Source organism: Malurus melanocephalus, unplaced genomic scaffold (assembly GCF_030028575.1).
Source record: "Malurus melanocephalus ecotype Western Australia unplaced genomic scaffold, MMel_1.1 scaffold_383, whole genome shotgun sequence".
NCBI lineage: Eukaryota > Metazoa > Chordata > Aves > Passeriformes > Maluridae > Malurus > Malurus melanocephalus.
The window spans coordinates 368,840-513,018 of record NW_026623615.1 but is presented as its reverse complement, the minus strand read 5'-3'; the positions used below and the strand labels follow the sequence as shown (position 1 = coordinate 513,018).

At 38.8% G+C, this 144,179-nt stretch overlaps 1 protein-coding gene across 1 annotated transcript; it reads right to left on the bottom strand.

Annotated features, from left to right (window-relative positions):
* Positions 1–46,339: 46,339 nt before the first annotated feature.
* Positions 46,340–124,600, bottom strand: TPPP (tubulin polymerization promoting protein). Its single transcript, XM_057379056.1, has 5 exons — positions 124,527–124,600; positions 111,703–111,954; positions 75,864–76,017; positions 64,041–64,231; positions 46,340–46,573 (listed from the first exon to the last, which is right to left on the bottom strand). Exons 2-5 carry the CDS (start codon positions 111,948–111,950, stop codon positions 46,558–46,560), a joined length of 609 nt encoding a protein of 202 aa, XP_057235039.1. The 5' UTR covers positions 111,951–111,954; positions 124,527–124,600; the 3' UTR covers positions 46,340–46,557.
* Positions 124,601–144,179: the final 19,579 nt, after the last annotated feature.

Here is a 144,179-nt window from a genome sequence, read left to right as displayed (position 1 = left end):
TGATTATTTCAATCACTTGGGAGAAAAGTTAAGTACTTCTCATTGTCATCTGTCCTGCCCAGACACTCTATAAATCAATTAGCTGGTTAATTAAATCTATACATTTCCATGGAATGTTATTGTTATTATTACCTCAAAGCAAGTGCAGGCCCTGAATTGGACCAACTGTCTTCAAACACTGAATCATCATGGGGGTTGCATTTCTACTTCTTTTCCATTACTTAAGGGAAAGGAAATTTATGGGAATTTTTTAAGTAGGAGAGAATCCGAAGACAGAATTGGCAACTCTTTTTAGGAAGTATGACAGACAGCAAAATATCTCCTTTACATTCAGTAAATGTGCAGTCAAAGGCCTGAAGAATACTTCGGTGGCTAATAACAAATTCTATATACATTATTTTAATCTTTTTTAGCACATGACTTGGGTGCCCAAATGTCATTTAGAATTTACTCCTAAATTCTGCAAATGTTCTATCAGTGGCTGTAGCCAATGCCTGAGTAACATTTTTGTGATTTGCCAGTAGAGAGAGAAAATTTCAGCTGGAAGTAAGTAGCTGCTGGTCCTCTGTGTAAGCTGTTGCTGAGCTCTATGGAGATTCCTGCTATTAACAGGGATTCTATTTGCTAGCATTAGGAGAACCATGAACTTCAGTAGAGACAAGCTGTCAGCACTGTTTTTACCGTCACAACTTATTCCAGCTATGATCATGTCACGATTAAATATTTCAGCTGCAGCTGATAAAAGGGCATCACAATTGCCAGTGTTCCATCTTATGTTCATGATTCCTCCCAAATCCAGTTCCACAATTATTATTAAATGTGTCACAGATCAAGAATACCTGCAGCAGAGCTAAAAAAATGAGAAAGCATTCTCTCATGTATCTTTTCTAGAGATAAGCGAAGGCTTGAAGGAGCAGCAGTCAAGATCGTGCCTCTGATTGTCCCTAGGCAATGTTCTACCCATGACAACAGTAACCAAAGTTATGTGCCAATTCTGAGTTTGCTGGAAGAGGTAAATGAGTACTAGGAAAATAAGAAAAAAAAAAAGATTGTGAGTACCATCTTCTAAAAACAAGGTTTACAGCACTGTTAAAATGCCAACACTGTATTTTTGTTGAACAACAATTTGATAGTTCAAAGTGTATCTGTGACTGCTTACAGAGTTTTTTGAAGTTGGCAGGGCATCAAATATGATAGTTGGTAGATATCAGGGAATTCTTGTGTAATTCATTAATATCTCAGTAGGACACAGAGAGGACAAAAGAAGGGACTGGCAATCTTGATTCTGCCATAGACACATCAATACATGCTGAGCCAAGCGTCCACTGAGCATACATGAACTCAGGTACAAAATACATACTTGTACTAGAATACATTTGCATACATTTATTTATTTATTATTAGAGTGCATTTTCTTGCATGTTCTTTATGGAAGCCCTTACGTAATCTCCTGCGACCTGACTTTSTATCAAAGTAACAAAAAGCATTGGTTGAGTATTATGTTTGCAATAAAGATATCATATCACACAACAGCTGATATTTTCTGACTTCCAGAAAGATTGCACAAGGAAAATTTCCACTTACTGTAAAAATAAAAATAATGATGTTGTGTCCTGATTTTTTTTTTTTTTTTTTTTTTTTTTTTTTTGGCAACTGACTGAACTCCAACATTGTCACTTCTGGAAATATTCCATAAGTAATGGCTTAGAGAAAAGAATTATGAGTATCATAGTGTAAGTGTTATACAAGTATCTTACATACCCTTCACATGAGCTGTGTCTTGTAAAGATTACTTCTTCGGGATTTTTTCAAAACTGACCATCAGATGACTTCAGTTCATAAAATTCATTTGAATTATATCAGTGTTCTCCAGAAAGAACACAYGGTATTTCAGTTGTGCTAATTTAGATGTAGCTGTTACAAATAAATTTTAATATTATCATTTGTCACAAATCTGTTTAAAGTGATGTGAAATTATGAAGCGCATCCCTGTCAAACTGAGAACTCTCATAAAGGAAAAATAAATAAACAAATCTAAATAGCAAAGATCTGGAAAGTGTGAAAAATCTCMTGATGCAACATAAAATATCATAAATCTCATGTTATCACTCCTATCTTTCCTTGGGGAAATGCATTCTTCTTACATTAATGTCTACTAAATGCATAAGCAGGTTAAGATTTGAATGGAATACAGTTTCGATACATATTTTTATGCCATAATGCCAACTGTATACATAATTAAATAGAACAGTAATTATTGTGAATGGCATTGCACCAATATAATTGTAGAAAAACTTGTTGAATATTAATGTGCTTTATATGCAGAACCTTAGGAATTTGCACTGAATTTGCCTGATTCAACAGCTGAACATTTTTCCAACCACTCTCCAAGTGAAATGAGTGCAGCTGCACAAATTGGTTCCTGCTACAAGGAATTGGACAAATAGTACTGGACTAAGTGATGTTGAAGATCACTATGTTACAACATTATGAACACAAATCCCTGAAATTACATTAGGAAGTGTAATAATTTGACCCACACACATTGCTACCAGTTTAAGTGAATAAAATGAAGACTAGGGTGAGGATGAATTAATCAGAGAGGTAGTTGGAAATAAATTTGGCTGGGCACTAGGGTGGAAGAGGAAATTAGCTGACTTCTTCATGACTTATTTAAAGACAAAACTCACTTTAAGGATGGTAAGTGAAGGGGATTCTTACCAGAACCTTCATTTTTAGTCTCAAATCTCTGAAATTGGCAGMCATTTTAGGCAGATTATGAGATTTTTCTGGTGTGTTTTTGTTGCTACTATTGCTCTTAAGGAACCCCCACACATATATAGGATTAGAAGCTAATCCAGTAGGAGTGGGACAGCACAAATGACAAACATGGACACAGCCTATGACCTTCATTAAGGAGARTTATCTCCATAAGAGATCATATCCATGTGAGCTTTCAGTGCAATGAGCACTGAAAAGGGAATGGGAAAGGAAAAGAAGTTATTATATATCACCAGGTACCTGATAATTTTTATCATTTATGTTCAGGAAAAAATCTCATGCATTTTTATAAAATGSCATGTGTATTAAAAGAACTCTTTCTTGCAGTTCCAGTTTCAAGGGAAATTCTTCTATTGTTTATGGGGCTCTTCTGGGCTTGCTACAAGTCAAAGATGACCACAGAGGTTTCCACCTGTGACAATCTGTGTCTTCCACACTTTCTTTCTGGTACTCATCTAATTCCCATGTTATTGACATCTCACTCCTATTTTCTCCGTTCTTTGTTCTCCATGTCTCTGCTCTCTTTCCTTTCCATGCCAGTCTTCTGGCATGAAAACTGTAACCAAAATACTGTTTACTAACAGAAAAGCCTAAGGAACACTCAAAATGCAATTTGTGTGTGATGTTTCACCCCAATACTTAGGATACAATTTTCYCTCCATCCCTTTAAGTTCAGTTTTGTCATTTGTCACCACACATCAGGTACTCACCACACATGAGGTACTCACATCAACCTGACCTCACATCAACACAAATGCTTATACTAGACTCAAGTAAMTACTGGCTTCTCTAGTCATAGAAGGGAGATTGTATTTGCTGATCTTTAAAAATCAATTGTCATTTTGCTCTGTGSTAAAAAAGATAGGGCAAGACTGGGACAGAAACCATAACCACAGATTTCAGAGGTCCAGTGGGGAAAAAAGGAAAATGAAGGTGCATCTTGGAATTGTTTCTGTGTACAGGTATTCAGCTTTCTGTAGCTTAACCTGAGAGGAAAAGCAAAACAGATTGATTTCTTAGGAAAAACAGAAAGATTCTTAAATAACAAAGGCACCTAAGTAGAATAATATCGATTGCTAGCATGATTATTTTACACTTATTTTTTATGCTTATATGTAGGGTCAGATGTTTCTTGATCTTAATTTTGGCTGACCTGTGGAGAGGGAATCTCTCCTTTTCCTGATTCTCCATATACCATCCACCATTCACGCCTCCCCGGTCTAGCTAAATGTGTGCATGTTCACACAAAAAAGTCCAGTTGATTTCACCTAMAGCAGCTCCAGATTCAATACACCATCCCCAGTGCTCCTGTTTTGGCAGGCACATTGATTGCTCAAAATCACCCGTGAGACACCCTGCCAGCCTCTCCAAATTGTATTCCCTCATCCCTGCCCTCCATGAATTACGTGCTCAGGTTTGCTCAGCTGGCAGCAGCCACAGCCCTGCAGTGATTCATTCTTGTTTCCATTGGTAGGCCATGGGTAGGTGTGGACAGTTTAACCAGTAWGTGAAAACTCAGCAACACGAATACATTTACCTCCCTGTTGCAATCCAAAGCTAATTCCAGCAGAAGTCACCCTGTGGTCCRCCTGGGCTTGAGGGCCCTCAGACACCTGTGGGGACTGGGCTTCCTTAAGCATCATGAATCTCATGATAAAGTTGTTCCTACCTTCAGGATGCCTCCCAGTGCCAAAATGCCCAACCTTCTGTGATTGCACATGAAGGAATTTTCCTCTGAAGTATTTCTACAAGGCAGTTTGCATCTTGTGAGTGCAAAATTTTGTGGTTTTTTCCTTTATCTAAATTGTGATAAAGGAAAAAGTGAACTTTGGCTGAGGTGCAGYAATAATCTTGTAATAATTAGTAATTACTTTGAACTTACATCACATGAACCGAAGAGTAAATTAATTAAATTAATTACAATGAAAAAGAAATCCGCCAAACAATTTATTAAGGTATTGATTGTAGAAATTTTATCAACAAGAAAAGACAAATGGCAGGTGGTAATACCTTGTTGTTGATGCATACTTTAAAACCTGTTGCTATTTAAGAATGTTGCATTTGATGTAGTGGGGATTTTTGTTAGTTAATTCCAGTTCACTAAAATCCAAGCATTAAAGCAAAACATGCTTTACTTTTGTGAATATATTTTTAATTAATCTTTTTTGGGAAGTTTTCATATGATTAGAATGGTATTCCTGGCTAAAGCCACACAGGAGGGAAAAACTTCAGAACTGATGTCAATAATCTGSCTAGTTTAATGCAAAGATATAACTTTGGATATCACATATTTCAGGTGAATGCCGTGATCACGACTCAGAAGATTTTAACATGGTTCTGATTTCTTTTTTCTGTACTGAAGTAAAATCAATTGCTGAAACTTCAATTTTTGAGAAAGAAAAAAAAAAACCAACTAGTTTTCCCACTGGTTTGGGTTATTAAAAACAGTTTTTATGTTAGTACACAAATCTACACTAGAATTTATAAACAATTTTAAGCACTTTGCGTGCAATTTTAAATGTCAATTTAAAAGAAATGCAGTATTCATTTTGCAGTCCATTGGACAGACAGTAGCAGAGCAGAATGGGAAGGGGTGGCCTGTTGCTACTGGTGTAAAAAGTGACAGATTCTTTGAAGTCAAAAGGCACTCCACTTTGATTTGAGGGAATCTGAAGTGGTTTGCTGCTTATCTCATTCAAGTTCCAAAGGCCACAAGGTGCAGAGTATACATGGCATGCACTTCCACATTACTAAAATAGCAGCCATAAACTCACTAAGGTCAGTAAATGAGTGAGTAAACAATCCGGAAGAGTGATGGTGTCCAAACATGCAAAATAATTTAACACTATTATATTTATTAATTAACTACATCAATCTGCTATGACAAACTTTTGCCATCCAGAAGCTTTGATCAGAAATATTATTACTGAATTTTCAAGAACATTATTTAGAATCACAACATGATAACTTTAAAGTGAAAACAAGRAAGGAAATTATGAGAACATTACTCTCATGAAGCTGTATAAATCAAGCAGTGGATCCAGGTTTTGTCAGAATAATGTATTTTAAACTGGTGTTTCTTAGAAAGTAACACTACTGGAAATACAGAAAAATAAGCCGAATAGTTGCAGAGAAGAAGTATTACTTTCATTTCCTACATGAAAATAAGAATCCACATAGCAAGCAYATAATTTGGGAAACCTTTTTAAATTTTAACTGCTGTACCACCTTGTTGACACTGATATGATGACACAGGCATGCATCAAGACTTGGGAGCTTCTGGAAATTTTGTTCCTGGGGCTAAGGATTCAATCCCATCACTCAGCCCTGGGTACACATTCTTTCTGTTTTCCTYCTGTTTCCTTGATGGACCTTTTGATAAGCCATTTCTGCTTTCAGTCCCTTGCAGTGCTGAAGGAGGGTGACACTAAAATCAGAGGCACTTGTTCTGAAAGGCTCTCACTGGTTTAGTCTTGGCTCAGGACATCATGAAGCTTTATGGACTGTACTCTCATCCTAAAATGTGAAGAAAAAATCATGGGAATTAAGGTAATACTGAAGAGAGATACAGAAAGGCGAGACTGTGAGGACTGCCCTGGTCACTAAATCTTGTCTCCTGGGATTATAGGCACCTCGCTATTTATTTCCTGCATGTATTTACTACACATTTTCTTGAAAAACCTTATCTCAAATGCTTTCTGCTGGTTAAGCATATTCATATAATTTCTAGCCTAAATTGATTCAGAAAGTTCACAACCTATTTATTTTTGTGTGAGCATCGTCCTTTAACATTGTTTATTCTTCTGTTGTTTTTCACCCTTTAAAAGAAATCATATATTTGAGAAGAAGTTTTAATTAATCCTTCTCAAACAGAGCCACCCAGGATACACACAAGTGAAGTTCTACTAAGCTTTGTAGGCTGGCTCAATACTTCCTCATCACAAAAACACAGTCTGAAACACAAGAGAATGGTATTTGTTTTCAATGGCTACATCCCAGAACTGATCACAACACTCACCCTGAAATACAGTAACATACCCAGGTCCTACTCTTTTTCATTGATTCCAATGAATTAACTTCTAGCTAACTGATCATTGTATTGCTGTTGCATGATCTTTCTTTTCATAGTGTGAAATTTCATAACATTAAAAATATGTGAGTCCTCAGTGTCACCACGTCCTTTCAATACAATCTTCCTCCATATGGATGGTGACTCCAAACTTTGTATCATCAACAATCAGTTGTGAAAGCCAAAAGCACTGATGAAAGCATTAAACAAGATGGATTTCAAAGTGTAAGGTTGAGGGATTCCTCTTTTGGCCTTCTTCCAGACTGATTCTCTCACTGCTTTTTCAATACTTTTTGTCCCCACTGACCCTTGCAGCCTACAAAAAATAGCTTAGCACCTTGACAAGATGAACACCAAGAATATGATGTTTCTGCATGAAGTTGATGTAAATATTCACATGTCCTAAGCATATTCCCTCCAAGAGTGGGAAACCCGGATCAGATTTAGGCATCAACAAAATTCTACTTTTCCCTGTTCCTCATAAATGTCTTGATTTAACTTCTTCTCTGACTCCTAAAATTATTAGGTGTCTATCAAAGCAAGCATCAAACATTATTTTAGAGATCCAGATAAATGTATAGACTTACTGTCCTTGATATTTATATCAATATTAAGACAGAGTAGGAAACAATGCATAATTAAACTTTTCATTTTTACTTTTGCTTATTTATATTTCATTTAACTTTTACTGTGAAAATAGGAGTTTCTGGGAAGTACAGCTGATATGTTCCTTATTGAGATTCAGTAAAATAATTTTAAAATATTAGACTATGGTTTCAATGTTCCATGTGCTTTACTTCTTTCTCCTCTTAAATTTAAAATTTCCTTAATCCATTTTTGTGGCTTTACTTTTTTAACTACTTGTTTGAGAGAGGCAGAGAGACAGAGAGAATGCCACTGCAACAGCACATTGTTCTGTATCTGAAAGAAACCACTCAAGGTACAAGTTTTTACTTCCCTGTTCCACTGAACGATGACAGTCTATTAGGTCAGGTAACAAATCTTGGTTTATTCTAAATCAGTTTGCATCCCCTTGCACCATCGTGTTCTGTGACAGTGATCTTACAACAACTATCTTCAAACCACTSCTCCACATCAGTGCAGGGATGACAATAACCATGGCCATGTTGAGGTAACAGGAGCCTTCTAAAGCAATACAGTAAGCAAGCTCAGGATRTTTAATGCACAATAAACTCCTGCCCCATAAAGATGTGAATAACAGCTGCATATTAAAGTTCTGACTCTTCAGCTGTATCTTCCTGAACCTCAAGGATGACGTATTTGTTAATCAAAGGTCACTATTTGATTTTCTGGCCCTACAGGCACAGATATCTCAAACTGCTAAGAGAAATGATGATGTYCCAATGTGTATGTTGTGTTACCTGGGGAGAGTCATTATGTACAAGCTTAGTGGCACTAAAAAACAGGCATCAAAATGTTAGTGTGAGATAAAAGCTTATGTCTGTTCTACACCAAAGAATCTAATTTTKCTATTTAATTAATTTGGATTAATTATTAGTTATAAAACATAGTGCATGAGGGCACTGCATCCCATAGTCTGATCACTGATACTAAGGATGAATCAAATTACGTGTCATGCCATCTCTTTATTTATTCTGGTATTTATAGTCTATAGATAAGATCAAATACTCTTGATAATCAGTGGTGGCAGACCTACGAGAAATATTAGTAAACATCTCTGTTTCATATTTTTCTCTTGAGTAAATGTGTTTTCTTTTTCTCACRTAATAAATTACAGCAGATTAAATTTTCCTCTCTTTATATATGAACAGGTTTATCATGATTTAACTGATGGTATTAATGTGGAGCACTATTCCTAAAATTATTTTCACTTTTCAGTTACATCAATGGAAGTATGCTTTTAATGATTTGTAGGCTCTGGGAGAGAGGAAAGAGGAAGAGGCCCAAATGTATTTCAGCGGAAATAAGTAATTAAAATTCTTTTGATGTTCTGTAGACTAAAAGCTACGGAAAAAGAAGTCAATCCCAGTTAACTGCTACTGAAGCACCTTCAAAACCTGCAGGCTGCTTGAAATCGTAATAAGAATTGGAAAACAACATTCAAGSAAAACTCCAGGAACAAACACACAGTTTCCTTCCAAGAAACACCAGGGGTATACATATCCTGTTCTTGAACTCCTTACTAAGCAACAGGTACTCATCACTCGAAGAAAACTAGGTGACTGGTTGGAATCAGGGTGACCTTTCTTATATTCTTATGTTCGTATCTCATTTAGCACTACCAGTGGTGCTTATCAGTAACACTTAATGTGTAGCTTCATGACCTAGAAAATAATCTAACAAAGGAAAAAGAAGCTGAATAGTGTCAGTTTCTCATTACATGGGAGGTTTCTGAAAGGTCAGAAAGTTTCTGAAATAGAAAGCAGTAGTCTATGAGCAGTACCGTTTAAAAAGAAATTAAAATAATCAGCAGGGTTTGAGTCTAGACAATATTTTAAATGATTAGGCTTTATATAAGCAAGAGACATTTCTAATAAAATTAGGACACATTTAAGCATGGAGAGTTATTTTAAAAAGCCAAAAAACAAAACACAGGATTTATATTTACAGACCAGAGCATTCAGTGATTTTATTATTTACTAGAAATAATGTGACTCATGCTCACAAGAACTGACTAACCTCTTTGCTGTTCCTACCTCTAATTATTAGGATTGCAGTTATGGAMTGAGTGATTTTATTCCTGTTCATGAGTTTTGAGTTTATTATCCTACAATTTTACAGAATATTTCCTTGTTCCTGTTTTTGATAGGAAGAACAAAAGGCGTCATCTTGTTTCCTGTGTTATTTTATTATGTGCATTTACTATATACACTCTAACACCCTTTTTTCTTAAACCTCATAATGCTTTGAACCTTTTCTTTAAATGCAAGATTTTTTCCCGCGCTGCCCATCTTCCTCAGTGTGGCTCCATTCTGAACTACCAATTCAATATTTTGTAGTTGGATACAATTTATTTTAACCTTACATATGTATACATCTCACTAAAGTTAGTACCATACTTACCTCAGCATTCTCTAATCAATGGAAAGACACAGACAATCCATAGGGAAATTCAGGATATTCCAAAAYAAAAGCTAACTCCTTTCTGGAGATRYCTCTTTAWGTTAAAAGTAGGATTAAGGARTCTATTTTTGTAATCCAGCTCCCTCAATGATAATCCTACAATTAAGCAAGAAGAATGTGGACTGAAGTTGAAGACAGTGAACAAAATATTCTAAATAAGGTTATAATTTCTCTTTTTATTTTCCTTTTCCTTTCCCTATTTTTTTTTTTCCTTTTCCTTTCCCTATTTTTTTTTTAGTAATTCTAATTACTGTTACATGCTTGCCAGGGTTGTTTCATTGTTGTTTTTTTTTTTTTTTTTTTTTTTTTTTGAGTTGCCAAAAAATTACTATGTACAGCCTGTCTGGAAGATGATAAGATTTGCATCAGAATTTTCTGAACGGTTCCCCACAGTTATGCCTTTCCATGACTACCTTCTTAAACATAATATCACTGGCATATTTTAAAGTGCATTGAACTGGAAGTTACTATAATTTGAATATAGTAATATTATTGAATATAATTTGAAATATTTAATACATTTGAACTTAAAGCATATTTAACCAAGGAGTGTTAGATTTCAACAGGCTAGATTTCTACTGTTTCAGTTCTTAATCTGTTGCTACCAAGAATACCAAATCCGCTGATTTTTTTTTTCAGATGCACTATTTGAAAAGCTAAAATCTCTTTGCATCTTCATAGTTACATAAAAATGACTTGTACTTTCTTTTGAACTGATGACAGTACAATCCTATTTTAGATCAAATACGACATCGYTTTAGTTTGCAAACTGAACTGCAGTCCTCAGTAAACTCAAATTTTGGCAAACTAACAAATTCAACAACAACAAAGCCACTTCTACATGTTTTTCTTCCTTGCATCTTTGAGAAACTTCCCATATATCAAACACAAAGCTTAATATAWTCTCAGTCAGTCTTCTTCCTCTTGGGGGTCTTTGTAAATTTAATTGCTTTAGGAAATTGAATACAGTGACTACCCCACCAAAAATACCACAGAAGAGCGGGGAATACACATTTAGCAAAAAGATCTGTTTATGTTTGGGAATTTTTTTTTCTTCCTATGTTTATCCTTTCGAAGTCATACTGTTATCAARCCTATTTGAAATGCTTTAGCAGAAACTGAAGGATTCCATTCAAAAGAAAAAACAGACTTTATTGATAAGTCTTTTCCTCAGAAAACTTGTTTTATTGCATTTAATTTTGTACTATGTATATATATATACAAACATATGTATACACACACACATATACATTCCATCATGAGCCTGAAAATACTTTTTATAGAAAATGCATTTGAAAGCAGATGGGATAGCTTATGGCAGGAAAGCAAATGTTTATTCTGCACCTGGGACTTTGTGAAGGCAGACAGCAATATTTTTGCTGGTAGAATCTGGCAATCTTTTGCCTGGTATCATAAATGTATCTAGAAATTTGGGCTTTTCTCTTATGGTTATATTTGAATTTCYCTTGAGAAATAATCCATGACATATTTAAATATAAATTAAAAATATGGAAATGGTCATCATATAAAAAGTAAACATCCTTGTGATTTGCCCCCCCCCCCCCAAAAAAAAAAAAAAAAATTAATTAATTTTTGTTCTTTTCCTGCCATGAATGTTATGGTTTTGGTATTGATCTATTAATAAAGTAGATTCTGATTACAAACTTTCTGATTACTCAGGTATTGAGTAAGACCCAGATTCCATTACAGTTTTCACCAGCTATTTTTAAACATTGTGGGATAACTTGTTCTGAAGGTGATTGCTCTGTACTAAGTTAATTTTTCACAATTATAACTGATTAAGAATCAAAGTGTTCCAGTGTTATTCTACTGGATATAGTAGAAAATCTARGTTTCTTGTTACTGATTGTAATACACAGGAAAATAAATGAAATTATACTGATTGATAGGAACCAAAATTTTTGTTTCRCTGAAAGGTTTATTACTAATTGTAATATGAGGAGGATTTGCCAGGGAGTGAGAACTGTCTATGAAACTTGCCCAAAAGATCCCAGGAAAGGGGAATGCTGCATGTTCCTCTCCTTACACTGAGGTGTAAGTTTATTCTTCTTTTGCATCTCCTCACACATTGAATAATCACAGGGCATCACCTGGGAATAGTGAGATTTCTCCCTGAGATRTGATGCAGAAATGATCAATTCTTCATGAATTCAAATTCACGAAATGAGCAATTAAATTCTGCACTGTGTAGCAAGAGCTGGCAAGGCTTTGCTGGCATTTCAGGTTTTGTCAGCCTGGATATATGGGACTAAGTGTGACTATAATTATTCTCACTTTCATACATTCCAGGCTTTAGGGATAGTTCCTGGCGTGCATGATCTTGGCTTTTGCTGTCAAGATGTAACCACCTGAKGCTCATTTACAAAGTATCTAAAAATGAGAGGAGATACAAATGAGAGAAAGTCAGAGACCTGGTTTTCAGGCATTAAGGGAAGACTTTGTATAAAGCAACGTGAGTAGTGAAGAAAATCGAAAAAACTTGAGATGAACAACAGGGACATGATGAACACARGGCAAAAGAAAAACACAGTGAAAGTTTACTTAGGACAGCAACAAAATGCCCTGAAATAGAAAGAAATGTGTATGGTGGCCTAGGGACCATGGTTCTGGCACACTTCATGTCTTGATGACTCCCCATGATTTGATGTCCCTGAGAAGCAGCTCTACTGATTCCTGCATCTGGAAAGGGTCTCTTGCCTCTCAGTTGGTCACTGATGGTAGATTTTGCAATGCTAGAGGCTGAAGCTGAGAACAGAGGCCAGCACAACAGGAAGAAATTGTTGTATCCATTCCTCTCTTTCACTATAAAATTTGTGATACTGTTGTCCAGTCATTACAGTTCTGCAGCTGAAGGAGCCTATAACATTATCAGACTTTGATGGGGGAGAGAAGTAACAAAAAAATCTTTTTTTGGTTGATTTTTACTTTCTCATGCACGTAAATGAGGAGGTGAATATCTTGGCAGATTTGATGAATCAGCTATCCATGCAAAATCTGTTCAGACTCAAGAAATCACTTTCTTTTAAAGCTGCAAGCAGAATTTAGTAAGACAAAACTAGTGCTCTGTCAGGAAAAGTTGTATAATGCTATTAATATTCTACAGGAAGGAAAGTCTTCCTCAGAAGTCAATAGATATATCTTTGATTCTCATTAATTTGAGCTTACTGTACCTTCATTATTTTCAAGAGGGCGGATCAACATGCTGTTGTATATTAYAGGAAAATGGCTTCCCATTGAATTTTCTAGTCCTTGATTTCTTATCAGCAACAGCTGACAGCATTGTTATCCCATCTTTCTCCCCTATTTAACATCCTCCTAGAACTGAATTGCTTCTGATTGCATTAGACAAGGAGGCTTTGCTGACTGTTTCTTGTGCAGCTGTGGTCCATARCTAAGGTAGTTCAGGAGCCCATTAAAAGCAGCTATTAATGAAAACAAGATAATTCAGCCATCCCATTCACACATTTCATTGAATTTTGTGATTGGTTTACCTGCATTTGCGATTTCTCAAATGATTTACTCATTGCCAGGAGGACTCATCTCTAACAAGCATTCTAACTCCTTTTAGTTGCCACTCCCAGAATAGTTCAAATTGAGTATCATAGCTCAGATGGATATTTTTTAACAGAAAAAAATTACATGAGTAAAGAATTTGTAGACAAGAACATTCCTGATTGCTTCAAAAACAGGACAGCATCAATAATASAGGGATCAAGGCAACAAAAGGATGACATTTATATGATTATTAAAAATTGTAAGACTTAAAATTACAATGAGAACAATAACATTAGAAAATTTAAATTATCTTTCCTTCCACTACGCCCTGATCAAATTAAAAGGGGTCTTACAGCATAAACAGATCTAAATACAGAAATTTGTTAGTCACTGTTCACCCATTCATTTCAGTTGACTGGCTTTTCATTTTAAAACTAGCTTAAATTTTCTTAGGCAAAGCCTGCAGTATGTTTTTGCTTTTCCAGAAGCAAACTTTGTTGCTCCTGAGACACTGCTGCCCTCCTATTCATCTGGCATCTTCTATTCATCATAGTCAAGTCAGAATTTTGAAAAATAGTAGTAGATAAAGAAAGTACTATCACTTAAGAGAGGTGTGTTCATGGTCTGCTACAAGAGAAATTAAATAGTACTAACAACCATTCACTTAAACCTCTTCCGGTGTTTCCCACCATCTCAAAAAAAATACAGTCTAAGCATATATATATTTTTAAACAACTTTAGATGGATATTGTGGAAATATTCTAATTGGACTGAGATTTTGACTGAATTACTTCAAAYGAAGTCATTTGACTCGAATAAGCCTAGGCGAGTTAAAGCACGTTGATTTTGGTATTCATGTACACTCAAACCTTTATCTTAAAATAATGTGCAGAAGTGTCTTGACATATGAAGGTGTGCTGGGGGAATCTGCAGCTGAGGAGAGGTATTTTCTCAAACTGCAGAACAGAGACACAAAAATACTGATAAGTGCTTTTCCATTTGCAAAAAGAAAAAGGAAAACAATAGTTTCTGTCAGGGAGACAAGACACAGGGCTACTTGCTTTAGAACACCATGTAACACCAGTGCAGTTTCAGGCTGTGGTTTCTCAATCTGCCTGTGGTGCATGAAAGCCACTGCCAGCATCCTGCAGTTCCCAGATCTCACTGGGAACAGTTTCCTGCAGTGAGCCTTCACCTTGCACARCTCCAGAGATGCTGCTGTCACTTTCTGGCTTCCAAGGCCAAACAAATAGGATGAGCTAATACTGTTCAGAGCTCTCMCTGTGTCCCTGCACTGTGCTGCTCAACACATCTGCTTCCAGCAATGCTGGGTGCAGGCAGAACCGCACTCTGGCACGAGTAAGAGAGTCTATTTATTTGGCTCCTGTGTTATATTTCATCTTTAGTGCCCATGTCTCTTATTCCTGTGGACCATTCATTAAGAAACAAGTGGGAATCACTTGTACAGAACATTTATGGTTGYCTTTATTACTGTGCCCAGGAGGAAAACACTTCAGTGCATTACTTCTACAGGAACAAAAGTACACATAAACCAGACAAAACACATCACTGCATTCTTAAAGTTAGTACCCAGACCCTTGAATAAAGATTGGCAGATGCAATGTGTTCTTTCAGTACCCATTAGTRGCTGGTCAGTAATTTACTAAAGGAGGACAGTAAACCATAGTGTATTTCTTGTTAAACCATATTTAGTTGTTATAAAGGCTCTTGCAGAGTGGGTCACTTCTAAAATGGGTCACTTCACAGATACATAGACCTTCTTCCTTGTGACAAGATTGTTAACAGACAATTTGCGATTTCTTTTTGTGTGGGCATCTGCTGGAATTTTAACAAATCTGCACCAACTGGTACAAGGTATACATATCTGTTATTCACTCTCACCTTTTTACATTGGTGGCAGACTTCCTATAAAGACAATTTGCCAAACGGGGGTTCTTAGTTGTTTGATAATTATTTTGACATCAAAGTGAGAGAAAAGAATTGGAAATTGCTCTCCAGCTGCTGTAAGGGTCCAGTGCATGGATATTCCCATTAGGAACATGTCTCTCTTCATGCATTATCACCTATCACTGTGCAGAGTTGTTTAACACTTCATTACCTTCTGTATTTCAGGACAGTGGAATATTGATATTGTCAATGAATCAGGGAGTTCTATTGGCCATAGCCTATCATTAACCAGCAAGAGCAAAGGGCCATTTTATGACCTTTGGCTCCTACCTGGGAATCTCTCTGAATAAAGTAACCGAAGTAGTACATGTAGAATTAATGGAAAGTTCCGAGATGCTCATTTTCATATTGATTATATCTACTCGTATCCTGAAAGTTGCTTAATCATTAGTGTCAGAAGACATGACATTATGTGAAATCCTCTCCAGCCTACTTCTCAACAAAAATAATTCCAATGTGCCCCAAAGTTTAACAACTAAGCCGGATAGAGATGTGTAAACTGAAAAATACAGGATATTCATACTACTGCATTTTGTGAACATCAGCTTAGGACATCCATCTTATAAACTGAACGTTTTCTGCAGCCCAGGTTACCACCATTATTTTGCATTGGTTATCTGCCTCTTTGACATTCAAAGCTCAGCTCACCTCTGGGAAAGCCAAAGCAGCCAAAAAGACATGCTGTGAAACCAAATGTCATCTGCATCTTTATGAAACTAGAGCTCCAGAAGCCACAACATTTCTCCTACAACCAAGTACAATAATGCAAAACTGATTCAGGAATATCTGAATACCGGTCAGGCTTTGCCKTATGCCCTTGCAGCATAAGACAGGGCCACCACTCCATTTCTTGGCTGACTGCATACAGCTAAGAACACAAATAGAAGCCTGAATTTGCTTCCAAAAGATACCTTCAGGCACTGCCCTAAGCAAAGGTTGTTATTTAACCTTCCAGTGGGGGTACAGGAGGTAATGTGTCCCAGAGCCACACCTCAGGGGCCAAACTTAAATACATTGTTTCCTCATTGCTTCCAGGGGGTAATAATTTACTACCCAATCAGTAGCATTGCCCATCATCTTGTCGCGTGTCTGATGTGAGGCTTAGGCGGCTCCTCTTGCATGTTTTCTGTCTGCCCCCATGCTCTGCCWGGGCTGTGAATGCTGCCTGAAGGGTTGCCTAAGCACAGAAAGGAATTAAAGTGTGTATGGGACAGTCTTTCTTCCACAATTACTTTTGTAAATGCCTGGTCCAGCTAAGTCACCAGAGAACTGAATCTCCAGCTGAATCTATGGAGATACTCCACAGGACCTGGCACTTTCCTTATGGTGCTTATTCATCTTTTCTATATCATTTAGATTTACTGCTTCTCTGTAATTCCTTATTTTACCTAGCTGTAAATAAAGGGTTAGAAGGCAGTATTTTCTGCAGGAAAAGGGTGATCAAGGCCTAGAGAGAAGAAAAGCGTACTTGCTCTGCTCCTTTTTTTTCATACATACTTACTTCATACTTTTTTTCATACATACTTACTTCAAAAGTAAGAATTTATATGCTGGACTTAATTTTGTTATATGTAAAAATACTCAAAAAATAGTTTGCAAAATCTTAGGAAGAGATCATTATTGAAAAATAAAAGAGAAAGCCTATAAAATGTTGCAGACTGCACTGGAACTCATGAAATAGTTGGAAGCCTAAAAGTCGTGATTAAACTATGATTTTTTCCAACCTTAGACAGATACCTTAGGGTTCTAAGATACCTTAGGTTTCATCTAGAAATTTGCCTTAGTTTTTGTTTGGTTGGTTCCTTCCTTGGTTTTCACTTTGAAACTCATCAACCCATAAAAATTCTCCTGCTATGAAGAAAAACTTGCTTCTGTTTTACTAAAAAGACAGTGTAGATTCTTCACATTATTTTTCTATTAATCTGAATTACTTTGTATTTTTTTAAAATATTTGCAGTAGTCCACATGCATTATTATCTTTAAGGTAAATGATTAAACTAATTTGAAGAAGGGAAAGCAAAACTACTCAATAAAATTTTAGGGCAAAAAGTCTTACAAGTTTACAACTATTTCCCATTTCCTTTAAGAAAAAGCAGACTTTAGAGTCCCTTTCTATCATGTTTTACTGATTAACAGGGTCAAACTAAGCTAAAKAATTGGCTTCCCTGACTTGTTCCTATTACAACAAGTTTTACTAGAACTCAACATCTAACACTAGTTTTAGTTTCTCATTCTCCTGAACTGCAACTCCTTTACAGACTTGCACAATGTGTTCCTGGGCAAAATTTGGCCCAAAAACAATGGCATTCAAAATGATCATTACTTCTAGGCTCTTGTTGTAGCCCACTTGGAGCAAGCACTGGAGTTTCTTCAGCTCTGGGGCCCTCAGAAGAGAAAAGACCTATACTGGATTTATTGGAGCCAGAGGAGGGCCATGAAGATGATCACAGGGACAGAAAACCTCTCCAAGGAGGAAAGGCTGAGAGGATTTGAGCTGYTCAGCCTGGAGAAAGCTTTGGGGAGACCTTGTGGCAGMCTTCCAGTGCCTAAAGAGGGCCTACAAGAAATCTGGAAAGGGACTTTTTACAAGGGSATAATGACTGGGCACGGGRTGATGGCTTTGAACTGAAGGAAGGKATATTTGGATGGGATATTAGGAAAAAATTCCTTGTATGAGAGGTGGTAAAACATAGGTTGTTATAGGAATAGGTTGTCCAGAGAAATTGTGGATGCCTCATCCCTGTAAGTGTTCAAGGCAACCTGGTTTAGTGAAAGGTGTCCATGGCAGGGAGTTTGGAACTTGATGATTCTCAAGGTCACTTTCAACTCAAACCATTCTATGATTCTGTAATTCTTTTTWAAACTCAAGTACTTGCTGAAATTTTGGAATACTTATCTTGTTCCATCTAGGTGTGGCTCTCTTCAAGATGAACTATATTCACACACTCTTACGTAAGGATTATACATATAATATACATAATTATACATGAGGATTTAAGCTTTCCTTGTTATTTCTATTGATCCTTTTCAATCTCTTCTTAATCTTGTTCTTACCCTTTGAGACTTGAAAACAGCTGATGAGCTAAATAATGAAGAGGGGGCATGAAATCTCAAGTACAATATGGCAGGATGTGTTTAAGATTTGACCTGACAATACATGAAAAAATATGTGGTCTGATACTACAATTTAATTTCCTTCTAAACCTGTAAAATGAATAGAATTAATTGATATTAATAAATCTGGCACAGTTTTGCCATATATATGTAGTTATTTGTACCAATACAAAATATACTTTAGACTGATTGAAATTGCTGTCTTATCTGYCATACAGACTTCATGGCAACTTGATAACCAGGACAATTATGGAACTGCAATAGTTGTGGAAGTGATTTGTAAACAGTGGGTGAGGACAGCCTTTATAATGAGGTAATTTAAAACCTTTTGATTTCATTTTTCCTGTAGACTGCTGATCTCTTTAACAACCGAGGAAGGACACCTTTTGTTATTTATTTTCAAGTTTACCAGCTTAGCTAAAGTGGGAGAACTTACAAGCCTGAACATTGCTGGAGTAGGACCATTGTCAATAAATGCATCTCCAATTGATCCAGTTCTGAAACTTTCTGAAATAAAACATGGGGACATGATTACCTTCTGAATGAATATATATATATATATATATATATATATATATAGAATAATTACTATTGTAACTCATGTGGAGTATAAAATCATAGAACAGTTAGGGTTGGAAGGGACCTTAAAGATCACCTTGTTCCACCCCCCTGCCATGGGCAGGGACACCTTTCACTAGACCAGGTCGCTCAGGGCCCCATCCAGCCTGGCCTGGAACACTTCCAGAGATGGGGCATCCGCAGCTTCTACAGGCAACCTATTCCTGTGCTTCACCATCCTCACAGGAAATGCTTTCTTCCTAATATGGGGAAAAAGTCTTCTGATCGACTTCATGGCCTTCATCTGGACTCACTCACACTATTTTGATTATGCTCATATCAGTGACCAGAAAAAAAGTACAAAACAGTCTTTATTTTGGTGTCTAATTCACGCATCTAGATACCAAAAGTATGGTTGGTRAATGGAACATTCTTCCATTTACTTCTCTTTCTACAAGCACCTAAATTCTTTCCCCATTCCAGACCTGGTGCATGACAGGAAGTAATCATTATTAAACTTTGCCTGATCTGATAGCACACAATGGACTGGTAACCTTGAAACTAAGATTCTTCCATCAGGTAAATCATCATATCCTTGGTCAAATTCCAGTGAGACAGAATTCTCTTTATTCATTTGCCATCTTGAGATGAGCAGGTGTCATACTCCAACCATTATTGTTCTGCTTTAAAGCTTTTCTCTTATATGGGTGTAAGAGGGAAAACATATTGTCAGGCTATAATCACTCTTACTGGTTTTTGTATTGGTTGTTTTAAGTTTAAATATCTGAAGTACATACTTTTGGATAATAATAATAATAATAATAACAACAACAACAACAACAACAACAACAACAACAACAACAATAATAATAATAATAATAATAATAATAATAATAATTCTTCAACACTGTGTGTTCTGATTTGACAGAATACAGTGCTTTGGGAAAGCACCTACAGCTACACTTACATTACAGAAAATGGTTTGGAGTAACCAAACAGGTTAGACCACAGAGAGAAAAAGACTGACTAAAATTATAAATAGTTTGTATTTTATGCTGAATGTATGTATTAGGTTGTCTGCAACAATTAATGTGTTGTATTGCTSACAACTGTCAGGGAAACTTCATGCCTCCATGGAGGATGATGCTTGAGAAGCAATGGGATGGCAAATTAAAGTGGTGATAAAAGAAGTAAAGTCTTACTGGCAATAGATGTTTGTCTGATCTAAGATGCAAGAATCTGGGCTCACACAGAAAATGAAATCAGACTAGGGTTAGGTACATCTTAGTGTTTCAAAGATAAGATGACTTAAAAAAAAATTCTTTGTTAAATTTGTATTTCTGAATTTCCAGACATGCTGTCCCTAAAGGGATTTACCTAGAAGTATTGGAATTTGACCTGTAATTCCACTGATGGAAACAGTAGGGCTCCATATAATCTTACCTGGCTATCTGCCCTACAGTGCACAATATCAACCAGCACCCAGTGGGACTTGGTCAGGCTCAAACAGGTCTGACCAGCACAGCTCAACATAAATTTACATCACTCTGTAACACCTCCCTCCTCTTCCTCACTTGCTAGTGATTTTTCCAAAGGCTGAATGTCACAGAGTTCTTCTTGGATCATCTGTCACTGCCTGTCTGGATCTCTCATATGTACAGGAAAATATGTACTACATAAAGTAATCCTTATCTTACGAGCTCATCAGGAGAGAAAAGTTATAAACATGACAAACAAAGGCTCAATCCCATTTGTATAGAATAGTCTAACACAGRAATTCACTCTTTCATTACTTAATTCATGAGGTTTCTAAGTCAGAAGTCTCTAAATTATAACTTGTAACTCATGCACCTTCAAACCAAGTTAGTTACCCAGTGGATGGTGAGAATCCTCATCCTTCCTCCTCCCCCTTCATGCAGACACCCCCTGTATTCCACCGAGAAGCATGAAATTTTGGGAGTCCAGTTGCAGCTGGATCCACCTCACATTTTTKGGGGGTAAGCTGATGTATTTCTGCTGGAGATCACAAGCTGTGGGTGACAGTGGCTGCACAATGACGTTTAGCCATTTCTGCCCAATCATACCCTGCCTACATGTTGCCCTTGCTTTGAGCTAATGGCACTGCTCCTAGCGCATGCCTTAGCATGAACTGTGTGACARCCAAAATTTGAGCTAGATTTGAGTGAACAGTCACACTTAATATAGACAGAATTTTCTGATCATTATTCTGCTGTCAATGGTGGGCTACTCAAAGAAAGGTCTACATATTTCTAGGCTTGAGACATAAACATGATTTGTGAAACAAAATTAAAAACAAAAGTTCTAGAGATAATTTTTACAAATGGGACTTCAGCAGGCATTCTTCCTTTTTTCTGGCAAACTGTATTTACTCTTTAGAAACAGAGTTTAGCAATATGCAGCCTAATGGCATTTAATTTGTGCCTTTTTTCATTACCAATTCATGTTGGTGAGCGCAATATTTGCATTGCTGTATTTATTAGATGTAGATGAAAATACAGTATTTTAACCACAATAACTGAAGAGTTATGTGTAACTTTTCTCCAGAAGAGCTGYAGTGAAACTAGGCCTGTTCTTAATAATGCATTTGCCATTCTGCACATTTGTTTTAAAAGACATGAGAAACATTCATAAGAACATGCTCCCTATTATCTCTATACAATAAACACTGTGCTTGAAGTCATCTTGTCTTGTACAGTTAAATATGGGGTTTTATTACAGGGAGCCAAACCAGTATTTTTTTCAGTACTCAAAAGGAGAGATCCCATTTCCTTTTTCCTTCATCTTCTTTTTCTAATCAAACACTGTTTTCATCTTCTATTAACTCTGGCACTTGTCTGCTTGCATTATGAACTTACTTAAGCTAAACACACACATAATTTTGCTCAGTTAGTGAATTGAGTCATTTTAGCATGTGATCAAACAAATAGTGCCAAAAACTGGGAAGAGGCAGCTACACAATTGCAAGCACAGAGACAGAGATCTCAGGTGCAAGGCAGCACAAATTTACACACACACACACACACACACACACACACACACACTTCTTATTACTGAACTTATTATTGTAGGTAAAGTTATTACTGGAGTAAGGCACTGTTATTACAAAATCATTGCTGTTGATTTTACTATCACACATCATGTCTACATAGTTTTTGCATTAAAAAATCTTGTCTGGATTTGTATTAAATTTGTTTAGTTTTCTTTTACAACAACTGCCAACCACATGCAAGTCAATCCTTGCCAGTTAATTTTGTAATATATTTTTGCAATCCAGTACTGTATTGGTACCTTTTTACTAAAAAATGGGAAAAAACTTGCAGTCATTTGTGCTGATTATAAAGAAAGGTAGGGAAAAGCAGAGAAACAGGTCTTATTGTTAGTGGGAGACACTGTCAAAATAAATATTCTATATAGAAAGCAGAGTTACACAAAATCATCCAAGCACCCATTGGCTCCCTTGGCTTATTAAATAAAGGCACATAAAATACAACAGTTACAGAGATATTCAGTAAGTGTGTTTCCTAAAATGTTGATAACAAAATTTTCAAAAATGAGATATTAGGATATACTTCTTTTACKTTCCCTTAGGTGACTCCTTAAAGCTCAGTTCTTTCTAAGGACTTGAGGTCAAGGTCAGCCCTCTTTATCTTTTAAGTGCTATATATGTCAGAGTATAGCACAACTACAGTACTATTTTCAGGGCAAAGAGCAGAGAACAGAACCTGTCCTGAGYACTGAGGAGATAGCAGGTTGCAATCAGAATAAAATTAAGGCAGACTCTGCCATTCCAGGATTGTGATAGCTGACTCAATGCTGTTCCTGGGGAAGAATAATTACTTATTTCCCAACAGTGAAATGAAGGAGCACATTCCTCACCAGATGCATTACAGGAAATATTTGAAGTCTGAAATGACAAGCAGATTTGGATTAGTTAGGGAAGCTTAACCCTTTTATCCCATATCCTTCTGATATATATGCTCAAAAAAMCAAGATGATATGATAAATAAGCATTGCAATATAGAATACCTCTCTGCAGCGCAAGGAACGGACCTTCCAATATATTCATTGTGATTAAAAACTGGCTCCCTAGGGCAGAGCTCTGTTGTTGTGCAACTGTTCTCCCTGGGAAGCAGGGTTTATTATTGAGAATGGAGTCTGAGCTGATGTCAGTCAAGGCTGGTATTTTTGTATGGCACTGAGCTGCCCTCTGTAGACACAGCAGCTTACTCAGAAGTAGCTCCAGCTTTGCTGTGTAAAGCTGCCCTCTGTGATGGAAACATGTCCAAAGTTTCAGGCTTTGGACAGAAGGATATGCTTTACAGCCCAAGCAAGGTTCTACTGCACGGTCCTTTATCTGGGTGAGTCTGCTGATCACGTAATGAGCCATTAATAAAGCCCTCCATGGAAGAACCACGCTGCAAGTTCATCTCTGTTTGCTGTTGGAAGCAGTATAACCCAAGCACTTTAAAGAGTCCTAAATGAGCCAGGGACTCATCAGACGTGAGAGAGGTCAGGTCGCAYGTATTTACTGTTAATACCCAATTATTAAGTCATCATTAACTTTCCCATAATCGAGATAAAGCAGATAAGTGAATGGGCACAGCATTTCAAAGGAGCTCTAACAGTCCACTAGCTCAGCACATTACTTGGTTTTGGTAAAATACGTGAACCATCAGTCCAATGGAAATATGAGAGATACAGACTATTATCAAGAAACTGATAAACAAAGAAGCAAAAGGAGAAACTCAGGTCAGAACAGTGATTTTAAAGCAGCCACCCTACCTKTAAAGCTGATAGAACTGTTGAGTAAAATCTAAAAAAAGGGGCCCACAGGTCATTGAAAAGAAAAGTTAAAGTGATAGAATAACTAGCAAAGGATATTTCACTCAGTCCAACTAGAGAGAAACCTTGATAATCCCTGCTGCACAAAAGCATAATGTACAGGATACAAAACTCACAATTTGGAAACATAGATACTGTTCTTGTTTTTACTGCATATTAAACATGCTGTACATTAGCAAGTATTCACTCTAAGAACATTCAAAGGTGAATGCACAAAACAGACAGCTAACCCCAACACCTACTTTGTTTCTTTTCAGAAGGCATTATCCTGTGAAGTCCTACAGCATGGACTTTCAGGTCCAGGGAATTCCAGTCTGTCAGTATAATCATATTCAGATGTGTAAAATGACTTGTAGGGTTTTAACCTGCAACAGAATATTTCCGTGTGAAATCACCAGGTTAATACAGGTTTACATATCTTCACTACTGTGTGCCATTGTTGCAAACTTTGTGATGAAGAATTGAAAAGWCAACAGAAATACCAGCAAAACCACACCAGACCCAGATTTTGGATCTAACAAGCACACCTAGGAGATATTATACCAAAGGAGAAACAATATGTCAGAAGCAACAGACCTGATTCAAAACCAGTTAAGACATACTCAAACCTCCTAATATAATGTCTAAAAGGAAATGCATCATTAAAGGAAAAATGTTTATTAGGCACTAACTCACAAGCAAATAACTCAGGTGGCACATCAGGTTTAAGAAACYCAGTAGTAGCATTTACTGAGTTTTGTTTTAGGTAGTAGAAATAATATATATCATGTTCAAAATATTTCAAATACCATCTCTCAGAAGGATGCTTTTCTCTCATAAGTAAACTGAACTACAAGCCAAAAGTGTCGGTCACCCTTACACATTTGATGCCCAGCTATTTCTTCGGACTTTTCTAGAAAGTACAGGTCACCTTCTAGTAAGAGGTAATAGTTTAACATTTTTTTTAAGATCGCTTTCCATTGTTCTAGATGAATTGCACAATACTGCTCATCAACATATGAATTAATAAGAATTTGAAAATCTGTCTCACGATCTAGGATCTAGTATTATACATATAACTACTGGCAATAAATAGTTTTTAAAMTTGAACAAATTATTTCTTGCAAGGTTATATGTGTGCCATGACTTGTAAATGTTCTTGTATAAATGTGAAGTTCTTCTGAATACAAGTATTTTCCCACTCACCATCTGTACACATCACATCACCATCTTTTAGCCAAGATCAYATTACAATCCAATTAAAAATCAAAATTTAAAAAGTGATCAATAAAGAATCTAGGTGTCTGAGTGATATGTTTCTGTCTCTATCTTGCCTGTATTTCATTTCACATAAAGTCCCTGGGATAAAAAATGTCTGTGCCTGCCAGATCAGATACTTAGACCTTGGGTTTTTACAAAAAGAAAAGCTGAACAATACTCTTTCTTAGATCTTACAGGAAATTTTTAATATGCTGTGGAAAGAGGTCTAAATCACTACCACTTGCAAAACCAGATACAATGAAATAAAGTAGATTGCCTAAATTCACTGACTACTGCAAAATCTGAGCTGACCAGCCCTGCTCCCCACCTCAGTCATTGCTTATGAAACTGTAGGTCCTAAGGAGTGATGGCTGCAATCAGGCTGTGTCTGTGGTCTTTAGCCATGTGTTGCCAATGCCGAAGCATGTCCCCGTCATTTCACTTGATGCAGGACACGTGACAGGATACCGTGTCACCAGATACAAGAAGTGAAACCACATCCCTCTGCCATTACTATGCACCTCAGAAAAGCAAGCCAGGGTATTTTGGTAAAGTTRTATCAGCTGAAAAACTGTGTCTAGAACAGGAAATAGTTTTTTACTTTTTCTATAAAAATACAGAGCTGCAGCCAGCTTTAAGAACTGGATGAATCATTTGAAGTCTGACCTTAAGTATGGAAACAGAGGTGCTCTGTTACAGTGCACACAACTGGGAAAAACTAAACTATCAAAGTGACCTAGTGATAGCAGAGCTGTGGGACCTCTAACAATTGCAAGAGATAAAAAGAATTTTTTAAAAAGCCACCATTGTTCTCGGTTTGCATGATGTAAACACCAAAAACCCCATCTGTAAACACAGAGAAAGGATTTCCCGCAGGTTAGGTGGGGTATTCAAAGATTGTATCTGAAACAAATTGAGCCAAAAATGGAAGAATTCTTAGGACATTTAAACTCTTGTGAAGGGGATGTGCCTGTGTCTATATGCACACATGTGAGTAAAATTCTAAGTTCTTCCTACCTCTTAATTGTTGCAGAGGTCATAACAGTGTTTGCACAACAGCAGCTTCCTGTTACTAATATTTATATATTCTCTTTTTGAAAATATTAGACTCTGGAACAGGGACAATCTTGGTTTTACTGTCTGAATCACTGAATGTGCTATCAATTGTCTTACTTGACATCAGTAAATTGTATTTCTGATACTAGAATGTAAGAATATATTAATTTTGATATTTTAATCAACATACTGYGGTCTCAAGAGAGTACCCTGTAACAATTCATACAGCTTGCAATGCAACCCTCAGGTCAGCAGAAGCAGGTCTGTGCAGGTTTGGCAATGATTAAATGAAGTTCATGTGAAAGTTTTAAAATGCAATATTGTTTAAGCTAGCTAAGCACATACTAAATGGAACTGAATTGTATACTTTAGGAAGCTTTTTAGTAAATGGGAATGAGGACTTCCTGAAATACATGATTTTATGAGAAATCCCTATAGCACAGTAAAAAAGAACCTTATTTAGCTAAAATGACTTACCAGGTCCCCCTTTCCCAAATCTCGTGCCTTCCAGCTGGAGATGACCAACAAATTTTCCAGCACTGTGATTCATCAAATCCCAACTTGGATGACATGTTTCCATTAGGATCTCAAGTATCTACTAGGAGAGATGCCTGGACKGCTGGATCTCCGCTGCTCAGAGTACCAAATCAAGAAGTTCTGGTTCAAAACCAAACATTTGATACAGATAAATGCTCTTAAGGTTGTGCCTCTTGTTGAATGATGGAAAAATAAAGGTCAAAATCTCAAGTTCTCATGAAAAGCTCTGATACCAGGTTTGTTCAGCATTTCTGTAATTATGATCTTGCTGAAAAAAAGATGTTTTGTTAGACAATACCAAAAAACTTACATTTCCCATCCACATAGAGATATAGAGAGACTACATCTCTAACCTCTAATGTGGTTCCAATCAGTTGCACCACTGAGAACACATCAGTTTTAGAATTAAAGAAAAACCCTAGTTTATTTCTCAAGCAGAAGTCCTTGGCTGCTTTTGAATTTCACGAACTAAGTGAATTACTCAACTAGTTGAGTTGAACACTAGTTCAACATTTTGTTTTCTTTCAAAATAAAATAACCTTTTGCTCTATTGGTGAAGAAAGAAAAGCAGGAATGTTCGTTAACTCTTGAAAGGATGCAAGTTAGTGATTTGTCTACATATCTGTCAAATCTTTTTTTTTTTTTTCCAGGAGTCGGCATTTGCCTGAAACCTGTCTCATTTGTTGTTTTGCTGACAAAAGACCATGCCCGCACAGTTACATTAGCTGATTACTGAAATATATCTTTTTACTAAGACAAATGTTCCTTTTTTCCACCTGTTATTTCACACGTTTGCAACTGCTGTCAGCTGAGCTGTTTTCACTTGTTTAGCACCTGCTGAATCTGCATTCAAACTGAATGGCACAGTCCTGAAAGATAATGCTGATCTCTGAACTATCCCAAGTGAATGCTCTGTGATCAAGAAAAAACTGGGTTTAGATAGGTTCCAGATCCATTTGCAAGGACTAKAGGAACAAAACAGCTGCTCTGGCTTAGGTATTCTCAGTTACCTGGCCCAACCAGAAGCACCTCCAGAATTTGTGACAATGAGGGAGGAATATTACCATCTTAGTTACTCTTCACACTGGTCCCAGCATATCTGACCGAAGTTTTAAAGAACAGTAATAGCACATATATGGTGTTCAATACTGATTGCTTCCATCTACCGGAAAATGTTAGAGCAGACTGTACTGAGAATCTAGATTCATCACAGCACCTTGTCCACCTCACAATCATGCACAGATCATAATTATTTGTTAATTATGCCCATAGCACTCTGGTATGTCCATGCCCTTTCTTCACCTTAAAATAAATCCAAAAAACCCTGAAAAATACTGTGAAGATTTTTGCTGCCAGACCTGTTCATTGTGTTTTCACACCCTGGGGCTAGGTGGATACACAGAAACACAGAAATAACTTAGAATCATAGAATCATATGCTGAGTCAGAAGGATTAGGATCATCAAGTCCAACTCCTGGCCCAAGTTGAAGACAGAGGCAAAGAATGCATTAAACACTTGTGTTTGTCTCTGTGAGATGACCATACTCATCCTGTAATGGGTTCTAAATGTCTTTTGCAATTAACTTATTTGAAGAAACCCTCTTTTCATTGCTTCTCCATGATTCTTGTCAGACTCATCTCTAACTGAGCCTTGGCCACACCAATTTTCTCCCTACACTGGCAAGCAGCATCTCTGCATCCTTCCCATGTCACCTGACCTTGCTTCTACTGGACACAAATGTTCTTTTCTATCTTATTTCCAACAGAAGATCCCTGATTTTTTTTTTTTTTTTTTTGGGGGGGGGGTGCAAAGAAAAAGAAGCAGAATTAGTTTTTCAAATCAATGTATAATGAAACACTTCTGTGGTATTTTGCACTGTGGTGGTTTTGCTTGGTCCAGCTTTTTAGTGGTAGGGGATAGGACCACAAAACCACACAGATGGCGCCTTTGAGAAAGTTCTGGAAGCTTTCTCCATCATGTCCAGCAAAGGAGCCCTGCCCCCTGTGTTTTAGAGCCAATCTATGATGGCTCTGAGGGTGATGGACAGGCTGCTGGCCAGGCCTGGGCCAATTAGAGGTACTGGTTATACCTCTGTGATGTCTTGCGGTCTCGTATTTAAGAAGAATTCAAGTTAGCTTGCAGCAGCTGCCATTAGCTTTAGCTTTTAGTCCCATCCCCCCTGCACAGGGGAGGACGGAGGGGGAGGGTGAGGAGATGTGAGAAAAAATGGAGACAGAAGGTTCTTATGCAAGTTGTGGTGCCCAATCACAACTGGAAAAAAATAAACTCTTCCCAAGGTGACTGTTCTTCAGTGGAAAACCTGTAGAGAGAGAGGCACTGCACCCGAGATAGACAACCTGGCAGGCCTGGACTGATTTTTAGCCCGTGGGGAAGAGGTGGCTCCTGCCAATGCCTGGAGTAAGCAGATGCTGAGAAGAAACTGTTCTGCCCRGAGATTTGAGGGAGCAGCCTTGGRGGACTGTTTCCCTTTTCCCTGTGGAYGAGGTAAAGGAAACAAAAATCCYATGCCACCAGCAGTGATGTACTGTCTATTCTTGGGAAAAGAGCMTCCACAGCCTGGGGCTGGATAAGAACTCTTCTGCTATGGTGGTGTGGTGGAAGACAACCATAGCAATGGACTGACCAGAAAAGCTCTCATGCCCTGCTCCCCCRGTGAAGGTAGGAGGAGTGGGGAGCGAATCAGGAAAAGATGGGTGTCTTAAATGTCTGGTTTTTTTTTTCTCCTCCTCATAAATTTGCCCTCTGTCTTTGTTTTCCCCCTCCCCTTTCATGCAGTAGTATTCTTAGTAGTTTTAGTAATAAGCCCATTTTGCAGCTTAAGCTTTTTTCAGCCTGTTTGACCATCACTGGAGTGTGAAAATCTTTCTCTCAATCTGTTATCTTATCTAAAAGCCATAGATCTTGGTGTTAATTGGGGTTTTTGCTCTTCCCTCTGCCTCTCCTGGGGGTGGGAGGGAAAGCATCATGAGTGCCTTGGTGTTCGACTGGGGTCCAAATCACAACATGCACTTAAAACTATTCCTGCACCAAGGCAGGATTTAAAATTCTGATTCAAACTACGTAATGTTTATCACACTGCCAATCTTTGGAAAATAAGAAACTCTGTCTTTCCTGGAGCAGTATGTTTGTTCACATACTCCACATTGAGTGTAAAGCTCACAGGAAAACAAGCTCAGGTGGGATCAGGATAAAAAGTATGAATGAAAAGGATAGGAAGTGTTCATACAAACAGCTCTGTAAACAGATTTTAGAGAGTCTGAATTACACCAGGAACTAGCTGACCACTAGGTACCAACTACTCCTACTTGGGCGTAGTAATCTACTTACTTATCTCAGCAGCTAAGTGATTTACACATAAAACATGGGTTCATACASCTAGAGAAACACTATCATCTCCAGAACAAGCAGTGCATTCCAAAAAAGTTTACATGTATYCTAAACATTCCTTTTAGGAAATCAAGACGTGTATGCACATGAGATAAACACTTACCTAGAGTGGGAAAGGCCAGTCTGTTGTGTCGGTGGATAACTTATTGGTGTCTGACAAGTTTAAGCTCTCTGTTGTTTCAGGAACTTGACACTACCAGTGTCAGGAAGGTCAGACAGCCAACTGTGTAAAATTTGTGTCAAGGGCCTAGTCTGGAAGCCAGTGACCTGTCATATTTTTAGTCCAACAACAACAACTTGAAAGACACAGCATTCACCAGAAATATGTCATTGACGCTGCAATATTCATCTGGACTGGCAAGTTGCACAGGATCTAGAACTGATYGAGTTGTCATGGAGCAGGGTCACGGCAAATCTTTTTGACATCTTGGGCAGCTTGCCAGGTCTTGCCTAGGAGAACTTCTGCTTTCTTCAGGCCTGTTTTGAGCAGGTGTGAGGYGAGTTTGAGAAAAGGCTGGCACAATTTTTCTACCTCCTTTCATGCTCCACTCAGAGAAGCAAATCTTYAGCACTGTGCCTGAAATCATAGGAATTATTCCATGCTGGGAATGTTGAAGATATTATGAGAGTGGGGCAGCTGATCACTGTTCAGGAGACAAAGGTCTCTAAGTGGCCCGTACCCAGACTCTGTCTTTACAATTGCAGTGTCCACACGGAAATGACCTATTACAGGATGYTGATCACCACTAACCCACCTTGCCTCTGTCATACTTATCACAGCAGATGGAGCAGAACACMGTGTGATACATGTGGGACCATTGTTCTGGACTACACTCATTTTTTGTTGTCTGACTTTGTTTGTACAAAGCTTGTTGTRCACACTCCCACTGCCCAGTGGGCTTGACCAACTGTGCTTACACTATAAATTCATTCAACCCTGAAGGTGCTTGATCTTTAGCAGTTTCCCTTATATTGGTCTTATTGCCATATTGGTTCTATTACCCTATTTCTTTTTCACAGTCAAGTCAGGAGTAAATTATAATGAACATGTGTACTCGCTGCCAACATATACAAAGAGGAGAGTAACTTGTGAATCAGGGTGACCTGCAAAGGAAGGCAGTGGCTTTGGGCTCCGTCAAAACCAAATTGTTTCACATTCTCTAAATCAAAGTCTATTGATTGTCAAAATGTTTGCTTCTTTTTTTTTTTTTTTTTTAACCCTATACTTCAAGATTCATAAACAGAGGAAAATCTTCATCTGTGGTATACCAGTCTTTGATCTGCATCTGGAAAGTTCTCCTACAGTAAGAATATCTGTAGGAAAGACCMAGAAATTATACAGTGCCACATTTACAACACTTTAAGACCAGGATTCCAGAAGCAAAAAAAAACATGTTCCCTTTGATTGTTGCTTGACATGTTTTGCAGAAGCCCAGGAGAGCAAGTAAGAAAGAACCTTGCATAAGGGAATAGGAGGAAAGGAAGCCTGGTAAGTCAGAAAGGAGAAGTGAGTAAAATGAGACATAATCAAAAATGAGGAATGAATTGTATACCCACACTGGTRCTAACTTCAGCTTTTCATCAGTATATAATTTTTTCACAGAAGACATATCTTAGGAATGCTAGATGTCTTCTTGGCCCAGTGTACTGTTTATCATAGTTTAATCACATTTGGTAAATGTTATCACATTTAATGTTATTTTTCTGCATRTTCACACATAGCTTGTAATACCAATCTTGTAACAAGGTTGAAGTTTCCATGTTCTTTCAGAGTCTCTGAGTGTTATGATGATGAAATAAAAGGAGGATCAATGACCCAAAACAATACAAAGAAAATGTCAAGTCTTTTATTCATCAGATAGCAATACCAAAAAAATAAAACTTATCATATAAATATCTTGTTCAAGGCTTCCACAGCACTATTACATTCAAGTGAATACTTTGGTATGTATGTCAAGAAGTTGTTTGCATCATCATTCATTACCCCTTCCCTCTCCCCACCCTTTCTTTTTCATGGCATTAGACCTATAAGGCAAAAAGGAGAAAAAGTTCCTCACATGCATAGCCACTCTCCAGGTGGGATACCTGGAGAAAAGTAAAAACTGGTTGCTCTGCCAACCTGGAGAAATAAATGGCCACTGATGAGCTGGATGTTCCTGTGAATATTGTAAAGACACATACTGATAGTGTATTAGTAAAAAGCTGAGAGCTATGTGTRCTCTTGGATTCAAAGATATCACTCACCCTTCTCTGTATGTCTGTCTTTAAAATTGTCACCTAAATAACACCATTCTCAGAGAATCAGAAGTCAGCTAGACAGAAAGGAAGAGATGAAGCGGGATGAGTGATCCGGGACAGAGTGGGACAATGTTTCTGCTTGCATGTACTTACAGAAACAGGAAAGTGGCAACAGGTGGTGTGCAGGACAGCTGAAGAGAAGCCAGGATGCAGGCAAGGTGGTAGGAAAAGTGCTTAATGCAAGAAACTAAAAAAAGAATGGAAAAATGTTAGTGCCATCAAGTTATTTAAACCTGTGACCCTCCTATGCTGAAGTTGAATAGCACTGTATCAATTTCTATTTACTGGATTTGACCCCATGCATTCATTTTGTCCTCTGCTTGTGGTTCAGATTGATTCTTCAGTGTTTTCCAGGGTCTTCTAACTCCCCATGTCTCTTTAGGGGCTTCCTGAGATCCAGTGTGTCTGACATTCTCATATTTGTATTATTGAGACTGGCAAAGCCCATTCAGCAAGATATCATAAAACTTTTTTTGTAAAAACACCAGATCATTGTAATTCCTATCCTACTTATGAGATATTTGGAAAAAATAGATTTAATCCCATGTATTCCTTCATCTGCATAATAGTGGCTGTTTATATAACTGCAGATCAGTTAAAATAATGAATATTATTTAGGTGAAAAAAAGTTTCCCTCTGAGACTCTCAGAACTTGACTCCATCCARCATCATAAATGATTGATGAAGCATCAAGAGCTCTGGTTTGTGAACTCCTTATGAATTAGGCACAATCACATAAAAGTCTTAAGATCAGTGTTTAAACAGCACAATATCGATTTCTGTACCATGCCYCCAGGACAGAAAAGGCTACATGGATGGACAGAAAGCGTAGAAGCAGCAAAATAAACCAAAAAAACAGTGGTAGGTTTTGACAGTCTCGCAACAACATGTTTTGCAATGCAGGACCATCCATACTGATTTTGGTACAAGAAAACCTGTACTATTACTTGAGTAAAATGCCAATCATAAAAGAACAATTTAATGTCAGATAATTTACAATAAAGCATTCCAATCTGAGTGTAAARCATTGTAAAAGCCATCAACTCAAGGTAACCTACAACAGTTTTCAAATGTGGGCAAACTCCAATGACCTCAGAACTAAGCATGCGTTGAGATTTAATTCTCCTTRACCCTTAGTAGCTCTGTAACAGCTTTATTAGTTTTCTACTGTCGCATATYTATAAGCAAACCTCAAAAGGAAAATATTCAGAAAAGATTTCATGTTCAGATATAGCAAACAGGTGACACACTTGTAACAGATACAGTTACCTACATACGAACAGATTTGGGTTTTACTGCTGCATGTTTATATACTGCATTATGATGGTGTTAATTTATCAGCCAATAAGTGGCTACTGCCATCTRCTGGAAAAATTATTAAAATACAGAAATTACATTGTACTGCCAGCAAAGGGTCTGAAGTACAGCATCCTTTCTGGAATAATTCTCAACACTTTATTGCATATAAAACTGCTACAAGAATATTATTTGGGCTGTTAGCTTAGATACAGATACACTACAGGTAGGTARATATAAATGAAAGAAATTTAGCTCAGATCCATTTCACACCCGTGGTTGAAGTTTACTTCTAAAATACCAAATGATTGTAGCTGCTTTCATGCCCATACTCTGCACCACACAGCTGTGCTAACTGCTACTGTGCTACCTATCATCCCTGTGTTTCCACTTGAACTGTGACACTCAGAATCTAAATTTATACACTGAAATTCTGCAGTATCTCAAGTATCTCATGTTGCAGTATTCCCAAGGAAACCATGCTCTTAATTTACTAGTTGCATGATACTCTGAAATTCTTTTTGGCTATAGGTCTAAATTTTCCCGTTGTTAGTCTTACATATAAGAATCTGATTTTTTAAATTAATATTCAMGATACACTTTCCATTTTTTGATCAGGTTTAACCAGGGCCTTGGTTTTGCTTGAGAAAAAAACACCAGAAACCAAGTGTCCTGACATGGCACGGTCTGATAACTAACTGAAACAAAAGAGCAGCAGCTGCTGAGTAACCACAACCCCCTGCTCCAACACTTACRCATATTTGGAGATTTCCTGACAAAGATCCAATCCTGCCTGATCCTTATTCCTTATCCTAAAAAAMCAGAAACCATAAGGTTAAATGCAGTGGTATGGAATTATTTCATTCGCAAAACACAAGACATTGAAGTCAGCATGCTACTCAGAGYTCAGGTTACAGATTTAATGCTGCACAGCTTCAGCTAAGGCAGTGCTGACAAGCAAAGAGTATTCAACACTCCTGGTAATGATGTCAACACTAAATATGCTGTCCATTATGCTAAACATGGTGTCCACTTGGCTTGGATATGAGCATATGACTGAAGCAGGCATCAGAAAAACACCTCTCTCACATGGAAGATGAGACTGTCACTACTCCCAGACTACTGGATTTGTGTTTGCTGCTTGGCAGGTGCAACAGTTCTGCAGAGTAGAACGGTGAAACTTGCACGAAGAAACAGAAATGACAAGCAATGATTTGTACATACATGCGGAGTTCTGGATTGCTACACACCACAGGATACCTCTAAAGCCTTATTAATGAGAATGAAGAAAAAAAAAAAAAGATGTGATTCAAATTTCACAACTTTTCAAAATAAGGATAGTGGTTACCAATTCCAGATTCCTCTCTTTGCAACAGAAAATCCCTGCCACAAGGACAGATCCAAGCATTTTTACAGTAACTGATTCTAGGGTAGAACTTGWTTCTAACCACCTATTTCACAATTTCGGTAAGAAATATTTTTCCTTCTCATCCTATCTTGAAACAAAATGGCACAAAATGTCTCATGATCTGCTTTAGTTTCTTATAAATAGCTTAATCAGGCTACAGCTTCTGTCAAATCACTTCAAAAAGGGAGTAAAAACTGTGGTATGCTGTTGATTTGGATTACCAACTCCTCTGGGCTTTTATCTAGTAGAAATATTTAGAAAAAAATGTGCCAAAATACTTCAGTTATACTACTGCTTAATACTGGTTCTTTACACTTCACTTTTCAAAACATATGCAGTCTTTTAATCAATTTAATCAATTCTGACTTCATATTCACCAAAGTATATAGAATTTTATTAGTGATTATCAAAGCAAAATATTATCTCTGGCAGGCATTGAAAACAGAGAAAATAACAATGTAAATAACGGCTTTATCTATTTATATTTATATACATAGTCACATATASACATATATAAAGTATATGTATATCTGTACATACTAGAAACTGAAGCCAGAATTTAATTGAAATTGGTGAATTTAAACTTACTGTATTGTAGCAGTCATGAAATTCAGATTTTGAAGAGATTTTTAGAGGAATTAGGTACATGAAACTTATGGAAACAAAAAAAAATCTAGCACTTCCCTTCCCTAGACTCTTTAGAAAACCCTGTCCCCAGATCAGTGTGAGTGCATACCATAATATGACAGTGAAGGCTTGAATTTTTTACACCTTTCAGTGTTCTGGTCCAAACCCTAGGGTACACTGATTCACTGCTGGTAACCTTTGAAATTGTAGAAATGGCCTTGGCAAGAGCACATTTTCAGGACAGTCATATTCTATGGAGAAAACTGAATTTTTAAAAACTATGTAGTGTCTGTTTAACTGGTGAAAGAAAACAGCTGAATACTAATGTACACAATTACTGGAAACTAATCCCTGTATCTGAGGTTTCTCAGTGACCTAAACCTGCCAGAGTAGTCACAACATCAYCCACACCCGACCACTATTACACAGGACTTAATCAGAACTTCAAGCCTGCAGCAACTTCCAATTTTCTGTCATCTCTAGAATGAAGAGAGAAAAAAAAAAGGAAAAAACCCCACCTTGATTTTTGACTAATTCTTCACAACAATGGAAAATACAGACCTGAACTGAGAATTAGTCCCCAACATTCCAGATTTATTTTCTCTCAGACACCAAACACAGCACAGTAAACTATACATTTGGCTTTGCGACTGGAAGAAGATTTTAGAATTCTGAAATTACTTCCCAAGTCTCTCAATTATTTTCGCCATTGTGTCATTGGCCTGCAAAAACATCCCTTTTTATTGAAATGAAGGCTTGTATCAGTTGCATCAAGGAAATATATTGATATTTAAATGAGGAAAGACCAAGAGAGATGATGTTTAGTTTCACAGAGAAAGCTCAAGGGAAATCTTAYCAAATGTTTATGCATATCTGAATGGTGTACAGAAGAGTAGAATCACAMAATGATTTAGGTTGGTTGGGACCTTAAAGATCACCAGGTTCCAACCMTGCTGCTATGGATAGGGATGCCACCCAATAGATCAGATTCTTGGGGTCCCGTACAACCTGGCCTTGAACACTTCTAGCAACAGGGCATTCAGAACTTCTGTGAGCAACCTACCCTAGTRCTTTACCATACTTTGAGTAAAGAATTTCATCCTAACATCTAATCTAAACCCACCCTCTTTCAGTCTAAAGCCATTGCCCCTTGTTCTGTTACTGTCTGCCTGTAYAGAACCATAGAACCATAGAATGATTTTGGTTGAACCTTCAAAGATCCAACACCACCCTGCCAATAGAGGGATCTCTTATAGCAGATCTGGTTGCTAAAAGTCTTGYCTTTCTCTTATTAGCCTCTTTTATGTATTGAAAGGCTATAGTAAGGTCTCCCTGGAGTATTTTCTTCTCCAAGCTGAGCAGCTTCTTTAGACCTTTTTTTTTTTTCCACAGGAGAGGTGTTCCATTCTCCCTCTGCATTCCCTCCTCTGGACTTGCTCCAACAAATCCACATCTTTCCTGTCCTGAGGATTCCAGAAGAGGGTGCAATACTCAAGTGGGGTTTCATGAGACCAGAGTAGAGAAGCAGAATCACTCCCTCAACCTGCTGGCCATGCTGCTTTTGATGCAGACAAGGATATGGTCGCCTTCCTGGCCTGCAAGTGCACATTGCTGGGTCATGTCCATTTTTTCATTTACCAGTATCTATTCGCAAATCCTTCTGCACAGACCTACTCTTAATCCCTTTATTCTCTAGTGTGAATTGGTACTTGGGAATGCCCACACCAGGTTGTAGGACTTGGCCTTGTTGAACGTCACGAGGCTCACACAGGCCCACTACTCAAGTCTGTCAGGGTCCCTCTGGATGGCATCCTTTCCTCCTGCATCAACAGCACCATGCAGCRTGGTGTCATCTGCAAGCCTGGTGAGCAAGGATCCCACTGTACATAAAGATGCAGTCAGAATCTTCTCAGTGGTAGCCAGCAGATGGACAACAGGCAATGGGCATAAACTGAGATTTAGGAAATACCATTTGAACATTAGAAAAAAGAAAGTATTGTWAAAGTGAGGTCAAGCAATGGATTAGGTTGCGCAGACAGACTGCAGAGTTTCCACCCTTGGAGATGTTCAGAAACGGCCAAACAATGTATTAAGGAACTTGCTTTAGCCAACCATGCCCTGAGCCAGGGGGGATGGGGACTGGGCACATGGCCTCAAGCGATCCCTTCCACAACCTCCAAGAAGCAGCCTCACACAGAGCCACGACTTGTGTGGTGACCCTTAGAAACAAACACAAGAGGTTGCTACACTTTGTATGTTGATTTTATTATTACGTAGTGTCAGATACTTTTAGGTGTCCTTTATCTTCCTGTCTTTCTTTTTCCAGCCCATACTGATAATTGTTTCCTGGAACAGGAGATGACTAATTAAAATRTTTTCAATGAGTTTGAAACTGAGGTAACACATTTGTACTGTTTTAATGCCAGTACTTTCAATCCACAGATTTTTTTGAAAACCATTTTGTAGACATKTTTTAGTTTTACATAATATCTTCCAATTCTTTTTCATCTGGCCAATAAATCTGGGGTTAGGATCTCCCTAATTTTTCCCCTAAATTAGACTCTTAAGAGAAAAACGTAGTCTTTTATGTTCAATACAGTGTATCTTCTAGCCTTACTCGATTCAGAATTGTTTTCCTGTAGGTCTTCCACAGGACAAAAGACACATTTTTCGAAGGCAAAAAAAGCAAAATCAATTATCACTAAAACATATTGCCCATTGGGTCCCACTTTCCAGCAACATCTTTGGAAATTTCCTTGCATACACTTGCATGACAGCTGCAAATGAATGCTAGAATGACAGAGATTAATTTCAAATGGCTATGCATCATTCTTGACAGCTGAATTATTAAGCACATAGGAAATCAGCACTTCATGAACAGCAGTTGTCCTGAGCAGAGGGAAGGTGAGCACAAGCAACAGCCTTGGGGCTAAGATAGCTGAKATGAGAACCAGATGTTCAGATGATGGAAATTCTGAGAACTAGTACAGTGCTGGAGTCTCTATACTGGCACTAAAATTAATCTGTTCCCATTTTTGCCTTAATTGATGTAAAGTAGATAATATGTTCACTGCAATAAAAACTTCTGAGAGAAACTGTCTATACTGGTCTGAAAAAATCTAGCATTTAGCACATGGTTCAGAACTGTGTATGCCTATGAAAACACATCTCCACTATGAAAAAAGTCTTCCCAATGCAYGGAAATATGTTACAGTGTTTGTTTTAATATAATGAGTTCTCCTTGGCATGTATTTGTTGGAGAAATCCTACTAAAAATAACATAAACAATCCCAGACATTATCATCCTAAAACTGTATTTCAAGAGAAACTTTTGGACACTGGCATAATATCAAAGTACTTTCTCCTCTGCCTCCTTCACAGAATAATGAGCATTAATCTCTTTTAAAACCTGCATTATTTGTGCAACTATGATTACTGAAACAGAATTTGGAGTAGCCACATTAACCCTCCAGTGTATGAACAGAATGCAATTCCTACACAAATACAGATTTCTTATACTGAGTCACTCTAAAAAAACCTCTGCATAAACCCACTTTCTTTCCTTGTGATCTTGTTTTTCCTACTAGCAACTTTCAACAGCTACTTGAAATCGTCTTTTGACTGTGTTATTTCAGGGACCTCTTAATAGCTTTATTTTATTTTTAATAGGAACCTAAAGGATTTGGATGCCAAAAAGATTTGGAGAAAGTAACATTTCATATTCCCCTGGTCAATGTACAGTTGAAGGTACTCTGGGAATTAAATAGACTATTTTAAACTTGTGAGAGTAGCTTTTGTTTTAACAAACTTGCACTGCAAAATTCTGTAATGGTAGGTAAGTTACTATTCTATGTCTAAACTATATTTTTTTAGTATTACTTATCCATAAATTTCTTAGTCTTCATATCCGTTACTCTGATGAACTGTGGCAACACTAAACATGAAAAAAATTATTGGATTAGCATTTCCACTGCTTAAAAACAGTCCAGATGGGCTACATTACATGTTAAAGTATTGCTGAAAACCAAGAGATCTGTAGAGGAAAATGGTGCTAACTGCCATGCCTTATGTACTTGGTATATTGACTTATAGCCATTACTTTAACATTTTCCTTCTTTTGTGGCAAAATTTATACAGTTACAATAAAATGGGAACAAAATACACCTGCATTTAAGGTGAAYGGGCAATGTACATCATAAATACATTCTCAATTTCATCCACTTACAGAACTTGATTTGAGTTTAACATTAGACTAAAATCTGGATGAAACTTGACAGTCATTCACAGTGGGTTCCTTCTCGCTCAAGATATCCAATGATTCTGGGTTTGGATTCACTCTACAGGTATTTCAAGTGACGTGAGTATAATCTAAGTAAAGGTGCTATTTAATGTATATGAATTAAGAGGGGAAAAGCACACAAGTTAGATGTTTAACACAATGATAGAYATTAATGTTATAAATACTTTGCCTTTTGATTGGCTTTTCTTCCTTCTTCCTAACATCCCTTAAACCATAAACAGCCGAAGACACACTATACAACCTGCATTTCAAGTTATATAAGAATATAGTAATAACCCATCTACACATTAACATAACTATATATATATATACGTCCTGGCCCTCTGTCCCAATTCATGGTACCTGCACAGATTTTACACTTACCAGTTCTTAAGGCAGAAGATAATGTGAGAAGATCAGATCTTATGAGGAGATTTGGTTTCTCTTTAAGAAATTCACCACTACTCAGAATCAGGCTTTTTATCTGCACTTTATTATTAATCCAATTCCCTTTAAACCAAGAGACTCGCTATTGATACTGAAAGGAAATGTATCAGATTCATAGTCAACATAATGTACATATTTTGGGAAGATCAACAGAAATAAAACCAGCGCTCAAGAGAGTTTGTCTTTATATCAGTTTTTTAAAAGGCTGGCAATACAGGCAGGTAAAAAGCCTTGGGTAAAAGGACACTTTCATGGCTGAAGATAGTAATGCATTGCGTTTCTTTAGTGCAGCAACATGATTACAACTTAGAGGACTTTAAGGACTAGTTTACCAAACCCGAGTATAAGTTTGTAGTTTTAARCTGAAACTTGGTTAAAACTGATCAGCTGCATTCACAGACCATAAACTATTGCAGCTCACAATGACCCCACAGCGGTTAAAAAAAAATTCAGGAAGGCCATGAAGTTAAAACCTGATTTTATTTTCCGTCATAATGCAGTTTTATACCAGAATGCAATTACTTTCTCACCACCAAGAAGYAGAACATTTCAAGCCAACAGTTCACCAGGGGTAGCAGCGCTGCACGTCCCCGTGCAGAAGGGAGGACAAGCGCAGGGATGGCCCCTGGCTGGCAGCCGCCTGTCCTTTGCCGGCGGGGCTGCAAGGGCCGGGCGCGGCGGTCCCAAGGTCGCTGCTCCACAGGCGCACACCGGGCCGGTCACGTTTCCCGCCCGGAACCAGAGCGGCGCTCCCGGCCCATCCCGGCCCGGCCCCGCGGTCCCTCCCGGAGCCCACACGCTTCCCCCGCCCCGCGGGAGCTCCCGCCGCCAGCCCGGGGCGCAGCAGCGGCAGGAAGGGAGCCCGGCATGCCGAGAGCCCGCGGAGCATGGACGCGTCCAGCGCTAGGCCATAGCTCCGGCCGGGAAGGGAGCAGGGAAGGAGGGAGCTGCGTGGGGGATGCGGCGAGCCCCGCCCGCAGACCCTCGCAGCGGGCGGAGTCAGAGATGGGACGCGCTAGCTCAGGGACYGCTCCCTCGGTTCTCGCTCGTTGCAAACCTGAGCCGCTGCAGTTACTGCAAGACGGAAAAATGTAAGTGGTGTCGCTTTCTCCCGACCAACAATTCATGCATTAATAAAACGACACCGCAGTGGTTCATGTCAGCATTTAACCCAGGTTAGAGGTTTTGGCATCATAACTGTCCTCTCTGAATACTTAGTCATAAGCACTGTTCCGTGTTTTCCCTACATATGGAGCCAGTAAAACGTGCTCTCAAACAGAAGAAAATGCAGATAGCGGTGTGTCGGTCAAGAGTCACCAGGAAAAAAACGCAACCACACCGAAAGAACACACAGATTTTTAGCTGCTGTGTWCACAATACACCAGAATAAAAATAGTTTGCTGATTCATTATAAAGTCCCTTGTCATCTTGCATTTTAGGTGGTAGCTTGTTTTGTGGGCTCAAGGGATGCAAATCTCTGCAAAATCAGAATGTGTAAATTGTTATTCAGATGTATGTATATCACATAAAAGGGCTGCAAGATAAAAATAGCCTTTTAAATAGGTGATTTTGTAATAGGGTGAGATTAATCAATAGGTTGTTGATGTAYGGGGGTGGGTTTCTGTTGTTGTTTTTCCTCACTGTTATTCTTTCTCTCTTCCTCATTTCCAGTATTACACCTTTCCACTTTGCACCATCTCTGGTCTTTATTAGCTCGTGCAGTATAACAATTCAACTTGGTAATCCAGCAAAAAGTTGTTCCATAATTCTGGTTTCATTATCTGTTATTCCATGAAAGATGATTAAATTACTACCAGAGTCAATGCAGAATAAAGCAACAAGAGGACRTAGCTGGAAGGAAGGTTGATATGGGAGCAGCAGGACTTAGAAGTTTCCCAACTTTAGGCTGTGGAAAAAAAAACCCCTCAGGTTGCCTTATCTTTTTCGTTTAAATATGCCACAAGGTTTGGAATTCCTGCRTAAGAATTTCTATTGTTTCCCATGCCCTTTTCATCTGTTTCCAGGTAGTGCTAGCAGCTGTTATTGTTTTGGCTGAGTTGACATTAGTAATCCTTTATTTCTAGTAGTAGATTATGGATCATAGAATCAAAGAATGGTTTGGATTGGGTCCTTCAAGGATTTTTAAAACTCATCTAGTCTGAACCCCCTGCAAAGAACATGGCCATCTTCAACCTGACCAGGTTGCTCAGAGCCCTGCCCTTGAATGTCCCCAGGGATGGGACACCTACCACCTTTCTGGGCAACCTGTTCAAGTGTTTCACCATGCTCACAAAAAAAAAAAAAAAAAAGGATTCTTGCTTACAGGTAGTCTGAATCTACCTTCTTTTAATTTAAAACTGCTCCCCCTTTCCTATCACAGCAAGCTCTGATGAAAAGTCTGTCCTCATTTTGCTATAAAGCCCCCTTGAAGTACAGAAAGGCCACAAAAAAGTCTCATGGAGTCCTCTTTTCTCCAGCTGAACAACCAGCTCCCTCAATCCTTCTTCGGAGATGTTCACCCCTCGAACAATTTTTGTGGCCTTTCTCTGGACTTGCTCCAACAGGTCCACATCTTTCCTGTGTTGGGGACCCCACAGCAGATGCAGCACTCCAGGTGGGATCTCACCAGAGCAGAGGGTGTGAATCACCTCCCTTGACCTGCTGGCTACACCGCTTCAGATGCAGCTGGCTTTAAGAGGTAACTTAATTTAGATATGCCATTGACATACTTAAGTTATTGTTTCTTGAACTTTGAGTAATGTGAAATACAAAGTGTTTTTCATAATTCAATGCTTGGAAACCAGAAGTTTTCAAAAAGTAGGTAATTCTTCAACATCCCAGGGTATTAGGAAATAGTATTCCTAGATATGGAAACTAAGCCCACTAATACGTATAAATTCTTCACAAAAGAAAATGTTACATGTTGAGTTAAATCATGGGAGGGGTATAGGCAACGTCTGATACAGAGACTGAGTGTATAAGTTCCCATTTTAGAAAYACATATTTTGTTTCTTGTATCCTGGCTAGATTTTACTCTGGATGTCTCCTGCACYGTATTAATACCTTTTCATTATAGTTGTTCCTACAGAAATATTGTCACACAGTTGAGCAGAGATAGGCCCAAAACTACAACAGAACCCAGGGAATGCACAATCCACTTTCTCTCTCAAAAATTACTATATATTAAAAAAAAAAAAAAATAAAGACTGTATTTATGACTTACAGGACACACTTAAAAACTTTGTGGGCAAAACCATCATATATTTAGAAACTGAGTTTTTATTGTTCTGTAGCTTCTTTACTAAAGAAGATCAAACACAGATCTGTGTAGCTGATGTGGATTCTCCCTGTATACAAAATGACAGTGATTTAATTTGCATAATATGCACCTGCTGTAAATATTTGTTTTCAAGGAAAAGTTGGTAGAGGTTATTTTATCTTGGAGAGTGGATATATAGGCATTGAGCAAGTGCTGGCTTTATATTAARTGGCATTTGAAAGACGTAATAGTTCTTTCTGGCATACTTTTGCAATGGTTACCACATAATTAATATTACTAGTTCTACCATTAAAAAATACCAAAAAAGCCTCTATAGCAGAAACAAGAAATTAATGTTTCCTATTTTTGATACTGAAAATTCTTGACTTACTGCAGAATAGCTTCATCATGTATTTTGTATTAACCCTATTAAGTATTAAAATGTGTAGAAGGCATTACTTGCCTTTCTTAAATATGCTGAGGTTATGGATGTTCTAAGTCATGCCAACCACCCTGCCTGCCCTTTTSCTCTTGAGTAGGTGATGTGCCATCCTTGCTCCTGACAGGAGAAAATTACTCCTTTTTGAAATTCCCTGAAAAAATGTAGTCACCTGAAATCCCTAGATCCCTCTCACAATGTATAGGTTAGTTTGGAGTTAAGGATGTGTATGTGTGGTTGGTTGGTTGAAGTTCTCTTAACTAGGGTAAGAAAGATGTAACCAATACACACCAAGTCTGGAAAGCATATGGAAGACAAGGTTAGGACAGCATCAGCTGTCCAGAGTGCAGAGCAACACTGCAATAGTGAAATGAGTGAGTTTCAGTGCCAAATTCCAGTTACAACATAGTGCTGAAGTTCCAAATAAGATRGTGATTCCTGAGACATATATCCTAAGACGTGAGTAGGTTTCATGCTGAGGTGGYAACTTCTGCACTTGATTATCCGCATCTAAAACATATTTTCCTGTAGCTATTCAGAGAATGCTTTGGAAAGCATGGATTCCCTCTATTTCAAAATGAAACCAAGCTTTGGCAGTAGCCCTGAGTGAAGTAAATTTAGAGCTCAGCTAAGTATTTCAAATTTCTTGTCTTTCACAAGGATTATATTGCACCAGTGGGTGAGTATGCCGAAGAACACAGTGCCTCTGTATGTTGAAGGGAACTTTAATAGCAACAGTGATTTCACAAGAACTCAAACACAGCAAATCACAGAACTTGGCAGCATCATGGGAATCCCAGGTGCTTCATATGGGGATCCTGAATAGTTGTTTCTGTTCTAGAGTTATTTTAGCTACTTATTTCTATTGAAAAATGGCATTAGCATATTATTATTTTTGAAGTTTTACTGACTTAGGTGGGAGAGCAATTAAGTCTACATGTGAGCTCATGTTGAGCAGTAGTGTTGCCAAAATAAATCTATCTGCTGCTTTCCTATCACAAACACTAAGACATTTGTATAGCTGAATACTGGAATAAATCTAAAAAAAAATTACATATATATTTGAATACCAAAAAAATACCGCAGTTGGTTATCTTTCAACCAGATCAGCTTTCCAGTTTGGTTAACTGTAGTGATGTAACTTGAGACATATACTTAAAAGATATAATGTAGAAAATCGTTTGAGAACTTGAACAAGTCACTGGAAAGGACAAATAGCAAGACTTAAGTTTGACATGCTGCTTTAAAACCCGGTTGTCATGCCTTACACTAAGATTTTTTTTCTCTAATTAAAATGAAATTTGCTAATTTCACTTCTACTTTTTATAGCTTTTTGCAGCTTTTTGCAATGGCAATATAAAAATAAAATCACTATTTTTTCCAGGTTTGCAACAATGAGTATTTTCATTTAAAAAAATGGYGTGAAATGAATGCCTTGCTGAAGCAGAAAGGGATAGCTTTTGTTCCTGTATCCTCCTTGTCATGGCAGAGATCTTACCTTACTCCATGATCCRTGGCTCCTGGCCACATTCCTTTGGTTTCCCTCTGGCACGCATCAAACAATTCTTCAAGCCAGTTCAGTTCATTAACCTAGCAGAGAAGAGAGTCTTCTTTTTCTTGATAGACTTRTTCTCTGGCCAGTTGACATATGACATGAGTTCACAGAGGAATCCAGAGAACACAGGAGTTTGTGCAAGTTAAAAAGAATGTGCATTGGCAACCTCTGTTTGGAAGCACGGAGAACAAAAACCAGGGGRAAAGGATTGTCATCTCTCACTTTCAGAGTATGGGCTTTTAGATCAGGTCATCTTGACATGTCACAGTCTCAGGCTGGTGAATGCCAATATTAAAGGAGAATAGAATTTAGCATTCACCTTTGTTTCTCTTCTAACTTTATGCTCATCTAAGTTAAAAGGCTCTTGTTTTGGACTACTTTGGCTTTTGTAAAATATCAAACCTCGATCAGTCTGGACTGTATTTTGGAAATACAAAATTAGTTCAGACTAAAGTTGTTTTGAAGTAGGGATCAAAGTAAAACTCAGGGAATACAAAACAGTACTATATTCTTCACTTAAGCTTTTATATTACTGTGCTATGAAGATATGACTTCATTAATTCACAGGTATTTACAGGTAATCACAAACCCCAACATACAAATTGATGGTATACACAAATGCTTTTGAGAAGATGGCTTTATTTCATTTTCCTTGGTGATGTTGTCTGTTCTTGTGCTCACAGTAGCATCAGGAAAGAAAACTAGTCTGTTTCCCCTGGGAAGCTGTGCTGTTTTTAATTGCCTTTGGAGCTGCAAAACAAATTGCCACATTATTGCTTTGTAAACTTCCATCTGTCATCCATATTGTAGTTTATTGCTTTATCACTGATATCAAAGGCCACAGTGAAGATAGCTGTTTCTATTAATAGTTACTAGTATAACTAACACTATTAACTGACTAAACAGTATAGCAAGAGGTATATTTGAAGTGGAAGTTAACTGTGAGACCTTCCTATTTTTTCTTGACTTTTGTAGACTTATTTCTGTACTGTTTTTTGTAAATAAAGTTATTTGTTCCGTTTTCCCTGCCACCAACTTTCAAAGCAGGCAGTTTGCATGCTTACCTTTGTATGAATGAGATCACATTGTTTCATTTGTAAGACTAAGCTAAAGAATAGTCATATTTAGAGTATTCAGAAGCTTTCCTAGTTGCACATGAAGTCCTAAGGCTAATGACATTAGTCATCAATTTTGGCCACAGAGTCTACTGCCAAAAATTCTCATCGTTCAACCTAAATTTTTTATATGCCTTGYTGTTGCATGTTGCTGTTCTATATGTCATGCTTTCTCTATATTCCTAGATAATCTAGAAGTATCATTAACATAAAGTCAGCAAGTTTATTCCTAATGCTTCCTTTGCAGCCCTAAATAATTTTTGCATTATATAACTTAACATTATATAATGGATTTTTTCAAAATAACCATAATGAAGTAACTTTTTCTTGACATGTGAGTTAAAAAAAAAATTAAAATCTCTTTTCCTCTGAAAAATGGGTAAATTTACATGATTTGTCAAGGTTTTGTGTACAGTTAGTATGTCAATATCGATTTCATGTCCTACAATGCTGTCTTGAGTGCACTTATTTTTTTTGTTAATGTTTATTACACCTCAGTACTGATTCATGACATTATTTAATTAAAAGATGTTTATMAAATCTGAAAGATGTTGTGGCATTGCTCAAATGTCCTGACATAAACACTTGTAAAAATCCTAATTTAATCAATTCCTTTTGCAGATGATTGTCCAGTGAGCGTTAAGTGACTGAAACACATCTTTGGTGCAATTTAGTACAGATCGTGCATTAACTCTTCCTCAGCAACAGAACTGAACAGATGAAACTAAAAGGTACAAATGCATTCATTGAAACAGTGATACTGCAATGCTGTCACAGATGTTTGAGCTTCAGTCAAAAGCGAACAGTATAGTTAGGTGACTTCAAGAAAAAAYTGTAGTGAAACACTTACAAAATCTGTAAGGCTTCCCCCACCATTTGAATTTTTTGTCAGTATTTTGGAAAGATAATTACACATATAGTACTGCAGCCTCACAATGTGGTGAACTGGTTACACACAGCTTCATGCTTCAGTGGCTGGAATGTTTCTGGTACATCACATGTCTCATTTAAAAATAGCTGTCTTGCAGCACACTCAGCAGCACACATATAGCAGAAACATCTAGTAAGTCTTGTCAGTTTCCTGTGCATTAATTCACTTTTGAAGGCACCTTTTCAGTTGGCATCCCATGACATTTATTAGTCTCTTGACATTCATACATTATATGTGGACTCATTAAGCCATTAATTTTCAAGAGTTKCTGCTAGCTTCTTTCTAAAGCTGAAATGGGTTTGCAAGTGTTCTGGGAACTAGGCATCTCTAGTTAGCATAGAGGAGAAAGGATTTCTGATGTATTCAGAATGGGTTTGTGTTTTGAAATATTTTGTTTGGTTGCATCTAAATTTCCATTRTGTTGGTTCTTATGTTGGTAACTACACATTGTGCCTTTAAGCACTCCTCTGGCAATAAAAAACAAATCTATTTTCTGTTTTGAATACTAGTTTTGGTAGTATCATTTTGTTATGTCAAGATATAGTATTAGAATATAGTAATTACAATTCGAGTAATATTAGTTTGGTTTTTTTACATACTTCAGTGATTTTTTTTATAACTTTACCTTTTTTAATATGTATGCTCACATAAATACAGGCACAATATAATTTTTAGGTTGCCCACTGTTTTCCAGCTYAGCAGTGCTCTATTGTCTCCTTCTTACCTAGCAGATTGTTGCAGCTTTCTGAGCTGTTCTCAAGTAGACCATCCTGCCATTAACTGGTCTAAATTAGTGGACTTATTTTAGCCATCTGATTTTAACTGGGGAGATGGTTACCTCATCAAGCTTTTAGTCCTACATTTTTAAAGCTCTCTCACAATTATGTATTTGAAAATAAAATAAAGGTTTTACATCCTTTCTACCAGACCTGTCACTGTCTGAAATACTTTTATCAGCTTCCCTTCAGTAAAGCTCTGGGGAACATACAGGAAGTTCAGCAATATAGAACTTCCATCAAGAAGTCATGTTGTCTAGTTTCTGGTCAGCTGAAATGAYGCTCCAGCATATGTTGTATGTAGAACATTCTTGCTCCTCTTAAGAACTTGTTTTTCTGGACATGCAGCCAGAAAATTGTGGAATAAACACTATCATTTACTAAGTTTACATAACTTCCTTGGCACTTTAGACACCCTGAGCTTAGGTGACTAAAGTGGGCCCCTCAAATTACATTCAAGGCCATCCCTTTCAGTTGTAATTGCTTTTTTTAATATTATCACGTGATTCTATTATCTTTAGAAATATGAATCAATAGAGTAAGTWATTCTGAATAAATGTATTCTCGGTAAACTTACATTACTTTTCCCATTCCCATCCCAAGAGGATTTCTAAATTACAAGAAGCTTGGTGTTTACAAAAGTATAGCAAAGAACTAACTGCACTTGGCTTGCTGCTGGGAAGGAATTTTTTACCTTGAGCAGTTAGCAGACATAACTGCGTTCAGCAAAGATGAATGCAAAGTGTGGTACCTTGGATAGAATAAACCCCTATAGCAGGTGCAGGATCTGACAGGTTATGTACCAGCTCTGCAGAAAATTTGGGCTTTTCCTGTATAATGAGTTGAACATAACCACAATACAAGCTGGGCTCTATTAACAAGAGCACATTGAGAGAAGAAATTATTTCTCTCTATTTAACACTTACAAGGCAGTACTCTATTCCACTCTGGGGTTCCCCAGTRAAAGAGAGGTCATAAAATGTAAGAGTCCAGAGAAGATCCCCTAAAATGGTAGAGGTTGGAATATATACTATATACTGAGAGATACRGGTTTTTTTACCCTGGAGAAGAGCCGGGTAAAAGGGAACAGGAGAATCTAATTGCTGTCTTCCACATGGGGACATATGGAGAAAATGAAGCCAGATTTTAACGAATACACACAGTAAAATGACAAGAGGCAGCTAACACTTCCATGGCAACAAACACAATTCCAGCTGCATGTAAGGGAAGGATTTTTTTCCCACTGGTCAAGCACTWAGGGATGACTTTTGAAATATGACTGAACAGAGCACTGCAGCAGCTTTGTTGACACTGAAGTTAGAGAGATCATTTAAGCAAGAGTTGGACAATTGAGGACATGCAGAATCCCTTATAGCCTGAGTTATTTTATGATTCTAATTAAGATACAAGTTACATACAATGTAGTATTTTAAATTTCATTTTTTTTCTCTCAAGGTGGTGTTGGAAAATTTTCAAATACRTAATTGTCTTTCATTTAAACCCTATTCTGAAGCTGTAATGTGGATTAGTAGTCACATCCAGAACTGTGGTAAAATATGACAGAGACAGTAAGTCAGAAAAAACAATGCTTAATGTCTCCATTTTATGAAATGGAAGTTGGAATATTGAGGAGATGACCAACATAAGAACAGTCATAGAAATTTCTTATAGTGTCTTTACTGAAGAAAAGGCTGCAGTGTTTAGAATTTGTGTACCTTTGGTGGGTGGCTGAGTTTTGTGCAGGCTGGCCAAAAATTGCCTCTTGCTTAACAGGCAGTGTGTGAGAGTCCTTCAGGGGCACAGGGAGGTAATGGCTTAGGGAATTTGGCTAATAACTGGAGGTAGGGTTCTGGAGGAAGACATGCACAAGGGCTGTACCAAAGAGTGTCTTGAGCCAATACTGGATATAACGGACACATATCCTGCAGTGGAAACAGGGAACAGGGACACTGATCCACAAGCCCTTGTGCTTCCTTCCTGCTGTGTGATAGGAGAAATGGATGTGATCTTTGGGTTTCAGCTCCGTGTCATGCATTAGGTATTTGGTAGTTCACACTCACCCTGATCTACTCTAGCAATATTGTACTGTGCAGGCTTTGGGACAAAAGGTTTTTTCTTTTTAGCAGTAAGATCTGGWTTTCTTCCAGATATAGTCATTGAATCTACATAAAAGTGCAAGAAGACTTTCACTGGCAAAGTTAAATTTGCTTGCACCCTAGACTTCTCATTGGGGTTTTTCATCAATGATTTTAAACTTAATTTTGGGGTTACTTTTAACTCTTTGTGATGACTTTTCTTTAATTGAAACAGTTTCTAGGTGGCAGTTAGGTCTCCAGAGCATTGCCTGTCTCCCCTATGCCTTGTGCACCACCTACTGGATTCTTTTTAATATCCTGCCAAAGATTTATCACTTCACAGGTCCATGAAATGAAGGATTTGCTTCTTTCCAAAACAAAAGCTCACAACCTCATCAATTTGTGTTGTGAAAAAATATCTCGTAATTCATTACAAATATGGTTTAATTCATGCCTTTCTGTTCAACATCCAGTTGTTTAGCAACATTATAAAGTGTTCTTACATKAACGTATGGCATCAATAATCATAATTAATGGCATTCTGGGTGGTGCAAAATACCTGAGGAAAACAGCTACTTATTCACTAATTAGAGTTCTTATATGGKCTGCCTTCTGCAGAAAAGTGAAAATTTGGGTTACAATGGAATTTTAAACACAATCTCATATTACTTCTAAAAGAATCAGAAACACAACTTGGTCCAAAATTATCTCAGGTAATGTTTAAATGAGATCAAACTACGACTCAAGAGTATGTAGAAGCCCAGATGATAAGGCACTAATGTGTCTGTCTCACACACCAGTAACTGCACAGCCACAGGGCCAGACAAGGGATGTGTTCCAAGAGCAAGATTTGATTGGAGAAGAGGACCAAGGGGAGGTAGGGCACGGACAAATATCCTTGTTCTAGTCCTTCAAGGCACAACAAACAACAGAAGACAGCATCACTGAAGAAGCAGACATGAATTGTCAATCAAAGGCCAATCCAGCAGGAGGAAATGAGATCACCCAAGTCCCCTGTAGCCCTCCAACCCATTTCCAGACACRTCTGAAAGAACAGACTGCAAATGTTAACTAATTTGCACAGAAAGTGAGAAACCTGACCTCAGGSCAGGCAGATCTGTAAAATGGTACTCCCATCAAGCCCAGGCACACACCCCCAGGACTCTGAACATCCCATCAGCTGGACAGATGATCTCTCTTTGCCCCTCTTCCATTAATCTCTTCCTTGTTCTCTTCCCTCTGACCCTACCCTTTTACCCAAAACTCACTGCTGGCTTACAGAGTAGGTCAGGGACTAACATACCAATTTCCATGCTAAGTGTATAATTTAATAAYAAAACTGTGGGCCCTCTGACTTTTATTATTCCTTTTGACAAGCATTTACAAATCTTGGGTGCTTCCTTCCTGTTAGGGTGGGACATCACAGAACAGGCACACAAGAAACTGAGAAGAGCAGAATGAGGCACAGCTCAGCATGAAAGCCAATGTCAAGTGCTGGTTATGAGAATGACGAGAATGAGAAGGTGTTAACAAGCAAAGACTGCACACAGGACAAAATGCTGTGATGCTGCTTTTAAGGCAAACAAGATTTACTTAAGATTACATCCTTCAGAATGCCTGTGTCATGGCAATTAGCTAAAGCAGGATCCCAAAATTAACATACAACATCACTTCATAGTGGTGACACATGCCTAAAAGAACAGAGATTGAATTTCAAATAAAGGGAAATATTTTATACTAATTTTTTAATATGTACATATAACTATCTCTTGATATTACATATATATATATATAAATTTTATATATAAATTAAAAAAYTTTTCATGTTTTATACTCCATCTGATCCAATGACATGAACACATGAAACCTACTCTCAATGAACAAATGTCAATGTCAAACCCAAACAATGGGTTTCACTACAAGAATTTTTTCCACTAAGAAACTTTTAAGACTTGTTCCTTTAAAAATTTCCTTTKTAGTAAAAGTTCAAAATAGTAGCACTAAAATAGAATAAACCACCAAAGTACTACTTAAAGGAAATATTGAAAAAAACCAAACATTTAATTTAACTGGGAAAAGGAACAAAACTGGTTGCCTGAATTATTTTAATGTAACAAACTTTCATTTCTATCAAGAATTAGCAGACATGCACATGCCTTGAGACTCAGTTTGAGCAATTTAATGGGAGCTATTATAAGTTAAGAAACACAAGTCAACGTTTTTGTAACAATACAGGTAATGACAGATGTTAGTAGCAGTGGAAAGAAGACAAAGCTGTTTCATGATRGCAGTGTTGATGGACACAGCCAAAACCCCTCTACACTGTAAAAACCAAAGCAACCACCAACAAAACCAAAATTGGCTCCAACATACTGTCTATGGCTATGACCAGGATGAAGGGCTGCTAGTAGGAAACATGCATATACTAAATGTGATTCCCTCCAGACAGCCTATCCAACCGCCTAGTGTCTGGATCTCTATTTTCCCCTGCTGCTGGAATCTGGACTTGCAAGTCTATGAAGTTCACAGCTATATTTCATCTGCTGGTACAGTCCTGTGCCATCATTCYCTTCCCACCTAATGCAGACCAGCAGACACTGGATCCCTCGAGTAACTGGAATTAGGTGTGCAGCCAGCTGAGTAACTATCCTGCAGATTCTGTAATTTCTTGTGTAGGGACACACACCATCAGACCTTGTAGCYTCCCTAGCAGTTGTTCTGGACTGCCTGGTCCCTTTTGGTATGTGCTTCCAGCTGTCTCAGAGACATATATGTATCTGGCCCAGTCTTATATATGTTTTGGTAACTGATGCTAAAGCCCCTGCTTGCTGTCTAGGTTCAAACCTAACTAAATGGTGCTAGACAAGCCCTCACTCAACCCAGCTGCTGGCACCACAGGCATACGGGTTCCTGTCACCCACAGTCTCCACTCTAGTTGCTGGCACTGCAGGAAACACTGGCTGTTGTGACCCACGGTCTGACTCCAGTTGATAGCAATTAGACCTCCCAAAGTGCATATGTACATGGAATAGAGAATCCCCTAATTCAAGAAAGTAGTTAGAAATTTAATTTAACAAGACGGGGCAGCTGGCACTTAGGAGGTCCAAGGCATCACCAAATAACTGCATAGACCAGTTACCTATGGCTCATCCCTCTCTTTTCCTGTGCTTATTCCTCCCCAGACCACCTACACCCCTGTCTTTTATTCCTTCCATACATGTGCACTATTGTTGTGGAGGAGAAAGGACTGAGAGGGTATCTAATGAATACTGATCAATAAGTATGTGAACTTTCAATGTGCCTGGGTGAGTTTACATCATTAATAAATTGGTGCAGTGAGTTAAACAGAAAGTTGAGTAAATAAAAAAAGGCTAACTAGAAGACCAGGTTAAGTCCCCTGAAGACTTAGATGTAGCAAAGGTAGCCTCTATTTGCCTCCACACCTTTCTCCATGCAGTCCTGGCTGTGGTAGAACAGCTGATTAAACCTGGAAAAAAATCAGCCTACACATGAAATATGGACACAAGAGCAGGAGCGCATAGTTACTGCTAGAGTAGCTATACAGACTGAAAACTAGCCCAAATAATTGTATTCCTGGAATAAAGAGAACACAAAGTAGCAGACGGATTTATTTTTCATTTTAAAGTCATTATGTGTAAGTGGTGTGTAGGGGTGAGTGGACACTTCTAGMAGCCCTACAGGAAAATAAAAAATCTGTAACTCTTTTGAAAATACAAATCTTAGTATCTTATATTCTCATAGAGCAGAAGAGTAGGGTAGAGTCCTCTATCTTAAAGGCTTTTTGAATCGTAAAGAAAAATACTGATTTTTCCTAGAAGCTGTGCTTTACTATGTTTTYCACAGTTTCAAAACCAAACATGCTAAGAGTTAAAAGGAGTGCAGGAGGGGTCTGTGTGCAGGAAGAAAAGCTATCTCAGGACAGCCATATTAGATTTTACTTAAAAGGCAGTTCTAAAGGAGGCTGCCTAGTGTGTGAGAACAAGGAATACCATTTCCAGTTTGAGAACAACTGGAAAAGAGACAGGGTAACTGTTAGCTGTTTAGTTTTGTTTCCTTGAAGTTGCTAATCACTGGAGTGACAAATTATTAATTGACTGCTATATTTATAGAGCAGCAYTGTGACTTGTTTTTTAATTATTACATTATTAATTACGCTATTATGATGTTCTGAATTAAATTAAATATTTCAGTCTTCTGTTTCTTGAATAAAATCATTGTATTTTTGCTACTGGAAAGCTGAGCAATATTATTATTTATAAACGAACTGTCCATATTTTTTTGGATGTAACATCATTAGAACAATGTTCTGTGAAGCAAATTACTTTCCTTACAAGTAAATATTTTCAACACCACTTAGAGAAGGTGAGAGAAGTAACTCAGGCTTCTGCACTGAGGATCAATCTACATTAGGTAGCTAGTTAAGAACAAATTGTTTCATCCCTGACAGATCTCATTTGGTGAATCATCATTAGGATTATTCAAGCATCATATTAGAATTCTCAAAATATTAATGGTCAGCTTTAGTCATTATTCAAACTAGGAAAATATATATCGTAAAGAAGAAATAAATTCTGCTCAGAACCAGACAGCTGCATGTTCAGAGAGCATTTTGACGTGATTTATATATTTATCAGCAATTAAATTAACATCTAAACTGTAAAATAACTGTTACTTACAAAGTTGATCAGCAAATACCATTTACTTCAATAAATCCTGGAATTGACATAGTAACACATTTATTGATCACTTTACCAACTAAAAATACAATTTTACACAGTCAGTCAACAGCAGTAACGTACTTTATGAGAAGCTATACTTTAAAGAAACGGTGTTTAAAATATGAACTTCACTATAACTTTTCAAGCCAAGCTTTTACAGTGCTAATCAAAACAACTGATGCACTTCTACTTTTTCCTTAAAACATCAACAATAGTGTTGCAGACAAGGTAGCTTTTCCATTGTTAATGTGGGTTTAGAATTTAACAAGACAACTTCAAAATGTTTAAAACATCCATAACATTGTCATTACTTTAACATTCACACAGATAAAGTGATACATTTAATACTTTCTAGCATTAATAAACAGTGTAAAAATATATTGCATATATATATATATATATATAAAAATTTGTTTCCTTTTCCTGAAAAAACCTAGTACAAACTAGTAGTATATGATCCCCCCCCTTCAAGTTTCCTTTACTTATTTTAAAGATTTTAGAGTAGTAGTTTTAAATTAACAGAAAAAAAAGACATGGAAATAGAGAATCACTGTTGTGCTCCCCCATAACCTCTTGTCATGGTTACTAAGCATATCAACCCCTTGGTAATGGTGGTTCTATTTTTATTAACACCAGCTAGAATTTTGGCACTGGCTGCAGTGGGGATAAGATTTTGCCCATTGTGCTTTGCACTGCATGGTGCCTGGCCCCCTTCATCAAGTGGTTAAAAATCTTTGCTTAGGACATGTTTATCTACTATAGTCAAGATTTAGAAATGCTATGCTCAAGTTGTTCATTGGCAATAATGAAAACAAGATTCAGTGTTAAATTAGTGAGAAAAAAAGTAAACTTGTAAGGTTAAATGATCATGTAAAATTTTTATCGTGTTGAAAATTTCACAGTGAACACAGTAGGCTAGTAAAGCTGCATGTTAATGTTCGCAATGCCTGCAATTATAAATATTGCAGGCAATTCTTAGCGTACAGCAGCTTCCTGGCTTATGAAAGACATATGAAAATAAGAACAAAAGCTAGTAAGCTTCACTGAAGGGTTTTAACAGTGTACAATGCTCCAAGGAAGACTATGTCAAGACCTATCTCCATATCCCAACTGCTTAACAATTAAATTTTAATTAGTGCTCTAGGTAATCAAAGACAGTTTTGCATCCACAATTTATGATCAGGTCCTGACTACATACACATCCATATTTGTGCAAATGAAGAATCAAAACATCTAAATCAAATTAGAAATGGATGTTGGAACAGCATGGACTGATGAATAAGCTAGCAAACAAATAAAGCATAATGTGGATAAATCAATGGTTCATGACTGAAGAAAATCAATCTCATTCAAAAATTATGCTTCTGTATAAATATATATTTCTCCTCTAATATTTAAATTTGTGAAATGTAACACCTTKCTAAGAATAAACTTCAATATACTTATCCACATTGACCATTTCTCTGCTTTATAGAATGTAAAGACAAATTACTTTGTATTACAAGCATTATACAAAAAAATTTCCCTGCTGAAAGAATTTGCCAAAGCTGATATATTCTGAACCCAGCACAAAGATTMAAAACAAATACACTTTTTTTGCACCCTATAACTTGTTTTTGTCTATGATCTTATCTTTTCACACACTATAGTGCTAACAAAAGTAGTTTGCCAAAAYGATTTTATACAGGACATCAGTTTGTACGTTAACTGACTTCACACAAAGCCTTTGTAAAAATCTAGTACATATTTAGCAKGAATATTACAGACATACACAGCATTTCAGTTGCATTAATATAACCCTATTTAACAGAGCCCAGGCTGATTATTTCACATTATTTAATTACTTTGTTTAAAAATAGCATTTGAGCAAATGCAAGCACACAGAAACTCATCTGATGTAAACTGGAACTTAAAATAATTCAGCACTGTGGGTATACAGATTGCCATCTTTTATCTTATTTTGTTGTTCATCTATAATGTAGGTCCCAATCAAAATGCAAAGATGGATGAACTGAATGTATTTTTGGGTCCACATTTTTAATTTACTTGAGAATAACTTTATTCATGTTTCTGATCTTTTCTGAAAAATGTGCAAAGTGATAGAAAAATCTTGCATAAAGGTAACTGGAGGTAAGGGGAAATTATCATGAGCATTATCTTCAAAACCTTAACAAATGTTTACATCAAAATCCACTTCGTACACTGCCATAAGCTTTACAGTAACTCACAAAAAAAGAGATGCTGTATAACTGTATTTGAAAATTAATTCATTGGCTGTTTAGCTGCAACAGAATATGATAGTAGTTTAGCATTTTTCCAAATCCAGTTAGTCAGTTGGGCATTTCAATGCTCATTTCTAAATGCAAGATTTAAAGAGAAAAAAAAAGCCTCTTCTGTAGTTTTGCCACTCCATTGCCCCCAAGCAGTGCCTCTGTGCATGCACATGCACATGTGCATGAATACAAAAGATAGTTTTTAAAAAAAAATCATTTCAGACTACCAGAATTGCAAATGTCTATCAAGAGTGTCCAGCAAAGAGGCTGGACTTCCCCYCTTTTATTCATAATGAGGCTTGCTCTTGCCAAAGTCTACCTTGAGTGAATGATCAGTTCGTTTGTATAAAACAAGGCAATTCAAATGTTTTTTGACAACAAAGCCAAAAGTAGTATCCTCAACTTGTTTGGAAATACACCTTCTCCACAGAGCTTTTGAGCTACACAACAGTGATAATATACTGAAAAACATAAAAAAGTACCAAATATATCAAGAGACACTTCTCTCAACAAAAATAAATTACTTGGAAAATTAAGACAATTAAGAAGTTCTATCTGCAATATTATTTTACTTCCAGAAGCATCATTCTTAGCAGGGACAGCATTCAAAGCATTGATTTTGAGTTTAATGAGCAAGCAAGAATGCAACTATAGGTTTCTTACTAGTTCTAGGATTCTTAAGTTTTAAAAAGAACAACCCTGACCGTAATTTCCAGCTTATATTAAGTAAGCCAAATGGGCACTTGGGCGTTGCACAAAATGAGCAACTAAATGTTTAAATGCTATTTTATGGGCAAACACTCCAAATACAGGAGGTATACCTATAAGAATTTGAGATACTCCAGACTTTAAGAATTTCATACAAGTTTGAGAGCTGTCATTATGCTGCAGGTATTTAATTTTATAAAGGTCCAAGCAAAATCTGAGTCCAYAGGCCATGTATGACACTCCTATTTACTGTCACCCTCCCAATATACCACTTCATACTTCATTAACAGATGACGAAAAGCTGTGTGTTYACACAGCGAGTGTCAACTTGCTTCACAAAGCTGAAGCAAAGGAAAATACAGGGCCCATGCAGAGCATAATTTTTAAATTTTATTGAGAGTGCTCAGAGAAAAGCTTGCTCTCACCCTAACTGTCTCTCCTACTTCCTTACCATGAAGAAACTCCTCTTGTCACACCAAGTCTATGTTAGAATTGCTGAAGAGTGATTTCCCTAAGAACAGGGTAGACAGGTAAAACCATAAAAGCCTCCTTAGATCTTTACCTTCATGCTATGAAGGGAGAATGACAATGTCCCCAGCTGACCAAGATGAACAGCACCTGCTGCAGGACTAGAGCTTGGCCCAATAAGATTGAAAGGTTTGCATCAACATTTATACAATTTAAYTACTTGAGCTGGATCCAAAGAGTATGTGTAGACATACACAACCTACATAAGTCTTGTGCATTACATTACTTAATACCAACTAAGGGATGAGCCAAGAACATAATATTCACACTACAAACAACATACACAAAGGCATAGTTATTTTGGCACACGCAAGGCTGACAGTCAGTTAAGAGGACACATACCAGTGTAACACGTTACGTTTCTTCTATCATGAAGGTAAAAAGCTTGCTCTTGGCCAGTGCAAACAGAGAATTCTTATTCACGGGTGACAGGCATGTGCCCCCAGAATACATGCATCACTGAAGGCAGGGTTATGTTTTCACTACCATACATGCAGGCACAAAGGATTAACATTCATTTTATAACTATGAAAAGCCTTAAGGAAAAAACCTATCAATTACAACTTCAAAGTTTTGGTTTCGGAGGAATATACATGAGGATTTTCTCTACAGATGGTTACAGATGGCTGGGATACCTAYCACTTGCATGCCAAACCTGCCTAATTCCAGCTACCATAAAAATATTAATTGAGCCAATAGAGGGAAAATACGGATTACTGAAATGGTAATTTGTGAACAAAACTTTGTATAATGCTAAAAAATTGTCAGACAAATTTTTAATTTGGGTAAGGTCAGTAAAATACATACTTCAATCCAAAATATCTTCAAAAAACCCTCTCTATGCAGGTGAAAAACAGAAGCTGTCACATGAGAGTAGTTTTGAAATCTCCCTTTCCCTTCCCTAAATGAAAAGGAGGTAAGAAGTATTATAGGTTTTTTAAAAAAGGGGCTAAATTTTGGCTACTGTCTAATATTTAATATTTCCCTTGGGATTCCAAATATTTTATTACAAACTGTTCATATAGGACTCATGAAACTATGTGGCTTTTTTTAGTGTCTGCTTCTCAGTAACACTACTGTGATAGCTTTGATAACCACAAAGAGGAGGACAATTTCTGGTTTTGATATTTCCATACTGATGGTTGCAAAACTCCTAGCAAAGTTCTCAACTAATGCTCATGGAGTGACTAAAGGGAATTAGTAAGCAAGCACTAATAAGAAAATGCCTTTTGAGTTCTGCATATTTAATTTTAAAACTATGTTATTTCAAAAAAATTATTTGTAAGAACTATTCATTTGCCTTAGCAAGGCTTTTTATTTCTTGTCCTCAATCTTGTAAAACTTCAGATGGTCAGGTTAAGCTTCAGTAGACATACAGATAAGGATTGTGTACTGCCACAATAATTAAATAAAATTGGAGTTTGTTCTTTAAGGCAGTTATTTCTAAAAGCTATCTGAATTTTCCGATCACATTTCTATTGGTAGCAACTTCTGTAGTAAAGAAAGCAAAGATAATTAGGAACAACAGGGTTTTATAGAAGATGTCATATAAGACAGTGCTAGGTAGGTAGTGTAAGATGCTGAAAATCAGGCTGGAAATTTAGATGGAATGAGTTGAAATGCCTCCCAAAAAAGAGAGCACAGTAAACCTTGTTAGGTTCCCAGGTCCTTACTTCAGACATGACATTTAGTTACAGTCTACAGCATGGTGCACCAGAAGAGAGTATGCTCTACTCTAAGTGCTGAAAATGGGGCACCTCCTGCATCTCCTCAGCTATCCCTTCCTGTCACCTTTGAGGTACAAGCTGTACTTGCTGTCCTGAGAGTTGAGGGAAGAGCAGATGAATAMGAAAATGTACTTTGCCTGATTCCCAAGCAGGCCTGGAACTTAACAGCTAATAATCAAGTATTTAGGCTTTTAATTCCCTACCAATATTAGTGGAAAAGTAAGAACTTAGGTAGGTAGTGAACCCCTAACACACAGCTACAAAAGATGCTTTCATTCATAGCCATTATCTTTCACACCGAGTAGAAGAGAAAAATCTATACTAAGTACTAAGACTTCCCAGCAACAACCTTCCTGTGTAACTGTCACATCAGAATGACTTCTTTTCATGCACCACTTTCAGGTTTAAAACCATCAGACCTTAGAAACAAAGAAGAAACAAAGAAAAAACAAAGAAACAAAGCATGTTCCTCAAAATAAAATACTACTATGTGAACCACCTGCTCAGATTCTGATCCCAAGCTTACTATGCTACTGAAAGAATTTCAAAGTTTGCAYTAGGTCCATATAAAGTGCTTTGATTCACAGCAGAGATTTTATACTGCACAAGCAATGCAAAGTAAATTCTGGCAGAACCCGAGTTTGTTCCATCAGTCTCTTATAACTGAACAGAGTAGCTCAATTTCTAGACAGTGTCAGCCTGAATCTGTCTGCACTCTCAATTCCCTTGCATGCCTTCTATCTTACAAATGCGCTGGTCTCTCTCACTTTGAACTAACAATTTAAAACCTAATTATACCTTAAAATCTTCCTAGCCAATCACTCCTCCTGTATGGCAATGTTCTGGCATTACTGACACTCTGTGTTTGGGTACCTGAGAAAGCCTGTCCTTTGTACACCTAAAATCTAAGTGTCACCTGATGTACCAGACGAGACAGGTAGCTAGCAACAAACAGTCAGGTCCACAGCATGCTGGTAGGACTCTGCAGCTAGCTGGACTTCACCCTTTAGTGAGGCTGAGTCCAGAACTTTTTAGTTACCAGTGAGTTATTAGTCAAGTCTTGAATCAAAAGGAAAAACAGGGATACTGGTTTTGCCTGTAAGTTAGCTAAAGGATTCATCAAGGGTTTGAGGCTCAGCCTTTTTATTGATTAAAAAAGAACAGGATTATCCTGGAGCCATCTTCAGGTGCACAGGCATCAAGGACAGAGAAGAAGGTTCTTTACATTTAGACAGTTTACTACCATGCCAGAATAATTTAGCCACTGTTGGTATCAAATATGCTATTTTCTGCTTTCGAATGTGGCAGGTCACCAATGCAACACAGGAGTGGATAACCATTCTTCAAGAATGCTGGGTAACTCTTGGAAAGGAATCACAAAGCTGAACACCTTGCATCCTGAGCATCTTTACACACATCTAAAATCTTCCCAGGTAACCAAAGCCATCCATGGGAAAAGCCATTTAAATATTTACTTGAGTGTGTGCTGAGTTATGGCAAACTTCCATCCCTCTTAAAAATAAACATCAAAATAAATTATAAAAAAACAAAAGGATGTCCAAGTACACAAGGAAGTCCTTGCCTTTTGTTTGCTATTGTTTTGGTTTCAGGCTGAAGTGTGGGCTCAAAGGGTCACTGAGGGCAAAGTTACAAGACGGGCTATCACACAATGTCAGCAGAACAAAACATGAACAGTTTCAGGGCTGAAAATCAGTGYTCCCTTTCAATACATTGGCCAACACAGACTGTTCACCTGCACAGCGCATGACAGCACACACTGCTCACCTACACTTACGCACTGAGTGGGACGCTGATACAGTGGAAAGAGAGCAATACATCTGTTAACCTTTATTCAGTGTTGAACAGGAAAATAAGTGCACAAGTCCTTTTTGAAATAAAGCAAGGCAGAACTGCAAAGAATTGACTTTGAATACTGAATATCCTATCTTGCACAACTTTTAGAGAATCAGAGCAATACATATGGGTACTTGTGCAGCTCTTGCAGAAAACTGGAAGGGCCTTTTCTCTCCAATGTTACCAAAAAAAACAAGTCATTTTTTATTTTAGTTAATTTATTTTGGCATTCTGGACCCCAGCTAGGTCACACTCAGCTGCCTGCACGTTAACCCTGTGGGACTGCTTCTCCTGGTAACAGTGGAATGCCATTCCCACAAGAACTATTACTCCCAAGTTTGGCAGCAAGACTGAATAGAAAATCAAAGCCCTTGGCTTCAAATGGATCTAATGTAGCCCAGTTATAATGGTGTATTTTTTTTTGCGGGTGAATTGCACCTAATTAGATACATATTAGTTGTAAATGTCCTTACTCTAAGGGGCCATAAGTTTTTCCTTACATATGTTAGAGCTTAAAGGGACTATGTACCAACATATGTGCACAATAATATTAATTTAATAGCAATCTAATTGGCAGTGTTTAGTCATAAACAATATTTTAAAGTGTTATTAGCTTAATGCCCCTTCATTTCCAATGTGAGGCAGTGCAAACCTGAAAACAAACTGTGAAAATCCTTAACAGACTTTCTTAGTAATTTCTTGTTCCTCACCTCCCATGTTAGCACAATAGCTCCATCCAAATCCAGCCAGTCAGAACCATGCTACAGAACATACAGTAACAAGCACAAAGTATAGACAGGAGGAAAGTAAGGGCTGGTATTTTCCAACTCTTTCTGTTGACAYAAGATAGTTCAGAGCCTATATTGTCCTAGAAATAGCATTTTTTTTCAGTTTTTCCATGAATGGTATACGACAATTACAGGCTAGCACCTAGTATATTACTACCACTTACTTCCCAATAGGATATTGTTGAATGTTTTAAGAAAAGTGCCAGATCCCATGTAAGACATTTTAAAATAAACTCCAAAACAGTAGTCAAATGAAACTGCATAAGTAATGGGATATTCTTCAAAAAGACTGCTACAAAAGATCCTCTTTTCAAGAGCTTCTCTGTGACACCAACAGGGCAACTGGACATCTAGGAATGTTTGAGATATTTTGATTGAATTGACGAAGTGTGGTATAACTGCTCTCAACTTTGGCTTTGTTGTTTGTTGGTTTGGGTTTTTTTTAACCTAAAGCTCAAAAAATGATGTATTTTTCATACCTATATATTTATTTACTTTTGCCAATATATGCATGAGGAATGTAATGAAGTGGCGTTGTGCTGCAAGTAGCTCAGCAGATGTTGAAATCAGTTCCAGTTCCTGAAGACAACTTCTTGACAATATAGTCTCAACATTCACAATAACCGAAACACATGGGATTCATAACATTATGCTTACAAATATATACTCTATCCCCCTCTGTGTTGTAAACCCTCAGCCTTACTTGTTTCCTTGTACTTTATGATCRTATGTGCCTGCATGCTTATAACCAGATACATATCCTGAATTATCCACCAGATCTTCTCGGCCAGCTCTGCCTTTTCCTTTTCCACTGGCATCAAACCTCTCTTTGTGAGAACCCGTGAATTTTGAAGTATCTGTAAGGCGTGAAACAGTTGGAGATGCAACGGTTTTCTATGGGAAGAAAGAAAAGAAACAAAACAAAAAGACACATCAGGAATCAGTTATTCTTAATACAGATAGTTATACATACTACCAAGATTTAAAYCTTTACTAATGACGAAGACAATGCAAATACCTACTCATTTCCAGCAAAAGGATGCAAATAATGTTTGTTTCTTGCCATTACATACAATGACAATAACAATACAGCAGAAAAGAAAATACCACAAATTATGTCAAAACCTTTTGGAACAGACATTTAGTATGAGATACTTTTRATTAATAATCAAGTTCTAAGCACCAAAGATACAAAGAAGTCATATCTTTGGTGTCTAGAACCATGTTCAAAATCCCTTACTGTCAACATCAAAGTATAAAAGCCTGGCTCCACCAATACAGAAAAAGTATTCTAATACAGCTAGAATTTGTTGTTTCAAAAGAGAATTTTATTCTAAATTCTAGGATATCATGAGAGAAGTCCTTCCAACAAATYGGAAGGACTGGAAGTTTTTCTAATGTTAGCAAATTAGTAGTCTATGAAATGGAATTGAGCAGACTTTTCTTCCAYTGAGTCATATTAGGCTCCTCAAAAATCACTTTTTCTGTCATCGACACAAAGAAAATTTGAGTACACATACTGAAAAAAAAAAAGTATTTCACATAACAATACAAAAACATATTAACTTGTGTGCTTGGACTGGGAGCAAGAGGGAGCAGTCTCTTTGATCCTTAAATTTATAAGGATTTTAATTWATATTAAAATCAGGGAAAGAAAAAACACATGAGATTTTTGAACTAAAATGAACAAAGACTGCCAAAATCTAAGCATCATTTTTATGTGCACCACCTGTCACTATCTGAAAGAAAAYGACCACTAGAGCATTCATTTCTTCAAAACAGCATTGCTTAATGACCTTCTGCCTTGCAGTCTTAGAGTATAATTTGCAGAAGTGGGGTTTTTTTTTCTATATTGAAAAAATAGCTATCAAGACAATGCTTAGGAAGAAGTATTTGCTCTTAACATGCACGGTTTTCTTGTTCACATTGACCAAGTAGCACCCTATAACCAGGAAAAGTCCAAATGCAAGACAAGGCCAATATTCAGTATGAAGTTAATTAAATTTTAGACATATTCACTTCCCTTGTATTTAAATACCACTACTTTACAGGAAATCAGTTTTATCTGGATATGCATACAGTCTGTACAGTCACATCCACAGAGAAGTCTCCAAAACTCTAGCTGACTGCYTTTTCCTTTACCAAATTTATTCTCAGGACAGACTGCTATTCTGTCACAAGCCTTCCTTTTTCCTATTTGCAGGGAAAACAGCAACACGTTTCCCTGGAAATGAAAACTAAACCCCCAGCACAAGGAACAGTACAAATCCAGAGCAAGAACAACAGTGATCCCACATCCTGTGGTCTTTCAGCCCAGGATGGATCAGAAAGCTTCCAGAATCACAGGAGTCACAATATGTGAAATGAACATTAAAGCAGTAGCTGCAAGGTAAACACTTTTCCTCCAAATTGTTTTTAACTAAGAACTTCAGCCTTTTCCTAAGTTGCATGCAAAGTCACTGGTGTGCCCCTTCCCACATGTGGCAGAATGTTACAGATGAAATCCTGGTGATTTGCTCTTGGCAAAATTTCTGTGAAATGGGAGGCTCACTTTGTATCCAACAATACAAAATTCAAGCAATGTTAATTCATTGTACATTATGCTCTCACTCCCTGAACTAACTATATAAAAGATCAGAGATGAGATGCCACTACAAGGCTATGCAGAATACCTGGTTTCTCCTTTTTCTTCTTCTTTTCCATCATTCTTATGATGAATATGTATACATCAAAAAGAAAAGACTCCTTTCTTTTTAAGATTAGGCTAAGATGATTTCATTCAAAGAAACCTTTGTAAATACAGAGTAGGATATACAACAATTTCATATACGTCTTGAGCTCCTCAACCAGAAGCAGCTAGTGGTACTATGTATCACAGATTCAGAGAAAAGCCTTGCTCCATCCTCTGTGCACCCTCCCYTCAGGTATTTATACGCATGGATGGGATTCACCCKTGAGCCTTCTCCAGGTTGAACAGTTCCAGCTCCCTCAGCCTTTCCTCAAAAGGAAAGGAGAGATGCTCCAGTTCCTCCATCAGCTTTATGGTCCTTTGCTGGACTCTCTGCAATAGCTCCATATCAGCCTTCTCCTGAGGAGCCTAGAGCTGAATGCAGCACTCACCAGTGCTGAGCAGAGGGGATGGCACATCCTGTTTGCTTGGCAATACTTCTCATGCAGCCTTCCATACCAGTAGATACCAGTATTATCAGCAGCATCCATACCAGATACCAGTAGCCTTCCATACAGCAAGAACACCACTCTGGTTCATGTCCACCAGCACTCCCAGGTCCATTTCAACCAATCTTTCTACCTGGCTGGACTCCTGCACTGCTGATGCATAGGGCTCTTCCTTGCCAGTTACAGGACTTTGCACTGCTAGCTGAGGTTCCTGTCAGCCCATTTCCTCAGCTGTCAGGTCCCTCTTGATGGCAGCCACTCCATCTGGATGACCAGCTCTATGTCATCAGCAAACTTGATGAAAGTAAACTGCACCCTATCATGAAGATACAGCTTCCAAACAGACTTTGCACCTTACATCACCAYCCTCAGGGCCCAACCATTCAGCCAGTTTTCAATCCACCTTACTGTCTGATCAACCAGTCCCKACAGCAACAGCTTGGGAGACTGTGGGACTCTTATAAGAGAGCAAATAAAGGCTTTATTGGAGCCCAGATAGACTCTCTTCTTCCCCTAACTACTAGGGCAGTTGTTTAATTGTAGAAGTTTACAGGTCAGTCAAGCACAACTCTCCCTTGGTGATCAGCCATGTTGATTACTCCTCATGGTTTTCATGTCCTTCATGTGCCTGGGCATGATTTCTAAGATTAGCTGTTCCATTACTTTCAGCATCCCAGGGTGCAAAGTTTATTCATAAAGATTCCTCTATGAGCTGATGATTTATTTTTACTGAACTGCTTTTTTGAATTGAATGTGCAACCAACTGTTTTTATCAAAAAGCTTTTTCTGTTTCTGAACAACAAAACCAACTATGGAGTCTAAACTGGAAATTGAGCAAAAGGCAAAAACAATTGAAAGGGTGGCTGTRAGTTCATTCTTCTCTACAACTCATCATTAATTGCATAAGGGTATTGGGAGGCAAATTAAAAAAAGGRAGCAGGGGAGAACTGACCATCTTTCTTCAGTGGAAAAAAAATGTAGGAAGAAATACAGTGAAGGGCACAAAGGGCTGGATGAGGACAGTTTCCACATTAGCAAATTACTACTCTCCCTTCTTTTTCACAATGAATCACACACAAATCGTTCTGTCTTGTCATATAGCACTTCTGCTTGAACTGTTTACTATCTAGAGTAAGTTATATAATCTCTCTAGCTACATCATTCTAAGGGCAATAAATTCTTTGGAGCCAACCTTCTCCCTTTTCTTTCTGTGAGACCACAGAAGCCTTCATTTTCCATCTCTTATTTGCACATACAGTTGGCCACTAAGTTTGCATATCACAGATGGTGCACATGAACTTTAATTTTAAAWTTTTTATTTTTAAAAAACTTTCCCTTAGGAAGAAATTTTTACTTAGCATAATAGAACCAAACAATCATTTGGTGTTCCAAACTGGGTTTATTAATKTTTTGTGCATTTTTTTTAACAATTGTGTTAGTGTCTACAGAGAAGTACTGCTAAGAGAGCAAGGGSCTTTGAGCATGTTACATATATGGAAAAGATGAGAGGAATGTTTTTATCAAGACTCAGAATAAAAAAGGGAGAGACAAGTCTTATTCCTGTCCTCAACAAAATGGTTATATTAGAAATAGAGACAGTTCAGAAGTAAACAATACTGGACATGATTTGGAAGATGTGAAATTCCAACTATAACAAAAGAAAAAAATTTTCACCACTGTGGTTGGTCAAGCTTGGAAAGAGTGGAGGATTCTCTGCCCCTCAGAATTATCAAAACATAAAATTACAGAGCCACAAAACAATTTAGGTTGGAAAGAACCTTTGAATATGAGTCTTCATCTAGCACAAAACCCTACTCTCAGCAAGGCTCAAAACACTTACTCAGAAACTTCTCCAGTCAAGTACTATTTACCTCCRAAGTTTCACAGCCCCAATGGGCAACTTATTCCCGTGCTGGACCACACAAGTAAGTAATCAAAACAAAACAAAAAAATCCAAAATCCCACTCAAATGACATATTATTGATATTCCAACTTCCATCWACCTGAAACAGCCCTAACACCAAAGACAGGAAGTGAAAGCCATAGTCTTTAAACCCTGAAAACCTTAACAAATGCACGCTCCTCCCTTACCCTTTCTTGCGAAAGATAACTGAAAACTTTGGCAGATTTTGCCTTTTACCTCAAGAAAACTGATGAATCAAGAAGCAGTTTACAGCACAAGCAACACAATCCCTTTCATCACTCTTGAGAATTTGAACTAGTTTCACAAATGTTTATTTATGAAACTTAATTGGACAACAGTAAAAAGGAAATCAGAGGAATCAAGAACATTTATTTTKTCTACAGTAGTACAGAAGTATATAGCAGTTTAGTGAAGAAAAATATATCSACTGAAACTTCTACAGCTACACTGGCCTGGCCTGTTTGCAGCAGGAAAACTTCATGAATTTTATGGACTCAAAAGACCCTGTAAAATCAACTTTTGTGTCAAAAGACGAGAAGCAACATATGAAACCAGTGCCACAGTCAGGAAAATAAGCTAATAGGGTGAGACTGRAAGATTCCCGGACCTTCAGAACTTTTCCTTCCAGAACAAAGTTGAGGCAAAGAAAGACAACTCAGGGCTGCCAAGGTAGTGTTCCTCATTTGCTGTCAGCACACATCACCATCCCATTTATAAACTCACAGKTCAGAACCCAAGCAAATGCCACAAAAGCTTTGCACTTGGCACACTGCAAAGGCCTGCACAAGCAGGGCACTGCAGCACCACACACTTGCAGCTGCACGGGGCTCRTTTCTGCTGCAGCAYAGCCCCTGGCAAGCTCATGGGAGCCGTGTGCCAGGCAGCTCTGCACACAGCATGGCACCGTTCCCAAAACCATCTCCAGAACCAATTCCTGGGAAGGAAAATCACCGRCAAAACCTACTGGACTTCAGGAATATCACACATTCAAAACAAACACTGACTGCCCTCGCTTTCACAATGAACTCTTGGCTTCACTGAAACAACTACATCTGAAGATATCTTCCACTGCTTGCCATCACTGACAAAGACTCGAGTTTGATTTAAAGCTGTTCCACAGCTTACGCAGAAACCTAATGATGCAAAACCCGGCATTAAGGTTTTCTGGTTGTTTTTCTTTCCTGAATTACAAATGTCCAGAGTGTACAGAAACAGTCCCTTGCTGCCTGAGGGACTGACTGTGTCTTTTCAGTAGTCAGTGCTGGGAGTGCCTCTGCTGCCAAAAACAACGGTGACAGGCAGCAGGTGAGCTGCTCTTGTTACTCTTTACCAGAAGGCCACAACATCTTACCCACAGTACTCCTGCCTACACTGCCAGCTGCAGTCAGCTTTCCTCACTGAAATGGAATAGTTTTTCTACATTGGCTCCTTCAACCATAAAACTTCTGTATCTAACATCGCATCTTCCTACAAAAAGTTGCCATGGAGATTTCTTCATGTAGTTCAAATGTGCTGGGAGCCAGCAGAATCAGCACCTACATTCACAGTCACAGCAAGGTTTGGAAAATTATTGATCTGCTGCTAATAKCCACAACATTYGTAAAWATGGAAACCTAAAATTGACTGCAACATGGAAAAAATTCTCAAAGGGAAAGTCTGTCCTTTTTTGGTGGGAGACTGTGCCAGAATTCCATACCAAAACTGTATTTACTTTGTTTTTAAATTCATGGGAATATATGCATGTGCATGTGCATTAAAACTCCGCAGAAAGTCAGAAACAGAGATCAAGCTTCATAGAAAAATTCGTATTTCCTTCATGTTACGTCAGTTTAGAGTGTACACAGACACAGCCACACAAAAGAAAATAGGTGACTCCATTTCAGGAATACTAGAAAGTAACACCGTTTTAACTAACCCGAAGACTTTTAATGGAGTGGTTCACAGTAAGGCCACTCAGGTGTTGTAACACTGCAAGTTCAAACACTATATACAGCACCCAAACTTTCTCACCAAATAGTTGTCCAGCCAGAGCTAAAGCAAAAGACATCAAGAAGGTGCCTGATATGTGACATCACTTCCAGAAACAAATTCAAATTAATCTCTCAAATCTGCCTGACCCAGGGGTAGCTCCATGAAGATATGATCATGCAGAGCACCACCTTAAGGGCACATCAGGTGTTGCAAATTTGGCATTTACAAGGGAGCTTTTCCTTTCCTTGTAAGTCCCTCAATTCCATCTTTCCAGCATTTCAACAGTCCAAGTCACTATAATTCATCAAATCTAGAAGCCTGATTAACATGACCTTCCACAATATTAAAGACAGTGTGCTAACACTTCCCTGAGGAGGAGTTTGACATTTTCATTGGTGGTGAAGACAAAAMAGAAAAAGGAGTTTATTTTTTTTTWAAAGTGAGGGTGTTGCTCAATTCTTCTTCAATTTAATGTCACAACCAGTCTTTAGCGAGACTTGTTCCAAAGCTAGATGACGCCAATATATGCCTTTACCCAGACTACAATTCCTCTTCCACATTTTTATCCTGTGTTTTCTGAAGAGCCTCTATTCATCCAGGGCAGCACTCCAGTCAGGAGAGTGTGCACAATCCTGCACAATCCTAGCGAATCACATTTTTGCAACTTTCTGCCCTGCTTTCCCCATGCTATATGCTTTTGTGTGCAGGTGTTAAGAGATGGGCCCCATGTCCTCCAGCATTTACAGAAGGGCAAGAGCCCACCTTGTCTACCTTGTCACCAAGACATCTGCTCCGCCCCTTAGCATCTTTCATCTTCAAGTTATGATAACCTTCCAGACCCAGTCTAATAGTCTCCTCAGCAGATCAGTAAACCTAGTTTGCAAAAATACTCCTGTTGCACCTCATTAGATTTATTTTGCACCCCTGCTCATTTCTCTGGCCATAGAAGCCCCATTTTCAACAGACACCATACAATCCACTTCTACTCAATCTTTCCTCCTCCCTGGACTGGGAAGACAAGATCTGAGCTCCATGCCCACCAGCCTCATGCCCAGACCTCTTCAGTCTCTCTTTTTATGCTCCATGTTACCTCCAGAGCAGTACTCTTTGTACCTACAAGGAAGAGGAGGAAGAGGTCCATGTTAGGAGGCTGGACAAACCTTGGCTGTGCATCTGCAACAATCTGCGATCCCAAGCAATAAAACTCCTGAGACATCAGGTGAGATTGGGAAATGCATGCCTCGATCATACACGAGAGGAGAAATCTTCAGTAACAATCTGTGACTGGCACCTACTGCTCCTGACTCCTGGTACAGCACTGTTGCCAGGGTATGGTGTCACCCATTATGGAATGGGGAAATGTAAAAGCACATGAGATATTCGGGATGGCAAAAATCTGTTCACTCAAGTCCTTTGCAGATTTTCACTAACACACAGCTCATGCTAAGGCCTGATGTTTGCTGGCAGAAACACCTTTAGCTCAAGGCAGGGCAACATCATTATGCAGTCATTATCAACTGCAGCCTGCTATCACCCGCACCCAAAATTCTTGCATACTGATTGTCAAGCCCCTTCAGAATCCATTAAATTAAAGACCAAATCCCCAAACTGACAGGTACAGCTATATTAGCTTATCCAAAAGGTTTGTGAAGTAGATCTAACAGCAGACAGATGGCTAAGACTTTTGTCCTTCCTGGTGTGATACAGGGGACGCTCACACCTCAATAGAAGAGGCAACAGGGTGGGGGGAACCACACTGCTAGACTATCATGCTCACTGCTAGATAATTATAACACCCACTCTGTCATTATTCTTTTTCTGAGAATTGAGTGACTCACCTTGTTTCTAATGTCAGAGTCCAGATTATGATTATTATATTGCATGCTGATTATTAAGAATTTGACCTGATCTCTAGAGTGGTCAGGTAATGGAAAATTAGAGGTAACTGCAATTTTAGGTAACAGGAAATCTATTCTAATTGCTAGAAATTATATGCAACGAAAAAATCCTTCTATAATAATAAAGCTCTACATATAACTAGAAATCTGCGACCAGCTCTCATTCAACCAAGGATCCTTAAAAGAATCTTTCTGTCCGCACAGTGTGAGAGAGTGCTGTCTGACACTATCACTCATATTCCCTTTTGTGTGAACACTAAATTCAGGCTTAGCTGACCTTGATTCATCTTGTTGATTSTCACCAATGCTCAGGATACAATATGCATTCTGAAATTGGAGAACTGCAGATGGAGCATATCTGCGACATTGTTGCCAGAAGCCACAAGCTTTCAGCCTTCTCTGTCTCACTAGTGGCTGTCCACTTGTCTACAGCAGTTGCTCCTTCCTTGAGTGGCTTGAGTTTTCCACAAAGACCCCATCAGTGTTGTCTTCATCTTCTGCCTCCATCTGGAATCTCAGGACTTTGACCACAGTACATCTCCCACAAGAGTGAYCACCACTTGCCTTGACCTCCAGGAAGACACAGGAGCTCTCTGAAGCATGCAATAGGGATGTAGGACTTCTTCCAATAGAACCAAGGACACCGATTCGCTAATGGCAGTCCTGCAGACTTCTACATCTTAATGGATGTCCATATGCTGGACAGTATGTCCTGCAGCTTTTTCAGACTACCACTGTATAGTCATCAAGCAGATCCACAYAGTTAGTCCTAGGTGGAATTTCTAGGTCTCTTTGCATCTCTGCTGCAACAACTGTTATGTCTCATCTACTGCACTCCGTAGGCTGCATTCTGGCTTCTTTGCTCCTGCCCTAACAGGTACATTTTTGGTGAGAATATAATCTTGCCCACATCATGATCTCCCCGAGCACCCATCACCCAGTTTTTAAAGTGCTTTTGCACTTGAAATTGTTCTGCATTTTTATGTCAAGGACCCTGATGAATATACACTGAAGTTCAACTGGTTTTATTTTAAGAGCAAGCAATGACCAAAGCATGTATCTCTCCCCCAGGGGATGTAGAAATGCATTCAGCATTGTTATGGCACACAGATTTTGGTACAAGAAAAGAACCTCAGTCTTGCTTTTATAACCTTTGTGTAGGAGTGACAACAAGTAGTAGGCCCTAGACTTCATTTACATGTTTGTTTACAGGCCATCCAAGCAACCTGCATTGCATATTCTACTGACAGATCACTACCAAGTGAGCCACTTGGCTTGATTAACCCCTATCATTTTCCTACTGCTTTTCTTTCCGTGTGACCAAGTTAATCATACACTGTCTGTTGAAAGATTAGAAAGCAGCCTAAAATTCACTCGGTTTAAATGACTGGCTGCTGAGCCTTCTCAACTACATCAACCACAAGCAGGGACTTTTGTAATTCCACAACATTCTGAAGGAGAAGAAAAAAATAAAACAGAAAAAGATAAAATATCTTCTATCAYTTCTATCACAACATGCACTAACATCTTCATCATTTTATGTGAAGGTAAACCTTCCAACTGTCCTGATGAACGAGTGGTTTCCCCAGGCTGCCATTTAGTACAGGCATACTGTCCCCACTGCCTGCCTCCCCAAAACACCCAGTACAGAACATAAGAAGCTAAGACACAAAAATTGTGACATGCTGCTGAAGTATTCTTATCCACAAGCTTCACTTAATCAGGCTTTCAACTGCTCCCCATATATGTTTAGAGTAACGTGTCAGCAGTCACATAAAATTTTCTGTCTGAAATCAGAACCAAATCTACGTGACCTACAGCAGAGTTTTACGGAGCAGGCCACACATTATATGGCATGAYTGACTTCTCCTAGAACATTCAAGAAAAGCTTAATGTAACTTTGCCTAACCATACAGAGAGCAGCACAACTTAAAATTTCCAGAGACTTCCCAAAGTAAACAAAGCATTACAAACCTTGTATAGTGATTTCATATCTGCACTCCTGGGTTGCAGGGGGAGGGTGGCCATGTATTCACTGATTTATTGCCCTTAATAGCCAAGTTCATGGGTAATTTTTACCATCCAGGAACCAAATTAGCATGAAAAAACAAACCATTAAATTTGGTTTTACATAAACACACATGCTCCTAGCCTTCCATCTCCCTCCTTTTTAAGCTCTGTCTCCTGCCCCTTACTTATTCAGGTAGAAGATACTCTGATCCCTCTTTCTTCACTTCTTCAACCCTCTCCAGAACTGCACATACTACAGGAGTACAGTCAAGCCTCACATTGTTGGTTCATATTCTCCCTCCATTCATCTCTCCCTGCTGCTGGCACATTCCCATACCTCTGGAGAACCTGTATTATACCACTCTGCATCTGAAAAGCTCTCTCATCTATGTCCCCCACACAGAAAGGGGCTTTTCCCTTAGTACCAGATGCTGATCATTTCAACATCTGCCTTCTGAAACACAAAAAATGGAATTAGGATGGAGGCCTAAAATAATTCAAAGTAAGAATGAATCCCTGAACAGACGGCAAAGTTGTTCAAATTTACTATGTGAAGAACAAAATGCAAGGCTCAGTATTTTAAGTCTGTATCAAAATTACCACTTGTTTTAAATGGCAAGAGTATTGTCATTTAGTTGTTTATTATTGTTTTCATAATGGTTTTAATTTAYAAGAGTAATAAACCAAATCCTGTAAACATCTGACTTATTTTACAACTCAAAATAGATCTTTCCACTTGATATTTACACTGATCACTTGTGGAGAACCAGTTTCTGAAAAGACTGTATTTTCATCCACAGCTTTACAGCCAAAAGTCAGGAGTATCACAAATTTTAAGCAGATGAACTAAACTGACAGAAGCATTCAAGCTGATGATAAATACTCCAGTATCTCCTAAACTACAGGATAAAAGCTTGCCTAGCCTGGGCATTTAAAAGAGCAACCAAACTTCTATACAGTATGCTTTATAGCTTCCTTTTCACATACAAAGCTTAATATCAAYATTTTAAAATTAAAAAGAAAGAAAATTGTAGCTCTGACAGACTTCGAACAAATAAGAAACACAGACCAGACCACATGATAATTATTCCCAGATTTCCAGTGTTCTGGGATTCACATGGTGTAAGTAAATGTATTTTAAGATGCTTTTGCTTAAGTCTTTTTGGTATTTCACAAATCACCTTAGAACTGTTTATTGAGGCTCTAAATTTRATGTCCTACTCTTTTGATTTGGACACACCACTCTACATGAACATTTCTTTGTTCTAAGCACACAGAAGAGCTCAGGATTGTCCTGACAGTGCTGCTAGGTGGTACTACAACTAGAGGGAGCAATAACAGTGCCACATAAGAATACACAGTAGTGCAATAATGCAATACTCAGCTGCTGCCAAGTCTTTGCTCCCATTCTGCTTAGCAGTTGCTGCGTTTAAGCTCACAGAGAAATTGAACTGGTGGATTGTAAAGGGACGCAGGTGAACATGACAACACTGCAGCAGAACAAAGTACAAGGAGAAACAATCTGTCCATTAAATCAGTAACATACCGTTACTCCAGTTAAACCTGGGCCTTTTCCTTCAATTAGTTTATACATTTCTTGAAGTGCTTCCTCGTCACTTTTGCCTTTAAATCGCTTCTTGGAGAGTTCTTGAAGAGCTTCCTTAAACTGCTCAAAAGTAATAGTTCTTACAGACTTTCCCCTGTTGAAACACACAGCAATTGAAAGAAATTACAAGAGAGCACAAAAAGCATTCCAAGAATAGCAGAATGGTTTCAGTTTACTGCAGTGAACAACAGAAAACTGCAACAGAACTGGAAGACCCATGCAGACCATTTATGATGTCAACTAAAACATACTCCAGGAATATCACTCTATTTTTATATGTATATCAGTAGGATAGCAATTTATAAACTTCCCTTCGTGAATTTTCAGAAGAGGAAATAAAGGGATCTGGTCTGCTGTCAAAATGTCTGCAGCTCATCAAATTAAACACAGCCTCATTTGGTTGATCACTTGTAAAGCCTGCATGTGTAAGGCAAAAACTGAAGCATCTAAGGTGAGTCTTTTTATTAACTATTTTTAATGCCTCTTTGAATAACTGGCTATCAAATTATAGGTCACTATTCATGTATTCACAARTAAATTAAGAATAATGCTATTGTGTAAAGCAAACTATTGAAAAGCATTTAAAAAAGCTGAAATTCCTCCTCAGTTGAAGACTGAAAAAATTTTAAATTACACATTTCAATTCAATACTTGTTTTCTGTCATAGGCCATCATCTTCAAAAAACATTCACAGGCCCACAGAAAACACAATATAGTAGTCTGGTAAACTCATAAACCTCCCAARAATTCAGAGCTGGTTACTCTCTGTAGTTTTCACTAATAGGAAGACTGTATTTTCACATTAGTAAATTACTTACATTTACTTTTAATGGAGATAATTTTGGTAAACAAGTGTGTGGTGAAAAATCTGAAGAGTGGGAAATCCACACTATACAAACATCAGTTTATGCTGTCATTTCCGCAGATATTTTTGGTCCATCAGACCAAAGGTTTCAATTGACAGAACTTCTACAAAGAAATTCAGCATTCACCACAGAGATRTGTTTACACAAAAGAAGGTTAATGCATGTCTGTTTTCTAGCATTTTAAAATATTCACTTTAGACTGGAGAAAACATTGTGGAGCATACGGTTTCATTCAATCCCTTAGTATTAAACTATTTTTAGTTCTCCTCATTTTAAAATTCAGGTGTGAAGCCATAGCATTAGTGAGTTTACTCACCATTAAAAAAAACCCAACTATTTTTAGATTTTATTAATTGCAGCAGACATAAACCACACTTTTCCTGTATTATTACAGATTCTCTGATCTTTTGAACAAGAATTTACACCCCAAAATGTAGCCATATATTTTGACCTAAAATTTAACAGATCAAATAGAAACATTTTCAAAAAGAGTTTTGATACTTATGCTGATATAATCCTAAGTAGTACAATCTTCAAAAGCAGAAATGTTACAACATTACAAAACTCTCAAAGTTAAAGTAATACTTGAGAGGCAATGTTGCTAGGAAACATGCTACTAAAAAAWTTTTTTTTGCTGCTTGAGTATTTCTTTTCATGCCCATTTAGAAAACATTTCAAGGGAATAAATCAGGGGGAAAAAAATAACCAGCCACCACCACACAACCCAAACCAGTCCTTTCAACAGAGACAGCTGTTTATATAGAAATAAACAATAGATTCTAGGATAGAGAAAGCCTGYGCTGGCAACAGAAATCTTGGGCTAGAAAATCAGTACATAGAAATCTAATTTTAATTCMAGTGTCAAAAAGACCATTGTGAAGAGCAATTCAGCTGTCATGGACTTTATCACTGATTTTCTCTTAGACATCTTCAGTGCTCAAATCCCTCTCAGGTGGAGGATGCCTCCACTAATGAAAGGGCAAGTGAGATTTCTGATTTAGCAACCAACAGTCAGAAAATGACTCCTACTTCAATTAACTAAACAAAAAAAAGAAATTTTATCACAGGCTTTTTAAAAAGGAGAAATTGGTTATTCACAACAAAATTTGATACTAAGGGTACCCTTTACATAACTACGGATTAGTAGCATTCTTTATTTTCAATGCAGCCCAACATACATAGCAAACCTCAAAAATCCCTGCAAAATAAAGTTYGTGCTTTTTGACCAAACACTGTTGTTTGAAACTACTTGTCTGCTTTAGGTAAAGCATGTGCTAGAGTATCTCATGGAAATAGCTAGTAAAAGAGCATCATGACAGTAGAAATGAAGATATAATCCAGCATTTCATTAATCAGAAAGACACATGGAATACACTGCAATTAACTACCTGGAATTTCTCCAGGATTCTCATTAATAGGATTAACATCCCTCTTCTGATGAAACATTTCCAAGAACWTTTAAGTAGCTCAAGAGGTCAAGCCTTCCTTTTGTTTTGCCTCTTGATTTAGAAAAAGAAAGCACTGGCAATCACAGCAAAGCTTCGGCATAACAACACCCTCAGGCATTTGTTCTCTATTAGACTCACAGCCAAGTCTACCATCCAGGCCTTTCAAATGCAGTTTTCTGTAGCACAGTAGTGATGCCTACAGTTTATGTCAAAGTGACAAAGTGCTTATGAGGCTTATGATTGTTAACTTTCTATAAAGTTTTTTATGTATCATCAATATACAATGTAATATAATATAATTCAATATATTATCAATAATAGCCTTTTCATATATTGCTGTAAGTTTTTATATAGGGTATTAGCAACATACAGTGTATCAGCTGGATGTAATCCAGCCAGCTGGATTAGTACGTAGACATGTAAAATCACCAAGAGGCAGAAATCAKAAAAAATTCTKAAGAAAGTAGATAGGTAGATGCTATAACAAGAAACAGTAGARAGCACTAAAGAGAACTTGGYAGAGGCAAAATGATGGAAAATAAAGACTTGAARGACTAGAAAAAAAMCACGAACATCACAACTCTGCATGCCCTGAAGACAAAGGTGAAAAGTTCACCGTGATGAAGAGAATGGTATCTCATTAGAGGAAGACTCCCAYGACCACCRAACTGAGGATGACACATGCGCACTTGTAAAACTGTGATATCATGTATTTCCAGGCCCATATATAGTGGTGGGMGTATGGGGGCCRTAGTGACGACAGTAATGTTACTCCATGGTTACTGTATAAATACCTGCCAATTCTAAGCRAAGGCAGGTGRGTYAGGAGGAGAGATCCCCCTCACCTCCAGYGCTACAWCAGYMCTGTAATAAACAAATACCTGCTCTATAGACACYGGTCTATGGGGTTTCATTTCTAGGCCTTTTTTGGGCATCAGTTTTGGCGACTAAGCGCGGCAGGACCTCTCTGCCTGGCTGCAAGATCCGTTGGAGCTGGGGACTCTCTTGGCGTGCCCCGASATTTTCTCGGAGGGACTCCACGYTTCACCGGCTCTCTGTGGGGGTAGACAAGGACCGACCGACTGCATAAATTTAAAGTATTTGCTTTTTGGTTTGTTTGGGAAGTTCCCRTAAGACGTATGTGATGACATATGCYGGGCGTTGTATCATAGGTAACATTCCGGAAGTCGATACAAGGAGTTTTGGAGACTCCTAGGAAGGGTGTTYGAAGCCCCTAAAAAGTCAGATGACTTTTTGGTTTGGACTTAGCTTTTTGGGTTTGAGTGTTTTATGTGTTGTTTTGTGTGTTTTATATAAAGTCAGTGTTTCTTTCTGCATGCTAACAGTTCTTACTGGGCTGCTGTGTGTTTGCTAGAGGTTTTTGCTGTCTGTGTCTGTGTCTTTCTAGCCATTACAGTGTGTGTATCTGCCAAGAACTGGTACAGCTTAGCTAGCACTTTTAATTTCTGTCCTGTTAGGCTCCGCTACTCTATCTCACTCCTTTTACTTATCACACTCCTATGTCTTGTTTCGTTTTTGGAGTACTGTGCAGTTACAGTATCCTCTGGTTATGTGATTCTTGGGTGCATATGAAGTGTCTGAAGTGTAAAAGAAAATATTGGAGTCAGTTGCACCCCTGATATCTGTTGTGCGTTAAGTGTTGTTTGCAGGGATGATGACAGTAAACTTTGTGGTTTTTTTCCCATGAAGTGTGATCACCAGCACTTAAGGTTACATTAAAGTAGGTAGTTCTAGTGGTAAAGAAATGGTTAAAAAGAGCCCTTTAGAGTGTACTCTAGCCCACTGGAAGTGAAAAATAAAGAAGTGTTGTTTTGCATGAGGTATAGGACAGAAGTGTTTGAAGTTAGCAAACAGATATGAGGAAGACACTGTTGTGGATATTCAGGATTTATAGCCAAAGTATGTGAGGCCAGCGGCACACTCTCCCCTGACTGCTCCCCRCTTCCAGCTCTAGCAGTAGTAAGGATGAAATAAATAATCCTGGGGAGGGAACGAGTTCAAGGACCCTAATAGCAGCATAGAGAAGAAGTAAAACAAAGGAAGTTTTGCCTTTAGTAGCCCCTCTGAGAGAAGTGATAGTTCTTTTCCACTAATGATCTGAATAGCTGGAGAGAAGAAATTAAAAATTATAGAAAGGACTCCRATAAGTCACTAGAAGATTTGAGTTGGTTGTGAGAAATCAGGACSCTGATTGGGTTGATAATGATTTGATGTTGTCAGAGCTTACAGAAACAGAAAAGGAATTGGCAATAAGCAGAGGTGGAGGCAGAAATAAAAGAGCAAACTAGGCTTAGAAAATGCTATCCTAAAAAGCACTAAATTGGTCAATGATATTTCAGCTTAAGCAGGGAAGGCAGTCCAGGAAGGAGTCTCCCACTGCTTTTGTGGACAGACTCCCTGCAGCCCTGCATAAGTATATGACCCTAGACCCCTCATCAGACATGGGCAAACAGCAATTAGTTTCTCTAATGTTAGGGCAATCCTGCCCAGACATTAGATTTGAGCTTCAGAAAATAAGAGAGCCTGCAAGCRGGGATCTGGAAGCGTTCATGGGGGAGGCTTGGCGAGYGTACAGTAACAGAAATAAGCATTAATGGAGAAATCTGACTACAGCTATAGTAGCTGTCTTGGATCAGCATCAGAATGGTGGGGGTGGTTGAGGCAGAGGTGGAAACAACAGAGGGGGCTCAAATCAACCACAATCCAAATTGGGACCAAATCAGTGTGCATTCTGTAAAGAGGAGGGACACTAGAAGAACCAGTGYCCTAAACTGGCAAATCAAGGGTCRGGGACCTTTGTTGCCACTGYRCATAGTGATGAATGATGRRTACTGGCAGACCTTACCCTAGAGGATCAGCTGGCCAAAATGCAGCTAGGGAATGAAAAAGAAGTTGAATTTTTAATCGATACTGGAGCRACATTTTCAGTTTTAAATCAAGCCTTGGTACCTAGAAGTGAAAAATATATTCAGGTTCAGGGAGCCACAGACCAACCAGAAAATACTTTCTTTTAAAACCATTCGAATACAAAATTGGGAAAAAAATCTGAGTCAGAGTTCAATACCCCTATATTGCCAGCAAAAAAAAAAAAACAAACAAACAAACAAACAAAAACCAAAAACCCCAATAGAACCTACAGACCGTGCAAGATATGCAAGCAATCAATGTAATTACTAAAAAGAATTCATCTGGCAGTGGCTAATCCTTACACATTACTAACAAAATTAAGAGAGGATTTAATTTAGTTTTCAGTCATAGATCTTAAAGATGTTTTCTTTTGCCTACCTATCACAGAAGAGAATCACGTGATTTTTGTGTAATTTTTGCATTTGAATGAGAAAATCCTGGTACAGGAAAGAAAAGCCAGCTTACCTAGACAGTGTTACCCCAAGGGTTCAAAACCAGTCCCACGCTCTTTGAAAACCAATTGGCTAAAAGAATTAAGAGCAATAACAATCACCACCTGGAGAAAGTACRCTTCTGCAATCTGTGGGTGACTTGTTAGTTGCCACAAAAAACTTCTAAAGAATGCCTTGAGTGGACAGTGAGCCTTTTGAATTTTCTGGGACTAAATGGTTAGAGTGTCTCCACAGAAAGCTCAGCTGGTACAGCAACAAGTGACCTATCTCGGGTAGGAGATCTCTGGAAGATAACGATCTCTGAGAAGCATACAGAAAAAAGCAATCTGCCAAACACCTGATCCACAAACTGCAAGAGAAACTTTGCGCTTTCCTTGGAATGATAGKTTGGTGTCGGTTGTGGATACACAATTATRGACTCATTGTGAAACCTCTGTGTGAGATGGTAAAAGTCTCCAAAATGCTGTAATATGRACTCCTGCAGCTAACAAGTCCTTCAAAGAACTGAAGTGTGAACTTATGAGAGCTCCAGGCCTTGGACTGTCTGATTTGAGTAAGCCTTTTTCACTGTTTTCACATGAGAGGCAGGGGATAGCTCTCAGAGTCTTGGCACAGCAGCTGGGCCCTTATAATGAACATTGTTAACCCTGCTTCCTTTCTGCAAGGAGTCAGAAACTGAACCAGTGGTACACGATTGTCTGGAGACCATTGAGCCTGTGTACYCCAGCTGCCCAGATCTGAAAGAAGAGCTGCTCCTAGCTGTGACAGCTGGTTCACTGATGGCAGCAGCTTCATGAAACAAGGGACACAGAAGGCTAGCTATGCTGTGACCACCATCTCTGAAGTAATAGAGTCCAATCCATTACCTGCAGGAACTTCTGCTCAAAAGCAGAGTGGATAGCTCTAACCTGAGAATTAGAGCTGGCTGAAGGAAGAATCATCAATATTTGGACAGATTCCAAATATGATTATGGGATTGTCCATGCTCATAGTGTGATTTGGAAAAAAGMGGAAGCTTAACAGCACAGAAATAYGCAACCGATGTCCTCAGACTCCTCGAAGCAGTGAAACTCCCATCAGAGGTGACAATTATTCATTGCCGGAGACACTCTAGAGGTATCACTCTCTCTAAAAATKTAACAAATTTGCAGATAAATCACAAGATAATAAAGAGAAAATTTTAGAAAACCGATGGGGGCAGTTAGAAACAGGMCAATTAGTGATAGCTGAGAAAACTTGGAAGTACTATGTGAAATCTGAACATGATAAAACTCACTGAAGAGTAAATCCTCTTTACTATCATCTCAAAGCATGGATTGCAGGCCCATGACTGTTAGAGATTATTAAAGAAGTAACCTCAAAATGCAAAATTTGTTTGAAGAATAATCCCAATACAACAGTCAGGTTAGAACAAGGGGTGATTGACAAGGGAGTCTTTCCAGGGGATGCACGGCAAACAGATTTTTCTGACCTCCCAAGAAAGGGCGGTTTCCAATATCTATTGGTGCTTACTGACACTTTTTCTGGGTGGCCAGAGGCATTCCYCCACRGAACAAACAAAGCTCAAGAAGTAATAAAAGTACGGCTAAATAAAATTATCCCTAGGTACTCATGATGAAATTTGGCTCAAGTAGGTAATCAGTATATAAGTCAGTATTTGAAAGCAATAAATAAACAGTTGCATCAGAAATTCAATACTGTGTTTGAGAATCAACCTAAGCAACCAGATCACAAATTGCATGCAATTGATCTTGGTGACTAAGTATAGGTTAAGAATTTTTCAGGTGATCTTCTACAGGAAAAATGGGCCAGACTTTTCCAAGTTCTTCTGACAACGTACACTGCAGTTCACGTCAAAGAGAGTCTCACCTGGATCCACTATAGCCAAGTCAAGAGATCGCCTGTCAAACCTTGGACTGCAACWTCTATTGATGCTGAAGGACTGAAACTGAAGCTCAATGAATATGAATGTCTTTTTGTGCTTTGTTGCTTTGTGTCCACTTACTGTAACTTTTGGCACCAATAATTATGTAGCTTTGCTTCATCCATAGCTAACCACACAGGAGTAAGGAATTGTTGGCTGTGTGGAGAGGTATAATAGTTATGCTGGCCATTGCTGGGAGTACGCTCTAGCAATTAGACTGATTTAAGCCCATATTCCCTGTATGAACRTAAGAACCAATGTGAGAAGCCAGGCTCCCCTATGGGAACACCTCCTTTTCAGTTAACACTTGTTAATCAATCTGTTACTTAYATAGAGGTAAATTTGCAAGGCCTAGTCTTGGCTATTTTGACAGCACCAACAATTAGACTRAGATTGTCCCCCTACCMTGGGTCTGGTCCAATATATCTTTGCTTGTCCCCTCAAAACAAAGGCATAACTATTTGTATGCCAGACACATGATTACAACACAAATGAGAGGAGTTTGCACACTAGTGAATACTAGTTGCTGTACTTATGTGGATCAATAGGGGCAAATAGCCACAGACACACGTACAATCTGGCAACATGCAAAAGTGCTTCACGAAGCGACAAAAGATGACACTTCTTAGACAAACCWCCTTTTGGAAAACACATCCTGGCTTCCATATTTTAATTAGCTAAAACAACTATTTACAGGAGTTTTATTTTTGGAACTTATTTAGCTCGGATCATCAGTCAGGATCATTGCAATGGGAGAAAGATCACTTTCAGCAAAACCAGCAGAAATTCGTGTTGACTCGTTTATTTTTCACAGAATATTCTGAGCTGGAAGGGASCCACAGGGTCATCAAGTCCAACTCTCCAGTGATCAAACTGACGATCTATCAGCACCAAGCTCTAACCAACTGAACAGATATCAGCGCTTTATTAACATACTGTCTTGGGGATGTCTTGTCCCATCCCATTTTGGTTTTTTATTTGGTTGCTCTTGTTTTTATTTTGTGTCCACAATCACCGCTGCCCCTGTCCACCCCCTCATGCCCCTTAGCTCTGGGGTTATCATGATAATTGACAGTCAGCCCGAGATTTCAGTGAGAGCTGGAGGGGGAAGGAGGGAGRGATGTCTGAGGGGCGGTTGTCTCTCTCTTCCAGTGGAAGATTTGGTTCCAGGAGGCACTTGGTGCAATCGGTCTCCCAAGAGATACAACTGCTGCTTGGGGTTTTGCCCATTTTTTCCTCCCTTTTCCATACAGCACGATGACTGGAGTTTACTGCCTTGCTATCCCTGCTTCTTGGGAGCCCAGAGCCAGTGCCTGCCGCGCCAAGACGCAGSAGCACCCCGTGTCCCGCCGGGGGGCCGCCCTATCTGCAGAGCCCAGGAACCAGCCATAGCTGCTTCGGGCACGGCCCCAGAGTCTCTGCTAGTCACTCCAGTTCGTCACTCCCAGGGTGAGCCAGCCCCTGTCATCCCATGCCGCTGCTCCAAAGACCCAGTGTTACAGCCTATCTCGCCATCCGGAGGGTCACCAGGATCAAATGCCCCCTGTCAGGCTGTGGAAGGAAGCCCYTCTTCCCTCCTTTCCCCGCTGGCRGCGCCCGCCATTGCCACATGGGAAAGAGAACTGAGCCRGTGCCACAGCGCCYCCTRCCGGAGCGGGGGAATCTTCCCACCCACCCTGCCCGGTTGGGACCCACCAGCGCCCCTGCCGGCTGTGACYGTAACTGCACCACAGCGGGGGGCATGGGACAGTCCAGAGAACGCTGGCACTGGCTTTTTGGTTTGTTTGTTGTTGCTGCCGTTGTTGCTGTTTGTTTGCCTTGTTATATATACTCGTAAAGAACTATTACTCCTTTGCCCATATCTTGGCCTGAAAGCCCCCATGATTTCAAAGTTATTATTTGGAGGGAGGGGGGTCATATTCTCTATTCCAAGGGAGGTTTCCATCTTGCTTGACAGACACCTGTATTTCAAACGGAGACATGCATGAAGAACTTTTGGTTGCACACTTACTAAATAGAAAACCAACCTTTTTTTGTGTATTAAAAGGAGAAATGCATAAATATGGCTGCCAAGAGGAACAAAGAACAGATGGTCTAAGAGACAGGTATTGAAACCTCTGACATTTAGTCTTTTCCCTGTCACTTACATGGGGCAAGGACATGAATGGATTTTTTACCTCCAGTTCAAGGTATAACCACAAATTGGACACATATATGACCAATGCAGTATTGCAGCTGGACCTCAAAACAAAAACAAATGTGCATCGTAGATGATATTCTGTACCAGCAAACAACATCAATTGGAATGATGCTAAAAACAGGACTGGTAGTAATGGAATTCTTGTAACTATATACAAAATTTCCTGAATAAAACAGCTTTAATTTTGGAATTCGTTATCTTTCTCTACTCCAAAAATATCCCTTCTTGCTCTCCCATCTATTACATTATTATCAAATCCACTTATAAAGCACCACAATTAACTCCAAAACTCTACAGCTGCAACATATGTCAAGTCTTGTGGAAAACCCTAGGAACACAATGTGTTCTGGCACTTTTGGTATGTGAGGTATGGTACATGTATGCCATGTATCAGTATCTAAGTTACCAAGCCCCTACACCTCTCCTGTTGCTAGAGATAGGTCTTGAAGAGCTCTAAGCAGTTGCTGCCATCATGATTACCAACTAGAACAGTTGGTAATCTCTCTTCTGTCTGTACAATCATGGGTTAAATGCATAAGAGAAAACTAAGTAGGTAGGAAAGTCTTTCAACGAATCTTGATTTACACTCTCTCCCATCCAGGTCCACAAAAACACCCTAGTATAATGACTTGGGAGTACTATTGGATGGAAAACTGGACACGAGCCAGTAATGTGCACTCAAAGCCCAGAAAGCCAATTGTATCCTGGGCTGCATCAAAAGCAGTGTGAGAGCAGGGCAAGGGAAGGGATTCAGCCCCTCTGCTCTGCTCTGCTCTGGTGAGACCCCACCTGCAGGGCTACATCCAGATCTGGGGACCCAGCACAGGAAGGACATGGACCTGTTGGAGCATGTCCAGAGGAGGACCAAAGTTATCAGAGAGAAGGAACACCTCTGCCATGAAGAAAAGCTGAGAGAGCTTCAATCTGGTTCAATCTGGTAGAGACATGGCTCCAGGAGACCTTACTGCAGCTTTTCAATACTTAAAGGCAGCTTACAAGAAAGATGGGGGCAGGCTCTTTAGCAGAGCTGTTGTGATAGGACAAAGTAATGCTTGAAAGCTGAAACAGGGTAGATTCAGACTTGATCCAAGGAAGACAGTTTCTTAGAATGACAGTGAAACACTGGAAGAGGTTGTCCAGAGAAATGGTAGATGGCCCATCCCTGGTGTGGATAGATGGGGCTATGAGCAGCCTGATGTCATGCAGTATGTCACTGCTCACTGGGAAGAGGGAGAGGTGGAGGTGTTCCTGCAAAAGGCTYCCTGCAACTCAAACTATTGTATGAAAAATTAAAATACGATGAACATTGCATAACACATATGCTGTCATACCCCCAGTTTATTTTCACTGTTTTTAATGCCCTGTTCACATTCGGGAAATCTCTTCCTAATACCAACTTTACAGAAGTCATGAAATAAAGAAAAAAATCCCCCATAACACCCCAAACAAACTAATTTCTTCCTATGAAGCAACTGCTACAAAGAATCAGCTTCTTTGTGTAATTTGTAACTTGTTTTTAGAAGCTCATTATACATATCTCGTTTCCATGGGAATAACAAAACAAATATATTCACCTCCATTTTCCAAGTGTTACAAGTTCAAACAAACTTGTCTTCAATTAAGTATGCCAAGGGTGATCACTCAGCTCTTAACACTCATCTCTCAGGTTTAGCATTCCAGAGAGTTAGTATAGAAAGAAGAYAAAAAAGTGTACATTAAAAAAATTTATATTCAGACTGTGGAAATGAAATTAAAACTGACCACAAAATAAGACAAAATGGAAAATATCAACAAACAAGGGAAGGTAAGGGGGAAAGAAGGTTTTTACGAAAGTAGGTGTCATGAGGTTGGCCATGTCAATGAAAAGAACGAAATATATATGAGGGACATTAACACTAAAATTTTTTATAGCTCTGTACTTTATTATGACACAAAGAAACCTTTATGTTTAGAAAGRATACATTCTTACATACCATCCTATTTTAAGCTCTGCTTCTTACAACAAACAGAATTACTCCAATGCATCATCCAGGGGCGGCAACTGTGTTCATGGTACACTAATGACAGCCTCCTGCATCCATGCCTACATTTGGGAACTGAATTAACATACTCAGAAGAATTTTTGGAAGCTTCCCATCACTTCTGCTTCCTTGATAAGTCTCTCCACATGCAGATTGGGAGATACTGAACTAAAGTTTGAAATCCTCAGTTTACTCTAGAGAGCCCAAGTTCATCTATATAAAAGCATCAGTTCTGTGTCTAGACATCTGCATGGTAAACAAAGTGCAAAGTATCAAACACTGGTGCAAAGTAGATAGGAATAGCAAATGATGCAGTTTTCTTTTGTAAATATTACTAACAGTGCCCTGAGCTCCTAAGTGTGAAAGCATACTGCTGCAAATGGATACTGTGGAGCTGAATACTATTTGGGTTAATAGTTGTCCACAATTTCAGCTGAAAAGCTACACAAATACACTCCACATACCTAATACAAAACCCTTGACCAGTATGAGAGATCTTTATCTCCACAGCACCAAAACAGTTGTGTTAATACAACAAAATCTACAATTTAATAGCTCCTGCTGTAATCTCCAAGCTACCAAAAGTCATCCCAAACTCCCATTGCAATAGTACACTTTTCTATTTTCTTATATTGAAGACAGGAAAGAGGACGTAGAATTACTGAGAGAAGCTTCTATTTTTGTTAGCATGACAGAGAGGATTACAGCAGGATCCAGTAACCAGGACTGTTCTACTGTGGAAATTGTCATCTACCCACAAAGGTCTCAGGAGTATGGCAGGTCTGAAAAGGGTCTGATGACACCATAACTAGAGGYAGGAGCCCATCAAATGTTTTTGCATAAACTCTAACAGAAGCAGTTTTGTTGGTAAGTTTTATTTATTCTAAATTCACCAGGGACTTGTGTGTCTCAGTCAATTGAGCAGTCAAGTAAAATTCAACAGCATCCTTTTTTGTAAATACAGGACTTTGGATACTTCCTATATTTATTCTCTTCCCAAGACAATCTCATTCAATCAGAAGACAGAATGAAGGATCACACTGGCAAGAAAATGCATGAGCAGTTTGTTTGTCACAGTTTCTGATTTACTGGCATAATAAACCTGATCAGGCTATTTCTGATTTGCCACTACTGCTCCCACATCTACGTAGGCAACTGCTAACTAATACTAAGAAACATTCCAACACTATCAGAATAAATCATGGAAAATTATTCAAATTAATCATATAAAGGCATCATCACTGAGACCAAGACCATTAGTCAGGCATTTTATCCTAAGGGCTAACCAAAGGCATATTTCCTAATGATGTTCAGCCCAGACTTCAAACTTAAGCTGTTTCTCTTCTATCTTAAAAAGCCATAATAAAAATGTACTATAGCTGAAACTCCCTGATTTTTATACAAACATTTTTCTTATTTACCACTTTACTGCAGCAACTTGATTATTATTACTCTGTTATGGCCCAGATCACTCACTCCTCTTTGTTCAGTAAAACAGATACTTTCTCTTCCTTGCTACTTGTAAAAACACCAAGTCATCATCATGTGCTCTATAAACATAATGTGCATTGATAACAATTGCTAGTGATATTTGTACTGCACACATGTTGACAGTCATAAGGTACCACAGACAAATTCAAATTCCTTGAAGCAAAATAGATTTGCACTGATCTCTGCAAAATGTAACACTCATTTAACAGATATATTCTTTTTTCCCCCAGAATATCGGCTGTAATGTTATCCCCACAAAGTCCAAGGCTGTTTAACCAAGAAGTTGATGATGCCACAAGGCTGGTGATTTTTTTTTTTTTTTTGGGGGGTGGTTTACAATTTTCACTTTCTCTTCTCTTACATAGCTCAGAATTCTCAGACTTTCTGCTGGCTATCAGCACAATAATTCACAGCCAAAAAGTCCCAAACTAAAGGTAGGTCCCTAGGAAGCTAACCAGGCTGGTAAAACCTTGCAATCTAATAGAGTATTTAAGATATCCTGTGAAGGTCTGTTTTTTGCTGTGTATTAATCAAGAACAAAAATAAAAAAACTTATGCATATAGTAAAAGAAAAAGCCTTAAAAATGAAGAGGAGAACAGTTTCTTGCATAAAACTGAACAATTCATGATCAACCCAAAGCACAGGTTTGTGTATAAATTTTACAAATACAGCTGAAGACAGATGGGCAAGGCATAGAAAGCTACGTTAATACTATCAGGTTATTTGCACTGCACTAACTAACAGTCTAAAGAGACACAGTTAAAAAAAAAAACAAAATTAGAGTAACAAAATTTCAAGTATCACCTTGCATTAGACTTCTGCCCAATTAATGGGATATTGAAATTAGACATCTGTATGTTGATGCAAGGAGRAGTATTTCGACAAATTGTAGGAAASAAGATATTCTTCTAGAAGGTATCTTCCAAGAAATAATACTACCAGATATTTTCAGCTAAAGCAGTGATCACTACTGGAACACAGGCATCTATGAGTGCATGGCTATTYACCATAAGTGGATTCTTTTGAGGAGAGGAGTATGACTGACAATGAAGACATCCACATGACCTACCCAATTAGTCTCTGTCTCAGACAGATGGCATCTTGGCCAAATTACACTACAGGAGCTGGACTAGATGGCTTCATATATTCTATGACCACAAGGGTATGCCATTATCAGTTTTMCAAGAAAGGGAAACAAGACAAGCACAGTGTGAAATGCAGTACAAAACTCTCTCACTATATYACTGCAAACAGCCATGACTCCCAGAAACCTCTCTGGGAGTAGGCCGCAAGGGCAGAATACCTCAGATCATTCACTCGGGAGCTGAAGCTGGAAATTTTCCCTTCAGGTGCTTTTTGTCTCATTACTGAGCAAGGGTAAAGCAGAGTAYGTCCACTTTATTCTAAGTATCTGAGGTTGGGACAGCTGCTATGCTGTGAAAATCTGAAGCAAGAGGACATCAACAGCTCACTAAACCAGTAGTTGATACCTTTTGCAGACTTCACTGCAACTTAAATACTTTAGGCTTCTCTTATGAAAACTATTTTCTGATACTTGAAGTTAACACTTCTCTCCTCTTGCCTTTTTTTTCTAGCATTTCCTTCCTATGTGCTTCACTCACCATGAAATATTTCCATTGAAATAAAATCTGAAATTCAAAAAAAGAAGCCCAGCAGCTGTGAGCCAATCAGATAAAGTAGTATTGGGAAGGAACGAAAGGGGACTGAAGAAAGAATATGACCTGGCAAAAACATAGGTAAGTAAAAGCTTCCAAAGGGAAGCCAATCCCAGAATGAGTTAAAGGGGGTTAAAGAGATTAATAGGATTTACAGAGGATGAGGAAAAGAGAAAGTCCAAGCAGACAGAAGATCTGATAGTTACACATAGCTTAGAGGAAAAGATTAAATTAGCTAAAGGGAGCAGCAAAATCCACTTACTTCCTATTTGTTTAGGGGTTTTTTTCAGTTTAAGAAAACAAAAATAATGTTACATTCAAATATTTAATAATGAAGATCTATGTAATGCTTAGCTACTGATAAAAAGAAGTATTAGGAAAACTCTGTGTAGCCTGCAGAAAGCACATGCCCCAATTTACATCAAAGGAGTTTGCAAATGTATCTGGCATGACAGGCATGTACCACAGTTCAGAAGGAGATAGAAACATGTGCTATCAAGTGGGCTGGGAGTACTTCAGCTTTTTCTTGTTACAGAAGAGAGATACATCATCTTCTGGTTGTCAATCCTGTGGACCCTACACAACAAATGTAAAAACTGTACACACACAACAYATAGAAGACAGTTTTATCACTCCTTTACAATACTGACTATTCCTGTGAAAGAATCCAATCAATGACATACAACTTGCAGATAATGTTAAGTAACACAAAAATCCATCTCTTGGGTGCATGAAGGACTGACACCATTCGACAGCACTATTTGGGTCAAGTCAGGACATTAAAGGATATGGCATGGATGAGTGACACGAGTAGGAGTATTAGCCAAAGCATTGAAAGATGTAGGAAATTAGGAGCAGTTCGAAGAAGAGGCTGTAGACAGGTCTTAGACAGGTCCCCTTAGTTTGTAGGGGACAAACTAGTGCTGAAGCACAAAGACAATGCCTCAAAATCAGGTTTYTGGCATATATGTTGGTTTCTTCTCTAGAAAGCTCAATTTATTTGCTGTTCTCCTTGTCATCTTAAGGATATGCACTAGGCTAGGCATACACACAGACAATAGGGAAAGGAAGCAGAAACTAAACACAGTGTAATAACCCAATACACTGCACAGTTGCCAGAGACACTTCAGAGCATATCCAAAATACAAAAATCCAAGAGGATGATGTCATAGTGCTCATTAAGTCAGCCTCAGACAAATAAATTGAAGCAGTTAAAAATAGTTGAAGATTTACTAAGCATTCTCAATAGCTAATCACTTCATCTGCCAGTCTTCCCCAGGCTGAGCTAACCACACAAGCTAGTGGTAGGAAGCTATTTTCATATAGTAAAATTTACCATTTTATCTTCAGAGAGCTGAAAAAGCGGACACAACCACTAGTTTCAAAATCTMTTTCTGCTGTTGCAGTGCTGGGACTTGGGCAAACACATTACAGCTGAGAGGACAGGGCAAAGAACCAACATCACCTGTACTTTCTCCATCAGATAAAGCAATGCACATGAGTACACGGCCTGATAACCTAGCGAAAGAAAAGTAGGACATCCAGATAAGGCATCCATCTACAGCTCACCAGCAATTCCATGTGAGCTGACATGTCTCATTCATGTCCCAGAACAAAAAAAAACAAACCAGCAGTTTGGTTTATTTTGATTCACTCTCTTGATTTCACACATAGCGTGAAAATACTTAGTTAAAAATGAGACCAATCAGAGCATAATGAAACAACATCCACCACAAACACTATTGAAAGAAAACCAGAACACAGTGACAAGCCATGACCACAGGCAAGGCAAATGCTGCATGGCCAAACACCTCTAAGCAGAAGTGAATATATTCAATCCAAAGCAGTTAAACAATAGAAACTATTCTACACTATTCATAAGTATGAACAAAACTGTCTCAAAGGACAGTCACTAGCTATTTTTCAGGATTTCATTTATATTGCTAACCTGAATTTATATAAATACATGACACTCAGAGATAGGAAAGGAGACACAACCTAATGAACTTCCATGTTAGTACTCAGTCCCCTCAGGCTTTTGGTAACCAGTAACCTTCCTCACTGCTTTTTCTCTACACACAGCATCGATGCTTTGACTGTGCTGACCTGCAGGGTAGATGTTACCTCCTTTAAGGAGACCAGTTAACCAAGAACAAGACATGATATTTGACAGGGGAATAAAAAGCRAAATTTTCACAACAGAAAACAGAGTTATATATGGCAGTGCTGGTTTTATTAATGAGACTCAGAACAGAAAAGTTCTGTATTGAATGGTATGACATCCTACTCGATTAAGAAAAAATTCAAACTCAAGGGGACAAAAAACAATGGYATTATTAAATAGGACTGCACATAGTAAGGTCAAAACTCCTTAGGTCTCAAGATACTAAGTTTAAATTATGCTTTCATTAAGATCAACTGGATCTTGAAAGTAAACCATTGCACAAGGGACAACTCTTCATTATGAAACCACAGCAAGGATCCAAGTAGCAACATATTATCAAAAAAAAATTTCTCAACTCAGTTTTTCCTTAAAATTACATTTTAAAAAAACCCTATTTCTTTTAATGTGCTACTAACTGAAATTAACTGCTACTAATCCCTGAAATTTATTTCTTGTATTCCTTCTCAGATTTTGTGGTGTTTCAGCAAAAAGCCTAGCTGTGTATCCTTACAATGTCTAATATTCTGAGGGATTTTTAATTCCCAGATAGGAATTTTACAACTACCAACATTTTTAGCCATTTTTTCCTATGTTCAAACAATCCACATCAGAGCAACATGCAAAGTACAATGTAAAATGGTTGCAAGGCAAAGGGTGAGTATTGTGGGGACACATTTTTAAATCACTAAGAAGCTCAAACGAAACCACAAGCACAATTTGAACATTTTTATTGGTTGTTCCTGTGGAGAAAGATGTCTGGAACACTGTTTCATTGAGATCTCTGACAAAACTCCCATCCAAATTCAGAACTTACACTGGTCAGTATAATGATAAGTCCCTGGCTGATGACAAGAAAAATGAAGGGAAAGGGATAAATAACCCAGATTTGAATTCATATAGAGCATATTCACGCTATTATTCAGGCATGGCAGCTGTTTGTTAATGACCATACGACCAGGACACAGCAAATTTACTTGTATTCCTTGGCCAAGAAATTCAGAAAGTGCTGTCTGATAGCTGAGGTACCCAGCTCCAGGACATTCCTCCCTAACATCCAAGTAACTATTTCCAGTCACAGACTGGTTTGGGTGGGTTTTTTTCTGTGGGAGAAGTACAATACCATTTAATACTATACATACAAAATATTATACGCATTTTTCAAAAACAGATTTGCATAGCTATTTCTGAAACGCAATTTAAACATTAAGCAACACAGCTTGAGGTATTTGGGGAYGGCAGCTCAGCAGCCAAGCTCAGCAGTAAGCAACTCATGGCTTATATAAATGCTACTAGGGAAGCCAAAGCAGCAGTCCTCTAATCCAAGGTGGAATTTTCCTTTAGAATTTAATTACAGAATTTAAAACCAAGAGTTTTATCACATTGTCCCAATAAGAAAATGTCATTGTCAGATGGTTTTATAGCAGCAACATCCCAGCTTTTCCAAAGGATTTCAGAGTTGGATTGTTTGCAATGTCAAATCACATCTAACCACAAAAGCAATTTCTGAACCCAGTGACAGCYCAATGATAGTGAACTTTCTAAGTAAAAAAGTGTGTATTTATGGGAGAGGTTGTTTCAATGATCCTGGTGACAGTGAGAAAACACGGATGTATGTATATCTGCTAAATTTTTTTGCTGGCAATATGAGAAGGTGGCAGCATTAAAAATAGACAGCTGGTGTTAACTGACGCCAGCACAATCTCAGTCTATGGGAATCATTGACCATGGTTGGAGATAAAAAGGTGTGAAATCAAGAATGACACACCAAGTGAAAAAAGAGAAACTAACTCCAGTGTCAGTCCATATCCATAGGTCAAATGCAGAGAAAACCACAAAACCATCTGCCATAACCAACAGCCAAGGACCAAACCACGACCTTCAAGAAAGGAGAATCCACACTGCAGCTCTGCACAGAGCACAAACAACACATTTTCTCTTTAAAACAAAACAAGAAATATAATACAAAATATAACAGAAATGAAGAAACTGTATATTTCTCCCCTACTGGAAGGCTGCCTTCCCATATGAAAGGGAAAACTGGATGGTCACAGCAAAGGTCTAAATATACGTCTGCAAACTTGCAGAATTTCCCATTTCTGTGTATTTTCCTTGTAAAGGAGATTTCATTGTGTTAAAACTACAATATTCAAAATGTCCTGCTCCCATGTCCTTCTGATCTTTATGTCTTATGAAACAGCCATTAGAGATACAACTGTCTGCATTGCCAGCATTCTCATTTACCAAACAAAAAGCAAGACAGAATAGGTAGACTGTGACCAAAASAGTCTCTCAAATAGTTTACAATAAGAGTAGGGGAGTAGTTGAAGAGATAATCTCCCTGCCGAGAACAATACTACTTAAAAAAGTGCAGATGTTAAGACTAAATGATAGAGCAGCAAAAGCCATGTAACACTTGCATATGAGAAAGGTRGGGCTTCACTTCTGCTGCAGATCCACAAGCCTAAAGACAATTTCATGTCTGCTATTGACAATGCAGAGTATACTCTTTAGTAAGTTCCTCTTCTATACCTTTATTATTTCTCCTTACCATATCTTGAGGAGATAAATACCAACCTCTGCACAGTTTAGGGAAAAATAGCTAATGCATCTGACCACTTATTTTGTATAYCTCAAAAGCCATCTCTAGGCACTTTCCATCTCAACACAAGGTTGCTACAATTGACAATGTAACCCTCAATCTGAACAAGGATCCCCCTACTAACCATAACCAAGAACAACTGTAGGAAGCCCCAATGTATACTACAAGTAATAAGAACATGCCCGTAAGCTCAGAGACCTAAATAATTCAACATAGGCAAAGCACTGATTGAAGTAAAAAAAATACAGGGTTTGCGAAGCACAGTTTTATTCATCTCTTGACAAAAAAAAAAAAGCCAATTCTAGAGAAAGAGAAAGCCTACCAAACAAATAGTTACAATAAAGCTACATCCAGCTTCAGCAAGCAGTAATTTTGACTCCWTGGGTGAGAGAGATTGATCCTCTCTCCATGTCCAAAGTAGGGAACACGTTTTCCAAATGGAATTCTCAGTTGTGCCATAGGATCTGCAGAASAGACCATGCCAATAATGTCTTGGCACTTTTGAAAGCTATAAACAGAGAGTGACCAAATTCTCTATGGGGATCTATCACCTCCTCTGGCTTAAAGATCTGTATATCAGTCTTTACAGGGCTGACTCATGTGCATCTGAAACCAATCCAAAAGAAATGCAGAAAATTMCAACAGTTGATACCAATATAGAGATTTTCTCATTTACATCACACTTCTCTATTCAAAACATGCAAAAGTTTACAATAAATGGAGGTTTACCCACATAGTTGCAGACATAATCATCACAAACCAAAATGATAAGGAACAATTGGGAAGACTCCAAGATGTTGGAATGAATTGTGAAAGCAGAGGGGAGACTATAAATGGGCAAGTATATACTCTTCTTGAAATCTTTGACTTATTTAGACCACCAGCTACTGAAGGAAGATATCAAACCAGTGCTGGGTAAGATGTGCTGCGCTCTTGATTTTTGTTTTGTACAAAGGGCACTTTCTGTTTCATTACCACACATGTATTCTACATGAACACACTCTTATACTAGCAAACTCCAAATCTTATTATACTAGCTCTCAGTTACTTCCATTCAGTAAATGAGGCTTCACATCCTTTTTTTCTTGAATTATTAGCTCAATTCTGAAACTAATGTTTTCTTCAAAGCCTCTGATTTCACCAGCAAAAGCAACAAAGTGTTGTTCCAAAATGTCCTCCACTGACATCTTGGTGCAAGAATATTCAACATATCTGTTTCCACAATGTTTTGTAAAGAAGGGTAAGTCTTCTAAACAGTGACCAGCTAAGGGTGCACTTAACAATATTAGACTTCTGTCCTATTATTCCAGTGCATGTCAAAAAACTGTCTTACTTTCCAGGTATATACTAACTTATTTGTGGTACAAAATCTTGTGAATGAGAACCACTGATGAATTTCCATGGGATCTAATTCAGTGTATGGTCTCTCACGCTCCACCAGCACTGCCAATAGAAGAGACGCTGCTCATAAGCAAGTCAAGCATATCCTCACAAACTACAAAGCACAACTGCAAACTGGCTCCTGCAAGGAAACAGGATAGTACAAAATCAACATATTAACAGAATGCCACATATATGTACACAGTTTAGCTCTATGTTTTCTGTTGCATATAAGGAGTCAATACCCAGCCTGTGCAGGTCTACTCTGAGGCCTCCCAAAACATACATCTTGGCAAACATCTTTACAGGGTTATATGTTGCTCATTTTTATTACAGAAYCTCTACACAGGGAATGTTCATATAAGCAGTCAATTTAAACTAGCTTAAGTACTTGATGAATATATTTATAGTTAATGTCTCATAGTAAGGATAGCAAAACCAGGAGGAACTCAACTCAAATGTTTCAGGCTAGTGCTCTCCTTCAATTATTTAAAAGTTTGATAGGGTAGAACAGAACCAAACCAAACTTTATGCACTCCTGAACATCTTATCCTACACCTACAGAGTACCCAATACCTACAGSTCAACAAACCTCTGAGATCACAGCYACAAAAACTACTTCGTCTTTATGCCTTTCTAAGCTGCCATAGATGCAGAGTGTTTACCCCTTTACAGGAATCAGAAGTCAAATCCTCTCACACTTCAAAGCTCCAAMAAGCCATGCAAATTTTCAAATGAAGCTCAACAAAGATGACAAGCAGAAGTTCTGGCCTGAAATCTTTTGAGTACATGCAAATCAGGCACACTATATGCTTCATTTTCTCAAACAACAGCATATGATATCAAAGCTTTTGAAAGGTTAGTCAATGCCCTAACTCCTGTAAAAATCACCATGTATAYTGCAGAAGCTGTGCTTGTCAGAAAACTACTTCTAAGATTAAAAGATCACACCTGGGGCAAGCATGTATAGGAATCTAATCAAGACTTGGCCTAAGTTATATGGGCAACTGTCTCTAGAAAGTACGTCCTGTCACCTTCTTTATCTCAAAGTTTTGACAAATGAAGTTGTAAAACTTCCAAAAAGAGCAGATGTCGTATTAGATAACATCCAGTCAATGTCCCTAACATTGAAGAAATCCRGTTCTCTGTGGGTAGTCTGTAAATCTGATAAATAAACTCTTGCATACCTCTGTTTATATACCTCAGGTTACCATCACTTCACTATCCACCTGGACTATGGCTTTCACAGATTAGTACTCAAAAGACATAAGGATACCAATGACTGGGTGACACAGTGTAGCATCTAAAAGGAAAGAGAAAGGAACAATCTTCSAAACATGAGATACTGTACTGGGGGCACAGAACACAAAACTACATCAGAAAAGGAATTATCAAAATTGATAAAAATGACCAACGTTGACTGAAGGTGCAGGCAGCTGGATTTGAAGGTCAAACTCAAAACCAGAATGYTAAAACAGCACACAGTTCACTCTACTCAGTACAGTAGAAGGAAAACCAAGCAGCTTATTTAACTGCCTAGTACTCTTTCCATAACTTTCTTCAACTTGTTAGCAGAGTCCCAATAGGCCACAGCCTGTAGTCTTAAAAAAAAAAAAAAATTAAAAAAAAAAATCAAGCTAGTTCTGTGTATTTTAGTTCAACAGCTTTCCCAGCTATGAAATCCACTTCAGCATAATGTAAAGCACTCCCATTACTCTCTGCTGAGGTGAAGTGATGAAAGAAAAGCAACCTGTTTGGAAGAGGACAGCACAGTGTCAGCTTTTCTGAAAAGATAAGGAAGTAATTTCTTCTGAAAAGATAAGGAAGTATTTGGTTTTACTATAAAGTCTTAGGAAAAAATAAAACAAAAATTTATGTTCTATTAATAAGGATGAATTGCTGAAACACGTGGCAAATGCATTGACCCTCTCAAGGATCAACCAAACTGAATACTCTTCATTGTTCCTCTTAAACTAGTACCAGGACTTACTGGAAACAGAAAACATCACATTATAGTCATTAATTTTAGATTTGGATTCATACCACTCCTTATCTCTAATTATTATCATTAAAAATGTCCTGACCTCAAATCTCAAATAGTTCACTGYCATCTTCATTTGACATCCAGAATTAAAATTCTTTATTTTTGCATCTACACAGGACAATCACCTAATWGACTGGCTGTCAGCTACTACATGGGGTATTTATTTTCTTTTACCGTAACTACCTTTCAGTACCTTCTCATACTGTTCTATTAGACTTGAAACCTATCTCTCAACCTACAATGCTCTTAGACTACAAAAAAAAGACAGAACCAATAAATACTGAATAACTCAATTTTTCTTATTTTTCCTATCTATAGYCTGTTTTAAGAATACCAGCTCACCTGTTAATTTTTTTTGCTGAAAATAAAAAGGCACCAAAAAAATCAAATAAAACATCCTCCCTAGAAAACCTCTTGTAGAGCTGGAAACACTCATTATTGCATATTGCGTAGAAACCTAAAAAACCTTCTGTTGGCATCATGCTAAATAAGACATGCTGACCTCTACTGGGATTACAAATGCCCCAGGCATCTATTCCCATACAGTATCCATGACAGGAAGAAAAAGTAAACAGATTAAAATTTTGAAGAAATGTTACTACCTGTTTCAAATTGCAACACAGGAAGACAGTCCATAAAGGGTATCAAATTTGGGCTCCTTATGTTCCCCTAGTGGGCAGCAGCATCAGCTGCTATGCTCAGGAACTGATGGGAGAGAATGGTAAATACGGCAACTGTCACTTTTAAGGCAACCCATATCACAGAGGCTTGCTCTAGCAGAAGCAAACACTCAACGTTTGTGAAATACACACACACACCTTTTTGTGAAATACAGATGATGAGCTAGAGCTGCCCACCCTCTACTCCATGATCCTCTCGTCAGCAGCCTCTTGGATTACTCTCACGTTGGTTTGGGTCAGATAAGCTCTCCATTCTCAGGACTGCTGGTTCCATTCAGAAATTTAACAAACACCCCACTTTGAGTAACAAACACTTTGAATATCACAAAGCAGCTAAATACAGGATTAACTGGTACTGCACTGGCCATTGTAATGAGTATATCTGGAGATCCTGTGTAACTGAGACAGATTCCAGCCAATAAGCACAGACCCATTTTGTATTCTCATACAAATTTTTCAGCTGTGCTGTAATGAACTATTATCGCATTACAGTATCACTGTTATGATCTGTTGTTAACTGAAAGAAAAACAACTTACCTTGTATACAATTATAATAATATAAAAGCTATCAGTTGCATCTTTTGCATACYATTAAAAATATCATCTTGACAGTACAATAGCTACTTGTTAGTCTATTTTCATTTTTAAACAGTATTTGCAACTGAAGGACATTTAATAAATATCCGAGACATCTGGGCAATAAAGCAAGTGCTGTCATATGTCACAAGAGTCACAGCCTGGTGCCAAAGATCAGCAGTGTTCTGCAGCTGCTGGTGCCCATGATCACAAATGGCACTAAGTGGTACAATGCTCTCCTTTATCAGCAGAGACAAACAGATGAACTAACTCCTGCGCACCAGATGATGGTGGTGGCCTATCCTCTTCTTTAGAGCCTTCCATATTTGCACCAAGAAAAGGAGCACTCCAGAAAACCTTTTGCTTTCCTAAGCATCCTAGTGCCACAGTCAGGAAAATAAGCTAATAGGGTGAGACTGGAAGATTCCCGGACCTTCAGAACTTTTCCTTCCAGAACAAAGTTGAGGCAAAGAAAGACAAYTCAGGGCTGCCAAGGTAGTGTTCCTCATTTGCTGTCAGCACACATCACCATCCCATTTATAAACTCACAGKTCAGAACCCAAGCAAATGCCACAAAAGCTTTGCACTTGGCACACTGCAAAGGCCTGCACAAGCAGGGCACTGCAGCACCACACACTTGCAGCTGCACGGGGCTCGTTTCTGCTGCAGCACAGCCCCTGGCAAGCTCATGGGAGCCGTGTGCCAGGCAGCTCTGCACACAGCATGGCACCGTTCCCAAAACCATCTCCAGAACCAATTCCTGGGAAGGAAAATCACCGRCAAAACCTACTGGACTTCAGGAATATCACACCGACTGCCCTCGCTTTCACAATGAACTCTTGGCTTCACTGAAACAACTACATCTGAAGATATCTTCCACTGATTGCCATCACTGACAAAGACTCGAGTTTGATTTAAAGCTGTTCCACAGCTTACGCAGAAACCTAATGATGCAAAACCCGGCATTAAGGTTTTCTGGTTGTTTTTTTCCTGAATTACAAATGTCCAGAGTGTACAGAAACAGTCCCTTGCTGCCTGAGGGACTGACTGTGTCTTTTCAGTAGTCAGTGCTGGGAGTGCCTCTGCTGCCAAAAACAACGGTGACAGGCAGCAGGTGAGCTGCTCTTGTTACTCTTTACCAGAAGGCCACAACATCTTAGCCACAGTACTCCTGCCTACACTGCCAGCTGCAGTCAGCTTTCCTCACTGAAATGGAATAGTTTTCTACATTKGCTCCTTCAACCATAAAACTTCTGTATCTAACATCGCATCTTCCTACAAAAAGTTGCCATGGAGATTTCTTCATGTAGTTCAAATGTGCTGGGAGCCAGCAGAATCAGCACCTACATTCACAGTCACAGCAAGGTTTGGAAAATTATTGATCTGCTGCTAATATCCACAACATTCGTAAAAATGGAAACCTAAAATTGACTGCAACATGGAAAAAATTCTCAAAGGGAAAGTCTGTCCTTTCTGGTGGAGGACTGTACCAGAACTCCATACCAAAACTGTATTTACTTTGTTTTTAAATTCGTGGGAATATATGCATGTGCATTAAAACCCTGCAGAAAGTCAGAAACGGAGACCAAGTTTCAAATAAAATTTGGATTTCCTTCATGTTCCTTCAGTTTAGCATGTTCACAGACACAGTCACAAAAAACAATAAGCAACTCCACTTCAGAATTGCCAGAAAGTAACACCATTTTAACTAATCCTGATGAAGATTTAATGTCCATTCTTTAATGAGACTTCTATCAATTCAGTTGTAAAATAGTCCTCCTAAAGTTCTGGATAATGGGAAGAATGAATTATGCTCTCCCAAGTMAACCCATTGTTGCTTTTTTAAAGAAAGACAAACAAGTTGAAGAATAATAAAAACTGCATATGGAGGACAATTCCATTCATCAGCATCACATCCCAAGCAGACCACATCTAAAAATCTTTCAGTAGTTCTACACACATAGGTTAATTAAATATATCTAATTACAACATGTATAGTATATTAATCCTCTTTATGAGATTAAGGATTTCTAGCTCATGTCTGCATATTAGGAGTCAAAAACATATATAACATACTTTTTTTCCCTATAAAGTTTCCACTCCAACTTCAGAACAAGAAGTTAATTTATACTGCCTATACAGGAGCAAAAAGATAGTTTTATCCCACAGGTCATCATATACCACAACCAGCCCCGTGACCATGTTGGTGGCCCTGCACCAGGCCTGTTCCAGTGTATCAATCACAAGCTGAAGCAACGGAACACTTCGCTGGACCTGCTGACCACACACTGACTCATGCAGCCCAGGATGCCGCTCTCCTTCCTTGCTGCCACAACTCACACTCACTGCAAGGATTGCTGTCATCTCACCTTCAGAAATTTCCCATCTGTGCTGGTTTTGGCTGAAGCAGAATTAATTTTCTTCACAGTGACTAGTATGAAGCAGTATTTTGGATTTATGCTGAAAACAGTGTATAGAGATATTTTTGTTACTGCTGAGCAGCACTTGCACAGCTTCAAGGCCTTTCCTGCTTCTCCTACTGCTCCTCCAGCAAGGAGGCTGCAACTGTGCAAAGAGCTGGGAAGGGACACAGTCAGGAGAGCTGACCCCAACTGACTCATGGTGCATTCCATACCAAATGACATCATGTTCAGAATACAAGCCTTGAGAAACGGTAGCAGGGGATGTTCAGAGTGATGTTCTTTCAACGTGACCATTTGGCATGATGAAGCCCTGCTTTTTGGAGGATGGCTGAACACCTGCCTGCCCACAAGAAGGGGTGAATGACTTCCTTGGTTTGCTTCGCTTGTGTGARTGATTTTTGCTTTTCCTATTGAACCATCTTTACTCAACCCATGAGTTTTCTCACTTTTACCTTTCTGATTCTCTTCCCCAGGGGAAGACAGTGACTGCATGGGTTTATTTTCTAGCTGGGGTTAAACCACAACACTGACACCATCATCACCTCCAGAATTGCCTCCTAGACTGCTGGCCCACTGTCCATGCCATACCTCAGCAGTCTCATGATCATGTGACAGGGGTCAAGTCCTTGCCATAATCAATGTGTACTACACCCCTTTACCCACAGTGGAAGTCATTTCATCACAGAATGCAATGAGGTCAATCAGGCATGACTTGTCCTTGGCAAATCCATGCTGGTTGCTCCAAATCACCTTCTTGTCCTTTGTCTGTCAAGAAAGGACTTCCAAAAGGATTTACTTCACAACTTCCCCAGGGACTGAGGTTATGCTGATTGACCTGAACTTTAACTTTCCACACCCTGTGTATTCATGCAAAGGCCGTATTCCTCCCACAAAGGCTCTCCCTGCTTCCGTCTCTTGTGTGCCTCCTTCTCATGGTCCAGCCCAGTCAGGTGCTCCATGTATACTCTTGCTAGCCTGTTCCCATGTCTGCCCTACTTCCTGCACACAGGAATGAAACATTCTTGTGCTCTGAAGAAGCCGCCTTGAAGACCAAACAGCTCTTCTGGGCACCTCTACTCACCAGGGCAGTTTCCAAAGAGAAACCAAGAAGCCAACMTCTACCCTTCTGACATTCAGGTTTGTAATTCTGTTGTTAATCTTGATCATTCCTCTCAGGATCTTAAACTTTACMATCACCTGGTTGCTGCAGGCAAGGCTGCCTCGTTCTCTAGATCTTAACCATGTTCGACTTCAATCCATGAAATCAAAGTCTACCTTGATACTTAACAGTCTGGAAAATGCTTGTTACTGAGCTGACTTATTCAGTTAAACTAAAGCAGATTTCATATAGCTGCTTTTATAAATGAAAAAAGGGCAGTTTTAAATGATGGTGGAATAGGCTGACCTGCAAAAAAAGAGAAAAAAAACCCACTTCTACTCAAAGGCAGTAGAAGTTCTTGTAGYACACAAGTGGAAAATGCTACATCATATGGCAAATACCAAGAAAGCTGCTACATGCAGTACTTTGCATGATATCATGCAGCATTTCATATCAGCTGGGAAATGAATCACTCACCACCGTATCTATAGGTTTTCATGTGATGTCTGCTTAGGTAGAATGGTGTTTCTAAAATYCTAATTTACAAACATCATTACAGGTACAAAATTAAACCATCATACATGCATAAAACAAGCATGTGTAACAGCAAGTGAATTTAAAACATTCTTCCTTCTCATATGGAATCACTGTTTTAATTTTAGAATTTATGCCTCTTGGCAGAAGTGGGASAAGAGATGCTTTGGTTTTTTAAATAAAAGGCCTTTGAAGGATAAAGTGCAAATGGCAACATTACATTCRGCTCCTTGGGCAATGAAGGCAAATGGACCTTACTTTCAATTAAAATATAGATGTGGCAAAGAACGCTTTCTGTTGAAACTTACTTACATTTCTACCTAAAAATACATAAYTTCACAATTTGCCTGAGACTTATCAGAGTAATTTGCTCTGCATATTGTTCTATAACCCCTTAGAACTTGATGCATACATATTAATTTACAAAAGTTAACAGTTATGCCTACTTCATGCATAAAGTAGGACCACAAAAATCCTTTTCTAAGTCATTATCAAAAGAATGTCTCCAGTGGGGATGTAAAACACAGCTTGCAACTACTAGGGGCTTCATTTACGTATGAAGACCACTTCATACTTATTTACATGCTTAAAAAATTTAAGAGAGGCTTCAATAAAAATCTCTGTTAAAGACTATTTACTTCAGAGAAACCTCATGGATAGGTATTTGTTTTGAATGAGATCAGGTGTCAAAGTACTAGTCTTTTCAAATACATTACGAAAGCAAGAAGTATCATAATTGTTCCATATAAAGAAAAGACAACAATTATATTACAGCTGACAAATGGGGAAACGACGTACTCATTCTTGCCAAGTTTTCTTGCCAGCTTCTCAGAGCAAACATTATACAATTCACTTCTTCCAGTCTTGCAGCCATGGGGAACTACTGCTGCATTAAGGCCTAGGAGCTCTCAGGTGGAAGCACTCCTGCAGAGACCTGATCCAGGCTGTGGGAACTAGGCTAAACAGCCAAGTGTGCAAGACACTGCGGACAGAGCACGGGTGGGTCTGCTCAAAAGTCAGGGCACAATAAAGTGTGTTGTGAAGATTCTCCATGGGAACAAAACCTTCCTTTCTCAAAAACATGGAGGAGAGTTTTATGGCCTTTAGAATACATGGCTTCCTCAGCAACAAGAAAACATATCAAAGCAATATCAGGATCTACTAAAGGAATTTCAGAAGACAATTATGTTTTCACTTGATCTTTCACCAAGAACATTTTAGAGGGTGGGGAGTAAGGTATATTTACAAAGCTTCTGTAGCTTAACTAATCTTCATCAACAATCCAGTATAGAACCACAAAAATTTGTTTAAAATTTAACACATAGTAACATCAAAACAAACAAATGTTTCTATGGAGATGACTACCTAAATAAATGCTCACAATGGATCCAAGGCCTGACATCACCCAGGCCTGCCTGCAACCATAGTAACATGCCAGTGTAAACAGAAATATTTTTATTTTTCTATCTAATAATGTCATAGAATTAGCAGTTTTATGGCAGTGCTTAAAGCATATTCTTGCAGTGCTGAGTGGTAAGTGTTCTAAAATAAGAGCAGAGGTATTTATATCAGGGCTATTACTATTACCATGTTAACTACATACAACAAGTGGAGTATGTGTATGGCATAGCTAACATATCAAATTTCCCAGAGCAGTTGTTGACCCCCAATAAACAAAGAAATTTAAGTTCCTAAGGCAACATGACTAGAATGCTGGTCAGAGCTCAGCAGCATCTATTATTCTTGGGTGTTCTGCTTTCCTTAATACAAAAATCCTGAAGTTCTTAGACTGTTGCGTCTCACTGCTTTGCTGGAATAAGAAGAATGCAGCCACATGCTGCTTTTCATACCAAATGCAGAACCCTCCAGTGCCCTTCTCTGTCACCAATGACCTTGCTTTCTCCAAGGCAACAAGATTCTCTAAATCCATATTTGCACTCTGCAAGCACAATACAAGACACACAGCCTACAAACTTTTGTAGCTCTGGAAGAGTACCACAAAACAAACTGTGAGTTAGCGAAGAAATTTTCCAAGAAAGCAGGCAAGTGTTTCAGCTACTGAAAAGATACCCAGGGAAATCCCACTCATGAAAAACATCCATCTTCAAATGCTATTGCATGTCTGCATATTGTATGTCTCCAAATTCAGTAGCCCCAGACTGCATTACCAGTTTTCATTAAAAAAATAAAAATATGTCTATATAAGGYTCAGAATGCTTAGAATGATGTAACAGTACTAAGATACTTATACTAAATCCCCACATTTTAGCAGAAACCTGAGCTACAGGGAAATTKAAGATACTGTCGTAACAAAAAAGAAGCTGGAGTACTAGTTTTGGTCCCATCACAAAAATCTCAGATACAGTAATTTATGAAAACTTCCATTCCTATAGAATATGACTGTGAGTTTTCTTTGTCTTCCAGTATGGCAGTGAATTTAAGGACCAGTTAAAAAAATGACTTCCGATGAAGTATTTTCAGGCTTTTTTTTTTAACAATCATCTTAGCTGTTTTTTTCTGAGAAGAGGTTGCTTCATTTTTGTCATTTCCACAGAAAAAGTCTTCCTGGTACAAGTTAGTAGAAGGGATTTTTACATAACTTTAAGCTAGCTTTGAAATGAAAATTGACCCTGCAACCATTGTTACTGTTCTATGTAGTCCAAGGAACATACAAAGAAAGGAGTACAACATCTCAAGTATTGATCATGAAACCACAAAAAAGAAAGCTTACTGCATAATTACATTTCCAGTTATCTACACTTCTGTTGSCTTTTTAACATATTTCATCCCATAAGATATGGTACAACTTTGTAATTCACAATTTCTTTTGCTCTTCCAGGTACTACATGCATGGAAAGTTAATGACATTGTAAGCTTTATAATCTCAAAAAATTTAGAAGTTTACTTTTCTACTTCCTATAGAAACTACAGCCTTTCTGAACTGTATKAATGCAATCCAAATATTTGTAGGTGGTTTCTATCTACTCTCCAGGGATGCAAATCATAAATATTCATATGTGACTACTCTCATAAGCAGGCTTTAGCTTTTCATTTCAAGTAATTCCACTGCAGACTTCTTTGTTATTTCATTTCTTGTTTTCTGAGCTGACAGTTTTAACWAACACAAACTTATATTGCAATCCACCACTCTCTACAAAATACTGTTAGCAAAAATGTTTGTGAGGGAAGGGAGAGATCACCCAATTTACATATTTTCAGACCAAAGAATGCAATTCTAGCAATAATTCTTTCATGTCTRCTACAGTGGATTCTTTGCATTAGACTACTCTTTTTCATCCTCAAGTATATATAAATGTTGTGCTCACACGAAGGCCTTCAGCAGACCTTTTATCCAAGATAAACAGACAAATTACATTTCAGTCTGATCTGATATCCTCACACATTCTAGACTTCTTTTCTTATTTGTAACAAAGGCTCACTGGAATTTCTTCAGCCTTCATAATAACATTGAACTTAAGCAGAAATGAACTAGCCTCTGAAAGACAGATATATGCGTCCCAGCTTTGAAGAAGTATCACAGACTATTTAAAACTTTCAGAAGTTTTGTTCACTTGGTTTGGCAGAGGCGGAAAGGGGGTGTTAAGTCTACAAAAGTGTTCATTACTTTAAAGATAAAATCTCTCTCGGAGTAGAGAAAGTTGCAAATCAGCGAATAAAACATTATCTTTCAGTAGCTCTTCAGTAAATATCTCTCTTATTAATTTTCCTTGTTACTTTACCCTATCAGCAACATTTAGTTCCCACCTATTTTGCCAGTATCTGTCGCAGAATAATAAATGAAGTCTGGGAAAGTYAGCAAGACAACAAGCGTGGGCTTTATACCCAGTAACTCATAAACCCAAAGAACATTTCTACTAGATTATTTATTTTCTAGTGTCTGAACAACTTGTGCCATTGCCATAAATTCTAAGTATAGCCTGCTAGAAAACAACCCTGCTAAACATAGTGGCTTCCCAGCAATAGAACCAAAAAAAATTATGTTTGGAAGTTCTAACACAATGCTAGATGGCAACTGTAGTTGGGTATGACAAATGCTTTTTCTTATGTTTGCTGTGTTCCCTAGCTAAYCTACAACTTCCAAAATCCACCAGCCCCATTCCACTGAACCACACTTTGGCTGATCATAAAAATCCCAGGCTGAGGCTAATCTTGTGAGACACAGTTAAGTTCAAGAGCCCAAAATCAAGGGTGAAGCACAGAGCCTTAAGGTAACCATAAGCAGAATTATTGAGGCTTGGAAGCTGCAGTCTGCACTTTTGGGGGGAACTGGAGATTCTTCTATAGTGTTTAAGGTTTTACATTTAACWCAAATGGGGGAAAACTTGGTTTGTCAAAAAGTTGTAGAGCTCTGCTAGGAAACAGCTGCTTGCAAAATAAAAATTAGTATGAGTTTATTATGAGAGTATGCCTGCTTTGATGCATTATCCTTGAGTGTAGGGTTAAATGTGAAGTAAAAGAGAAAGCAATGAAAAAGAGCTGTCTGATCATGCTTGAGAAATCCTATGTACTCATGCTTAACTCTCCTAAATTACAGCATATTACTGACACTTGAGTTCCCACAGCCATTAGATCTTCCCTTTTTAAAAACTAAAATACTATATGTAAAATAAATGTGATCCAGACTCAAAAGAATTGCTGACATATGCACTCAGGAAAAAAAAATGTAAAAAACCCAGAAAATCCCCAACAGTTAAGAAAATGTGGAAGTATATCTACTGAAAGCATATACTTGAAAACAGAAACCTTCCTAATAAAGATAGCAAATCTCAGCTATTGTAGACTTTTCCATTTGCCCCTTAAGCAATATAATTTAGAAATAATTTATATATAAAATACATGTTATACAGGTTGAAGAATGAACAAATAATAAACAATTAAGACTAACATACTTTTGCATTTGATGTAGTTATCTACTAAGATACAAAATACTAGTGTGCTGGTTTTGGCTGGGGTGGAGTTCATTTTTTTCTCAGTGGCTGCTGTGGGGCTGTGTTTTAGATTTTTGCTGAATACAGGGTTGATAATAAGGAGAAGTTTTTGTTATTTCTGAGCAGGGCTTACACAAGCCAAGACCTTTTCTGCTTTTTGTATTGCCACATTSGCAGGGAATATGCGGGTGCTTGGGATGTTGGGAGGAGGCACAGCCAGGACAGGTGACTCCAGCTGACCAGAAGGATATTCCCGAGCACATGAGGTCATGTTCAGTATATAAAGGGAGAAGAAGAATGAAGGGGGGATATCTGGAATAATGGTGATTGTTTTCCCAAGTAACTATTACATGTAATGGCCTCAGCTCTCCTGGGGATGGCTGAACACCTGCCTGTCCATGRGAAGCAGTGAATTAATTCCTTGTTTTGATTTGCTTTTGTGCCTGGCTTTTGCATTTCCTATTAAACTATCTTTATCCTCTACCCATGAGTTTTCCAGCTTTTACTCCTTACATTTTCTCCCCAGTCCTGCTGGTGGGGGAGTGAGTGAGTGGCTGTGTGGGGCTTGGCTGCTGGCTGGGGTGAAACCAGGACAACTGGACAGAGGAAAAGATGGCATGCCTCTTGCGAGAGAAATGACAACACTTAACAGCCGTCACAGGAGCGAGGTCTGAGAAACTGCTGAGCTAGCCCTCTCCCACAGAGACAAGAACCCCTAAGCTGAGCTGGGAGCAYTCAACAACAGCTCAACAAAGCGCTCAACAGCATTCCCTGGGAGCCTCAGGTACCCGCTACCTCACAACTTATTCCTGTGGAAGAGGAGTGGACTCCTCCTGCCCCAGCAGTCACCACACCAGATACTTCTTTGTATCTGCTAATGCTGCACGTCAGTTTGTACCATATCATGGGGTTGGTCCTATCACTAAAGAAAGAAAAGAAAATCTGATATGTGCAAGTAGCACTAAGACTGTACCTATCTACAGGAAATAATAAAACAAATTTTTAAGCCAATGAAAGTCAAAGAAAATCTGAAAGTATCACAGATCAAGAAACAAAATCTTACAGCCTAAACAGCCATTTCAAATAAGCCAGTTCTCTGACTCTAGCAATACAAGTTTCAAGAAAATATGAGCAGGGACTGACACAAGGACAAGAAGATGAGAATGTACATATGTAGTGTTTTCAATTGTCTAGACAAGATCCCCAAGGAGAAAAGAAACAAAGAAAGAAATCAACTAAGTATGGTTATTCTGACTATGTATGTTATACTGGACAACTTTTAAGATTAAATGTCTTTTCTTCTCTGCCTTTCTCCCCTTTGATGCACTCTAAAGGATCAGTGCTTGTAGCAAGGTTTTCCAACTACCTTGTAAGCAATGTAGTTTGCATGTTCTCCCAGCATTACACCACAGCAGTTGAGAACACAAGCCAAACAAGTGTTCCTACAAGCTACAAGTACAATTAAGSGATTCCTTTAAAAAGCATGTCCCTCAACACAATGAGGTGTGAGTCAATTTAAACAGTAACTGCGGTAACAAAAAATAGAAAAGACAAGACTATCACATCAGATGCTAGGGGAAGAGGTAAAAAAACCCAATTCTACATATAAAGCAAAACAAAAGAAGTTAATTTGGGGCTTCATACAGAGTATGCCATAACAGATTAATTCCTTGTCAACGTATTTCCTTTATCTTCTCTTAGATTTGACAARTTTCTGACTAAGACTGCCTAGGTTTTTAACCTGGGAATAAAGTTTCACTAAAGCTCCACTCTGGTCACAAAAAAGTAATCAGATCACCAAGAAAATCCTAATCCATCACAGCCATGGGTCAGCATCACAAATTAACCATCAGTTTGGCACGGCCCTACACTTCAAACCTGAGCTAGTGTTGCGCTGGATATCACGGCTGTTGTAAGAACATTGGCTTTCAGCATGTATYCCACCTTAGCCTCAGTCCTCTGAGGCCAAGCTTTGGTAAGAACATCCTGACATCCTGACTTCATTCAGGTATCATCCAGGAAACACTGACAGCACTTACTGCAGTCCAATTTACTGAAATAGTCTGCATTTGTCCTGACCACATCATACCTCTTTGTACAGTATAACACCTGTGAAGCTGAAGTCAATTTGAGATAGCAGGTCAAAAGCTGAAAGATGTATCTTCAGACCAGGCAATAAAATTTTGTAAAGGAACAAGAAATACTGATTTTTACAAGGACATACAGCATCTCACATCATCAGTGAGCAGCAGAAGGTAAATTTAAATGGTATCTACAAAACATGGAGGGGGAAGACAATGAAATTACGGCTAAAAAGAACTTACTTGATTTTACTGAAGACAATGTCAACATCTGTGGTTGTCACATTCTTCCCATCTACCACATTACAGTCCTTACATAGCTTTGTCCAGTTCTTCCCATGCATTTCTTTTCCTGTGGCTCTCGTATCACCATGGACTGCAAATTTTCTAAAGGCCTCTTCCAGAGCACTTATTTCTCCTGCCGCAGCTCCCTCCTGAGAGTTTGAGTCAGTGGATAATCTTTTTGCTGGTTTGGCAGATTTTTCAGCCATTGTGCTGCAAAGAAAAAGAGGGTAAATTTATTACATTAATTTGTACTAGATTACTTTCTGTCAATCTACATGCTACAGTCCATGTCACAACATATTAAGAATAAATGGCCTATGAAATTAGCGTGAACTCACTGTCCTCCACCATCAAACATCAGACTAAAACAGAACTATATAACTCTCTGACCATCTAGGAAAATACCTAGTACATTTAAAATAAAGAAACAGCAGGGCAAGAAACTAGACACAAAACTAGTTTCGCCATCATTGCATCAGCCAAGAAAAGTACACTTAATATTGGATTTCTTCTTTTTTTTTTTTTTAAATGACAATCAGCACAGTCACTCTGTTGACTTGAATAGAAGTATGTGCTTTACATTGTAGGCATTACTATCTACTCATTTTTCTGAAGGAAAAATAAACATTCCTTTATTTACTGGACTGTGGCTTTTTAGGTTTTTTTTTAACTGAAAAATTTAATATTTTTGAAGCACAGCAAAAATATTAATGTTAGAACCCTTATATTATGTAAGGGCTAACAAGGACAAGACAAGTCTCTCTTCTTATCAAGACCATTAATTTCTCAAGTTTATGCCCAAAGAACTGTAGCTGTGGAATTCACTTGGAATGAACACATCCATGAGACAGGAATACTGAGAGGGGATGTCACTGCAGACAAGGAGTTTCAGACTACTCCAAGAAGATATAGGATACGTTTGCCTTTTAAATGAAACTGAGCAACAGAATACTGTTTTCATGTGTCTTCATTAAAAAAATACCCTAAGGTGCCAGAAGCATGTCACAGGAATCTTTGCCTTCTCCCCATGCACTCTTGGCATGGCAGAARTAAGAGGCACTGAAAAACCTTGGCACAAGGGTACACTGCCTGCCTGCCCCAACAGCTGCATACAGACTATCGGCACAGTCTGGTGCTGCTACAAATTTTAACCCATAAAGAGATGCTTCAGGTATCAGAAGTTTGGCAAATGCTAGATAAAGGCTTATTCACCAGCCCTTTCTTCCAAAGTCCCAGCTGTACATGGGATGTGATTAATATACACAGAGATCGGTAGGTATTTCTAATTAAGGTTTTACTTCTGCATCAGACAGGAAGATCTTATTTAGTGTACATCAATACAAATGCCTCAGCAAGGGAAAGGGTTCTAAAATTCTACCCCTTTCTATACTGTTCAAACCCTATCACTTGAACAACCACAGCATACCCTTTCCCGCACACTGTAACAGAACCAACCACAGCTACTTGCTATGCAGCAGTTATTGTTAAGCTTTTTGATTAGGAAGAATTTTTTAATTAAAAAACATACTAAAAGGACCTTTGTCCTTCACACTTGAGCAAACACAGCATGGCCAAAGCACTACTGGCTATTTTGAAAACACTCAAGTAAATGCTTAAATCCCTTGTTATACATTAAGCCCTGTTATATATATCTGTTTTATTTGCATACTCAGCACGAGTTTTGGCCAAGAAACCAAAATGCTAAACTAAAATTAATGACAGAAATTTATTAACTGTAGACTGAGAATTCTGTGTGCACCTATAAAATAAAAAGAGAAGCACAGACGGCTAAAAAAGAGTTTGAAAATGTCAAGTCATTAAGTAGTTTTAAAAGTAACCAAGTCCCATTTCTATTTTCTTTGCATCCKGCCTACTGTCCAAAGAGGTGGAATTTTACCTCAAAAAACTTAACTGAAAGCACCCCAAGACTGAAACTCCAAAAAAAGCATGCACAGTAAACTGTAATCTACTACAAACATTACAGATGCACACATTTTTACCAAAACATGCCTAGATAAAATCTTCTGTTTCATAAGGCTACATTTTTTTCTACCAAAACAGCAGTAAGASAATATAAGAAGAAAACAAAAAATATTGACACAATGTATACAAAGGAGTATTGCATTAAAAATCGTATCATGAAGATCTAAGATGTACCTCTATGTTCAAGGAAGCTTGACTTCCAAAAGCAGAAGCCTCTTCCAAGCTTGTACCTTTTCAAATCAAGTGGGGACTGAAATACAGTCAAAAATTTTCCAAGCTAATACTRACTGGCTAGAAAAAGAGAACACAGATTAAAAAAAAAAAAGTCTGTGTAGGATATTAGAAATCAAAGTTATCTTCGTACACAAGCTACAGGACAGAAGAAGGTGGAGACTTGCCATGGTAAAGTATGTATAGTTTGCATAATTTTGTAATTTTATCTTGTGGCAAATAAACTTTCCAAGAGAATTGCAGGGATAGCTCCTTCTTGCCCTTACCAATCCTTTTAAGAAGCTATACTCAGTGTGAATATCTTTAAAAGATACAACGATAGCATACTTTACTAGCTATAAACAAGAAAACATCTGTACCACTCTGTCTCATCTGAAAATAACCACATGCCTACATTTTTAAGGATCTCCTGAACAAAATCTTTCTTTAGCCAGTGTCAGTGCCTTGTTGGCCCATTTTGCTTAACGCTTTGCTGCCTATAACCATAAGTCAACTTTGCACAGCACAGCAGAATCATGTTTTGGTGTTCTATACAGCCTTGAATAAGATAGCTGTATCAACTGGAACTATTTTTTACTTAGTTTCAATAGCAAATAAATTAAAACTTTATAAACTTGTTATAGGACAAATGTTCAAAGGAACATACTTGGTCTTCAGAAAGATAGTTTCAGACCTATTTCTCTCACTCATCAATAAATGGACTTTGTATTGGGTGTTTTTAGTWGTTCTGCATCAGGAGTACAGACACGCTACAGAAAAGGCTTTAGTTTTGAATGGTAAAATCTGGTATGCAAAACACACTCATTTCAAATAAATTCTCACCATCTAAAGTGGAAAGTCAATGACAGATTAAAACTAGAGCTCTGTGGGGTTGCCAAATATTATCATGGACACTCCTTGCTGAATCATAATTACAGTTTACTTGTTAAAATCCTATGTAATAGCATGAAATATATTAAAAAGAAGCTACCTGGATTTATGAAAAAATTACCTAATCTCAATTTAAACTTTTCTTTCTTGATATTACAAACAACACAGTGTGAAGAGAACTATATTTATTAACATACTACAATTAGAAGGTATWGAACTGCACAACACAGGACATGAAATCAGACTTTTAGTGGGGTCAGCTCCTTTAACTTCTTTTAGTGTTAGAGATAAGGAAGGAGATCGTGTCATGTTGAGGAAATGATCTCTCAAAYAGAAATAAAGAATACCGCCTTTGACCAAAATTCAAGATCAAATACCATTTTGGGTGTTCCTTACCCTTTTTAACTGGTCAAAGGGATTAAAAGGTGCTTGATAGCTTCTGCTAGAAGTAAAGATTAGCAGCAATTTGGGATGAGGTCATAGCAAGATGTACAGGTGGAAGAGACAGAAGAAAGTGATTACTCTAGAATATCGAATTTAAAATTCAATAAAACAAAATTARGCCACTTTCAACAGCCTGAACTGTGTAGATGCTGACTCCAGCAATTACAGTTAACCAAAGAAATGCCTTCCATCACCATCCAAAAAGTCTACTATATACACAATTAGATAATACCAATCCAGAGCCAGCAGAAAGAAGGAAGGGGAGATTGGTGTTCATGGCTATTCTCTTCCAAATATTGCTTGCTCCAACCAAGCAGGTCCACATCACCCAAAGCAGCCAGGTAAGAAAGAGAGAAAAGCAGACACTAAAGTTTAGGAGGTTTGTAAAAGAACAACTATCTCCCCAAAAATGGAGCTTCAGAAGCCCACAGAATATTTAGACAGTTAAGATTATGAACTGTTGTAGTCTATGTCCTTTAGCAACATGAAAAAACCGCTTCTTGTCCCTTCCCCCGCTCTGCAGTAGGTAAATAATACAGCACATTATGCAGAGCTTAAGGCAGGGATCAAACCAACTCATGTTWACTGATGTTAGTCACTGACATCACGATTATCTTATGCTAAATAGACTGAAACTGCAGATCTGTGCTCTCAGCACATGCTTAACCCGTTAGAAAAAGTTTTCTAGTATCATCAAACTTGCTTTCAGACTGAGACTACAATACCTACTCATCTGCAGACAGACGGCTTTGACACTTTCACTAGATAGTCACTCATTAGCCTGGATTCTTCCATAAAACATGGGACAAGAAGTTATTGTTTCTGTGAATTTCAGCGGTCAATTTTCTATAGCTTTGTAAACACCCAAAGTCTCAATACTGACCATTGACCAACTCTACTGAAGGATTTACATTAATTTATTCTTTCACTGATCCACACCTTCTCCAGGTGTCAACAAATTGCAGGAATTCTGGTATGGCTTTGATTTAGATTTGTGSGAATTGCTCTTAGAAGTAATCCATCTCTCAGCAGCAAGGAAGATTTGAMCACTTACTAAAACAGAGCATTTTTGCCATCAATCTCAGAAGCTTATGCAGCTCTTTGAATATGCATGTATCCTATTAGGTCAGAATTCAGCACAGCACCTTCCCTGCCCTGTCCCTGAGAACTATTTCATGGCTTATTGGCTCAGTGAAAGATCAGTATTTGTAACACAAGTTATCATTGCTGCCATGCCACAGATAGGGAAACCGAAGAAGAGGGATGAAGAAACATGTCTGTTCTGCTGCCAGTATTCAGAACATCATGCAGACCCTGGGACCCATACTCTACATTACTTTAATTACTAAGATCACATAAAGCAGGCACATGAGTGTAATGGATACTCTGAAGAACCAACATTCTCTGACTCGATAAAGGAAATACAAATACATTCTCACTAACTGCAATTCTATTAATTCACTTTTGGATCTCCACACACAAAAAGTTTTTTACCAAAAAAAAAAAAAAAAATCTCAACAGGATACAAAAATCTGAATGCCTGTCCTTTTGGGCTCTACCATGTATTTTCTCATCTGCTTGGTCTAGCTCACCTCTAATTGCTTTCATTTGCAGCAAGTTTTAAAAAGTGTTAAAAAAAAACAGTTTTAATGGAAATCATCTCACAACATTAACTGCCATGGAAATGAACAGTACAGCATTAGTGCAGCCTCCGATACATTCATGTTAATGGAAAAGGCAGTGTATTTAAAAACTGTTCTTTAGAATATTTATCAATCAAGAATTGGCTAAAATGAGGTCAAAAGTCTAGTGTGAACTATGGAAAACTTTCAATTCATACTTTTTTCACAGCAGAATCATTCAAAGAATCAAGCAGAGCTCTGACTGCGATTGATGAATTTGCAGAGAAGATTCAACAGCAAAACGGCACAGCTGCAATGCAATAATGGTACTGCAACAGCATCTCGTCTTTCCTGTAACACGTTTGCACAGGGCCGCCCTATTTCCCAGTTGTAACACCTAGCTCCAGTGMAACCCACAACACGATGATACAAGACCCCAAAGTTTACACTGAGCATCAAGGCCACCACCTAGCTAACATCCAAACTCTGCAGCGTAAATTCCTCAGGTTCCTACAACTGAAAATGCATAATCTGCTCAGTCTCTCGATCTTAGCCCTGATCCCTCCCTAATTTTTTAATCCTTTCCACCATATGCACCAGACAACTAGCATTGTATGCTAAGTGTTACCTGGTTTTAYCTTCCATTCTCCTGCTCATTTTTCCTACACAACAAGTGTTGGTAAGGATGCAACCGTTTAAGACACAATTTCTATCAGAATCTGTTTCTTCATTGTTGCTAAAACTTACACAATGCACCACAATTAATTGCCATCCACAATTTCTTAAGACATTCCAGCCCAATCCAAGCAAAAGAGAAAGCAACTTTTCAATGAGCACATGAGATGCTATTTTTACAAGTTAATTGAATTCATAATGAATTATGAAACTCCACAAGGCATTTGAATTTGTCTGAATGCATCTGACTGAATATTCGATCCACCTTCCCCTTGTTATAAAAATTTTACAAAACTGCAATGAAAGGGAATTCTCATTTATTTTCTGTCTGTAATTATTTGTGCCAAATAAAAAAACAGCAGAGACAAAGTACAGCAGATGGAATCTTTTCCCTACATTTCTGCATAAACATTCAAGCTTAGGGAAGGAYAAACAGATGGAGAAATGCAACATCCTCCCAATAAAATGCAATGCTTTAGACTGCTCTTAAAGCTTCACTTAAGCTTCCTTCACAGCTACTGGTAGGAACMAGTCAAGGCATTTCTCTTCAGAGATCTGCTCTGAGTATATTTCTCCACATGTGATGTTGAAGTGAATGACAGCCATCCATTTTCCCTAGCATTTAATACAGAAGGCAAAAGAGCAGAGACCACTGCAAAACAAGCAAAGCGAAAAATTCTATCTACAGTTAAACCCATCYTTCTCTAAAGAAAATTCAATTCTTTCACAGGCTTTATGAGGAGCTGCATGGCTAAACCTCGACCTCTCTTAGCAATATATGTGAATTTAGCACAATGGACAAGGGCAAGGCTGGCCAGACCATGCAGATACATTTAGACCTTCAGCAGGACACACATACACTAACAGAAAAGGCACCTACTTAAAACTGTCCAATGTTTCTCCTCAGCAAAACAGTATTTCAGACTGCGAACATATGCCATCACATATACCATCACAGACTCTAACTTAGAAAACACGTTACAGAGCAGAGAAATTACTCTGACCATTGACAAATTATTGCTACTGTTATATTTCTAAAAACTATTGCTATTCAGCCAGTTACTTTTACAATATCACTTACACAAAACTAATTTTGCTTCTTAGTAAATTAGATTCCTCCATTTCAAAGAACCACTTCATACATGTCACCTCTTTATACAAACAAAGCACTTGTTTTATCAGTAATAGTTCTATCACAACTTATTTCTTTTAAAAAACATGTTCACTTGATAACACTTAAAAGTACAGAAAAAGTATCTATCTAGCTAACTCTTAACTAGTTCTACAACATCCTGTAATACCACTATGTCACTTCTACAAGCTTAACTACGAAAATAAAAGCATAAATGCAGACATCCACAACATATACACTGGTGAACTCTTATTATGCATTTTTTTCTTTGTTATGCCACTACTCCATTTGAGAGCTCCACTTCATAAGTATTCATTCTAAGCTCTGTCGGGCTGCTGTCATTGGTAGATGAATAATCTGGACACAAATGTTCTGCAATTTCCACACAGGCAAAGACACGAGCCAGTTTCTAGAACCRCCTTCACAGGGGAAAGTGAATATGACATCGCCTAAAGCACCACAAAAGAAGAGACTTAACAGTTTAGATGAGGTACTTTTTCATGGTATATCAAAAAAAGTCTTGGGACTCACAGATCCAAAAGAGTGGAAGAYAACAGCTGCTCTCCACAGCAGTTAGTCATACAATTAATTTACAGCTCCAAATAACATGTCGGGCCTGTCATCACTTTAGGATTAGTTGAGTACAGGTTCCACTAMAATTGTAGAGCTTGCTTAGCCCCATTTCTTCATACACTGTATATTGTATACACCCACCACCCCCACCCAGACCAGACTCTACCCAGAACTTCCATAGAACACTCTTAAAATATTTCTGGAAAAGTCATGAGTAATGAAGATCCACTCCATGAAAACAGATCAAAGATTGTGGAGAAAGATCACTTCAAACTCCAGTAAGATGGGGGACTTTCAGTATCACACATAAGTAAAAGTATGTGGAGGACCAAACTGATGCTATTGGCAGGGACAGAATTAAATCTACGAAAAACTGAGCTAACAGACTTGAAAGGACTTTAAGATTTAGTAGTAGACACAAATATCACCTCYGATCAAAGAAATTATACAACAGATGCAAAATCATGAGACACTTTACAAATTACAGTACAAATTCTTGAGAGATCCAAATACCTCTGTAGAGAAACTGAATCACCTACTAAATGGTACTTTAGCATCAAAGATATAAAAAAACTCAACAGCTGAAAATCCATGCTACGCCAGAGCAAATTAGAAACATGACTTCCTTATGAAGAGACAATCAACCATGCCAGATACTAAAGGTAGCTTCCAAGAATAACTGCAAACATTTCACATCCTCATGTCTGCACTTTAAACTGCCTTTAATACAGAAGATACATTTAGTCAAGTATCTCTGAAAGACACACTTTTACCAAATGTAGGTTACTGCTCTCAGATAACTAACTCAATACAACTAATACACGAATCAGACTAGATTGTCCGAAGATCCCTTACGTTACTGAAGTCTGCTATGTCAGTTTGTCTGAATCCATGACAACAGACCAACCTTTAAGCACAGATTTTTTTTTTAACCAGCCACAGCCTGGTACAAAATAAGAAGGCAAATACTWCCCTTGTTAAATCAGTAAGTTCTTTCACATCTACAAGCTCCTCTAAGATCAAATACTTGGGCACTACTCCTCCCAATACTTAAATCAGAAGAGACAGCAGAATCAGGTTTGTTTATAAATTAAACAGTGTCATCAACAATGAAAAAATTGCAAGAATTTTCTTAGCATTGATGCAATAAACACCATTTAAGAATTTTAACTAGGACTGCAACCCTCAGAGATTCAAGCAAAAACTGTTATGTACTTGATTTTTATTTCAAGTTTCCCTGCRCTCATTTTGTCAAATGCTCCCAATATATGAACACTGGCATAGAAGCATACCCTGAGATAAGCCAAACTGAGCAAAAATTAACTTCATGTGATTATTTAAAACAGGGACACTGCAGATTCATTTTTATCTTTTCATCAGCCATATAATGCATTGAAGCTTCAGTCTTTACACTCTTGGTTGCCAGCTTTTCGGCTTCTATCCAGGACAAGGCAGACACGCTCAAATTCAGGACACTACAAGGCAAGAGAAGGATGAGGAGGAAAAGAAAGTGGGAACCTCAGGGCAACTAGGAAGAGTAAGAGCCTAAGCTTCTTCACAGCTGCCTCGGAGTTCTGACAGAGTTAAGAATCCCTCTTAGCAGCAGCAAAGTGAATTGCCCACCCACCACACATTATAACTAACAATAGAAAAAAGGTCCCATCTATTTTGATGGACATACCACTGTGAGCCAAGAAAACTGAGCAGCACAAAATCAGTCTGTTCTGCTCTGTCAGCACTTGAGATAAACACCCACTCAGGAAGAGTGTCTTGAAACCTGAGGAGGATATGCATACTTGACCTGTAACACATGCACAGTCTCTGGGTACTTAAAGACCATATTTATGTAAGGGTATTTTACCAGTCATATCCTTTCAATGAACAATTCTTGTCATTACTATTCCAAAGCATCCCAACAACCAGTCTACAATGAAATCRGAAATTCCTGCAGTACTTCTGTGCATGGGCAATTTGGAATGGGCGGAGTGATGCATTCACTCAGAAATTTCCTTCAGCTGAAGATGTATTTGTTATTATACATTTCTGGGGGGTTTAGRCACATGAGAAGAATGAGATGAATAAAGAGCTAGAACAGCTCATATGAAATACTGAGGAAGAGGAAAAACAATGGGTTTTTTTTTTTCCTGCATAATTGGAATTTGAAATGAAAACTCCATATCAAAATTTTACATTACCTTGAACTTTAAAAACTGGAAAAAATAGGTAGTCTGAAGAGAAATTTTTCATATTGGGCTGATTTTTTTTAACCTTAAATATCAGCATTTAGTCAAGTTAGATAACATTTCGAAATCCCTCAAACCCAAGCCATTCTCACATCCCAGGAATACGCCTCAGAGGATGGTGCGAGTCTTATGTTAAGTTCTACAATTCTCTTACACATSAGAATGAAAAAGTACACAGCTGGATAACGCACACACATACCAAAGTATCCTTCTTAATATCAGCTTGATTCCTCTTTTGCACCACTTAAGAGTTCCTTGTTCTGTGTTTTGGATTGTAATATTTAGGGAGCTATGCCCATGTTTTTGTTCCATTATGCTGGACATAACAAATTAGTTAAGCTGACCACAGTTCCCAGACATTATGGCAATACAAAGAGCAAGCAAAATACTTCCTTTCAACTAACTGGAAGAAGCTTCTAGAAGCACTTATGTCCACAGTAGTCATGCCAGTGTATCAGAGAAACAGTAGGTGTAGAAATTATATACCTGCATTTAATTTTCGCTATGTGCAACATAAAAATGTTTGTCAGGGGGAGACAAAAACAAACTTYGTTGCTTGCTGAAGAGACCCCATTCCATTTATGCAAGCCTGAAAACAGCATGCATGTACAAATAAAAAGGACATGACATCACTGAGTGACTGACTATCCACAGAATGACTGTTCTTGTTGTAATATATGAAATATACACGATAATATATAAACATAGAGAGAGGCTTGTGAGTATGGTCACATCCTCACACTGGAGACTTACATAATCAAAGTGTGTAAAGTGAAAAAAGTATGTGGTATAATTTGTATTTTAGTTTATAATCTGAACACAAATCATCAAGGTTAAACATTGTATGGCTTATTCTCTGAAGCACTATGAGATACAGTGAATACAATTAATTGCTTCTAACTACAATGAGAACACACTTAACATAATTTGACATAATTGACTGCCTCCCTCCTTAAAAGAGCCCTTTTTTTCAAATTAGGCTCAAGATACAAGAAGCAAAACTAGCTTTTATCAAACAGCTGCCTCCAGAAAGTAACTGGAATGAATATATCTACAAAAATTAAGTAAAAAGAGATTGTTTTTCACCAGTCAAGCCACAGATAAAATCTGATAGAGAAACAACTAGTAGCTGGATGCATTTTTCCATTTATAAATATCTTTTCTTAGATTTACAAGGATCAAGTGCAAGCACTGCAGGAGATTCCTATGTGAACTTTATCTGCAATTTAATCCTTGAACGGCATGCTGTATAAGCATTACACTGTACTATAATTTAATACAGGACATACACTTCAGCAGTTACAAATGATGGACTATTTAAAAGCATGTAACTGTGACCCAGAGATGTACAAAGGCATTCAAAACAGCATCTTATTTTGGATTGGGGAGATTAAATGCTGAGTTTGGGTAGGGTCTCTAAAAACATAAAGAAGTGGTTTTTCACTAAAGGATTAAAAAATGGCCATTACCATTTTAAAAATACGTTGTATAGGTTTAATAAACAGTGATGCTATTTTAAGCCTGAGACTATGAAAGTGTATAGGTATCTCTTTGGTTTTCCCCGAAATTTTCACAGCACTAGAGGAAAAAAAACCCAAACCTTAATGTTTTATTATCATGCTAATTCTTTCCAATCCTCTAAAGCACGCTATTTAATGATGCTAGTTGAGAAAACAGTGGGAAGGCTCAGTAAAAGACAGTCTCACATCATGTGTTTCATTTCAGGCTGGGGCTTGGGTTTGCTCCTCCTTTCCTTTTCAAATAAACATGAGCAGTTATGCAACCCTCTGAAAAATCTGAAAAAATCTGCCCCTCCCAAACCTGCCCATGTAAACCCTGAAAAACATAAAGAGGGAAATTGTTTGTCAGCAGCATCTTCTGCATGAATCGAARATGTCATGCTTTTCACATGTGTGTTCAGCATATTGTAGCATACACCCAACTTCCCCCTGGAATAATTTCGCCAAGGTACAGAAGCTTTTACCCAGGGCTGGAGAAATACTTGCAATCGCTGGTAATGCGGCAGAAGAAGGGGCGGGGGGTGCACARGCAGGAGCTGCATTTATTTCCTAACGTTCTAGCCGGGGTAACAGATTCATTCACAGGATTTTGTCTCGTCCTTGTTTTCCACCCCTGAGTGCTTGACTGTATACCAGCGGGTGTTACCCCGCAGTCGCTAAATAGTCTCCCACACCCACACCTGATGCTGGTTTTGTAGAGGACGCAATACAGGAAGGGGAAGAGGAAAAAAAAAAAAAAAAAAAAAAAAAAAAAAAGGCAAATCTCCTCTCCCCATCGGTCTCCATAAAAGGGGACCGCTGCCTCTACACGGGCGTGAAAAGCAGCAGCAGCCGCCGAAGCTTTGTTGTTCACTGCGGAGCATTTGGTCGTGCGCGCAAGGTGGCTCCTTCCCGGCTACTCCAGGAGACGCCCGCGCGGGCAGAGCGGGGCTCGCCAGCAGCCCACAGCCACATTCCAGCATCGCCCGGCATGGATCTGCTGCCGCCGGGAGCCGGGAAGCCGCCCCGGGTCCCACGCGGGCTTCGGCCGCGCGACCCTCCCCGATGGCGGCCGGGGGATGCGTTTGTGGAGCCGTCCTCAAGGCAGGCGAAGGCGCGCAGCTCTGCGCTGAGGCGCGCTCCCCTTGCCCGCGATTCCCGGGAGGAGCGGAGGAAGCGTAGCAGATGGGGGGGACAGCACAGAGGTGAATCCCAAGGAAGGATGCGGAGCCGCCGCCCGCAGCCCCCCGCGGGCGTTACATAACGGCGGCAGCGGCCGCGCCGGACTGGGCTCGGGCGCCCCTCCCGTGAGGACGGGCATCGGGAGGGGGCACTGAGGCTGCGAGACCCCCGGCAGCTCCGCCAGCATCCCCTCCCCTCGCGCCTTCGATAACCGAGCAGCGATCGATTAGCGGTGCGATGGGAAGGAGGGAGCGGGCACAGCACACAGCACGCACCCCACCCACCCCGGGGAGCGGTGATCGCCCGGCCCGTCCCGGGAGCCACTCACCGGCAGTGGTGGATGGTGGCAGGTCCGGTCGGCGCTGGCCGGGTCTGTCCGGCGCGCTCGAGAGCAGCCGCGGGTGTCCGCAACCGGCGCGGCCGTTGCAGCGGCGCCGCCCCCCCCGCGCGGGCATTGGCGAGCGCGCGGCGCCGCCCGCCCGCCGCGAGCGCCCATAGGCGGCGCGCGCCGTCCGGCCGGGGCCGCGTCCGCCCCCCGCGCGCGGGCTGAGGGGCCGCGGGACGGCCGCCGCTGCCGCCTTAAATGGGCCGCGGGTGCGGCCGCGCTCCGCCGGCCCCATTTCCCCCGTTATTCCCGTTATTCCCGCTCGCCCCGACGCGCGGCGGCAGGTGCGCCGCGACAGGTGGAGCCTCGTCCGGCTCGCGCATCCTGTGCTTCCCATTCCTCTTACACCGAGGCGTATCGATGTCCTATGTGTCTCGCCGCGCTCGGGCAGTTTTGGGTCCGGGTGGCCGCTCGGCTGTGCTTGAAGTTGGGGTTGTCGACATAAACTAAAACCATGTGAAAGACTGGGCTGTGTGGTGCAGCGGGAATTCCGTAATAGCGTCACTTTCCCTCAGCTTGTCTCCTGCCTGGGAGCAGCCTGAGGTCGGCACAGAGGAGAGGCGTAGCCACCAACCTAGTTTGGAGCGATCCTATCCAAAATCTTGGAGCGCAGACACAGTTCAGGAGCCAGCAGCAGCCTAATGAGCAGTCGTGCACCTTCATTTGTGAATTTATAACCAGAGTCCAATGACCACACGGAGCTSGGTGGACTGTAACTTCATTGCCAAGGTGCTGGAATGAGGTTAAAACTGTCTACCTGTAGACGTGAGGGAGGAGAGCAAAATGTTAATGTGCAATGGATTCTCAATTTTTCAAACGCAGGAGATCTATATGGCTAATTTTTTAATTGGTCATATACCTATACTTGCCTCAGGATGCACAATAGTTCATCAACTATTATGAAATTAGCTTTTAAACTCTGATTTCAGTGATTTAAGGCAGTTGTTAAAATGACCCAGAATGCCATAAAGGGGCTTTAAATGACCCTTCACATTAGGGCTGARTGGCTGTACTACGAATGAAGGTTTTGTGGCAGTGTACAGCAAATGCAGTTTTCATCTCTCACAAGAGCACAAACCAGAGTAATCCGCAAATACTTCCACATGCTTCTCCATAGGACTGCTCAAAATCCCTTCATTCTCCAGCCTGTATCGGTACTCAGTAGCGAAACTAATTGTATTCTTGGTAGGAATAGAGACGCAAACTCATTTCTGCAACACATACATGTGTACACGCACGTGGGCAGCTACACAGATCAATAGAGCCAGAAACACTCAGTGCTCACACAAACACAAACAGCACCATTGGCCTCATCTTGTTGCCCTTTGGCTAACCAGGATGAAAGTCCATTAGTAGGAAATATATGCATATGTGTAATGTGGATTCCTCCAGTAGCTGACCTTAGCTACTCAGTCTGTGCCTGGATCACAATGTGCCCCACTGCTCTACTCTGGGTGTATGAACTCCTAAGACTTGCAATCCCACTGTAGCTGTTTTCCGTATGTCACCCACCGACACACACCATGGATTTGGTGATACCTGGATCCCCAATCTTCTTGGCTGCTCTACCCTTACAAATGAAGCCCACTCCCAGGGCTAGTACAGACCTCCTCATTCACATGTACCAGGGCTCTCTCAGTAGTCGAACACACAGTCCATCCAGTAACTGGCTGTGGATCCCAGGTCTCCCCAGCTCCTGGCACGTGAACACACTATTCTGCAGACCCCACAGTCCCACTCCAGCTACTGGTACAGATTCCCTTGCACACAGCAGCACATAAACACGCACACTGTGGATCTTGMCTGGGCACACACCACCTGTCTAAATATCTTAGACAGGCCCTCCTTCCAGCCGGGATCGCTGTTGTCCCAGCTCTCTCCCATGCAGATACACAGACACACATGCAGTCTCTCAGCTGACCTTCAGATTTTTACATCAGTTGGTATAGACTTCTTGGTCCCTTTGGAAGMTGGCTTCTCCAATTGCCTTACTCTGAGAGATATACTTGCTTTCCAAGCTTCTTAATCTCTTTTCCACCTAGTTTAGCTTGATACATACACTCTCACTTGGTCCAGTTGCTCACACCACAGAGACATATAACCCTTGATCTGCACTGCAGTTGTTGATATTTGTTTTTACTCATTCCAGTCTCTTCAGTTGATGATTCTGCTGATTTTCAAGCCCTATAAACCCTTGCCTGATTTCAGTTGCTGACACTGAGACATCCATACAATCATATGTATGCAGAACAGAGTCCACTGATTCAGGATATTGGTTTAGAAATGGAATTTAGGAAGAAGGCAGGACAGCAGGTACTGATCAGGTGTGAGTMATGGCCAGACGAGCATACTACCCAGCAACCTGTTTACACATGGGCAGCAGCTTTTGTCCTCTTAGTTCTCTATGACCTAACCTGTTTCTCTCCAAGCCAAGATGAGCCCTCCCTTCCCTGCTTTTGGTTKTGTCCCCAACACCTGCCAAAAGAAGTCTTGTGCAATCCCAAGACTCGCTGAATGTCAGGGAGGTTTGAAGTTGATACCTGGAAATATTTTTTTTTTTACCAAAAGGATGATCATACCCTGGAACAGGTCTTCTGTAGAGGTTGTCAGTGCCCCATGCCTGTCAGTGTGTGAGGCATTAGGACAATGTACTTAATAACGTGCTTTAACTTTTGACCATCTCTGTAGTGATCAGACAGTTGGACTTGAAGAACATTCTATTCTATTCTATTCTATTCTATTCTATTCTATTCTATTCTATTCTATTCTATGCTATGCTATGCTATGCTATGCTATGCTATGCTATGCTATGCTGTGCTATCCTATCCTATCCTAATCCTATCCTATCCTATCCTATCCTATCCTATCCTATCCTATCCTATCCTATCCTATCCTATCCTATCCTATCCTATCCTATCCTACCCTATCCTATCCTATCCTATTCCCCTGCATCCCACAGCGTGTGTTATACCCTCTAGACAGTAGCCCTGACTTCAACTGTTAAGTTTGTCTGGAGAACCCTTCCAGACTTGTCTGGTGTGTGTCAGACCTGGATGATGAGCACCAGTTCTCTTTTGTGACAGTCCTGAGACTGGGGTAGGAAATCTTTTTTTCTGAGTTCCCTATAAGGGTGAAGGTTCCCCTGCTTGATATTGTTGTTCTGTGCTACACTTAGAGCACGGAGATRAGCTTTTTATCAAATAACCTAACAAGATTTAATTTCTGGTCACACTTTGAAGATTCTGTGTTCTCCAGTAGATGGGGTTTTAGAGATTTAATTTAGCAATTTAACTGAATTTATAATTTAGTTCCTAGTGCTGAAGTCATCACATTGAAAATGTGGCATCATGAAATTTTGGCAAAGAMAAATGAGTCACAAAAATAAATCAGTGATACCTCAGGGCTGCCAGCCTAATCCACATTGGTCTCCTTTCTACCCTTCAGTTCCCAGTCTACCAGGAACCTCCCTCTCCAGTGGCCACGAGAGGGCTAAAATGTTGGTTCCCTTATTTCATTTTTTCAACGGGTGTTTGTTGTTCAAGATGCTTGTCTTTTACACATCCCAAACTAATTGTTAGCGAAGTCTAATATAAAATCACAAAAGCTCATTTTTTGGTTATCTGTATTTGGGTTATGTGACAAGGTTTTGGCAGCAAGCAGGCTACAAGGGTGGTTTCCATGAGAAGATACCAGAAGCTGCCCCCATGTAAGAGTCAGCTCCAGCTGTCTCTGACAGATCCGCTGCTGGCCAAAGCTGAGCCTGCTGGCTGGAGATAGTGATAGTGTATTTAACAAGGGGGGAAAAATGCTGCACAACAGCAGCAGATGGCCAAGAGAATGGTACAGACAACTATTCAGGCCCCAAGGTCTGCAGTGGAAGAAGGAGGGGGAGGAGGTGCTCCAGGCACCAGAGGACAGATTTGCCTGCAGCCTGGGATGCAATTCATGGTGAGGCAGCTGTGCTCCTGCAGCCCATGGAGCAGCCTGAGGAGCGCCCTATGTCCAAGCAGGTGAATGCTCCCTGAAGGAACCTGTGAACTGAGGAAAAAAAGGCTCATGGAGGAGCTGGCCTCTGACAGGACCTGTGACACCATGGAGAGGAACCAATGATGAAGCAGGTTTTCAGGCAGGTCCTGTGATCCCATCTGAGGACTCCCACTGGAGCAGTCTGTTCCTGAAGGACTGCACCCCATGGAAAAACCACACTGGGGCAGTTCATGAAGAACTACAGCCCATGGAAAGGACCTGTGTTGTAGAATTTTGTGAAAGACTGTGTCCCATGGGAAACACCTCATGCTGGAGAAAGAGTATGAGGAAGAAGGAGTGGCAGAGCCAAAGCATTATGTCCTGAACCTTTATTGCCCATCCCCCTGCACTGTTCAGGAGGAGCAGATAAAGAAGAATGAAGTGGAACCTTGGAAGGAAGGACCAGGGGGAGGAATGTGTTTTGAGATTTTATTTTTTTATTTCATATAATCCTACACTCTCTTAATAAAGCAAGGTAACTTTGGATTCATCTTAATCCTGAATGGAAATTAACTTCTTCCACATTTTAAAGCAAATTTAGCAGTTCCACTTTGTCTGAATTTATTTTCATTTTTAGCTCAAGAATGCTGTCATTGGGTCCTATGTGAGCCTTGGACATTTTTCAAAAAATGAAATAATGTGAATGCCAACATGTATGTTGTGGATTTCTACAGCACTCAATACACTCATGTTATACAATACAATTACWCTGTTATGATTAATTCTTGAAAGTTCCCAGACACTCTCATCCTTGCACAAAAAAAATGATTTTTCTCAGTTCAGAAAAGAATCTATTCAGTCATACACTGATGAGTAGTGCTCACAGTAGTGCTCTGCCACAGAACAGGGCCTTGCAGAAAATCCACAGAATAGTCCAACCCTTGATTATCTCAGTCTACTCTGGAAGTCTACACTCTCGCAAGAGACAAGACCCTTGACCACAAACTTGAGATCTCACTATCTTAGCCTAAGATTAGCTGCATTTCCCCAGGAGGTTAGTACAGCTGTGTTTATAGGCTGTTGCTGTGGATGAAGGATACCATCTTTTCTTCTAGGCACAAGCCAACTGTGTGAGTTCCTATGAGACCTGACCTAATGATTTTTTGTGTGACTTAGCATTTTAAATTCTCTTTTGCTCTTCCAAACAGACTCAGTGATTGATCAAATGTGTTTGACACACTCTTATTAAACACTCTCAAGCTACTGCAGCAGTAGTGSATATCCTTAGAACCCAAAAATGCAGCAGAGTGCAGGCACTGCCTATACCCTCGGTCCCACTGAGACTTTCAGAATGCGAAATTCCTACAAGCTGCAGTTTAAGGATGAACTTTCTTGCTTCTGGTCTGATGGCAACAGACGACCTTCTACAGAGAATAGAAAACTTGCTCTACATTTTCCCTTTCCAGAGCTACACAATAAGAAAAGCACAACCAGATTTCATGGTGAATTGGAGAATATTACTGATTTTAATTAAYACTGCAAGAAGTATGCAAATCAATTCAAAATAAAACTGTACATATTTTCCTACTTTATTCTCTCCATCACCAATATGCCACTTCTTGTGCTTCAAGGCAAAGTCTTCTGGGAGCGATGCAAATGTCTTTCCTGCATTTGACACAGCTTGTTTTCAAGCTTCTATACTTACTGCCCATTTCTGTTATTTCTAGGTCTATCCTCATATGAATTCTGTTCAAAGTTTCTGTTATTTAATTTTTTTCTTTTGCTATTTCTTCCTTTTTTCCCTGGTTCTCTACAAGACAGAGAATTCTTTCCTGCTTAGACAGCTCCTTTGCTAATACATTAAGCCAGTTCCACCAGAGTTGGAAAACTTTGTGGCCAACATCACTTCCCTCTCTCATTGAGACACATGAGATGTAATGCTGACAAAATGGTAGATTACATAAATCTTATGTGACTCAGTGAATCAGAAGACACATCCTGTCTTGAGCCAGAACTAGTAAAGAGTAAATAAAAGGATTTCTTGAGCCATCAGGCCTGGGTAGGGAAATGTATCACCAAGATCACATAATTATTATAAAAGGTCACTTTAGTTCACTTGTAAATTTCAAATGTGGTATGTTTTAATTAGAAATTTGTGTGAATCAAAGAGCATTAATTCGGTTGAAACTTCCATCAAAATTATGGAATAATTCTTAAATGCCTAGTAGTCGCTTCATTTAGAAAAAGAGGGGGTTTTCATTTTTTTCCCTTGTTTTAACCACTCCTTGGAATAGTTACAGAAACTAAAAATGAATCAAGCTCACTCCAGTCTTTCTACTTGTGAAAATTAATTACAGCTTTTGGAGTTATACCAATAGTTATAAATATTGTCAATTGTGTATCTAAGTGCAACATACATGTTATCAATATGTCATACTATGTTACACATTGTCAATTTATATACAGCTATGTGTATAGTCTTAGTCACTCACAGGAGGGCAAAACTACTACCTGCCAGATACCAGTACAAATGTATTTCTAAATGTTTGAAATTGCAAGGAATATTTAATTGCATGAACAGTGTGGCAGAAGTTCAAATTGGTAGCCAAGTATAAACAGCCATTCTCACACACAGAAAGTTTGGCTTAGGATATTCAGTATTTTGCAATATGCATTCCTGTAACTTTGTATAGAAGCTAATTGGATTACATTTATGGAATCAGGACTGCACATCAATTTTACTTAAATATAAATTATTGATAAAATCATGCAGATAGAGAAGCCAGACTGCTGGAGATGTCGCATGTAGTAATAAAGTGACTTGATCACTCTAATCACTTCTATACCCTGATATGTACAGAACATAGTCTTGTAAATGACTGACCATGATAAAATTTTCTTTGGCCAAACCTTTCATCAAAAACTATAAGGAAAAGCTTCAATCAGAGCTTCAGAAGCTACAAAATTTAAAATGCCCTTTCTCACCGAGTCTTCTCTGTTGCACACAAACTCTTTTTGGGAGTAACTCATCACATGATCTTTTTCGCAGACAGAATGCTGTTCCAACTTCTATTATAGTCTCTTCCCCAATGCCCTTCCAAAAAGTGAAAACTAACAAAAAGTAGGACAATGCAGAACAGCTGTAGAAAAGGATAAACTTTGCAGCATATCCAATGCTTTGAATCAAGATTTAAGAAACATGGATTCCAGTAGTGTATCTTGTWCAGGCTTTCCATGGAGAAGTTATCAAAATTCTCAGTTTCCCTCTGCACCAGTTTTGCGCACATAAATTGAGGATCATCCATTTTGTAGTAAGGAATCTGAACAACATAGAAATGTTGCAGCACAAAAGGAAAAAAAAAGTCTTTATTAGGGAAGCATTCAGGCATGTGAAGATTATGACAAGAGACAGGTCCTTCATCCACTGAGTATCTTAGATCTATGTGAAGTGACTCTAGTTAAAGCTACTGATTTTGTAGTTAAAGACAGCACATTCAAAAGCCCACAGCACTTAGCCATTTCTAAATATCTGTATTCCACATAATTTCATACAATGGACAAACATCAAAGTAGTTGCTGCCTTAGTTAATAACTGAAAAATGTTTTTTTGTCCCTTTCTGGTAGTTTATTCAATTTATCACACACAGTCCCAATTTCACTCTATCTTTGTTAGCTCAGCATTTTTTAGAGCCCTAAAATATTCTTMGGAGGAGATATAAATTACACTTCTCTTTTGACAGGAGGGAAAATGGCGAGGAGGTGGACCTCAGAACTGCAGAGAGGGTAAGCATCAGTGAAGTCTGATACCTAAGATTCAGCACTGCAGTTAAGACAGAAAAAAAACTTGATGGAATTTATATGGAAATGGCCATGACATGCTGTTTCCTTAGTGCAAGCCTTTTTCAGTACTGCTTTGCCTTAGGTGACCTACATTTTCAAATGCTACAGGGAGAGCGGGGAAAGTCAAAATGAAAGAGGAACGCTTCAGCATGACTGACCACAGTAGAAACTACCTGAAGAGCTGTTCTCAGCAAATAACTGCTGGAATCTGAGATGCTGGGTATTTTTTTGTTCAGTTTAGCTTTTACTACTTTGTGTCAGCAAACAACAAAATATATGAAGCATTACTCAGTCACCTACTTGTTCATCTCAAATGTTGCTGGCTACCCCTGGCACTAAATTCCACCACAACTATTTTCTTTGTGCAAAAGTAAGACTTCTTTTACTGTGACATTTTTAACAGACAGCTGTTAACAATTGTTCATTGATTAGGAAATGAATTGATAAGAGATGTAGATTTGTGTTAAAACTRTGTGATTGTTATCCAAGCAGCTACCACATGTCATCTTATATCTTGTCTAGAGACAATAGCATGAGCCCATCCAACAGACTTAGTTGTGATACTTTATTTTTTTCAAGTAGTGTTAAGACAGATCTTTGTCAGAGCTCATCTGATCAGTGTGAATATATACTGGCACCATACATGGATWTATAGTTCAGCCTAAAATCAACACATGAAGTTCTAGCCCCACTAAATTTAAGACCTTTATAATTAACATAGAAGGATATAGCATTTCACTGGCAATTCCCTTACATTCTCATTACTGTTACTAAACAAAACCATAGAAAATGCAGATTAAAACCTGAAAAAATGAAACCAAACCACACCACATCAAAACATAATCTGTTCAGTACTGCTTAGGAAGCACATGTTTCAACATGAAGCAAAGGGTCAAATACAAAAACAGTTATCAAATTCTGTGCTGGTTTTGATTTACTTCTAATGTCATATTTGGCCACTTAGTACTTGTTCCTTAGAAGTGTTTGAATAGTTGAGTTCCATTCTCAATTTAGGTCTTCATCTACTGCGAAAAAAAAAGCCAAGCAACTACAAAATATGAAGTAAACAGTCCACTACATTAAAATCAGTGTTTTCTGGTCAATAATTACAATTAATGCAACAATGTTTTCTATTAACCAATGGAGGTGAGATTGTTCTTTCCACACTAAAAGGCACAGGTGCATGCTCTGTCAAGTTTTGCWGAAGCGGATCAAGATATCCTTGTATTCAGGTGTTTAGATTAGACTTCTTCCATTTTTTCACCACTGTAACAGGATGTCTGAGTAGAGCATTTGTCAACATTGCAAACAGGGAATTTTCTACTCTGGTGTGTCAAAGTACTGCTACAGGTAGATTATTTTGTGTCAGGYTATGGATGGAAATACCTGAGATAGAGAAACACGCTCTGCTACTTCTGCTCTGGGAATGTAAAACTTTTGCAGTGAACAAGAGCAAGTAAGTATAAGGAGAAAAAGAACTCAGGCATTAAAATGTGGTTAAATCAGGCATGAATTGCTAGAGGACATTCAAAGCCTCAGATCTTGAGGTAGTATGTAACTGCTTTTTTGGTGGTGGGGGAGGGGGGCTGCTTTGGTTTTGTTTGTGTTTTGTGTGTRTGTGTGCACATGGAGCAGCCATACAAGTCATGTTAGACGAAAATCAAAGCTACACTGTGGATCAGGCTTCTCCTGGAATAGTCTCATATCACATTTAAGTGCTCATGGTTGAATGATCACTCAAATCATGTGTCCCGTCCCGCTTGAAAAGAGGGAGTCGGGGAGGATTTTTTTAATAGATATCTTGAACAAAAAATAAAGCGCAAAAGCGGCAATATTATATYTGAGAACTGTTTATTGATAAAGAAGGGTGTGATAAATGTGCTCCTACCGATTCCTACCAAGGGRGACAGAAAGGGGAACAAAGAGGGAAAAAGAGAAACAGAGAGACAGAACAGCAGACCGATTGTTACCACTGTACCCCGGGCGCCCCGTCGGCGTCAACTCGGCAGAAGGAGCGTGTGTGCTGCGAGCTGCGAGGAGYCTGCGYGGCTCCYRAGGMGGGCTGGGCGCGATTTMCAAACAGCAGCGGCTGCRTGTCCCTACCACCGGCGGAGAACACGGTGCGGTGGCTACGGGMACACTCGTGGGATCGCTGCGGCCGCTGTGGGCAGGCTGGGGCTGCGGGCACTGCCGGACACACGACAGCGGCTGCTACAGGAGGCAGCAGCTCCGTCAGGAAGACAGCAAACACGAGGTTGTCKCAGTGTGGAGCTGCCTCGAGGAAGCGGCGAAACAGAGCACACGGACGGACAGGTGCGGACAGGGAAGAAGGACCGCAGGAAGAAAAGGAAACAAAAGGAAAAGCGAGGGGGGAGACGGCCAAGGTGACCCTCCAGGCAAGCCCCTGTTCCCTCCAAGCACCCCAAAGGAAAATGCACCGGTTGGGTCGCAGTAGCTGCTTTTATATGCCTCGCCCTCCTATAGCGTGGTTTCCCGCGCATTTTTTCCATGCACTGTTTTTCCGGGCGTCCCGGCATCTGCCCCACCAGCAAGCGGGGCAGGGCGCTTGCAGAGCAGTCAGGCAAGCTGTCTGTGCCATGAGTGGCTGCCAGGTAAAACCTCCCAAGGGACAGAGCTCCCAGCACATAACACATGTTGAGGCATCAATAAAAATCACATTGGTCTCTCTCATCATGTCAGCTGAGTTACTCAGAGCAAACATGGCATATTTTGTCAGCTTGGTACTTTTATATTTGATGTATATTCTATTTAGGAGAAGAAAATAACGAGTTATCTTGTTAGCAGAAGAAGCAGAAGAAAAATACTTGATGCGCCACAAAGGAAAAAGCCCCAYRAACATCAAAAAAATTCCACCCATTAGTACTACGTTATCAAACAAAAAACTTTCAAATTTAGAAATTTGTTTAATATGGTCGTACACTCTTGTTACAGCAGAATGTATAATATGGGCCAGAAAAATTAATTTGTCTCATAAGGCAGAAAGATGTGAAAAAAACTGGAATCAAAGGGGCAACTTCTTCAGGTTTCTAAGGACATCAAAGTCCCTAAGGCAGTTGACTGCAACATATTCAAAGCTGTAATTTAACAGCTACAATCTCTATAGCTGTGAATTGTTACATCCCCCCTGTAAGCCAATGATTCATAAATAATTTGCTTTAAATAATATTAATTTGGTCTATTAAGTACCTATAGGAAATATTTTTAAAGCATTATTGATTTACCAGTTAGGTAAAACAAAAAAGTGCTAAGCAAAAAAAAAACCAAAATTAAATATAATGGTTAAAAAAAAATCATGCATGATAGAGAGTAATCTCTGTGAAAATTGTTTGACAAAGTTTTACAATATATAACACAGTCTACCTTTATTCCCAACAAAAGAAGTCAGCAATAAAGCCACTAAATTTTGCCCTGCCATTCTTCATATATTGAACTACACCCAGAAGCAACTAAAAAATTTCAGGTYACATAAAGACTGTCTCCGAGCACCTCTGTCAGTTCATGTCCAGAACAGTATTTTATATTATAAATCAGAGYGCTTGTTTCATGGCCACCAGTCTGATAACCCAGTCTTGTGCTTCCTCTGATAGCAAGAAGGAMAGATGAGTATGCTGTCTGATGCAGCTCTATATTTTGGATTCTAGTGGGTTTTAATTTAAAGTAGAACTAGTTTCACAAATAGGTATTTTTTCAAGTAAAACATTTCAGAGGATAAACTCATGATCTCTTACCTTTTTTGAGTCAAAGAGGGAAAGAAACACTGAGTGAAAGAGACAGAATTTTTCACTATACTTGCTGGAGCAGCATGCAAATGTAGCATTGCAGAGAAACAGAAATTTCAGGACGGGTATGAATCAAGTGTGAATGCAAATATAAGTGAATGCAGGGAAAAAAAACCAACAAGTGCTGGTAACATCTAGATCAGTGGGCATGTTGATCCTGACTGGGAAAGCACTTGCTTTAGGTAGAGGAGATTGTGATCCACATCGCAGCTTGTGTGAGTAGGCAGAGATCTGCACTGTGCTGTGCTGTGCTGTGCTGCACACCCAGCATGGCCCTCAGGCTGCACTGAGCTGTGCTGTGCTGTGCTGTGCTGTGCCATGCTGTGCTGTGCTGCACACCCAGCGTGGCCCCCAGGCTGTGCTGTGCATGTCCTGTGGCTGCAGGGTCACCTCATCAGCTGACTGCAGCAGAAGAGCCTGCAGGCAGCTCCTGCTCCACCTGCACATCATTGCCTATGTCCAGCAGTGCAGCCAGAAGTTCTCACCTCAACAACCTTCAGGAATAGAGTTCCTTACTTAAAGGGAAATTATTTAGTGTCTTTAACGACCAAAGAGGGGGAACTTCTCTCCACGGATGGTTTCTACATACCATACTGTGCCAAAGTCTACCCAGGGTCCACCTGATGCTGCATACACGTGTGGTTCTAGCATCTGAAGGCACAAAAGGTTTACTCCCTATTACATTCCTCTTTTATTCTGTCCTGTTTATTCTGTCTTCTTAAAGCAGCTATTTTATTAAACTATTTGCTGTCAGGTCTTTCTTATTGAGCTGCAGAAAGTGCCCTGCACCTTCTTTCTCACCTCACCTACCCTCCAGTCCTGCAGAACAGCAGGTCRTCACAGTCTCTGCACATAAACATGCAGCTTATCAAGATGTCTAGTTAGACAAACAAAGGACAGACTATTTTCAGGAAAGGAGGCAAAAGGATAATTAATAAAATAGTGATGCTGTCTAACAACACTCAGAAATAGGACATGATGGAAAAACAAAAGRTAACAATCACTGTGAATTTAGAAAGGTACAAAAAGTATGTTCAGGTKAACCAGGATGTAGTTATTGATCATAAATAATCTAAGACATGTGCCGAGGACTTAGTACCCAGTGCTCCATGTTCTGGTAGGTCGTGRTTTAACCCCAGCTGGCAAGTGAGCTCCAAGCAGCCACTCACTCGCTCACTCCCCTTCCCCTTCCCCTCACACCATGATGGGGAGGGGAATAAAAAAAAGGTAAAGCACATGGGCTGATTTAAGAACAGTTTAATAATCAAAATAAATTTAAATGTAATAGTAATTAATAATAATAATAATGGAAAGTTAGATAACAAAAATAGTAGAAAACTCAATAGGAATAAGTCATGCACAGTACCATTGCTCTCCACCCACTGACTGAGGCCCAGCCCAGCTCCCAGCAGTGATTATCCCCTCCCAGACAACTCCCTCCGATTTATATACAAGACATGATGTTCTATGGACTGGATATGCCTTTGGCCAGTTCAGGTCAGCAGTCCTGGCCAKGATCCCTCCCAGCTCCTTGCGCAGCTCCTCACTGGCAGAGCACAGGAACCTGAAAAGCCCCTGGCTCAGGGTAAGCACTACTGAGCAACACAAGAACCATCAGTGTGTTATCAACATCAGTCTCATACTGAATTCAAAACACAGCACTGCACCAGCTACTAGGAAAAGAATTAACTCTATCCCAGAGGAAACCAGGACATGTTGCCAAAAGTAATTCTGGTCGTGCTTGAATATACACACCTTGGTGCTTCTGACAGAATGGATGAAATATAAGGGAGTAAGCTAAATGAGATGAGCTTTAAAATAAAAATTGCCATCCCTTTTTGTATGGTCTCACACAGAGTTTTCTTAMATTATATGCCACATTAAGTGGTCCTTCCTTGAAATTTGCCAATTTAGACAAAACAAGATGTAATAAAAAGCTGACATAGGTCTTCAGCCATGGAGTTAGAATAGGAGAACARATCTAACTGTTCTATACATGAGGGATTGTCACAATTAAAAAAAAAACAAAACAAGTTTCAAGTCATGGACCAATATACATCAATAATGGATACACCATTCTCTCCTGGCCAGGAGTGTGTCTGGCAATTCTAGTGAACAGGAATAGATTGGAAATCCCAACAATTCTTGCACGATACCACCCACAGTGCCTTCACAATTCCACTTGAACAAGGAATATAAATATGTCGAGTCATTTCAAATTTACTTCTCTTCTAAATGCATTAAAAAATCTTCATAGCAACAAAGGAAAGCTATATTTACAAGACCCCAGGATYTGCCTGGTGTGTGGGACCAAATTTGCTCTCTCATTTAATTTACTACTGAATTTCTTTCCTACTATACCAAACATTACATCCCCATCACCTCCCAGTAGCTTTCCCATCACTTCCCAGTAGCTCCCTTCTTTGCATCAAATGGGAATACATTAGGGTACAGAGGCATATCAGAGCTTTGAATTGAACTTCAGAGGGAAAGCAAAGCTGCAGTCAACACACCAAGGCAATGGAGTACTGGAAATCCTGGCCTGAAATGAGAATGAAAAATGCCATAGAAATTAGAAGTTTTCCAAGAGCTTTTTCGTTTCATGTGAGAACACAGAATGGTTAAAAGTTTTGTTCCTGAAAACATTGCCTCCCAGTGGCATATTATCTGTCATTAGAAAAATCTATKCTCTTTCTTCTAGGGGGTTATACCAAAGAATTTGCTGAGTTGGAAGTRACACACAAGGATCATGGAGTCCAGCTCCTGGTATCTTTAGCTAATTTGTCTAATTTAGCTAATTGTTTAGCAAAATTATGCTAATAAGAAGTTATATTATACAGTCAAAGCTTAGCAACAAAGTTGAAAGCTGTTTTTCAGAAGCATCAGCAAAATGCAAAGCACTGCCTGAGCATTTCTCATAGGAGCTTGATTTCCACAACTGTTTTACTTTTAAGGTCACAAGGAATTAATTTACAGACCATGTGTTAGTAGTTGCTGCATTATTTGCAGAGGAATTAAGTAGTTTGTAGTAGAGTTTCTCAGTTGCTCACCCACACTACAATTATTCACAAGACTAACCTTACAAATAAAATCAAATTAAGTTTTAGGTGAGAACAGATAGGTTTATGGAGCCTGTTGTAGAATCAGTGTCAAAGTGCACTTTAAATTGGAAGTGGAATCCCTTCTTCAAATGTTTTTGTGCTACCGGAAAGAAAAAGCCACGGTTCCACTTATATCTGGGCCAGAGCCCCTCCTTAACCTGACAGCAGGCAAATCCTCTCTTTGCGGTCAATCCTTTGGGTGTTTTTTTGCCTTTGACCCAACTCAGAAGTGATTGGAAAGCACATTATGTCATACTCTAAAGCTGCTGTTCCAACAAACTGGCTGCCAGTCTGTGACAGCCTGAGTCCTTCCCAAAGGCAACAAAGCAATATATCATCTGCTTTGTCATGCCCTCAGCATACTAATGTTCAGCAATAAAATAAACATACAAACCCATGTTTATTACTTTCCCACAGARCTCATGAAAAAACACCCACTAAACCCACAAAGACAACTCTGAGTGCAAATAGAAGGCAACATTTTTCTCTCACACAGTGGCTTGAAGGGGGGTTGACAGAGCTTGACAAAGTTTTTCTGTCATTTCTAAGAACAAAGAACATGCAGTGTGGCACAAATCATGATATTTTTGTCAAAGGCAGTGTGAGCAAGAATTTTAAGTAAAAAGTGGAGCTGGGAAGTGAGGAAGTATCTCATACAGAAAAAAATAGTGTGCTTACCACAACAAAATCTCTTCGGTTAAACTCTCTCAAGGGCTTCAGACTCTAGTATATTATTTATACATTCTTTAAAGAGCAACCCTTTATTAGTATACATTAATAATGTTCTTTTGGAACTCTGCATGCTCTTCAACCACTTCTATAGGTATGGCCATGAATGTGTCTGGAAAATCTTGGACAAAAATGGCAGCAGGTGTGAGGGTAGGAGAAAAGAAAGTAAATTATCCTTTTCAGGATTGCTGGATTTTCACCATAAGAAATTAACAAGAATAATGTGATATGCTCACTTTTCATCCCAGTACAAATTCCTACCTTGTTTAGTTGGATAAATATTGGTGTGAAATAAGACCCACTTCTTCCCCTTTAACATATGGATAACTAGAGCYTTAGACATCATTTGAAGAATGTTGTCTTGCTTTTTTATGTGCTATTTTAGAGCTGTGAACTTGTTCGGAGATGAAGTACACAGGTCCTGCTTTATCATTTCCTTACTGGAAGTTAGGAAAAATACCAGAACAAGCTTGCCTTGGGAGGGGCTGTGTAGCTGGATTGCCACAGATATTTTATATCTCCAGCTGTGGAAGTTTTCAAGACTCAGCAAGGCAAAGCTGCAGCTGACTGAAGTGGTAAACGCACTGGATCGTCCACAGATCCTGTATATTTATGACCTTTTGTAAACAGAATGTTACAAGCAGCAATTAAACAAGGAAGAAAATTATGGTACAGGCATGGGAAGAAAAAATTCAGCTGATAAACCAGGGAATTGCACAGAACTGTCATGCTGGCACCATGAGCTTACAGGAACATACATGAATGCTCTCACATCTAGGGTTTAGTTTGACAAACAATTCCTGATAAGACTGAAAATCGGTAGTGCTGGCTATTTTTAGCYACATCTGTCCAGACAGGAAGTCTTTTGGAACTGAATTTTGTAATTMAACATATGATTTGACACAGGACTGGTTGTAAGCAACTGGGTCGTTTAAAAGCTAAGAATTTTAAAGAAATCATAGGAACTTAAAACTTCAGTAGACTTCCTGCAGAACTGCTTCATTTTTGATGGTAGTTCTTTCAACTCTACTTTTTCAGAGTATTTTTAAGAGGCCCATGGATACTGGGACATTAGGAGTGGTTAGAGCATCCCTCTGGTGGAATACTAAGTTTGGCTTTCCTTGATATTTCTCGAGTAATTCCTGTCAAACAAGAGAATGATCCTCCTGGACTAATGTTCTCCCTCCTCAGCACTKGTCATTTAAATTTTAAATTTACCTTCATATTGCCACATGTTTGTAATTAACATACAGCTAAGAGAATGTTTGAAGCTCATTCACAGATATTTTATGTTTATCTAAAACAGGAGATTGATAAGTCACTGATAGTGGTGGAAATTGGACCCTGTACTTATCCATTAAAGAATTTTTCTTTCCAGTCCCCACTGAAATTGGGACCTTGCTGTTTGGTTATTCATATGTAGGTCACGTTATGACGGTAGCCTGCTATTCATCCCTTCAAATTGGTTTTAGTTGCCCAAACAAATGGAAAATCAAAAGGATCAATGCTGCCCTCTAACCAAAATGTGCTCAGTATGGCAGATGCACAGCTACGAACTTTAACAGTTTGATGTGGGGGCCAAAAGCCAGCATTGCGGCCCTGCAGGTTCTGAAGTTGGACTTCAGCCGAGAATTGTGTATCCCTAAGATGTGCTWAAAACAGAGATGAGTCTGAAAGCCTGAGTGGAGACCGATGGGACAGAGGAGGACGTTACCAAGGCAGCAGTAGCAAACGGCCTTGGGCTGACTGTGATAAAAGGAAGAATGTTGAAGAGGAACAAAGCAGGATGAGACGGATGCCAAAGACAGAGTAAAGAAACGCAAGGCTAATGGCGCAGCCTCTCGCAACTATTATAATGCACCAATCATATGCTGATAAGTAGAGAACGGACTGCTGATTAGCAAACAGACAGCTGCCATTTACGTGGAAGACTTAGTATATGCRCTGTTACTATACAGATAAAAGGGGCTCAGCCCAATAATAAAGAGATCTTTGCTCGTTGCTTATGTTGTGTTTGTCTGTCTCTTCTGCGACAGTTTGATACTATCTGTCCTTTATACCAAGCATGTGGAGCCAATTAMCTACCTTAACTCAACTGAAGAAAGCCACTTCTTGGAAGGTGATCGGCAAATGACCAGTTGCATCTCAGCTTTTCATTCCTGCCCCCATGCTTGGACATAAGCAGAAAAAAAAAAATAGCACATCAAAAAAGGGGTAACAAATAATTCTTAACAGCCATTTCTAGAATACATAATACTCACGTAAAAACACAAGAATAACCCTGACATTGCTTTATCACAAACCATGAATTTTGGGCCAACCTGCTCCCAGGACARAGGAGCCATGGCAACACAATTGGAATCTTCTTTTAAGACAGCATCTTTCAAAGAAGGCAAATTTATTGAGGAAAATTCTTTATGGCAAGGCATCAATGCAATGCAAAATTGAGAAACTCATTAAAACATTTTTAATAAAAATATCCCGTCTTAAAAATTCAAATTGCATGTGTATTTCTCAGCTTTTTAACAGCCACAGTCTTGGCACTTCAGAGTTTCAAGTACTATGCACGACACTATACTGAGGGATTAAAACAAACCGRGGATTTAACAGCCCAGACTAATAGCAGTTGGATTTCTTTGGGAGTTTTAAGCCCTGTGAGCTGTTCTTGTCCTGACTGCTTGTAGGAAAAGAAAGAACAGCAGGTCAGATGCAACTAGGCAGCTACATAGCTTAGAATACAGCCAACAGCTGGACTAATGAGGTCAGGGAAGGATTGATTCAGCTCATAAATGGTAAACAAGATTTACCATTGAAGATATGGGATGTAATTACCAAGTAGAGAAAAATAGAAGCCCAAAGGAATGTTTTGGTAATTTGGAAATAAATTTGTGACATTTTCTGCGACCTCTGCTTTCTTTTCCTCCAGACACAGGTGTTAATGTGTTACTTTATTCCTTTTCGTTGTGTTTTATTTGTTTCAAGCACAGAGCATTGGGATTTTTCCAGAAAAAAAGAAGTTTTGCTTCTTGCTTTCTGCATTTCCTAGGACACATTTTGACAGTACCAAAGAGACRTTCGTGTGAGCTGAGAAGGAGCAGTCTTCTACAACCTATTAGCACAGCTAAGGGAGATGAGAGGCAAGATCCAGTTGTCCAGTGACTACATGGTCAAATGGCTYATTGTTTTCATACCAGAAGCAAACAGCCAGCCCTGTTCTAAAGAGCAAAAGCTTCCCTTTTCTGCAAAGACATTGTTCTTACAGCACCAAATTATCAYGCTGAAGGACATGTTTCCCCTAATTAAAGTCAATAAAATGAGTGCAAGCAAGGCAGGTTGTCATGTCCACCCCTCCAATGAATCATTCACGGGTTTAGCAGTTCATTAATGAAATCCAGCATCCTGATGGTTATATGGGCTGCAWAAGATTTTTTTCTTTTAGCATTAATTTTCTGAGCTGGTTCTAATCAGATAAGTAATGAGGGTATAGTTTTTTACCTCGTTGTCAAGAAAAGCAAAGACAGGCGAACCGTAACCATGGGCCGGGGTTATACTCTGTGATATCAAGCATCCTAGCAACAGGGATCTACAAACAGCAGCTGGAAAACACATTCTCCTTGCTATTTCACTGAATTATTGTGTGTTTTTATACTGAGACTGCTGCATTCATTTAGAGGGGTTYTCCTCCTTCCCTCCCCCATGTAAACAAGTCTTATAACAAAACTCTGAAGATAAATATTTCAAACATAGATGAACAATTTGCCCTTGGACAGCTGCTCTGTAACGATGTAACAGAACACAAGGCCTTATCTCTCTTGGATAGGGAGTGATGTCAACAGTAGCTATGTTAACAAAGAGGTCAATAATGACTAGTAAACATCACCCAAACAATTGAGTAAGTGAAGGGTAAGCCATCAAGGGCTGGTGCGAAGGAGAGGCTAGTGCTTGCACAAAGTCTTTRAAAAAATTCTTCATTTCTTTTTATTGGGAACACACAAAGCAGGGACAGACAGCTGAACTTTTTATTAATTATTATAGAGAAATCTTTATTATCTTTGCATACATTCATTATCTTTACATACAACAATCCTCTTTCAGACACTGCTCAGTAGAAAACCCCAACCATTCAGTCAAAAAGACTGTCACACTGATCTCTTGGAAGT